This window comes from Centruroides sculpturatus, unplaced genomic scaffold, assembly GCF_000671375.1.
Source record: "Centruroides sculpturatus isolate CEXI.00-Female unplaced genomic scaffold, Cexi_2.0 scaffold131, whole genome shotgun sequence".
In the NCBI taxonomy this organism is placed as follows: domain Eukaryota; kingdom Metazoa; phylum Arthropoda; class Arachnida; order Scorpiones; family Buthidae; genus Centruroides; species Centruroides sculpturatus.
Genome location: NW_019384439.1, coordinates 321526 through 439314, shown reverse-complemented (window position 1 = coordinate 439314; position 117789 = coordinate 321526). Strand labels below are relative to the sequence as shown.

The 117789-nt window shown below is 26.7% G+C and overlaps 12 protein-coding genes across 16 annotated transcripts in view; all 12 read left to right on the top strand.

The window, feature by feature from the left end:
* Positions 1–729, top strand: part of LOC111620084 — a 9584-nt gene extending 8855 nt beyond the window's left edge. Inside the window, exons 2-3 of the mRNA XM_023361928.1 lie at positions 26–407; positions 487–729. Coding sequence (XP_023217696.1) covers positions 26–407; positions 487–680 — 576 coding nt within the window. The 3' untranslated portion in view covers positions 681–729. The remainder of the gene's footprint in view (positions 1–25; positions 408–486) is intronic.
* A 9199-nt stretch (positions 730–9928) lies between these two features.
* LOC111620077 lies at positions 9929–11022 on the top strand. The gene is made up of 3 exons (XM_023361923.1): positions 9929–10057; positions 10319–10700; positions 10780–11022. The coding sequence occupies exons 1-3, from the start codon at positions 9962–9964 to the stop codon at positions 10971–10973; spliced, it is 672 nt and encodes a 223-aa protein (XP_023217691.1). The 5' UTR covers positions 9929–9961; the 3' UTR covers positions 10974–11022.
* Positions 11023–12548: 1526 nt separating this feature from the next.
* On the top strand, positions 12549–13854 carry LOC111620076. The gene is made up of 3 exons (XM_023361922.1): positions 12549–12865; positions 12935–13319; positions 13403–13854. Exons 1-3 carry the CDS (start codon positions 12713–12715, stop codon positions 13495–13497), a joined length of 633 nt encoding a protein of 210 aa, XP_023217690.1. The 5' UTR covers positions 12549–12712; the 3' UTR covers positions 13498–13854.
* A 1815-nt stretch (positions 13855–15669) lies between these two features.
* LOC111620075 lies at positions 15670–16557 on the top strand. Its single transcript, XM_023361921.1, has 3 exons — positions 15670–15876; positions 15981–16365; positions 16433–16557. The coding sequence occupies exons 1-3, from the start codon at positions 15685–15687 to the stop codon at positions 16528–16530; spliced, it is 675 nt and encodes a 224-aa protein (XP_023217689.1). The 5' UTR covers positions 15670–15684; the 3' UTR covers positions 16531–16557.
* Positions 16558–20372: 3815 nt separating this feature from the next.
* On the top strand, positions 20373–23959 carry LOC111620073. The gene is made up of 3 exons (XM_023361918.1): positions 20373–20501; positions 23256–23637; positions 23717–23959. Exons 1-3 carry the CDS (start codon positions 20406–20408, stop codon positions 23908–23910), a joined length of 672 nt encoding a protein of 223 aa, XP_023217686.1. The 5' UTR covers positions 20373–20405; the 3' UTR covers positions 23911–23959.
* Positions 21882–23031, top strand: LOC111620074. Of its 2 annotated transcripts, XM_023361920.1 has the most exons (4): positions 21882–22043; positions 22140–22310; positions 22379–22757; positions 22863–23031. In XM_023361920.1, the coding sequence occupies exons 2-4, from the start codon at positions 22158–22160 to the stop codon at positions 22958–22960; spliced, it is 630 nt and encodes a 209-aa protein (XP_023217688.1). In that variant the 5' UTR covers positions 21882–22043; positions 22140–22157; the 3' UTR covers positions 22961–23031. The 2 variants fall into 2 exon arrangements, with proteins under 2 accessions (XP_023217688.1, XP_023217687.1); XM_023361919.1 differs by lacking the exon at positions 21882–22043 and having other exon boundaries at positions 22055–22310.
* Positions 23960–25477: 1518 nt separating the features above from the next.
* LOC111620072 lies at positions 25478–26507 on the top strand. The gene is made up of 3 exons (XM_023361917.1): positions 25478–25802; positions 25872–26256; positions 26340–26507. The coding sequence occupies exons 1-3, from the start codon at positions 25650–25652 to the stop codon at positions 26432–26434; spliced, it is 633 nt and encodes a 210-aa protein (XP_023217685.1). The 5' UTR covers positions 25478–25649; the 3' UTR covers positions 26435–26507.
* A 2099-nt stretch (positions 26508–28606) lies between these two features.
* On the top strand, positions 28607–29517 carry LOC111620071. Its single transcript, XM_023361916.1, has 3 exons — positions 28607–28813; positions 28918–29302; positions 29370–29517. Exons 1-3 carry the CDS (start codon positions 28622–28624, stop codon positions 29465–29467), a joined length of 675 nt encoding a protein of 224 aa, XP_023217684.1. The 5' UTR covers positions 28607–28621; the 3' UTR covers positions 29468–29517.
* A 1797-nt stretch (positions 29518–31314) lies between these two features.
* Positions 31315–32578, top strand: LOC111620070. Of its 2 annotated transcripts, XM_023361914.1 has the most exons (4): positions 31315–31377; positions 31474–31644; positions 31713–32091; positions 32197–32578. In XM_023361914.1, the coding sequence occupies exons 2-4, from the start codon at positions 31492–31494 to the stop codon at positions 32292–32294; spliced, it is 630 nt and encodes a 209-aa protein (XP_023217682.1). In that variant the 5' UTR covers positions 31315–31377; positions 31474–31491; the 3' UTR covers positions 32295–32578. The 2 variants fall into 2 exon arrangements, with proteins under 2 accessions (XP_023217682.1, XP_023217681.1); XM_023361913.1 differs by lacking the exon at positions 31315–31377 and having other exon boundaries at positions 31389–31644; positions 32197–32577.
* Positions 32579–39505: 6927 nt separating this feature from the next.
* LOC111620083 (homeobox protein LOX10-like) lies at positions 39506–44273 on the top strand. Its single transcript, XM_023361927.1, has 2 exons — positions 39506–39731; positions 43606–44273. The coding sequence occupies exons 1-2, from the start codon at positions 39506–39508 to the stop codon at positions 44157–44159; spliced, it is 780 nt and encodes a 259-aa protein (XP_023217695.1). The 3' UTR covers positions 44160–44273.
* Positions 44274–55678: 11405 nt separating this feature from the next.
* LOC111620098 (leishmanolysin-like peptidase) lies at positions 55679–107889 on the top strand. Of its 3 annotated transcripts, none has more exons than XM_023361941.1 (19): positions 55679–55740; positions 57058–57391; positions 73559–73620; positions 74938–75271; positions 81101–81185; positions 85885–85948; positions 89318–89467; positions 89563–89682; positions 89757–89835; positions 92254–92396; positions 98901–98975; positions 100227–100329; positions 100405–100474; positions 102828–102933; positions 103040–103111; positions 103204–103311; positions 103393–103486; positions 103564–103864; positions 106684–107889. In XM_023361941.1, the coding sequence occupies exons 4-19, from the start codon at positions 74956–74958 to the stop codon at positions 106832–106834; spliced, it is 2037 nt and encodes a 678-aa protein (XP_023217709.1). In that variant the 5' UTR covers positions 55679–55740; positions 57058–57391; positions 73559–73620; positions 74938–74955; the 3' UTR covers positions 106835–107889. The 3 variants fall into 3 exon arrangements, with proteins under 3 accessions (XP_023217709.1, XP_023217710.1, XP_023217711.1); XM_023361942.1 differs by having other exon boundaries at positions 55693–55735; XM_023361943.1 differs by lacking the exons at positions 55679–55740; positions 57058–57391 and having other exon boundaries at positions 73559–73615.
* Positions 107890–113013: 5124 nt separating this feature from the next.
* LOC111620096 (exocyst complex component 5-like) overlaps positions 113014–117789 on the top strand; it is a 49434-nt gene continuing 44658 nt past the window's right edge. The window contains exon 1 of the mRNA XM_023361940.1: positions 113014–113181. Within this exon, the coding sequence (XP_023217708.1) occupies positions 113152–113181 (30 nt within the window). The 5' untranslated portion in view covers positions 113014–113151. The remainder of the gene's footprint in view (positions 113182–117789) is intronic.

Below are 117789 nucleotides of genomic sequence, written 5' to 3'. Positions count from 1 at the left end.
TTTTTTTTTTTTTTTTTTTTTTTAGATTCAATACCTACGTAATAATGGAAGTTGCGGTGTTTGTGGTGACAGATACGATCATCCTCAACCCCGGCCGCACGAGACAGGTGGTATGTTTGCTACCGATATTATTGCCAGGACGTACCAACCGGGTCAAGTCATCGATGTCATCGTAGATATTGTGGCTAATCACGAAGGTTATTTCGAATTTAGTCTTTGTCCGAGAGGAGAAGATAGATTTCTAGAAACTGAAGAATGTTTCGAAGATAATATACTAGAGTTATCTGATTTCTCCGGTACAAGATATTATGTACCACATAACAATACAGGTTTATTTTTCATGCAAGTAAAACTTCCGAAAGATGTAACTTGTATGAATTGCGTGTTTAGATGGCATTGGCATTCCGGTACGATGACGATGATTTATTTTGCTTTCATTTCATCTTTTTATTCTTAACAGTTTTAATTAAATTTATTATGTTTTAGGTAATAACTGGGGTATTTGCGATGACGGAACGATGAGAAAAGGCTGCGGACCTCAAGAAAATTACAGAAATTGTGCAGATATTAGGATATTCGCAGGTGCTGGTATTGCTGGACCAATTTATTATAGTAATTTTAACGAAACTAAACCGGAATCTAACGTAACCGATACCGAATCTAAGAGGAAAACTGAATAAACTTATAAGTTTGTACAGACCAAAAAAATATTCGAGTTTTTTAAGTTCTATTATATTTGTTGTTTGCTTTCGATCAATGTTGATTTTGACGTCTTTACTCGCTGGAAAGTTTATTTTGTATCGAATAAAACCGAGGTTAAAAAATAATAAAATATTTTGTTACGTACCAAAACGATTTCCTTATCTTATAATAAATTGTAGATTAAATTGTTGAATTTTATAATGTTTATTAAAGGATTTAGTCGGATATTTTACGCTGAGTTTTGAAGATTTCTTTTTCACACACGTTTAATAAAAATTTTAAAACAAGTTAATCTATTAAGCAATAACTTTACAATTATGATGATTTATACTTAAAAAAAAAATGTAATGTAATAAATTATTACCCCTAATTTAGCCACGTAATTAAGTCGGTTTAATTGTGTAATAATAATAATAATAATATTTTCTCTCTATTTTTAAAGTTTTGTTGCTTATAAAATTAAAATTAGAAGAGAAGAGTAAGGTATTTATTTACGTGAATGACACTTGAATTGATTTTCCAGCAATCATCGATATAATTAAATTACACTTCTTGCTTTATTTTTGCTAATAACAATTGATCCTGATTCTCCGGCAACACAATAGAAAAGTAAGAAGAAGAAAAATTCTATATCCGAATTATCCGTAAAAAATATATGAAGATCCGGATGGAATTCGAATCCGGATTCTTAAAAGCAATATAAGAAGATAAGATAGATTGTTATAAAGCAGCGTAACACATGAGCGAACTGCCAAAGGTGGGTGCCTCTCGGAAAGACTTTCAATAGGAAACTGGCCCCCATTAAGGTGTTAGACACGTGAAAACTCGGAAAATAGCCAGGTGTGCCAGCCACCATCAAATACAGTAGGCCTACTAGTGTTCAGCGGTTTTGTCCACTGGATAACTGTTGGGAACGAATTACTTGACATATAATTATATATACTTTAAGTAAAAAATTAAGGAATATATTTTCATTTAAAGACTCATAAATTATAAAACAGCGTGTATTGACGTCATAATGCGTATTATTTGCTTAGAATTAACCTTGAATGAATTTTTATCTATCCGAATGCAGATGTACATTTTCTAGAAGAAGAAGAAGAAAAAAAAAAAAATACATATAAATTCACATATGTTAGATGATATTTTAAGGCAGATAAAAATATAAAAAAAAAATTATCAGAAAATTAGAAAGAATTTTTATTACCTATTCACATGGAATTGTTATTATCACGAATTCCGAAATCCTAGAAAATATAGGAATAATGTCGAAATATTTGCAGTTTAAATCGCGTGATATATATATATTACACGACTATAAATATTAAAAAATAATATTTAAAAAAAAACACGTAATATCAGATGATATTTTCGGCATTAAAAAATGTATTTTAAATGCAGATATTACAATATGATAAACTGTTTATTTATTCCGGTTTGAATAGAGTTTACATTACGTTACAATAACATAAAATATATCAAATATGGGAATTTGTATATAATATTTGAATTTTTTTTTTAAAGGTGCAACCGTTCGTTATTTTGATAATTTATTGTCTTGGATTTATCAATTAGTATCGTAAAAAACTGAACATCTGTTAACAATTGATATATTTCTAATGGTTTTATNTCTCTTCCACATAGCCCTTTAAACTGCACACATAATTAATGGACGGTTCTTTATGTGATTTAAATATCTACACAGACCTCAGTTTGTCTTATTTTAGATCAAACTTCAAAGGTTTTTTTATTCCTTTCTTGTATTAAATTCTCTTACTGATAAGGCCCTTCCACAGGCAAGGCCGTTTGATCGGGCTTCACAATTACGGGGCCTCTAGATATTTTTTTTTTTTTTCAATTGCTTAACATATACATAAAGCTCTTAACGAAAGAAGTCGCTGTTTCTTCCATATATAAGCATGGGAGTAGTCAGACAAATATTCGACTCCTACTGTCTCAGCACCCTAGATAAGGTCATGAATGTGCAAGTGCTTCCAGGCATTCTTTCCTCTCAAAAATATCTATTAAAATTCAAGCCAATCTTATTCTATGCTGCGTTAATTATCTTGTTTTGCATTGACGTTATTAATCAATGGTCTAGATTCCTCTTCTTCTTCTTCTTCTTCTTTTTTTTTAAAGTAGCACACTTTAAAAAGTTGCCTAATCGCTTTTTTTAACGACTACACACCCAAGGACCAACAAAACATTTCGGGAAACCTCAAACAATACAGTTATTGAGGAGTTTAACTCGATAACATGATACTTTAACTCTTAAAGGCAAGAAAGTTGTTGACGAGAAGCAGATACAGTACGCGTAGTTAGAGTTTTTAGAAATGTTTCTTTCACTAAATATTACTCTACTAAGATAAAAATTCAATTCGTTTGCTTAAATCCTTTCATTCTTTCTTATTCATTAATGTATTTATTTCTTTAAAAATTATAGAATAAGCTTTAAAATATTTATTTTGTTTCAGCGTTAATAAATGAAGTCGTAATATAAAAGCCAGACGGTGGAGACTGTCATTTAGAGTACTTTCTTAACGACCCCTTGTCCCAATGACCCCATCACCTGTGTTACTTATCAGGAGGGCATGCTACTGTGACTCAGGAACGGGATGGGAGCACAGTGGGATAAGTAGCGAGATTCTGAGTTATAAATGAACTTAGATCGTTCGTACATCGAAATACCACATTGATTTATCGTTTGTTATTTGAATTATTTACATTGGCAATTTAGTACGATTATTATAATTCTTTTTCTTTTTTTCCTATGCCACTGTAAAATAATGCTCTATATATATAGACGTGCCCATTCTCAAGGTTAAGCTATAAACTTCAACTGTGGATGTCTTACTTGCGTTCATCTACTCTCTTTTGTGTTGAATAGAGGAGAAGGGAAATGCTGTAAAAAAAAAAAAAAAAAAAATCCTCCACCGCTCCAGGGGTATAGGGGCGACAGACGGTCACCGGCACTTTTTATTCTTCCTTGTCTCCCTAGCCATCATTGGGAAGCCATTTTCACGAACAAGCTAATTAGAGTGCAAATCTAGCTGATCCTGATGGTATTAAAGGACGAACTATCTATTATTATAACTTTTTTTTTTTTTATGTTAGGATGGGGGACTTTTGATAATCTATTTGACAATGTCAACAGATTAGTTTCGTCTTTTTTTTTTAATACGTAATCTGTTGTAATTGGGAGTTTTTCTAGGTTAGTTCTGTAGTATCCAATTGTAAAAAAAAGAAGTGTTCAACGTAGAAAGTAAATGGTAATAGTTCTTTGTGAAGTGGAGTCAAGTGGGGGGTTTACGACTTTTTTAAGGGTTATCTACTACTTTCATCGTAAGTTAAGAATATCGAAAAGATGAAAAATGCAACCGCGACACTTTAGAATCCACTCGAGTCAATCATCTGGGATGTTTCCGAATTAGAATATAATCTTTTGAGAGTTTTTCACACTTATCCGGCTAAAATTAACTCTTTAATGCCTAGAATTTTATCGAATTTCGTTCGTATGATCGCAGCTCTTAGCAGGAGTATTTGAAAGAGTTTTTAACATAAAAATATGCTTAAACCGTGATATATATATTTTTTTTGCATACTTCGACGTAATACATACCGGCTTTTAAAAATTATAAAAATTCTTTTTAATATTCTGGATGGGGATTTACGAAAATCGAATTAATGATTCAACTAGGGAATCGGCAACAAATTCCACAGACAGCGTGAGGATTTTATAAAGAGGATTCCTTCCTGCTACTGCATAAGTAGGATAGGCTACTCTTTTGAAGTGGACGGACAAAGAACATGGTTTTAAGTGGACACATCTATTGTAACGAGGTTGGCTCTCTCCTACGCACTCAACATATTAATTACACCAGCATAGATCTATTGATGACCAATTTTGGCTGCGTCAGCGGATGGTTCCAACTTCCAAACATATCGGAGGGGTGACGACAATATATAATAGAGAAAAACGGAGGAGTGTAAAGTCATCGGAGTAATTCAAACTGTCAGAGTGGGAAGATTTCTTAATGAAGGGGTTAAGCGTCCAAAACCCCATCTGATTATTCAACAAAATCCCAGTGAGGTTTTATACATCATAAAATTCTTACCCACCGAAACGATTATTAAAAATTCTCTGAGTCACGGCAACACCAGTTTGGGATTTTGTAATAATTCGTTTATTTTTATGCTATAATAAATCAGATAATAAAATTGTTGGGTGGATGTTAACGAGTGGTGAGAAGAAAAAGAATCGCTTTGGACGTCAATTCTTATACGGTTTAATATAAGCTAAATGCTTGGATAGGCAATTAGACAAACTAAACATTTGCATTAGATCCCTTTCATAACGCGAATTTTAAGGCATTAAAACCACGCCGCATAATAATAACCGGGAGGCGAAGTAAAGACTAAAATGCTTCCCTAGCACAAAAGGATAATAATATGATGAAAATTGCCACTTTCGCCTTTTAATTCTCATTCAAAACAAAGCCACAAGCCGACTGACGTACTGTACAGTACATACCATTTTTTAAAAAATCGTTTCTCATCTCCGAATCCTTCCTTACAAGTGCTGCTAAGCAACCTTGATAAATGACACGGATGCGGTTTCCATAGTAACAAAAGAGATCATTCGATTTTTCTAATTTGTCAACAGTTAAACAATTCACACTAATTTGAATTCATTAAAAATGATTAACTTTTTTTCTTTGTCTGCTTTTCTCTCTCTCTCTCTCTCTCTCTCTCTCTCTCTCTCTCTCTTGACAGGATTGTAAATATAGTTGAGATTATTTTTGCCCAAGCAGATCGGAATCTAATTAGTATGTTCAATGATTCATTGCTATAGGAACGGGACGGGCGCCATATTGTTTGCACTGCCTCCTGTTTGAAAATGCATCGACAAGCTTACCACCTGTTGGTTCTGGGAAAAAAACTGCTACAAAATGTTAATGTTTGAATAGCTGTTTAAACGCATATTTCAATAGCGTAATCGACGAAATTTGCATGCAATTTATGGCGTATAAAGGCTCGGCGAAGGCCGAAAAAAAAAAAATAAAAAAGGCAGATAGATTTACTGCCAGAGCAGAGTTCATAAATCTTGTCTGGTGTACAGTTTCTACGCGTGATACAGACGCATAACGAGTGAAGAATTGATAGATAAGTTATCAATAACGTACTGTATACCTGGAAGGCATAAGGTTTTATCGCTAAAATTGGCCTTAATGCAGTGTTTTAGCGAATGCCACTGTGCAGTAGACAAACTGGCTTCAACAAATGTTTAATATAGAAGCTTGGCAGCCAAAAAAAAAGGTTCTAAATAGAATTAGCTGTTGTAGAACACCGGAAATTCGCGTTGATCTGCATCGGGGGGCCCAAACGGACCGGATGACAACGGAAATGACCTTTTTCCTTTATGGACTGCATAGTATCAGTATTCTCACGTTATTCTCTAAATCAAAAGTGGAAACGTGCCCGTAAAGAAAAGAAAGAAATCGAGAGTACATTGAAAGCGTGTCGGTAGCAAGGAGAGATAATCTATTAGCTATAAGAATGATTACGGCAGGCGGAGGATTTACTAAGATAAATTAATATCAAAAAAGAAATAGGTTAATCTCGTTATTTTCATCCCATTTAACTGCGAATTGATCGGTTATATCTAGACAGAGATTTATATTATCGATCTCTGTCCGATTTCGGGGTCATTAACTATAATTCTGTATTAATTTTATAGTGGGGGGTTTTATTATCTAGAAACGTCACTGTAAGTATGCAGATTAATTGCTGTAATTTGTAAGAGGTGTCACGTGTCGACATTTCTTCTTTTGAAGAGAAATCGAGCCTCAGGCTATAAAAATTATAAACCAGACTGTGTGACCTATATATTCGGGTCTGCACTCGATCATCGGCTTCTGTAAAGACATTTAAAACTGGTGATACATCACACTAAACCACCCCGAATGACCTTAATGCATCCGTTTGATAATATTCGGCAAAGGGGCATCGAAATTTTATAAAAGAAGAGAAAAATATGTCACTCGGGAATGTCCGGAACGAGGTAGGTATTGATAGAACGAGATTGTAAGCGATACGAGGTTCTCTCTACACTTTGAAGTGGGCGAATTGTAATATCTGGTGTATAGTTTCACTTCTGTGGTGGCCACGTCTCTCCGAGTTCAAGATCAGATTCGAATCCTGCTGACTTTGCAGTAAGCCAGATGTGAATGGAAGAGCAAACACTCATTAACCCAATTATTTATTACACAATTCTCTCTTCTAAAGTTATAAGGTGTTTAATCTCTGGGAAAAAAGTAATAAACTTGGTATGGGAAAGTTCCTTTAAAGTTTATTTTCTGCAGCCTTACTTACGTGAAAGTTTATAATATATATAGAAATAGGGTTTTTCCCTTATCATCGCTCATAACTTGGACGTCTCTGCTATCTTTTAGGAGATTTGTTTGTTGAGAGAAAGTGCCTCCGAGGTGTCTGAAATATCCACAAAACTCAAGTTTTGGCCCAGTAAAGTTCAATTCTATAGGAGGGGAAACTTTTAACGTCATTTTATGTGGTCGCGACTAGCGAGAAGGGGGTACTTGCCTATCTTTAGTTGTCTATAACTCGCTTCTTGTCTCTCCTTAGCTCAGTTTTCATTAACGTCTCGGTTAAATCATTGTGATTAATAGTACCAGTTAATTCTCTTGGGGAGGAATGGAAAAAGATCAGAGTAGAATAGAATTATAGGGGATTAAGTATTTTCTATACAATAAATAATTTAATGTATCTCGTTGACAGTGGATGATGTGGCTGACATTCAATTTTCTCTGACACATACAAGCAGCTGAATGCCTTTTGAAAAGTTAGTTTTCTAAGGATTGACATCAGCATGTGTTTGCTGTTTATTTGGTTTCAGCACAGGATCCATGCTTATGACAGCATCAATTATAGAAGCTCGAGCACACGTGGACCATTCGGATAAAAATAGATTATGTTGTGTAATCATTTACTTTTTACAACTCCAGGTTTTTCACAGTTGTATGACCAGTCCGGAATCACTACTAGAAAAAGTAATAGAGAAGCTTCAATCATCCGGTACTTACAAAATAACCCGACATTACAGCGGTGCCATTATTATCCAATAGAGGTTATTATCGAATAAGGTTGGATGACTCTCTAGCTCTTTATTATTATCATGAAGTAGTTTTCAAGTAAATTATGTTGATTTTTGTTTGAGGATAAGCCGGATGTATTCACTAGTTAGAAATCTATCCATCTATCTTATACAGAATAGAGCCGAGGAGAGTTATGAGAAACAGTGCTGATAAAAACCATATGGCTTAACTTCCTCGGTCGCAAACCACCATAACCAGGACTCGACGGCAGAAAACATAGAGATATAAATTATTTTTACGTTCAGGGGTTGGGGAAGTTTGTTAAAACTAGCAAATTTTCTACCTTGATTTGCCCCGACTTACTCATTTCCACCCCCGTGAGTCAGCCTTTATCGGTGATTATTTTTCGAATGTCGAGGATTAACTTAAGATAAAACGCCAACAATCAATCAGAATTTTTCTCCCCATGCTGATTCATTTACGTTTATCTTAACTATATAAAATTTATATAGCTTCTCTCTCTAAACACACCCCTCTCTAAACATAGATTTGTCCATCTGGTATGGCAGGAAATCCGAAACCGCTATAACAATGTGCACATTGCGATTTCGTATAAAGTCTCAGAGTGGTTATAAATCAAGGTGTACAGTACAAAAAACTTAATTTTGCTTTGTTTTTAGCAAAATGCCAGCCAAGTAGACAATGTCCTCAATAGTCCAAGATATTTTGAGTAACAGCTGACAGCTGCGAGACAAATTAAACAACAATTTCTAGTTTAACAAGACGTTTCGTCTCCAGTTACAAGGGGACAGTCAGTCCCCTGGCATGAGAATGGCTCCCTTTTGACGACTACAACAGAACTGTTTATAGGCAATGACTGCGGTTAAGCGAGGATTGCGGAAGAAACAGTGAATGACCACTTGTAAGTGACTTCCGTTAGGATATCTATCGACTTTTTTTCTACTCATTTCCAAATTTAGATTGTTTTTACTCCAATGGCTTGTATTTTTTTACACTTAAATCGCCCTTTTACATCATTGCCCCTATCTAAATCCTCCTCTCACCAGTCGATTATCTTTATGTCGATCGATTCGATGCGTAGTTTTTATTTTTTTATTTTAATTTTTTTCCCCTCGATTATTATTAATTTAGTGAATATTTTTTTTCGGTATTTTAAATAACAATAATAGTTCACGATATAAACCGCAGATGTCAGCACATGTAACGAAATTTTATAACTTTTGATTATTAAAAATATTTCTTCTTAACATAAAATAAACAAGAAATTATTAATTATATAAATTAAAAATATTTAAATACCGTTAAATTTTTAATTAATTAACATTATATACATGTCGAGTTTACTTAATTAAAGTGAAATGAAGTAGTGTTATATATTCTGTTAATTAAATTTAAAGCTAGAAAACCTTGACCTATAAAGGAACAGGAGACATAAAAAAACACGAGAAGTATTTTCTTTTTGTTTTTTTTTTTTTATATATATCAAACGATCTTTAAATAAAAATAAATAAATACCCTATTACTCTGCCATCTGTATGAGAGAATACGAACTAAACCGAACATATATATATTTTTATTTATTTATTTAAGGATTTTCCTACAAAATGTCGTAAATATCTAAATTATGTAATAAATAAAAATTAAAAGAAAATAAAAATATTTGTTTACCATAACCTGTTGTACAATTCTGGTAAATTGTATAGTCAATAACCTTTAAAAACGAAAGTCGCGAAACTTGTTTATAAAAAGAGTTTATGGAAAAACAAACAAAAAAATTGTACATTTTATTTATATTTTATCGTAATTTTAAAATAATTACATTCATAAAAACTTTAAGAGGCGTAATTATAAGAAATGCTATTGTTATTAACACCTTCGTAATTGAATATAAATAATGGGATATTAAAATACAATGGTAATAAAGTGAAAGTACTTATGACCCGATGATCCTTTGCTCGTGACATTGAACTTGAAGGGTGAATAACCTAACATTCCGGTACTACAAGTCAAAAATGCAGTATTTAAAGGAGCCCCCTTGCATATCTGTTTGTGTTTAAACCATGTTGATGCTAGCTTTACTTTACTTCTCTTATGGACTTATCTCCATCGTTAATGGACACGGAAGAATGTTGGAACCACCTGCTAGAAACATGATGTGGAGATTCGGTTATCCTACGCCACCTAATTACGAAGATAGCGAACTTTTCTGTGGAGGAATAGCCGTAAGTTTTTGAACTTTATATAGTTTTTATATATACGTACCCCCCTATAACACTGTTGATTATTCCGTTTTATATGAATTCCATGTTGTACGAGTCACTTATATTTTACAAATACGTGTGCCGGGCTGTGAACGGCTCACGTATTTGTAAAATCTAAGCGACTCGTACAACACGGAATTCAAATAAAATGGAATTATCAACCGTGTTATAGGGGGGTCGACTTGTATTTCGTACAATTTTTTTTTTTTTTTTTTTTTTTAGATTCAATACCTACGTAATAATGGAAGTTGCGGTGTTTGTGGTGACAGATACGATCATCCTCAACCCCGGCCGCACGAGACAGGTGGTATGTTTGCTACCGATATTATTGCCAGGACGTACCAACCGGGTCAAGTCATCGATGTCATCGTAGATATTGTGGCTAATCACGAAGGTTATTTCGAATTTAGTCTTTGTCCGAGAGGAGAAGATAGATTTCTAGAAACTGAAGAATGTTTCGAAGATAATATACTAGAGTTATCTGATTTCTCCGGTACAAGATATTATGTACCACATAACAATACAGGTTTATTTTTCATGCAAGTAAAACTTCCGAAAGATGTAACTTGTATGAATTGCGTGTTTAGATGGCATTGGCATTCCGGTACGATGACGATGATTTATTTTGCTTTCATTTCATCTTTTTATTCTTAACAGTTTTAATTAAATTTATTATGTTTTAGGTAATAACTGGGGTATTTGCGATGACGGAACGATGAGAAAAGGCTGCGGACCTCAAGAAAATTACAGAAATTGTGCAGATATTAGGATATTCGCAGGTGCTGGTATTGCTGGACCAATTTATTATAGTAATTTTAACGAAACTAAACCGGAATCTAACGTAACCGATACCGAATCTAAGAGGAAAACTGAATAAACTTATAAGTTTGTACAGACCAAAAAAATATTCGAGTTTTTTAAGTTCTATTATATTTGTTGTTTGCTTTCGATCAATGTTGATTTTGACGTCTTTACTCGCTGGAAAGTTTATTTTGTATCGAATAAAACCGAGGTTAAAAAATAATAAAATATTTTGTTACGTACCAAAACGATTTCCTTATCTTATAATAAATTGTAGATTAAATTGTTGAATTTTATAATGTTTATTAAAGGATTTAGTCGGATATTTTACGCTGAGTTTTGAAGATTTCTTTTTCACACGTTTAATAAAAATTTTAAAACAAGTTAATCTATTAAGCAATAACTTTACAATTATGATGATTTATACTTAAAAAAAAAAATGTAATGTAATAAATTATTACCCCTAATTTAGCCACGTAATTAAGTCGGTTTAATTGTGTAATAATAATAATAATTATATTTTCTCTCTATTTTTAAAGTTTTGTTGCTTATAAAATTAAAATTAGAAGAGAAGAGTAAGGTATTTATTTACGTGAATGACACTTGAATTGATTTTCCAGCAATCATCGATATAATTAAATTACACGTCTTGCTTTATTTTTGCTAATAACAATTGATCCTGATTCTCCGGCAACACAATAGAAAAGTAAGAAGAAGAAAAATTCTATATCCGAATTATCCGTAAAAAATATATGAAGATCCGGATGGAATTCGAATCCGGATTCTTAAAAGCAATATAAGAAGATAAGATAGATTGTTATAAAGCAGCGTAACACATGAGCGAACTGCCAAAGGTGGGTGCCTCTCGGAAAGACTTTCAATAGGAAACTGGCCCCCATTAAGGTGTTAGACACGTGAAAACTCGGAAAATAGCCAGGTGTGCCAGCCACCATCAAATACAGTAGGCCTACTAGTGTTCAGCGGTTTTGTCCACTGGATAACTGTTGGGAACGAATTACTTGACATATAATTATATATACTTTAAGTAAAAAATTAAGGAATATATTTTCATTTAAAGACTCATAAATTATAAAACAGCGTGTATTGACGTCATAATGCGTATTATTTGCTTAGAATTAACCTTGAATGAATTTTTATCTATCCGAATGCAGATGTACATTTTCTAGAAGAAGAAGAAGAAAAAAAAAAAATACATATAAATTCACATATGTTAGATGATATTTTAAGGCAGATAAAAATATAAAAAAAAAATTATCAGAAAATTAGAAAGAATTTTTATTACCTATTCACATGGAATTGTTATTATCACGAATTCCGAAATCCTAGAAAATATAGGAATAATGTCGAAATATTTGCAGTTTAAATCGCGTGATATATATATATTACACGACTATAAATATTAAAAAATAATATTTAAAAAAAAACACGTAATATCAGATGATATTTTCGGCATTAAAAAATGTATTTTAAATGCAGATATTACAATATGATAAACTGTTTATTTATTCCGGTTTGAATAGAGTTTACATTACGTTACAATAACATAAAATATATCAAATATGGGAATTTGTATATAATATTTGAATTTTTTTTTTAAAGGTGCAACCGGTCGTTATTTTGATAATTTATTGTCTTGGATTTATCAATTAGTATCGTAAAAAACTGAACATCTGTTAACAATTGATATATTTCTAATGGTTTTATCTGAATCCTTCTAACAGTGATAAAATGATAAGAAAATAAAATGAAAGAATTATCGAAAAAATATCACTTTACATCCGTTGTCTTGTAAAGATGCTGTTGTGGAGTATCTTTTTATCTTTCATCACCTTGGTATGGAGCCATGGAAGGCTTCTGGAACCACCGAGTAGATCTAGCATGTGGAGATTCGGTTTTAAAAATCCCGTTAATTACGACGATGATTCTCTTTATTGCGGTGGAATCTCGGTAATTATTATTAATAATTAATCGAAATCTTTACTTTCTTCACGATATTTCACTAATACATTTATTTAGGTTCATTGGAATAAAAATGGTGGAAAATGCGGGATATGCGGTGATCCGTGGAATCAACCAGAACCTAGAGACAACGAAGACGGAGGAATTTACGGTAATAAGATCATCGCTAGAACTTACAAATCTGGACAGGAGATAGATACCAATGTTTATTTAACTGCCACGCATCAGGGATATTTCGAATTTAGAATCTGTCCCCTGAAGACACCCGATCAAAAGGCGGATCAGGAGTGTTTAGATCAATATCTTTTAGAGAGAGCCGATGGTAAAGGAACGAAATTCCCTATTCCTCCAGGTGCAAAACCCGATAATTATCCTGTTAAGTTGAAGTTACCCCAAGGACTTACTTGCGATAGATGTGTCTTCCAGTGGCACTATCGTACAGGTAATTTTTGTTTCTGATACCACAATTCAGATTGATATGGATGATATTTTTTTTATATTATATATATTTATAAATCTAAACAGGTAACAGCTGGGGCATTTGTGAAAATGGTAAGGGAGCACTGGGTTGTGGTCCTCAGGAATATTTCCGTGGATGCGCCGATATCGCCATTAAATAAAAGAAAATTCTTGTAATTTCTACATGATATTCAGAACTTTTTTTTTCTTTCTTTAAATTATCAATAAATGCATTGTTACTGTTAAATATACATATATTTATTTAATAAAAACCAACATTTTCGTACACAAGAACTTTAGAAAATGCAATTTAGATTTACGTGAAATAACTTACCTATAAAATCTATAATTGAGATATATTAATGATGAAAGATCGGTTACATTCAACAAGTTTGCTTTTGATAAAACCAAAAGTGATTGATATCGTTTCTAAATCCGGTTATCATGATGTTGCTCTAAATTTCATATTTATACAATGATCCATATCAACGAAGGAGAAAGATTTAACATTTATATAAATTGACCTATAAAATACTACATTTCGTTAATTATAATTTACATTTATTGTATTAAATCATCGCTTTAGAGATTTATCAAAATTTATATCTAAATAATTCATAGTTTGATGGGATAAGGAATACAACACAAGGGTGATCTGCTATGGAGCAAGTGGGGAGCCTATCAGGGATTTTCTATGGAAAACTGGGTACCATTTCGGTGTTACAAACGTGAAGAAAACCCAGAAAACTCCGCTCTAACTCGCATAATGTTTTACTTTGTGGGATTTTATGGGATTAACATTAAACTCAGTCAATCGGGATGAATGAGGAATTAGAACTATCAAATATATGAACTTATTACTGGTATAAGTCGACTCCCCCTATAACACTGTTGATTATTCCGTTTTGTATGAATTCCATGTTATACGAGTTACTTAGATTTTACAAATATGTGAGCTGTTCACAGCCTAGCACACGTATTTGTAAAATGTAAGTAACTCGTACAACATGGAATTCATACAAAACGGAATAATCAACAGTGTTATAGGGGGATCGACTTGTATTTGCATAATACAAGCAGTTCTGATATAACAATATTTACAAGTGTAAACAATTTCTATTGCTAAACGTATTAATGTTTTTACGTTGACTTTTTTAAGTGACAGAAATTTATATTATTTATTTATTTATTTATCTAAATAACCGTCTAAACTTCATCTTCAGGAAAATTATATTCTATAACTCTGATAAAGTTTGTAGAGAATTCAAGAATTTTTCGTATATAATAATAAACTAATTGCCTAAAAGATTATTTGTATTTATTTTCACAGAGTTAATACTTAAGAAAATATTATTCCAACTATTTTCATGTCTCTATTATTAAGAAATATGAAAGTAGCAAAGTACTTTCTGATGTTCTTCGTCCGTAATGAATTATGTTCTGTTAGTTTTTCCTGTTTATAAAAAGTTCATGTTTATTTCTCGGAAAAGAAATATTTATAAATTTTTCTATATCGTATTACACGAATAAATGTTTTTAGAGAAATAAATATAAAATTATCCAAACATAATATTACACACAATTTGTTTCCATAAAAAATACTATAAATTAATCATTATATAAATATATTTTTAAATTGTATATATGTAAATTGGCACCGCAACAATTTATAAAATCTATTTTTAAACTTTAAAGGCGTCTGAATTGAATCGAGGAGCAACACCCCAGGAATTTTTCGTGGGTAGTAAATTCCGAATATGTTTGCCCCTGTCCCTCGTTAACCCCCATTGTGGGCCTGACAAACCAACAGCGGGTATTAAAATCCATATTTATTCTAATATTATTTGGCAAATAAACTTTTCAAGATCATTTTCATTAAATAGTAAATGTTTAACATATGTATTTTTATCTCTTAGCAATTATCAATTTTCATTATCTTGTTCCTAATATATTTATTAAAATATTAGCTCTTATGATAATACACTTGCAAGAGATTACTGTGCAATTTCTTACTACAACTTGCCATTTAAATAATAAAATTACCTTATTCCTGTAAAGAAATGTAATTGCAAATGCAAACAGATTTAGTTCTACCTGTTCAAAAATAATAATAATAATAATAATAATAAACGTGTTCGAATTCTCATATTAAATTCAATAAATTATGTATTTAATTTGCATAATTTGTTAACACGTATTAATTTTCAATTAAAAATATATCATAAGAATTATCTTGTCGAATGTATGTGCTGTACTCGTGAGAATAATAATCCATAACAGAAGATTAATGCGATAAAATAATATCAGGTAGATAAATTCAATAGATGAAGATGGGCCTATATAAGAATATGGTATTTGATTGTTTCTTGCTTTCGTATTCTAAAATGCTTCGTTTAATAACCTTGCTGTTCTCAGTTATCGTAAGTGTTCTTGGTCATGGAAGACTTAACGAACCTCCGGGTCGTTCTAGTATGTGGAGATTTGGATTCGATAATCCTGTAAATTACGACGATAATGAATTATATTGCGGAGGATATGCTGTAAGTATTAGCTCACTCTTGCAGCATTTAATCTTAGTCTTGCAAATAATTTCAATTATTGTAATAAATTCCTTCGAGAAAATAAATACCTATTGTTTTTCTAGAGACAATGGACTAAAAATAAAGGCAAGTGCGGAATATGCGGTGATCCTTGGGATGCACCAGAACCGAGAGATAACGAAGACGGTGGTTTATATGGAAATAGAATAATCACTCGCCAATATAAAATGGGTCAGGTGATCACTGCAATTCCGAACATAACCGCAACCCATATGGGTTATTTTGAATTTCGTCTTTGTCCTCTTAAAACTCCGAATCAAAAAGCCGATCAAGATTGCTTAGATCAATACGTTTTGCCTCAATCCAACGGCAAGGGTACTAAATATCATTTAGATCGTGGAGCAAGGCCTGGATTATATCCAGTGGAACTGAAGTTACCAGACGGAGTAACTTGTGACAGATGCGTGGTGCAATGGCACTATAGAACTGGTAAGATAATGACCGTAAAGTAGCTTCGTAAATATTTAGTTAGCTAATTGTTATTTTGATTTTTCAGGTAACAGATGGGGAAATTGCGAAAATGGCGGCGGTGCCATGGGTTGCGGACCTCAGGAAACATTTAGATCTTGCTCCGACGTATCTATCAAGGCATAAATTTTAACTTAATAAGCATTTATTTTATTAGGAATATGTTTANTCAAATACAGTAGGCCTACTAGTGTTCAGCGGTTTTGTCCACTGGATAACTGTTGGGAACGAATTACTTGACATATAATTATATATACTTTAAGTAAAAAATTAAGGAATATATTTTCATTTAAAGACTCATAAATTATAAAACAGCGTGTATTGACGTCGAAAATAAAAATATTTGTTTACCATAACCTGTTGTACAATTCTGGTAAATTGTATAGTCAATAACCTTTAAAAACGAAAGTCGCGAAACTTGTTTATAAAAAGAGTTTATGGAAAAACAAACAAAAAAATTGTACATTTTATTTATATTTTATCGTAATTTTAAAATAATTACATTCATAAAAACTTTAAGAGGCGTAATTATAAGAAATGCTATTGTTATTAACACCTTCGTAATTGAATATAAATAATGTGATATTAAAATACAATGGTAATAAAGTGAAAGTACTTATGACCCGATGATCCTTTGCTCGTGACATTGAACTTGAAGGGTGAATAACCTAACATTCCGGTACTACAAGTCAAAAATGCAGTATTTAAAGGAGCCCCCTTGCATATCTGTTTGTGTTTAAACCATGTTGATGCTAGCTTTACTTTACTTCTCTTGTGGACTTATCTCCATCGTTAATGGACACGGAAGAATGTTGGAACCACCTGCTAGAAACATGATGTGGAGATTCGGTTATCCTACGCCACCTAATTACGAAGATAGCGAACTTTTCTGTGGAGGAATAGCCGTAAGTTTTTGAACTTTATATAGTTTTTATATATACGTACCCCCCTATAACACTGTTGATTATTCCGTTTTATATGAATTCCATGTTGTACGAGTCACTTATATTTTACAAATACGTGTGCCGGGCTGTGAACGGCTCACGTATTTGTAAAATCTAAGCGACTCGTACAACACGGAATTCAAATAAAATGGAATTATCAACCGTGTTATAGGGGGGTCGACTTGTATTTGCATAATACAAGCAGTTCTGATATAACAATATTTACAAGTGTAAACAATTTCTATTGCTAAACGTATTAATTGGAGAGAAAGTGCCTCCGAGGTGTCTGAAATATCCACAAAACTCAAGTTTTGGCCCAGTAAAGTTCAATTCTATAGGAGGGGAAACTTTTAACGTCATTTTATGTGGTCGCGACTAGCGAGAAGGGGGTACTTGCCTATCTTTAGTTGTCTATAACTCGCTTCTTGTCTCTCCTTAGCTCAGTTTTCATTAACGTCTCGGTTAAATCATTGTGATTAATAGTACCAGTTAATTCTCTTGGGGAGGAATGGAAAAAGATCAGAGTAGAATAGAATTATAGGGGATTAAGTATTTTCTATACAATAAATAATTTAATGTATCTCGTTGACAGTGGATGATGTGGCTGACATTCAATTTTCTCTGACACATACAAGCAGCTGAATGCCTTTTGAAAAGTTAGTTTTCTAAGGATTGACATCAGCATGTGTTTGCTGTTTATTTGGTTTCAGCACAGGATCCATGCTTATGACAGCATCAATTATAGAAGCTCGAGCACACGTGGACCATTCGGATAAAAATAGATTATGTTGTGTAATCATTTACTTTTTACAACTCCAGGTTTTTCACAGTTGTATGACCAGTCCGGAATCACTACTAGAAAAAGTAATAGAGAAGCTTCAATCATCCGGTACTTACAAAATAACCCGACATTACAGCGGTGCCATTATTATCCAATAGAGATTATTATCGAATAAGGTTGGATGACTCTCTAGCTCTTTATTATTATCATGAAGTAGTTTTCAAGTAAATTATGTTGATTTTTGTTTGAGGATAAGCCGGATGTATTCACTAGTTAGAAATCTATCCATCTATCTTATACAGAATAGAGCCGAGGAGAGTTATGAGAAACAGTGCTGATAAAAACCATATGGCTTAACTTCCTCGGTCGCAAACCACCATAACCAGGACTCGACGGCAGAAAACATAGAGATATAAATTATTTTTACGTTCAGGGGTTGGGGAAGTTTGTTAAAACTAGCAAATTTTCTACCTTGATTTGCCCCGACTTACTCATTTCCACCCCCGTGAGTCAGCCTTTATCGGTGATTATTTTTCGAATGTCGAGGATTAACTTAAGATAAAACGCCAACAATCAATCAGAATTTTTCTCCCGATGCTGATTCATTTACGTTTATCTTAACTATATAAAATTTATATAGCTTCTCTCTCTAAACACACCCCTCTCTAAACATAGATTTGTCCATCTGGTATGGCAGGAAATCCGAAACCGCTATAACAATGTGCACATTGCGATTTCGTATAAAGTCTCAGAGTGGTTATAAATCAAGGTGTACAGTACAAAAAACTTAATTTTGCTTTGTTTTTAGCAAAATGCCAGCCAAGTAGACAATGTCCTCAATAGTCCAAGATATTTTGAGTAACAGCTGACAGCTGCGAGACAAATTAAACAACAATTTCTAGTTTAACAAGACGTTTCGTCTCCAGTTACAAGGGGACAGTCAGTCCCCTGGCATGAGAATGGCTCCCTTTTGACGACTACAACAGAACTGTTTATAGGCAATGACTGCGGTTAAGCGAGGATTGCGGAAGAAACAGTGAATGACCACTTGTAAGTGACTTCCGTTAGGATATCTATCGACTTTTTTTCTACTCATTTCCAAATTTAGATTGTTTTTACTCCAATGGCTTGTATTTTTTTACACTTAAATCGCCCTTTTACATCATTGCCCCTATCTAAATCCTCCTCTCACCAGTCGATTATCTTTATGTCGATCGATTCGATGCGTAGTTTTTATTTTTTTATTTTAATTTTTTTCCCCTCGATTATTATTAATTTAGTGAATATTTTTTTTCGGTATTTTAAATAACAATAATAGTTCACGATATAAACCGCAGATGTCAGCACATGTAACGAAATTTTATAACTTTTGATTATTAAAAATATTTCTTCTTAACATAAAATAAACAAGAAATTATTAATTATATAAATTAAAAATATTTAAATACCGTTAAATTTTTAATTAATTAACATTATATACATGTCGAGTTTACTTAATTAAAGTGAAATGAAGTAGTGTTATATATTCTGTTAATTAAATTTAAAGCTAGAAAACCTTGACCTATAAAGGAACAGGAGACATAAAAAAACACGAGAAGTATTTTCTTTTTGTTTTTTTTTTTTTTATATATATCAAACGATCTTTAAATAAAAATAAATAAATACCCTATTACTCTGCCATCTGTATGAGAGAATACGAACTAAACCGAACATATATATATTTTTATTTATTTATTTAAGGATTTTCCTACAAAATGTCGTAAATATCTAAATTATGTAATAAATAAAAATTAAAAGAAAATAAAAATATTTGTTTACCATAACCTGTTGTACAATTCTGGTAAATTGTATAGTCAATAACCTTTAAAAACGAAAGTCGCGAAACTTGTTTATAAAAAGAGTTTATGGAAAAACAAACAAAAAAATTGTACATTTTATTTATATTTTATCGTAATTTTAAAATAATTACATTCATAAAAACTTTAAGAGGCGTAATTATAAGAAATGCTATTGTTATTAACACCTTCGTAATTGAATATAAATAATGGGATATTAAAATACAATGGTAATAAAGTGAAAGTACTTATGACCCGATGATCCTTTGCTCGTGACATTGAACTTGAAGGGTGAATAACCTAACATTCCGGTACTACAAGTCAAAAATGCAGTATTTAAAGGAGCCCCCTTGCATATCTGTTTGTGTTTAAACCATGTTGATGCTAGCTTTACTTTACTTCTCTTATGGACTTATCTCCATCGTTAATGGACACGGAAGAATGTTGGAACCACCTGCTAGAAACATGATGTGGAGATTCGGTTATCCTACGCCACCTAATTACGAAGATAGCGAACTTTTCTGTGGAGGAATAGCCGTAAGTTTTTGAACTTTATATAGTTTTTATATATACGTACCCCCCTATAACACTGTTGATTATTCCGTTTTATATGAATTCCATGTTGNTTGATAATTCCGTGTTATATGAATTCCATGTTGTACGAATCACTTAGATTTTACAAATACATGAGCACAGCCCGGCACACGTATTTGTAAAATCTAACTGACTCGTACAACATGGAATTCATATAACACGGAATTATCAACAGTGTTATAGGGGGGTCTACTGTATTCGTCTATAATAACTCCAGCGTCGAATTGTAAAGCAAAACTTGTCCCAAAACGGAACCTGAATAAAACGAAAACATGCCAAAAGAGGGAAAAATTATTCAGAACAGAACGATTTTCTGTATTAGAAAAAACCTGTTCAAAACGGAAATTCCGGTTTACACAGGTTTTACTATATTACCGAAATTCGTTGCAGAATAATCTTAAGATAAGAATGTTTTTAAAGTTTATTTACGAAGAAATTAATACTGAATTATTACGAGTAAACCGTTAAAACTATGTTTTATTCATGTAAATGAATGAAGGATATCGATATTTTAGCTACAAGTTAATCGAGCGAGCAATTTTTGAACCACTGATTGCTAAATTTGATCAACTAGAAATGATTAAAATAGTTTACGTGATTGTTAAGATCAATATAAATAATTTAATCGCTTTTATGTATTGGTTTTCATTCAGGTTTTTCGTTTGGTATACCGATAAAAATTCTAAAATAGTAAATACTGTATTTTAGAAAATTACTTATTCATTTACCAATAACGTTTTGTAAAAATATGTAATGATTATCATGTTTATTTAAAATCAAATATGATGATTTGCTTACTTTATTACTGAATTACGATGTACAAAAATCGATATCGATCGATCTAAACAATAAACACGCACATTCTACCATTAATTGACTTGAACGATTGAGTCACGTAACTCATTACAATGACCGACGACATAATATTTTTCTTTGGAATCGTTTTCCCTCTTTAATTTACAATAAAAAAAAAAGATGAAAACACTTTCCGAAATCAATAAATCATTCAGAGTAATTAATGAATAACGACTGGTGGAGGTAAGTGACTTTCAACAGTTTAAATAAGTTGTATCGATCGGAATGTGGAATGAGTCAGATCGATCACAGCAGCAGTTAGAATCTCTGTAAAACTTACATTGAATGTGAACAAACCTTCGATTTAATAAAAAAAAATATCGCAAAATAAGCTTTGAATTATTGTGTTTTCAAGCGATATATCAAATATAAGTTGCAAGCATCCGCTATCCAGTTACTTGTAATGAAATTTTTAACACGAAACTCCGCGATTTAAATTTTCCACATCCTCTTTATAGGTATCAAAATAGAAATTTTAGTACGTCATGTTTTGAAAATATGTAGAATTCGGTGAATATTGTAGATAACATACAGTTAAATACCTTATACCATCACAACAGGCATCAGCAATACCGACAATCCTTTTGCAATATTTACTAGTAACGATATCTTATCTGTTATAAAATATTTGTAAGTACAATGTGAGGATGCTCGATCACTTATCTTAGGCAATTACGGTGACAAAACTATAAATTTAGTTCAGATTTACACGTCGTACATTTATAGATGTTTTACTACTGAAAAATGTTGTCGTTTCTCTTATTGCTTCAGTTGATTCATCATGTATGGAGCCATGGTCGCTTGATGGAACCTCCAGCAAGATCGTCTATGTGGAGAGCTGGATTTCAAGCTCCTGTCAATTATAACGATAATGAATTATTCTGCGGAGGAATAGAGGTAATTTTCAGTTTTTAATTAGCAAAAATAATATTAAATAATTTTATAAAAATCGATTCGTATTCTAGAAACTGTGGTCTCAAAACCATGGAAACTGTGGTATTTGCGGTGATCCATGGGACGTTCCGCCTCCACGACCGAACGAAGATGGTGGATTATACGGTCGAGGCATTATTGTCAGAAAATATAAAATGGGCCAAACTTTCACGGCGACTGTACAATTGACAGCTAATCATAATGGCTATTTCGAGTTTCGGATATGTCCCGTGCAATACGCAAATCAAGTAGTGGATCAAGCATGCCTCGATCAAAATTTACTCCAATTAGCCGATGGATCTGGTACTAGATATTATGTTGGACCCGGAACGGGAGATATTCATATTAATCTGGTACTTCCTGAAGGGTTGAGTTGTCAGAGATGCGTGTTTCAATGGCATTATCGTGCAGGTAAGTAAAATATTTAATTGTATGGGTATAATACAGTATTTGAATTATCGTGTTTCGGAAAATATGCGAGAGATGGAGCCACTTTCATTTCTGTTTTATTTTCAGGAAACAATTGGGGAAGGTGCAGCGATATGACTCAGGGCTTAGGTTGCGGGCCTCAGGAATATTTCCGTGGATGCGCAGACATACAGATCGAACCTTAAAAGCGCAATGTTACGTCATAAGAAACGTTGTAAAATGTATTGTTACGCGAACAATTATTTATTATAAGCCAGCGATTANCCCCTATAACACTGTTGATTATTCCGTTTTATATGAATTCCATGTTGTACGAATCACTTAGATTTTACAAATACGTGTGCCGGGCTGTGAACGGCTCACGTATTTGTAAAATCTAAGCGACTCGTACAACACGGAATTCAAATAAAATGGAAGTATCAACCGTGATATAGGGGGGTCGACTTGTATTTCGTACAATTTTTTTTTTTTTTTTTTTAGATTCAATACCTACGTAATAATGGAAGTTGCGGTGTTTGTGGTGACAGATACGATCATCCTCAACCCCGGCCGCACGAGACAGGTGGTATGTTTGCTACCGATATTATTGCCAGGACGTACCAACCGGGTCAAGTCATCGATGTCATCGTAGATATTGTGGCTAATCACGAAGGTTATTTCGAATTTAGTCTTTGTCCGAGAGGAGAAGATAGATTTCTAGAAACTGAAGAATGTTTCGAAGATAATATACTAGAGTTATCTGATTTCTCCGGTACAAGATATTATGTACCACATAACAATACAGGTTTATTTTTCATGCAAGTAAAACTTCCGAAAGATGTAACTTGTATGAATTGCGTGTTTAGATGGCATTGGCATTCCGGTACGATGACGATGATTTATTTTGCTTTCATTTCATCTTTTTATTCTTAACAGTTTTAATTAAATTTATTATGTTTTAGGTAATAACTGGGGTATTTGCGATGACGGAACGATGAGAAAAGGCTGCGGACCTCAAGAAAATTACAGAAATTGTGCAGATATTAGGATATTCGCAGGTGCTGGTATTGCTGGACCAATTTATTATAGTAATTTTAACGAAACTAAACCGGAATCTAACGTAACCGATACCGAATCTAAGAGGAAAACTGAATAAACTTATAAGTTTGTACAGACCAAAAAAATATTCGAGTTTTTTAAGTTCTATTATATTTGTTGTTTGCTTTCGATCAATGTTGATTTTGACGTCTTTACTCGCTGGAAAGTTTATTTTGTATCGAATAAAACCGAGGTTAAAAAATAATAAAATATTTTGTTACGTACCAAAACGATTTCCTTATCTTATAATAAATTGTAGATTAAATTGTTGAATTTTATAATGTTTATTAAAGGATTTAGTCGGATATTTTACGCTGAGTTTTGAAGATTTCTTTTTCACACGTTTAATAAAAATTTTAAAACAAGTTAATCTATTAAGCAATAACTTTACAATTATGATGATTTATACTTAAAAAAAAAAATGTAATGTAATAAATTATTACCCCTAATTTAGCCACGTAATTAAGTCGGTTTAATTGTGTAATAATAATAATAATTATATTTTCTCTCTATTTTTAAAGTTTTGTTGCTTATAAAATTAAAATTAGAAGAGAAGAGTAAGGTATTTATTTACGTGAATGACACTTGAATTGATTTTCCAGCAATCATCGATATAATTAAATTACACGTCTTGCTTTATTTTTGCTAATAACAATTGATCCTGATTCTCCGGCAACACAATAGAAAAGTAAGAAGAAGAAAAATTCTATATCCGAATTATCCGTAAAAAATATATGAAGATCCGGATGGAATTCGAATCCGGATTCTTAAAAGCAATATAAGAAGATAAGATAGATTGTTATAAAGCAGCGTAACACATGAGCGAACTGCCAAAGGTGGGTGCCTCTCGGAAAGACTTTCAATAGGAAACTGGCCCCCATTAAGGTGTTAGACACGTGAAAACTCGGAAAATAGCCAGGTGTGCCAGCCACCATCAAATACAGTAGGCCTACTAGTGTTCAGCGGTTTTGTCCACTGGATAACTGTTGGGAACGAATTACTTGACATATAATTATATATACTTTAAGTAAAAAATTAAGGAATATATTTTCATTTAAAGACTCATAAATTATAAAACAGCGTGTATTGACGTCATAATGCGTATTATTTGCTTAGAATTAACCTTGAATGAATTTTTATCTATCCGAATGCAGATGTACATTTTCTAGAAGAAGAAGAAGAAAAAAAAAAAATACATATAAATTCACATATGTTAGATGATATTTTAAGGCAGATAAAAATATAAAAAAAAAATTATCAGAAAATTAGAAAGAATTTTTATTACCTATTCACATGGAATTGTTATTATCACGAATTCCGAAATCCTAGAAAATATAGGAATAATGTCGAAATATTTGCAGTTTAAATCGCGTGATATATATATATTACACGACTATAAATATTAAAAAATAATATTTAAAAAAAAACACGTAATATCAGATGATATTTTCGGCATTAAAAAATGTATTTTAAATGCAGATATTACAATATGATAAACTGTTTATTTATTCCGGTTTGAATAGAGTTTACATTACGTTACAATAACATAAAATATATCAAATATGGGAATTTGTATATAATATTTGAATTTTTTTTTTAAAGGTGCAACCGTTCGTTATTTTGATAATTTATTGTCTTGGATTTATCAATTAGTATCGTAAAAAACTGAACATCTGTTAACAATTGATATATTTCTAATGGTTTTATCTGAATCCTTCTAACAGTGATAAAATGATAAGAAAATAAAATGAAAGAATTATCGAAAAAATATCACTTTACATCCGTTGTCTTGTAAAGATGCTGTTGTGGAGTATCTTTTTATCTTTCATCACCTTGGTATGGAGCCATGGAAGGCTTCTGGAACCACCGAGTAGATCTAGCATGTGGAGATTCGGTTTTAAAAATCCCGTTAATTACGACGATGATTCTCTTTATTGCGGTGGAATCTCGGTAATTATTATTAATAATTAATCGAAATCTTTACTTTCTTCACGATATTTCACTAATACATTTATTTAGGTTCATTGGAATAAAAATGGTGGAAAATGCGGGATATGCGGTGATCCGTGGAATCAACCAGAACCTAGAGACAACGAAGACGGAGGAATTTACGGTAATAAGATCATCGCTAGAACTTACAAATCTGGACAGGAGATAGATACCAATGTTTATTTAACTGCCACGCATCAGGGATATTTCGAATTTAGAATCTGTCCCCTGAAGACACCCGATCAAAAGGCGGATCAGGAGTGTTTAGATCAATATCTTTTAGAGAGAGCCGATGGTAAAGGAACGAAATTCCCTATTCCTCCAGGTGCAAAACCCGATAATTATCCTGTTAAGTTGAAGTTACCCCAAGGACTTACTTGCGATAGATGTGTCTTCCAGTGGCACTATCGTACAGGTAATTTTTGTTTCTGATACCACAATTCAGATTGATATGGATGATATTTTTTTTATATTATATATATTTATAAATCTAAACAGGTAACAGCTGGGGCATTTGTGAAAATGGTAAGGGAGCACTGGGTTGTGGTCCTCAGGAATATTTCCGTGGATGCGCCGATATCGCCATTAAATAAAAGAAAATTCTTGTAATTTCTACATGATATTCAGAACTTTTTTTTTCTTTCTTTAAATTATCAATAAATGCATTGTTACTGTTAAATATACATATATTTATTTAATAAAAACCAACATTTTCGTACACAAGAACTTTAAAAAATGCAATTTAGATTTACGTGAAATAACTTACCTATAAAATCTATAATTGAGATATATTAATGATGAAAGATCGGTTACATTCAACAAGTTTGCTTTTGATAAAACCAAAAGTGATTGATATCGTTTCTAAATCCGGTTATCATGATGTTGCTCTAAATTTCATATTTATACAATGATCCATATCAACGAAGGAGAAAGATTTAACATTTATATAAATTGACCTATAAAATACTACATTTCGTTAATTATAATTTACATTTATTGTATTAAATCATCGCTTTAGAGATTTATCAAAATTTATATCTAAATAATTCATAGTTTGATGGGATAAGGAATACAACACAAGGGTGATCTGCTATGGAGCAAGTGGGGAGCCTATCAGGGATTTTCTATGGAAAACTGGGTACCATTTCGGTGTTACAAACGTGAAGAAAACCCAGAAAACTCCGCTCTAACTCGCATAATGTTTTACTTTGTGGGATTTTATGGGATTAACATTAAACTCAGTCAATCGGGATGAATGAGGAATTAGAACTATCAAATATATGAACTTATTACTGGTATAAGTCGACTCCCCCTATAACACTGTTGATTATTCCGTTTTGTATGAATTCCATGTTATACGAGTTACTTAGATTTTACAAATATGTGAGCTGTTCACAGCCTAGCACACGTATTTGTAAAATGTAAGTAACTCGTACAACATGGAATTCATACAAAACGGAATAATCAACAGTGTTATAGGGGGATCGACTTGTATTTGCATAATACAAGCAGTTCTGATATAACAATATTTACAAGTGTAAACAATTTCTATTGCTAAACGTATTAATGTTTTTACGTTGACTTTTTTAAGTGACAGAAATTTATATTATTTATTTATTTATTTATCTAAATAACCGTCTAAACTTCATCTTCAGGAAAATTATATTCTATAACTCTGATAAAGTTTGTAGAGAATTCAAGAATTTTTCGTATATAATAATAAACTAATTGCCTAAAAGATTATTTGTATTTATTTTCACAGAGTTAATACTTAAGAAAATATTATTCCAACTATTTTCATGTCTCTATTATTAAGAAATATGAAAGTAGCAAAGTACTTTCTGATGTTCTTCGTCCGTAATGAATTATGTTCTGTTAGTTTTTCCTGTTTATAAAAAGTTCATGTTTATTTCTCGGAAAAGAAATATTTATAAATTTTTCTATATCGTATTACACGAATAAATGTTTTTAGAGAAATAAATATAAAATTATCCAAACATAATATTACACACAATTTGTTTCCATAAAAAATACTATAAATTAATCATTATATAAATATATTTTTAAATTGTATATATGTAAATTGGCACCGCAACAATTTATAAAATCTATTTTTAAACTTTAAAGGCGTCTGAATTGAATCGAGGAGCAACACCCAAGGAATTTTTCGTGGGTAGTAAATTCCGAATATGTTTGCCCCTGTCCCTCGTTAACCCCCATTGTGGGCCTGACAAACCAACAGCGGGTATTAAAATCCATATTTATTCTAATATTATTTGGCAAATAAACTTTTCAAGATCATTTTCATTAAATAGTAAATGTTTAACATATGTATTTTTATCTCTTAGCAATTATCAATTTTCATTATCTTGTTCCTAATATATTTATTAAAATATTAGCTCTTATGATAATACACTTGCAAGAGATTACTGTGCAATTTCTTACTACAACTTGCCATTTAAATAATAAAATTACCTTATTCCTGTAAAGAAATGTAATTGCAAATGCAAACAGATTTAGTTCTACCTGTTCAAAAATAATAATAATAATAATAATAATAAACGTGTTCGAATTCTCATATTAAATTCAATAAATTATGTATTTAATTTGCATAATTTGTTAACACGTATTAATTTTCAATTAAAAATATATCATAAGAATTATCTTGTCGAATGTATGTGCTGTACTCGTGAGAATAATAATCCATAACAGAAGATTAATGCGATAAAATAATATCAGGTAGATAAATTCAATAGATGAAGATGGGCCTATATAAGAATATGGTATTTGATTGTTTCTTGCTTTCGTATTCTAAAATGCTTCGTTTAATAACCTTGCTGTTCTCAGTTATCGTAAGTGTTCTTGGTCATGGAAGACTTAACGAACCTCCGGGTCGTTCTAGTATGTGGAGATTTGGATTCGATAATCCTGTAAATTACGACGATAATGAATTATATTGCGGAGGATATGCTGTAAGTATTAGCTCACTCTTGCAGCATTTAATCTTAGTCATGCAAATAATTTCAATTATTGTAATAAATTCCTTCGAGAAAATAAATACCTATTGTTTTTCTAGAGACAATGGACTAAAAATAAAGGCAAGTGCGGAATATGCGGTGATCCTTGGGATGCACCAGAACCGAGAGATAACGAAGACGGTGGTTTATATGGAAATAGAATAATCACTCGCCAATATAAAATGGGTCAGGTGATCACTGCAATTCCGAACATAACCGCAACCCATATGGGTTATTTTGAATTTCGTCTTTGTCCTCTTAAAACTCCGAATCAAAAAGCCGATCAAGATTGCTTAGATCAATACGTTTTGCCTCAATCCAACGGCAAGGGTACTAAATATCATTTAGATCGTGGAGCAAGGCCTGGATTATATCCAGTGGAACTGAAGTTACCAGACGGAGTAACTTGTGACAGATGCGTGGTGCAATGGCACTATAGAACTGGTAAGATAATGACCGTAAAGTAGCTTCGTAAATATTTAGTTAGCTAATTGTTATTTTGATTTTTCAGGTAACAGATGGGGAAATTGCGAAAATGGCGGCGGTGCCATGGGTTGCGGACCTCAGGAAACATTTAGATCTTGCTCCGACGTATCTATCAAGGCATAAATTTTAACTTAATAAGCATTTATTTTAAATAAAAATGTATTATATGTAATATTTTAAAAAATATATTTTTTGTTGTTCTTTGCGATTTTAACATTATAAATCACTATAAAATATGAAATTTGCGTTTAAATAAGTAAATAATTTAATAATTTTTGTAGACACAAGCGTAAATAAATTAATTAATAAACATGAGAAATTCGTTCGGGATCTCTGATAAATATATTTTTAAATTTTTTAGATCTCTGGTAAAATTGGAAATATGGCTCTTGTAGGCCCACAATACGCGGGCGCATCCAAACTATTAGTTCCACTTTTACACTAAATGATTCTATTTTATAATAAATTTTAATTATACAATAATTGTATTTCCGCAGTTGTTTAAATATCGGAAATAGCAAATTGTATTCTTATTGAAACCACCATATTCATGCAAAATATAGTCGACCCCTATAACACTGTTGATTATTCCGTGTTATATGAATTCCATGTTGTACGAATCACTTAGATTTTACAAATACATGAGCACAGCCCGGCACACGTATTTGTAAAATCTAACTGACTCGTACAACATGGAATTCATATAACACGGAATTATCAACAGTGTTATAGGGGGGTCTACTGTATTCGTCTATAATAACTCCAGCGTCGAATTGTAAAGCAAAACTTGTCCCAAAACGGAACCTGAATAAAACGAAAACATGCCAAAAGAGGGAAAAATTATTCAGAACAGAACGATTTTCTGTATTAGAAAAAACCTGTTCAAAACGGAAATTCCGGTTTACACAGGTTTTACTATATTACCGAAATTCGTTGCAGAATAATCTTAAGATAAGAATGTTTTTAAAGTTTATTTACGAAGAAATTAATACTGAATTATTACGAGTAAACCGTTAAAACTATGTTTTATTCATGTAAATGAATGAAGGATATCGATATTTTAGCTACAAGTTAATCGAGCGAGCAATTTTTGAACCACTGATTGCTAAATTTGATCAACTAGAAATGATTAAAATAGTTTACGTGATTGTTAAGATCAATATAAATAATTTAATCGCTTTTATGTATTGGTTTTTATTCAGGTTTTTCGTTTGGTATACCGATAAAAATTCTAAAATAGTAAATACTGTATTTTAGAAAATTACTTATTCATTTACCAATAACGTTTTGTAAAAATATGTAATGATTATCATGTTTATTTAAAATCAAATATGATGATTTGCTTACTTTATTACTGAATTACGATGTACAAAAATCGATATCGATCGATCTAAACAATAAACACGCACATTCTACCATTAATTGACTTGAACGATTGAGTCACGTAACTCATTACAATGACCGACGACATAATATTTTTCTTTGGAATCGTTTTCCCTCTTTAATTTACAATAAAAAAAAAGATGAAAACACTTTCCGAAATCAATAAATCATTCAGAGTAATTAATGAATAACGACTGGTGGAGGTAAGTGACTTTCAACAGTTTAAATAAGTTGTATCGATCGGAATGTGGAATGAGTCAGATCGATCACAGCAGCAGTTAGAATCTCTGTAAAACTTACATTGAATGTGAACAAACCTTCGATTTAATAAAAAAAAATATCGCAAAATAAGCTTTGAATTATTGTGTTTTCAAGCGATATATCAAATATAAGTTGCAAGCATCCGCTATCCAGTTACTTGTAATGAAATTTTTAACACGAAACTCCGCGATTTAAATTTTCCACATCCTCTTTATAGGTATCAAAATAGAAATTTTAGTACGTCATGTTTTGAAAATATGTAGAATTCGGTGAATATTGTAGATAACATACAGTTAAATACCTTATACCATCACAACAGGCATGAGCAATACCGACAATCCTTTTGCAATATTTACTAGTAACGATATCTTATCTGTTATAAAATATTTGTAAGTACAATGTGAGGATGCTCGATCACTTATCTTAGGCAATTACGGTGACAAAACTATAAATTTAGTTCAGATTTACACGTCGTACATTTATAGATGTTTTACTACTGAAAAATGTTGTCGTTTCTCTTATTGCTTCAGTTGATTCATCATGTATGGAGCCATGGTCGCTTGATGGAACCTCCAGCAAGATCGTCTATGTGGAGAGCTGGATTTCAAGCTCCTGTCAATTATAACGATAATGAATTATTCTGCGGAGGAATAGAGGTAATTTTCAGTTTTTAATTAGCAAAAATAATATTAAATAATTTTATAAAAATCGATTCGTATTCTAGAAACTGTGGTCTCAAAACCATGGAAACTGTGGTATTTGCGGTGATCCATGGGACGTTCCGCCTCCACGACCGAACGAAGATGGTGGATTATACGGTCGAGGCATTATTGTCAGAAAATATAAAATGGGCCAAACTTTCACGGCGACTGTACAATTGACAGCTAATCATAATGGCTATTTCGAGTTTCGGATATGTCCCGTGCAATACGCAAATCAAGTAGTGGATCAAGCATGCCTCGATCAAAATTTACTCCAATTAGCCGATGGATCTGGTACTAGATATTATGTTGGACCCGGAACGGGAGATATTCATATTAATCTGGTACTTCCTGAAGGGTTGAGTTGTCAGAGATGCGTGTTTCAATGGCATTATCGTGCAGGTAAGTAAAATATTTAATTGTATGGGTATAATACAGTATTTGAATTATCGTGTTTCGGAAAATATGCGAGAGATGGAGCCACTTTCATTTCTGTTTTATTTTCAGGAAACAATTGGGGAAGGTGCAGCGATATGACTCAGGGCTTAGGTTGCGGGCCTCAGGAATATTTCCGTGGATGCGCAGACATACAGATCGAACCTTAAAAGCGCAATGTTACGTCATAAGAAACGTTGTAAAATGTATTGTTACGCGAACAATTATTTATTATAAGCCAGCGATTATCAAAATACTTTAATGCATATAAATATTATATATATATTAAAAAAAACATTTATAATATTTTATTTAACAGATTTAAATTATAATTATTTAACAATTTTAAAAATTATATAGTTCCGAATTCATCCATCAGATGGCATTCGATCTAGTGGCATGGTTCCAAAACACGCCATGGAGCGGAAACATTTCGAATTAAAAAATATATATACTGTATTTTTTTTAATTAAATTAAATTAAAGTTTTCTATAATAATTATCTCGCTTAATTTTATAAAACTGCGATAAATTCTTTTAAACCAGGCTTACTTTTTTTTTGTATCGACGTGATAAATTAAGAAAAATATCCATAAAAATAATTGATTTAAAAAAGAAAATTCAGTTCATTAACGTGAAAATAAATAAGAATAAAATAAATTTCGATGCTATAAAAATGCATAAAAACAAAAATTATCTAAGCGATAAATTTCCTATTAAAAAAAAAAAAGACAATGTCTGGTCTTATTAACTTATAAATTTTTAAAGATTTCCTTTAATAAAATTACATAAGAGATTATTAATTCATAACACTTGTAATAAATTAAAAAAGAAAATAATATTCCGAAATCCTGAATAATAAATAAACGAATTTTGTGCCGATTTAATATATTAATTTTTAAGGCTTTAAAAAAAAAAAAGATGACAATTCTATAAATGAATCAAGGAAATATGTCGACTATAGTTATTAATTTCTTTAAGTAGAACTTCCTTTATGGTAATTTCCAGTTTGAAATTGTAGGCCTAAAGTATTAGGTAGAAACACTTATTGAAAACGTGAAACGAAAGTTAAATACAGAATTTATAACATTGACACTCCACACATACTTTTTATAGAATCGATTTTTATATGAGCAGCTGTAATGGTGTGCAGAAATCCACAAATGCATTTACATTATAACCACTTTAAAAATTCAAAATAATAATAATAATAATAATAAAAGTATATTTATTTATAATGCGGTAGATACAGAATTAAACAGATTTAATTTTATTTTCTGTATAAGAATTTTTTTTTTTTTTTTTAATTGATAAAATATCGATCGAGGTCGTCAATCCCGATTTCAATACGTTATAAATAAATTCGAGTAGATAGATAATTTGCATTTTATTTTATTAATATAAGACAAGTTTACCCTTATACGTAAGACATTTATTATAATATTTCTACATGTTTTTACTCGTGTTTTCTAGGTTAGTATTGAGTAAACCTTACGAGAGGTGTTTTATGACGTTGTTTTCTAATTATTTTTGTAAAATAATGAAATATCTTTGGTCTTCATTCTCTCATGGATCCGCATCCTCCACGAATGAGGGAATACCCACCCCGATCATACAGATACATTTGTTTATGTTTATCGGGTTTCGAAGTGAGACCCACCCCCTAAAACATCATCAAAATGTATTATCATAAGACTTAGATAAGTCTAATGTTTCAGTCTTCTAGTTTAATTATAAGCGGATGAAAGTTGAGTTGCAAGAAGACGTGATAAAAAGCGAATTAAATAAGAGTTTAATAATAAGAAAAAAGAAAAAAAATATGATAATTTACGGGAGAAATTTAAATACTTAAAACGTGCTTAAATTGTTCATATTTCTCTTTAAACTGTATTTAGTAATAAATTTTACTTTGTAGTTTAAAGTAGCGTGTGTAAAGTGTGCGTTTCTATTAGGTAAATTGGTCGCATGTAAATAAACTTAGAAAATTTTACAGTTTATCCTTTACCGAAAGAAAATTTTTAAATATCCTTGCCTTAACACAAACTCGAAATTTGAAAAAAGAAAAAAAAATAACCATTAAAACATCATTTAAATTTCGAAAAAAATTATCTAATAATAAATGAAAAATGTTAATAATGACATTAAAAAAATCAGAAAAAAAATTATTATAGATAATGATGTTTAAAATATTTTAAAAATTACTTACATAATAATAAAATTAATTAATTTTAAAAATTTATAGATGGACTTTATTACTTGTTCTACTGTATTTAACTATTACTGTTATAAAAATTCAAATAAATTTATTTATTCATATTAGATCTAATAATAAACATATTTATTCGATTTTATACATTTTTAATAATTAATTTCCATTAATAATGATGTTAATAGTAAATAGTATAAACGGAATTCAATTAATTGTTTAGTAATAACGTACAAGGCTTGTTTATTTAATCGTATGTACACTTTGCAAATTTAATGAATAGATTAATCATTTATACCAACAATAAATAGAACAAACGACATTAAATACTTTATAATAGAATTATAAATTATTATTATTTTTTACTATATTGTAATCAGTAAAATAAAAAAAAATTACATTAGTAATGAATTAAAGTAAACAGTAAACGATAATTTAGCTAATTAAAATGTATTTAATGTATTAAATTAGTACTTATATTCGAATACAATTACACGAATTTGTTTTCGACGAATTTTTAATTACAGTAGGCCCTCGATTTAAAGGTCTAATCGGGTTAAGGGGTTGTCTTCTATTGCCGAAAGTCCTTTTAAATCGAATGTATTTTTAAAAGCGTATATAGGGGGTGGCCATATATCGCCTTTAAGAAATACACCAGACTTTCAACCTCTATTGAAAAGCCGTATTATCTATGTGCTATATTATATACAAATAACTAAAACACTATAGTTTTATTGTTAATTTACTTTGTTGGCACTTTACGATCGATTAGGTAAACAAACATTCAAATGTATCCTTGGCTTTCAGTTGTCTATTCGAGGTTAAGTTGCGAGTTACATAGGCCTGTATATGTAAGTAGTGTGTAACGAAGGCTTACTGTATTTTATCGGACATTTCAGTTTCGATTTCGTTTATGGAATATGATAATATGATATATAAAAAATATATGCAAAGTAGACAAAGAAAAATGATAATTTACACTGGAAAAGTGATCTAAGTTAAGGCAAACGGGTTACAATTGACGAAACGAAAACACTGTAACACGGCAATGTCGAACGGTTCAATAAGAGGAGATCGATTATTCGAATTAATATTCGTTGGAAGCGCTATACTACGACATTTTCCTGTCGACAGAGCTACGACAAAGGCAATAATGCAATTTAGGATTGTGGCATGCGGAAAAGCGTGACCATATCCACCGTGTGATCTGGGACTCTTCGCGATATATATAGATTACAGCACCATCTGATAATCGTGTGTCGAAGAACAATCGGCAACCGAAAGCCAAGAAAAGGGGGAAGTTAATCATGATTTAACCCGTCCGGGTCAAGGAGCAACTCGTGTTGTGAGGTTTTCCACTAATATAAATTGACACGAAACGTACTATAACGGTATTCTTTTTCCGATTCCGAAGCCAGCAAAATTATAATCGAACCTCCCTCCCTCCCTCCCTCACCCTTAATTAATTTCCGAATATTTTATTCTTTCGGTTGTGATGAAATTCCGGTCGGCTGAGTGGACCCAATGGACACGTGACACCGACATGACTATATTAAGAAGAGTCGGACATATTCGTTGGATGATGAAAGCTGATGATCTCGCTTGATTAACCGATTGACCGAACCCGCGGCGAGTTCCCAGACTATGATAATGTGTCGTGTTTTCCACTTGATTCGTCTCCGATGGGAGACATCGCCTGGCAAAAAATAAAGTCGACTCTGCGTGAAAAGTCAGGGGTTAACAGGATATCCGTTTAATTTTTATGACATTCGAGCGTGATTAAATATATAGTATTTAAAGACGATGTACAAATTTAAGAAAAAATGCCATTCGTACACGATTTATATCCCATTAAACTAGTAAGATTTTCGGATATTAATTAGATGAAGAGAAATCCTAATTCATTTTTGAGAAATAACCAGTAAATAAGTGTAAATTTCATTCGGTTCTATGCAGATTAACAAGGCTGCTAAATATTTAAATATATACAAGTAAGAAAATATAAAATATTTCAAATACTTGGAAAGTGATGAAATTTTTTACTTAAAAATGCAATGTTTAAAGTCACTTTTCATTCGAATTATTTAAATTTTAGAGAAATTTATTAATTATAGATAAAAAAAATATTCCCTTGTTTCCGAGTGTTTTTTAAATAGAAATTTTTATTACAATTTTTATTTTTTCCCCCTTTATAATGATTATAGTAAATACATAACTTGAGTGACGAACAAGTATTGTGTTCAAGCTACAAAATACAATTGATAGAGGTCATATAATTTGTGAAACCTAAATTTTTTATCCGATTTCTAGTTCGGTAAATCAGGAATTACGAGACTATAAACTAAATCACCACTTAACTACTATCATAAAAAGGAAAATAGTTTAAGTCGTCACTACCCATTTCGTTCGAGTATAACCAGCATATATATAAACAAACTACTTATTTTATATAAAGGTTAAGTAAATAATCAAACATTAAATAAATTACGATCCTTTAATTAGGCAAAGATAAAAGCAGATTTCGGTAATGGGTAATGGTAAAAAAAAGGTATAGTATTTTATAAGCTCGTAACTATGAAAGATATTAAATTTTTTCTATTATAAACTAATAACGTACTTTCTGTTATAATATATATTCATACTTCTGAAACTATAGAGCCTTTTTTTAAATGTTATTTTAGTATTTTTACATACTTTGTTGGACTTTACAGTTACATTCTTTGAAAAACAAATGAGTGATAATGATGTATTTTATGTATATATATAGGCTATATTTTTAATGAAATTACTTGTGTGTGATTTAATAAATAAGTTTTAATAATAAAATATTTTAATACAAAGGAAATAATTATAATAATAACTGCTGAAGATATGATTTATTTGGCTTGTAAAATGTAAAAAAATGCTAAGATTTTCTTCATTTTATACAGCAGAAGTATTCAAAATTTTATCTTACAGTGTCTTAAGTTAATATTCTATGTAGAAATTGTTATAAAATTAATAATTATAAGATTTATTAGTATATAAAAATGGTCGAGGATATTGTTTTTCAACTATTTTACGTAGTTTTAATTGTGAAAATTGCGTACTTTAATATTTTAACAACTGTTTTAATAACATAAAAATCTACAGTACTTAATACAGTATCATTATAATAGATTAAAACGGATCGTACTCCTTGTACAGACTTACATACTAAAATAAAATTCTTTACATTCGCTAATTCCGTTGAATCTTAATTCGTTTAAAGAAGTAACGGATAACAGATGAAACGTTTGCTGAATTTTGAGTTTAACCATGCAAACATCTCGCGTGTGTCATTTTCTGCTTCTTTAAACAAGCACAGATTATATTCTACGTGAAGTGATTTCTCTGTATATTTACAAAGTAATACTTTTACACAGCAAATACAATTTATTTTAATCAAAGTTTTAACGATTTAACTTAGTAAATGTTAACGTAATTACCTTAGCTTATAGGAAAACTATGATTAAGGGTTGAGATTTTCCCGAAATTTTACACAAATAAAAATACAAGTAAAGATTTTTACTTTGTTAATCTTACACTGATGTTTTGTTCTTGCTTTTCTCGAATTTTTCCCACCTTTTTTCCCAAATTTGGGAGGACAGTTTCCCCTGTTTCCCCGCTCGTACACCCATGGATTTACCTCTCTCTCTCTCTCTACCTTTTGACTTAGTAGCATTGACTATCTTAGTAACTTTTACTGTATTAATTCACATAACTTGTTTTCTTAAACGATTCAACTCTACATTATCATATTTTTGTACAATCTGCTGTAAAAAAATTGCCTGCAAAAGACTAATATATTTGATTATTCTATTTAAGTAGTAGCATCTATTTAAGTAGTTAAAAAGCATTAATTAAGCTTCACGTCTTTAAAACCTATCGACAGATATAGTAAATTTTATCATAATTTAAAAATTTAATAATTCTTTTATGGAATTACAATCCATAATTACGATGATGGACCATTCATTTTACCGGAATGTGCGATGTAACAATTCCGACAAGGAGATAGAAATCGTTATGGAACGTCCATGCCTGACAACCAGTTTATAGGAGCCATCTTTATAGAAGTAATTCATATAGGTCTGTCGAATTAACTCTTTAAAACAAATAAAAAAAAAATAATGGCTTCCTTACAGGAAGAAACAATGGTCATTAATTACGCTTCATCGTTTTTCTGTAACAATAAGGAGGTATTCGAGTAAACCGTATTAACTATATAACTTTTAACTATCTAATTTTTAACTATTCTTCCGTCTTCACTCTTCGAATTTAATCTTTCGAGTGTGACGAAAGCAATGATTTGGAACGACTTTTCCCGATCTTATAGAGTGTTAAATATATATATGCCATTTTACTTTTAGTTTGTTGAGATTTTCAAGAATTTCTCTACAGTTTGGCTTTTCTAACCTTATCAGAAACTCCTTTAATTCCTTAAAAGGAGTTAGATTTCTGTAGAGGATGGATATATAGAATATAAAAGTGAAAATTTCTAAACCAAACAAACTGTATTTTAGTAGTTTTATTGTAGTATCCTCCAAAGGCACACAGATTATCATTGTAGTAAGGAACAAGGCAGCACTGAGCATTTTAACCCTGTCACGAGTACAATCCGCATCCTCCGAATTTTGACACTTCAATACGGTTCCAACAATGACATTACCCGCACGTGCTTTAAGGATCAAGCACACGTGCGTTTAAAATTGTACAAAAGAACATTTTACGAAACGTTCCTAACCGTATTATTAAAACTGCATAATTTTCTTTGATTATTATTTATTAATTTTTTTTTTAAATAAGCAATACAAACTTTACGTATCCTTATATCTAACAGGTGACTATGTCAAACGTATCTATACGGGTCTTCATCGTGACACAAGTCAGCCCTTGCAATCACAATAATAAGGACATTATCCTTCATTAGTACCAAGAATATCTTTACTTCCTGCCGTTCTATATTCTTCACTTCCTAGCTTAACCAGTAAGGAAAGAAGTAGGATCCGTTAGTGACTGAACAATTAAAAACTCTTATTCCCAAACTCTACTGCGCAAGCTCGGTTGATTGGCACCTCTTAACGGTATGTGTCCGCCGATGTGTATGTTGGGGCCAGGCTCCTCAATGGGACACAGACGTCCCTCATAGCGAAACATGGCTTATGCCAGTAAACATTGTAGTTCGTTCTCCGTAACCAGTATATTAAGTCCATTGGACTCTACGGGACAGTCAACTATGGCTCATCCTTATGGTCACGTACAATATAACAGTGGTTACTATTATAACGGAGGAGATTACGTGGGGAATTATACAGATAACATACGTCCTAGTGTATCTACGGCTTGGTATGCTAATCAGCCATCCGATCCTCGTCTTCCAGGTAAGATTTCTATATTATTCTATGAGAAATACTAACTTAATTCCTTTTTAAGATAATATTTCTCACACTTTTTCGTTCGCATTTATTCTACTTTCCTTTATCTACATTTAGACCCTATTGTATTATTGTTCTAACTTAGGTTCATTTCTAAAGGAACATTTAATTGTTTCGTTCGTGCCAATGGATATATCATATATCCTCCTATTATTCAATGGATCTATACAACGAAAGCAAATTTAGTTCGTGTCGTGCGACTGTTTAACACATGAGAAACATTCACTTTCGAGCTGAGAAGCATTCGAAGCCAGGAAAAAAAAAAAAGGAAAATTTTTTCTCTCTCGTGGATATTGTTTGCTATGGAAAGTAATTACACACATAAGAGTTTAAATACCCATTTTAACGAAAGCCTATGATACAGTCACTCAGAAAACTCGAAATGTGAAAGTTCTCACCAATTTCATGCATAATAGATCAATCAGAGAAAATTAAATCTGAATTTTATATATTATACATCATATCTTATATATAATTTCTTTATTTTTATGGTTAAAAATATATAAAAGTCGACAATAAAATCTATTCATTTTTAAAATGAGGATCAGAGCTTTATAACGCTTCCAAAAATTGTTTTTAAACATTTAAATAAAATAAATTTTAATAAATTCTAAATTTTTCTACATATTATATTGTATTTTCTAATATAATATAGACAAGATTTTTCTATATTTCTCTAGAATACTTTTAAACAAATTAATAACATAAATTTTTAAAATTCAAATTTAAATTTCCACTTTTGCAATTTGATTTATATTTTGCATTAAAGATAAACACCCATTTTGAATCTAATTTCGTATATAAAATTCCATTTAAATAAAATAATAATAAATTTCGTACNAATTTAACGTATTTTTTTTTCCCTTTGTGTTTCTTTTAATTGAATAATAACTTACCCTTAGGCATAATTGTCTGCAAAAAGTAAAGTAACTTTATAAGATGGTTACTTTTTCTTTAATGTTTTTTTTGTATGTGAAATTAAAAACAAAAACAATATCAATACAAAAGCTAGAAATTAAATGGAGAAATAATTAATTTAAAGCATAATTTTAAAAATTTAATTGGATTCTACGTGTAATTTCATTAAAATTGTTTTTGTTTTTTACTTTTCATTTTATGGAAAGTAAATTTACATAAAATGAAACTAACTTTAGTTAGTTTTCCTACATTAACATATATGAAAACTATATAATTGCAGCTATAATATCTCTGTAAATGTTGCATAAACTTGTATTAGATGATACAGATTTATTAGCTAAATAAATTTAAAACAAATCTTTTGTAATATTAAACAAAGTTTTTAAAATAATAATTTAAACAGAAATAGTTTTTAAATTTGAATATCTTTAATCAGCATGTTATGTAAAACCTAAAATATAACTGTAATCAGTTAAAATGTTGGGTAATATTATTACAAAAATTGAAATTATCATATTATTTATTAATCAAATTTTAAGTTTATTCAAATTATTTTTAAATGTATATTAATATTATTTATTTTGAGATCAAAGTATTATGTCGTTATGTAAACTGTAGAAAATTATATGCACAGTGTAGGGTTTTACTTATATTGATAGATATTAAAAAATATTATCAACAATTATTTAAAAATTAGAGAGAAAGTACTATAATTTCAAATAGTTTGCATAAATTATAGAATATAATATATCTGTGAATCTTCTGACTTTCTGTGAAATCATTGAACAGCATGAAAATCTTGTTTTTGAAATTACATATTGTGTATTTTATTTTCTTACAAAATTATTAATATTTTAATTTAGCCAAAGAACTTGAAAATCATCAGCATTAAAATGTTTTAATTTAGCATATATCATCACAAAATCATAAATTAATTCTAAAGAAATTTTTATTTTTATAATTATTATTACAATGTTCTTAATTTCCAAGAATTTTTTTTATTTGTGGTTATTAATATTTATGTAATTTATTTATTCACTGTTCATTTGTATATAATATTTTAATATCTCTAAGCTTTTTAACAATGGAAAAATGTTTTAAAGTAAAATATAAATTAATTAAAATAATAAGAGAAAGTTTTTCTATTCTTCCAGCTGTAACACAGTATAAAAATGCACTGTCATAAGGAATTGAATAAGAAATTGATTTACCAAGTTAATTAAATTACTTTTTTGCTGTTTGTCTTGAATTAATCTAGTTTCTCATAGTCTATATTTTTGTTTTTTAAATTTATTGAATTTTTAAAATTTGCTTTTCTTTGTCTATTTGTTGTGTAAATTGGAGCTTTGTACTTGAAGATAGAAACTCTGCAATAAGTGTTAAACTTTTTATTGGTTACTTACTTGAAATTGTTGTATGATAAAATTGATTTTCTGAGAAGTAACCAGAAAGAACTGGAAATTTTTTGTTTTGATGCATTTTTATATGACAAACATTTTGAAAAATATACTTTTATGAAGATTTTCAAATAAAAAATAAACATTTTTGTTCAGTATTTAAAATATGTCGTCGATAAGACACGATGCTAATAATTTTAAGGAGAACCGTTTATTGTTTGATTTAAAGATTTTCTTTCGAGACCGTTATACCGGTATTTGGTTGTTGGATCCAAATTTAAATAAGGAAATTGAAGCCAAACGTAAAAAATGTAGAACAACTCTTACGAGTTGTTTTATATTTAAAATATAATACTTGGGAGTCAAAGCAACATCTTNATTTGATTTATATTTTGCATTAAAGATAAACACCCATTTTGAATCTAATTTCGTATATAAAATTCCATTTAAATAAAATAATAATAAATTTCGTACGTCTTAATCGATAATTAAGTTAAACTGAGATATAAAAAAGTAAAGGTTTTAGCCTAAAATTCTAATTTTTAAACGGAAATTTACGGAGTTTTTGACAGAAGAAAATCGAAATTACAAAGTGAGAGTGAGTTATTATTAGCTGATATAGTGTTTAATAGGTTTAAATCTTTATAAAAAAAAGAAATATCTGAAGATCAGAAAGATGGGACGACGAGTGAGGATAAGAAAGAACATTTAGATTTGACCCTCGAATTTACACGTCACATTTCGTGACAAATTGGATGACATTTGTATCATCTTTGGCCAATAGTTTCCTGGAAAATTATGTATAAGGTCATTCGTACATGTACAGTACATTGGATACACAACGTTAAAGAAATTGTCGTGACTTCAATTGTACAATCTTTGTCTTAATTTTTTTTTTTTTTATATCAAACAAATGCTAAATTTCATGCTCTCTTGCATTTCGATGGAAGTTAAAACTGTATAATCAATTTTGAGCAGATTTCGATCTTTATAATCGAATTTTATTATTTTATTGTTTATTAATAAACATTTTACCGTAGAGGAAATTGCGAATAGGAAAAATAAAGCTGGACATAGGTCTTTTTTTTTTTTTTTTTCCTTTTGGAACTCTACGACAATTATCTAAATCTATGAATCTAAAAATAAATACTCAAATGGAATTATTTATAAGAAGAATTTTATGTATATTTAATAATTATATTTGATGCTCACGTGGATCTTCTTTTCGGGATCTTTTGCGATAGAATAATCCTCTATTTTAATAAATTTCCACGCCATAAATGCGGTTGTAGATGGATGTAGTATGCAAATTATTACGTGTTATTTTAATAATTAATATGCGTAAAAATTACATCATAAGTATTACTTTGTAATTACGAGGAAGATAACGTTTACTACGTCAAATTCTACTTTGATAATTGCGCTTTAAAATACTAAAAATTATGTTAGTCGGGAGACTAGAATTTAATTTTAAATCTAGCTTTATTTGCATTTACATTCCACAGTTCCCAACTTGATGTCTCAGCCGGTTCTACCGACAGTAAGTGACAAACCACCCGCAGTGCAATGTCCAGGACGTCGGAAGAGAAGAGTACTCTTCAGCCAAGTCCAAGTACACGAACTGGATAAAGTGTTTCGTAGACAGAAATATCTTTCTGCCACCGAACGTGAAAGTTTAGCTCGACGTCTCAATCTGTCACCCAATCAAGTGAAAATATGGTTTCAAAATCATCGCTACAAACTTAAACGATTATCCAAATTAATGAACGACCAAACTAATAAGGAAGAGGAATCTACATCGGGACAGAGGAGTAGTGATAATAACGAAGATTTATCTTCACATTATACCATCCCCGAGCTGAACGAAAGACATTTGACACCAACAAATAGAGAAACGTTGTCTTGTTCCTCATATCCATCGAATCAATATGGATTAACTATAAATGACAATGCTTCTCCATCCTTCTCATCCTCGCCCTTTGCTATCCTGAACAGTTACGAGCAACCCCCAAATATTAATGGAAATTCCTCTTTCCAATATCAGACACGAACTTGGTGACATCCTACCATTTATAACCCTGTACATTTATTCATTTTCAAAGGATTAAAGAAGGACAATTGTAGTCAAATATGGGGGACTGATAATATTCTAATATGGCCTAGCTAAGAAAAAAAAAAAAATAATAATAATAATAATTAAAGAGGACATTATAAAAGTGTATAACGCAATCATTATTATTGCACTGTTCGATTCGCGTTTTGTATAAAATTTACCATGAAAAAAAAAATAAAATAAAAATATATTTTAAATATTTGATTTAGTTAAATGACTATTCGTTTAGACGTTAATCGTTATAATATGCTAGAAATGGTATTTTATCGTTTCCATCATCTTGCACGCGTTTTGTCGAATTTACACAGTTTAACTATAATTAGGGTCAAACAGTTGCCAGATTATTTGCGTTTTGTCATGGCTGAGCTATTCATAAAAAGGTACATTTTCCGATTGCATCAGTGTCTTTTCAAAGCCGACTTTCTCGTCCTTATAGTCTCAGTATGCCACTTTCTCTATCTCTATCCAGTTATTTATTTATTTATTTATTTATTTCATTTTAAAATCGGAGATAAAAATGATTCGAACACGGTACACGTAAAAAAAGGGAGGAGGGATCAATGCACGCGTACGTTTTGATTTGCACGATTAACAAATGTTTGATCCCGACACGTATTTACCTCGCTCGACACTTGACACCAATTTGAATCGTGACATTCCAAAGGTTTTTCCTTTTGTATCACAATCATTTCCATTGTTAAGGAATGTATCGTTTTGCCACTGGAAACCATTCTTGATCATGCAATAAATTGACCCTCTCCATGAACAATTGGGTCTCGAGACAAATTAACAAATTTAAAAATGGATATAATTAGAGAAAGTCTCATTCACAATCGACAAAAAAGGAAACAGAAGTGTCAGCACGATCAGATATTTATAAATTTTCTAAAAACATCATATAGAATTTTCAGTAAGAAAATAAAATAAAATAAAGTCGAAATTTACAAAGTGTATAAACCAGGAAGACCACCAACACAGAAACATTAAGTAGTGTTGGTGTTGAAGTGCTGTGTCAATACTTGCACAAATAACAATGCCTGTCAACGTCTGTATTCTCAGTGTGAGGTTTTGCTCCAAAGAGGTCGAAGTGGAGCATCCCCAGTTAAATGTAGGTGGAAAAACTTAATTTCATCAACAAAAAAAAAAAAAAAAAAACTAAAGATTACAATCAATTCCTCAAGACCGTACACNTCACCGGTTGTCAGATTGGTTTTATAAAAATTAAAGAATTGCATCTAACTACTTTGATCCATTTTTTCCCTGCAAACAAAAACAACTTCCTGATTAATCCTTTTAAATTCTAAGGATTCGCCAGATTAAAGTTTGAAAATACTTTATTTTATATAACTGATTTATTTTGTTGTTATTTTTCATCGTGATAGCATTAGTAACTCTGGTGTTTTTCTTAAATTGAATTTTCATTCTAAACTATTTCTTTCTTAATAAATTTCATTTTTTAAAAATTTAATTTAAAAACTCTTTATGTGATAATTTTTTGTGCTCTATTATTTATTTATTGTTACTTAATTATAATTTTCTAATTTTATTACTTGCATCTGTAATTATATTCAACTATAATAGAATGATAATTGATGAAGTTGGCTTCTCTCTAAAACATAAACATAATATATTTATCATTAATTAATCTTTACCATAGTTTAACATTAATAAAAGTAAATATATACAGTAATACCTCAACTTACACTACCCTGACTTACGCGATTTTCAAATCTCATCGATTCGTCTTTTATTTGCGCACCACGCAACTCTTGATTAGTTTTGAACCCCACACTACTGTTCAACTTACATAATCGGATGTGTTGTGTGGAATTGACACATAGCTACAATTTATTTTGTGTTTGTTTGTTATATCTACGGAGACTTGAGAGACTCTATGTGGTGATTTCTTGTAACCGTGAACGAATCAAAAGACGAGATAAGATTGATGAGAACATTTATTAGCTTACATACATTCGACTTGGATTTTACCTATATCAAATATATATATTGTATACTGATATTTTGAATTAATAAATCGATATCGAAAACTAAACTATGTAGAGATATAGCATGATATTAATGAAATGGATAATAAAACAATAGTCTACATATTTAATATAAAATCTTCTTTTCTTCATTTATATATCGTATGAAATATTCATTTAAAAAGTTAAAATAGATAAAACAGAACTAATTANGTGTTATAGGGGGGTCGACTTGTAATTCGTATTTTAGATTCAAATTTTCCCGAATTTAAAGTCGAAAATATGAAAAAATTTAAAGTTTAATCCAAATTATCACCTTATTTTTCTCTAAAAATCTTTTATTTAAGAACAGGAACCTTCGAATTAACACTGTATTTGAGATGATTCAATCGTTGGAGAGATTGTAGATTATTTTTTTTAATACAATTGTTTAAGCTCTAAATTAAAATAATAATTAAAAACATATATATATATATCAATTATAGATTTAAACACTTCCTTTTATCGGGAATATTTTAATGTATTTTAATAAAAATCTCCATTATTTTAACAATTAAAAAAAACGTGCTCGATAAGAAAAAAAAGGGGGGAGTACTGTACTTAAGCCCTATAAATTATTAATAACACGGAAAAGTAAATTAAATATTTATAATTTAAATCGTTTGATAAAAATTAAAGTTTAAAAAAAAGGTTAAAAAATTAAATACTTATCGATTTTCTATTTTTAGTTTCTTTTCGAATTGAATAAGTTGATTGGGCGTTTACTTAAATGCTTAAAAGTCCAAAGATCTGGAGCAAATGTTCCCTTAAGGGATACTTTTAAAGAAAATTTATGTTCTTGATCCCTTAATAAGTAAAAAAAAAACTATAAATTTGACACATCAATATTGCTTTTCATCTCTTTCTTTTCTTATTAATTATACATTCGTATCGAGGAAAGTAATAAAAGCCAAACCTGGATAGGTTCCAATGATAAAAAAAAAAAAATATGCAAAATAACAATGAATATCCAAATAAAAATATTTTAATTATATAGAAATGAAATCTTCTTTAATTTCTTATTTTTCGTAAAATAGGAGGAAAGTATCGAGGTTACAGATGCTTCTGTTTTCCTTATAAGTAATAGGGATAATATAGATAAAGTTCAAATTCATGTTCAAAAGTCTACAAACCTAGGAGAAATACGGACAAAATGACATACGGTTTTATTTTAGGTTCATAACTCTTTATTGGTAAATCACAGCACTGTCATATTCTACACCAATCATCTTTGGTTTTTTACCTATGAAATATACTAAACATTTACAATATTAAAATAATAGGAAAAAAATATTGTTAGTTTAATCGAGATCATCCACTATGGATTCTTGGTTCTTTTAGAAACGCCAGCGCAAGAAGCATGAGCCCAACAGAAACAATTTAAGCACCGTAACCAGTCTCCTCCAGACTTAGATCGGGAAAAAAGATCATCGCAATATATGCGCTGACAGTCTTCTTCATCATCATGAGAGTTATCAGGAAAATTTTCTTCTTCAAGTAACTTTTTAGTAATATTTCGTTTCCTTTTCTCTGGCGGAGCTTTGGACACATTTTTTTTTTATTTAATTGCCTTCTTATTAGGAGTAGAAGTTAAAACTAAAGATGTTTGTCGAGTCACGTGATTCGTTGCAAGTTTTTCGTTATGTGAAAGATAATAAGTTTGTAAATAATATGTAAGAAAAGAAATAAAGTTTTATACTAAAATTTCTTTTAAAATACTTTCAATAATGAAAGTATTTGTTTGGAAGACATTTTTGATAATTAATAAAACGTTAAGAGATTAAGTAAGTTCCTTGACTAAGCTCTTATGGACTAAATGACAGGTATGTCATTATGTCCGTTGCCTATGTATGTCGTTTTGTCCATGTAACGTTATAAAAAAACAAAATTATAAAATAAATACAAAGATATTATTTTTAATGAAAAAAGTTATTTAAGTGGAACAACAAATTTTTGAGGGTTGAAATAAATGTTACATAAATAGATAAAATAGTGAAAAAATTACCATCTATACAAAAAACTTGTTGCGAAGAAAAAAAACTCATAACGTATTATTTCTTGTTGTCGGCCATGACACCCGGGCGAATGAGAGGAGTGCGTTCACATTTTGACAGGTTAGTAAGAGCCGCTCGGATAACGTTGTGTCATGGTCAGTTGCGAGTTTGAGACCGCCAAATTCGAATTATGATGCCTATGTCATTTTGTACGTATATGTCATTTTGTCCGTATTTCCCCTATTACTTATTTACATAAGGAAAACAACGATATTTCTGTGTTATTTGATAAATTTTCTTTTTGATAAAATGAGAAAAATCTCAGCATCTTCCATATAAATACAGTTGACCCCCCCTATAACACTGTAGATAATTCCGTGTTATATGAATTCCACATTGTAAGAGTCACTTAGATTTTACAAATACGTGTGCCGGGCTGTGAATGGCTCACGTATTTGTAAAATCTAAGTGACTCGTACAACATGGAATTCATATAAAACGGAAAAATCAACAGTGTTATGGGGGGGGGTTCGACTGTACTGTACTTCAAATTCTTCTGTTTTACTCTGTAGGGTCTAACATAATATTTATTATATAATGTGGACCTTATGTTATACATTTGGCCACATCATATAAACTTAATATAATTTATTGTATTAGGTTTATAGAGAAATTTACGTATAAGCTACTTAAATTCTGTCAGTGTTTCTTCGAATGATATCGTCCGAATGTCAATGTTTTTTATTTTAAAATTTAGATTTATTGTTATTAAATATTTTATATTATATTTTTAAATATTTAAATAGACGAATTAGAATTGACATTTCTAAAAATTCTGTTGCGTGTTAAATCTATAAAATGCTAATTAAAAACGAACGTTTTCTTTTAAATTTTAACACGTGGCCTGTTTTAAACTTAGGCCTAAACCTAATATATAATTCATGTATAATAACAGTTATAACTTAAAAAAATATGATATAAAAGTATAATTTAGTATTCATTACTCTATAGTTTATAACTAGAACCCCGTTGAGACGATTAAAGCAATTGAACTGTTCAAAACGAATACAAAAATTATACATCGGGACCCGGGTTCGAATTCCGAATCAGATCCTCGGAGATTTTCGTCAGTGATTTGATTTGCCCCGAGTTCTGTTCCTCATCATTCAGCCGTTCCATTGTAAATTTGGCCAAACCCATCATGGGCTTGCAAAAAAAAGGCCCTCTTAGTTTCTGCCCCACTAGGAGGGCCTTTTTTTTAGTCTTATGCTCGCAGTGCAAGCATTAACAATAAACTCACAATTGAATTATATAATCATTTAACTTCATTAGAATTATAGGATATTATTACAGTAGTCTATTATTAAATCTTCGTTAAAATTAAATGATATTTTGGAGTATAGATTTTGTATGAATATGTTTTTTATACAGATTTATGTATACATAAACCAGCGTAACACACTGTAATTACTGTATTAATAGAGATTTAGTTGTGTATGAAGATATCATGCACCATGGCACGTCACACTAAAATGCTTTTAATCCTAGTTTATCTCGAATGGCCCCGAAACTTTTTTTTTTTGAGCGGGATTTCTTTTTTTCTCTCATTGTAATCGAGTGTTGCTAATGATAAAGAATCTCATATCTATGGTAGGAATCGGATCATTATCCGGCAATACACAATTATCTACGTATCATACCGAATGCATTACTATTAATAAAGCGATCAGCCATACAAAGCGATCAATCAGGAGAAAACCTTGACAAACGTCCATTATGGATGTCAACGGGGGATGGCAAATTGGATTGTCAAATCGTGGTAGACTAGCCACCGTTTTGGCGGAAAGGTTAATCTGCTTTCAATAGCTCTTTTCAGATGTACTCGGACCTCCCGCTACCGTAAATTGTGGTATTGTCAACCTTCCCCCAGACTACTTAGTATTGTTCGTCCACAATGTCACCGTCATAGTTCCCGCCTTCTATTCATCCCTCGGCCTATTTAATAGCACGCCCACAACATGCAAAACACTAACATCTGTGACACTTCACGTTCCGAGTTCTATGTGAACCGGTTTCCTTAACTTATTATTTCTATAGATGTACCCGAACGAAAAAAAAAAGAGATTTTTAATAAAACACCATCCCGCTGCTCGGGGTCTTATCGTAATGTCTCTTTCCCACGACAGATGGCGTGACTCAATTCACAGTTTCGAAATTATAATTTCCTTCGCCACTCGAAAAATTCTGCATAAATTTCTTACCTTTACAAACATTCCTCTTGAAAAAAAAAATTGCTTTCTAACATTAAAAATCCATTAATGTTATAATTAAAAATGAATCATTTCAAAATAATTTAAAAATTAATATAAGTGTTGCCAACTGATGCATTTTTTTCCCTCTTAATTTAAATGTGGTAGATTCCATTGTATTCTGGTTTATAACGGAGAATATAATAAAAAAACAAAAATAAAAATAAAACCTGCAACGCCTACGACAACGTTACAACAAAATTAAGTTTTTAAGTTCATAAATAATTCAGCTCCACCCTAAAAATTACTGACATTATCCATAAGATCGCGTACATTAATGATATATTTCGGTCTAACACGCATTGGTATAAATCTCTGAAGAATATCTGGTTTAAAATTCCAAGTTCCCGTGACACAATAGAGATTCGGGAGTGTTATGAACATAATTATTAAGTTCTTTATTATAATTCTCTTTAGTTACGCTGATATTATTGGCGAAGAGCTTCTCGTTTATCCATTTATTAAGAAGAAAATCTGTGAAATAATATCGATTTGCCATCTGTATCGATATTCTTACGTCATTTGAGTGATGTGAAACTAAATTTGAACGATTTGTCATCCGTTACAATATCTATACAAGAATATACACTGTATATTGTATTGCGTATACTTTAAATTCATGTCGAAACGATTCTACAGAATTAAATTGAAACGAAGGTATGTATTTATACACGTACAAAATTCCTTTGTTTTATGTGTAAAATAATTTTTATACCACTTAATTAATTACTAGTTATGTGTTGTACTGTATACTGTATACAGCACGCTTGTATGGTATATGTACTGTACTTTACAGTACGTGGTAAAAGTAGTGTTTCTATATCTCTATAAATAATCGGTAAATAATTATTAAATATACAGATATATATTACCTATATAAGAGTATTAATGCAGGTATTCGATGCATATGCATCAAAACGTAACGATGATCCCCGCAGTTCCGCAGCACAGATGAGTCATGGCAAAGAAAACCCATAGAGATTAGAAGTAAAATTTGTAAAATTATTCGAAAAAACTTTGAGTTTTTCTCCCCCTCCGATATCGCTGATGTAATTTATGCACTTTTGAAAATTATTTCTCTGTAGGTTACTGATAGGTTTGAATTATTTGTGCATATAGCCTATATATATAACTATAAAAAGCAGTTACGTGATCAGGAAGGGATCTCTTAACTTTATAAATAAATTAAGAAGAAATCAAATAAGTATTCTACAGGGAAAAGATTTAAATGTAACAAACACACTTATACACACGTGTATACAATAAGAGTTTACTCTTCAAGCCACAGCGCTTTCGGTTACATTCATAGTGTTACAGGGGTGAATGTAGCTTTGGATTTTTTAATTCTAGTTCCCTCTAATAACTTATAGTTTTAGTTACTCTACTGATAAAAAGTAACTGTTATGTATGGATTAGTAATTACTAAATTTTACAATTTACTCAGATTTATGCATTTTATCCTATATAATAACAGATAAAATCGAATGAATTTGAATGCAGTTTTGTACAAATGTAAACGTTGGATCCGATGAATCTTTATTTAAATATTATAATACTTTGATTCTTCTTCCAATAAAACAGTTTAGAATTATAAGTTAAAATTTGCTTAGTCTGTAGACATTATTTTATTTTGTAAATAATTTTTCTATACATATCGGATGGATTACTTTTTAATATTATGTGATTTATAAGACTGAAAATTTTTAGAAGTGTTCAGATTTAATAAATTAAAACATATTGAATACAATTTCAAAACTAAAAATAAATTTTTTCTGATTGAATTAATCAATGAAAAAATTACTCATTTAAATTCAACATGAAGAAAATAATTGGTTAAATTTAGAATTTAACGTATTTTTTTTCCCTTTGTGTTTCTTTTAATTGAATAATAACTTACCCTTAGGCATAATTGTCTGCAAAAAGTAAAGTAACTTTATAAGATGGTTACTTTTTCTTTAATGTTTTTTTTGTATGTGAAATTAAAAACAAAAACAATATCAATACAAAAGCTAGAAATTAAATGGAGAAATAATTAATTTAAAGCATAATTTTAAAAATTTAATTGGATTCTACGTGTAATTTCATTAAAATTGTTTTTGTTTTTTACTTTTCATTTTATGGAAAGTAAATTTACATAAAATGAAACTAACTTTAGTTAGTTTTCCTACATTAACATATATGAAAACTATATAATTGCAGCTATAATATCTCTGTAAATGTTGCATAAACTTGTATTAGATGATACAGATTTATTAGCTAAATAAATTTAAAACAAATCTTTTGTAATATTAAACAAAGTTTTTAAAATAATAATTTAAACAGAAATAGTTTTTAAATTTGAATATCTTTAATCAGCATGTTATGTAAAACCTAAAATATAACTGTAATCAGTTAAAATGTTGGGTAATATTATTACAAAAATTGAAATTATCATATTATTTATTAATCAAATTTTAAGTTTATTCAAATTATTTTTAAATGTATATTAATATTATTTATTTTGAGATCAAAGTATTATGTCGTTATGTAAACTGTAGAAAATTATATGCACAGTGTAGGGTTTTACTTATATTGATAGATATTAAAAAATATTATCAACAATTATTTAAAAATTAGAGAGAAAGTACTATAATTTCAAATAGTTTGCATAAATTATAGAATATAATATATCTGTGAATCTTCTGACTTTCTGTGAAATCATTGAACAGCATGAAAATCTTGTTTTTGAAATTACATATTGTGTATTTTATTTTCTTACAAAATTATTAATATTTTAATTTAGCCAAAGAACTTGAAAATCATCAGCATTAAAATGTTTTAATTTAGCATATATCATCACAAAATCATAAATTAATTCTAAAGAAATTTTTATTTTTATAATTATTATTACAATGTTCTTAATTTCCAAGAATTTTTTTTATTTGTGGTTATTAATATTTATGTAATTTATTTATTCACTGTTCATTTGTATATAATATTTTAATATCTCTAAGCTTTTTAACAATGGAAAAATGTTTTAAAGTAAAATATAAATTAATTAAAATAATAAGAGAAAGTTTTTCTATTCTTCCAGCTGTAACACAGTATAAAAATGCACTGTCATAAGGAATTGAATAAGAAATTGATTTACCAAGTTAATTAAATTACTTTTTTGCTGTTTGTCTTGAATTAATCTAGTTTCTCATAGTTTATATTTTTGTTTTTTAAATTTATTGAATTTTTAAAATTTGCTTTTCTTTGTCTATTTGTTGTGTAAATTGGAGCTTTGTACTTGAAGATAGAAACTCTGCAATAAGTGTTAAACTTTTTATTGGTTACTTACTTGAAATTGTTGTATGATAAAATTGATTTTCTGAGAAGTAACCAGAAAGAACTGGAAATTTTTTGTTTTGATGCATTTTTATATGACAAACATTTTGAAAAATATACTTTTATGAAGATTTTCAAATAAAAAATAAACATTTAAATGAAAAATATAATTATATATTTATAACAAAGGAACATGATTTTTTACTATTATTTAATGGTTTAAATGTATTGTTTAGTTGATAATATATACACACTTACACTAAATATAAATGTATATAGATATATGATTAGTTGATTTAAATTTATATTAGATGATTAGCTGATCTTAATATTTTGGAAATGTATCAAATTTATGCTCTTGTAATGATCACTATATCATAATGGTGACTGAAATTATGATATATAATATACAATTATGTAACTATTATTTAAAATTTAATTGAAATGTAATATATCATTCTAATTCCAGCTGCAAAATGTGAATGCTTTTGAAAAACATAAATAATTTTATATAGAATTTATATCTAATGATTGCATGTTCATTCATATTATTACTACATAATTTATATGTTCAATGTTTATTTAACACACTTTAATATTTTTTAATAATATAACTATCAATATTTAAAATAAAATATTTACATATGTTTGAAAATAATTAGGAAGTTATTTTTATAAATACTTTCTATATTATTTCTATATCATTATAGAATTTAAATTGATTTTATGGTTTATAGTCTACTTTTGGTCTCTGAGTAAGTGAAAAATTTAGAATATTTTGCATGTTTTAAAAAGCTAGAAAGCATTTTAAATTTATTATTATACATTTTAATATTTTGCACATTCTCCTTCCATTTCTAGTGTATATTTACATTGTATTTTACTTAGTGTGTGCGTGTTCAGTTGTTACTAGTTTGTTATCAAACTTTTTTCTTTTTTGAATGGTGATTTAATAATTTTTGAGTCCAATGATATTTTTGTATATCAAGAAATTTCTTTTAAATTTAATTTCAAATCCAAGTAAAAAAAAAAACCATTTTTTTCACTTCTTTCCACCATTTCAATGTAGTTTTCTTCCTCTGTTCAGCTAATTTAGTTTTGTAAATTTTCTTTTCTTTCAGTTTTCATTACGGAATAGTTTTTCCAAAACATTACTGAAATCTTCAATTCATCAATTGATGTTTCGAAAAAATAACAACAAAAATCTGCTTTATTGGAGCTTGCTCTCATTAAATATAATTGAGCCCTACTAAAGTAGATTTTTGTTATGTTTAAAAATTGAAGTTGTTTTTTCATTATTTCATTGTTTTCATTATTAAAAAAATAAATTTTTAAACATTTATATTAATTTTTTTAAATGTAGCTTTTTAAGTAAAATTTGATATCTGCTAATTTGAAAAGTTATAAGAATTTACTTTATTTTATCAAATTAAATTTACACCCAGTGCATTTGATAATTGTAAGTAATAAAATTGGCAGATACTAGAACTTTAAGCTAATCACTATTTAATTTTCAAATAATTTTGTCATTTTTGAGGAAAAAAAGTTGTAACAGATTCAACAATTAAATAAATTTAGGATATTCAATATTTCAATGATTATATTTATATCTGATATTTTAAGAATAAATTGATTATCATATATGATAAAAACTGAATATTAATAATAATTTTCTTTTTAAAATTAAATAGTTTTCAATTTTTTAAGAAATATTTTAAGAACAAGTGTTCAATATAAGGACAATATTGCTATCTTATTTAATGGCTTCTTTATTCATTTTTCTCTCTTTTGCATTAATGAGATGATTAATTTTACATCACTGCTTACAGATTTTGTTTTCAGTTTTCTGTGACATTACATTGCTGAGCTGCTACATTTAATAATAAGTAAGGTAATATTAAAGATATATGTTGTTATAATGTTATTAAATTTGAAATATTACATAATTCTCAAATTATTAAAATATATTTATTAATTTTTGTAATTTAATTCATTAATGTTTATAATTATAAAAAAATAACTGAACAAAAAATCTAAAGCTTCTAATAAGTTCTTACAAATTTAGATATTTTTATTTTTAAATAATAGATTGATTTTTTTTTCTTTTAACAAAGTTGAAAAAAACCATAATGAAATACTTAATTAAAATTTTTAATTGAAAAGAAAAGCTGCTAAAAATTTTTTATTTTTAATCATATGAATTGTATTTATATGTTTTTAAAATTAAATAAAATTGTATTGGTTTTATAAAAATTAAAGAATTGCATCTAACTACTTTGATCCATTTTTTCCCTGCAAACAAAAACAACTTCCTGATTAATCCTTTTAAATTCTAAGGATTCGCCAGATTAAAGTTTGAAAATACTTTATTTTATATAACTGATTTATTTTGTTGTTATTTTTCATCGTGATAGCATTAGTAACTCTGGTGTTTTTCTTAAATTGAATTTTCATTCTAAACTATTTCTTTCTTAATAAATTTCATTTTTTAAAAATTTAATTTAAAAACTCTTTATGTGATAATTTTTTGTGCTCTATTATTTATTTATTGTTACTTAATTATAATTTTCTAATTTTATTACTTGCATCTGTAATTATATTCAACTATAATAGAATGATAATTGATGAAGTTGGCTTCTCTCTAAAACATAAACATAATATATTTATCATTAATTAATCTTTACCATAGTTTAACATTAATAAAAGTAAATATATACAGTAATACCTCAACTTACACTACCCTGACTTACGCGATTTTCAAATCTCATCGATTCGTCTTTTATTTGCGCACCACGCAACTCTTGATTAGTTTTGAACCCCACACTACTGTTCAACTTACATAATCGGATGTGTTGTGTGGAATTGACACATAGCTACAATTTATTTTGTGTTTGTTTGTTATATCTACGGAGACTTGAGAGACTCTATGTGGTGATTTCTTGTAACCGTGAACGAATCAAAAGACGAGATAAGATTGATGAGAACATTTATTAGCTTACATACATTCGACTTGGATTTTACACAAATTGCGAAATTATACCCCAACTTATGCGAATTTGACTTACGTGGTTATCACTCGGTCCCACCTATCGTGTAAGTTTGGGGTATTACTGTATGTATATATATATATATATATATATATATAATACTATAATATCATTTAAAATTAATAAAATAAGTATAATGTAACATAATTTAATATTTTCAGAAGCCACAAAGAAAAATAATGAGAAAAAGAAGATTGTGTTGTGATAGGCTACTTTTTATGATGGTCTTGTTCAGTGTGCTTGGATGTTATCCACAATTTGGATACTGTTGCGAATTTGACGATATCATATCAAATGACGTTGTAAAAACTTTTGTTAATTATAGTTCAAAACATAAGAGAGATATGAATAAAGCTGACATATCAAGTGATTTTAAGCCAATTCGAATTCATGTTTATTATGGTATAATGGACCATGGTATGGTTGCTGAACAAACAACAAGACTCTTTTCCATTGTAGAAAAAGCTAGGAATAAAATGTCACAATTACTTTCAGGTAAGATTATTTTCTTGTGTGTAAGAAAACTTTTTTTTTCCTTCAAATCTTAGACTGACATTTACTAAATTATTTTGATTTAGAAAGTAAACTCTGTTTAAAAACTCAAATTTAGAAATTTTATTATAAAAACAAATTAATATAATTTTCTTTGAAGAGAATTCGACACAGATATTTAACAGTTATATATTTAAATTAACTAAAGACATTAAAAAACCTAATATCCAGCACTTCCAAATTTCTCTGCTGGATATTAAGTTTTTTAGTGTCTTTAGTTCAAGTATATTCAGTTTTTGAATGGTAGTATTCTAAATTAACAATTATTTTCCAAAATACACAATTTTAGTATATAAAACTTTATTTTGATTCAAAATTAATGTAATTATTTCATTTATCTTACCAAAAACAGTTTGTTTTCTTATTTGCTTTGTTTTCTTCATTTGTATGATTCATGCATGTTGATAACTAATTGGAAAACAATTATTCCCTTTTATAAGAAATATTATGATTGAAAGTATAACAAATTTATTATCATGCATTTTGATTATAATTTTATTCAATTAAAATAATGTAAATTAATTTAAAAAAATTAAATAATTTTAAAAATACTATAGTTCTTATAAATAACATTTCTTTAAACAATGTTTGAAATCTTTCATTGAGTGAATAAAAAAAAAAGAGATTGTTTCATCCCAACCGATCTAGATTCCATTATTGATTTTCAAAAAATTTTAATATGCAATGAGGAATTCATATCTAAAACAAAATATGATATTCTCTGTTTCCATTTATTATAAATATTAAATAAAAGAATCTATATAATAAAAGCATTTTTTATTAATTATACTAACTTAAAAAAAAGACTGAATGGCTTATAATTAAAATATAAGTAATGATATTTAATTTATAAAGGATTTTTTTTGTTAATTATATATGATTAAATATCTTTCTAATAAATGAACTATGTTTAAGAAATCAAATTATATTTTTGTTCTTAAAATTTATGCAAGAAAGCCATATAAAAGTGGAGTGAATGATTTTGTTAATTCAAAAAAGCATGATGGTTCCCATCTTTGTAAATATTGAAATTCTATCACATACCATATTGGAGCATAGTTCTCTAAAATTCATTAAATAATTACAAGATTTGAAAATATATAGTTAAAAATAATTTATTATGTAATAAATTTTTCACTCAAAACATATTTTAATATTAAAAAATTAACAAGAAACTTTTTCATATTCATAAAGTATTTTAATGTTTTCTAGAAAAACAAATATAAGAACAAGTAATTTAGTGCTTACTTATGCAGTGGAGCAATTGTTAATTATTCAAAAATTGGGAGAAAAAAAAAAATTGCTGCAATGAAAAAAGTTTGTTTTTAATTATAAAATATCTATCAAAGTTAACACATCTGCAAACATATTTGCTTTTGCAATTTTTTAAAATTAAATCTTACATATAGTAAGCCTGAAAAAAAGGCTGCCTTAGTGTGCTCATGGGTCAAAGAGTAAAAATAAAAAAGATATAACAAATATATTTATATATAAAATTATATTATCATGTCAAACTAACTTAAATCATTTGCAAGTAAAGGTAATTTATTTAAAATAATTCATAAAACAGTTTATCCCAGAATCATCAGAATAAGAATGCTGTTTTTTTTTTAAATTTATATGAAATCTTTTTCTGTTAAATTTAGTTCATTTCATTAATTAAAATGGATAATTTATTATCTCTAAAAAAAGAAAAGCAAAAAAAGTTGTATTTTACAGGTTAATTATCTGTTAGTCTAGACTATGAATTTACATTTGTCTTATTTACTTAATTTAAATTAGTTTTTAATTATTATTAATTTATCCCCATTTAAATAATGTTAATTCTAAAGTTGGGTTTTTAATTTACGACATATTTTTTTCTAATGAAATGTCATTTATTTCTAAAATATCAAGAAATATGCTAATCATTTAGAATAAATTCATTGTTAATCTGAAACATAACCTGAAATTTAACTCAACTTAATATCAATTCTGCCTGAATTAATTAAACAGTTACGTAAAAAATGAAAGTAATAAATTAAAATGAATATACCAAATTAAATATATCATATTTTAAATTTTACTCAAATATATTTATGGTAATATATACAGTAAATATAATTTTGAAAAATGAATTATTGAATAAAAATATATAAAATAGAAAAACAAAAACAAACAATTTTTTTTTTATAAACTTTCATTATTTAATTTTAAAATATTTCTACAAGATTGAAAAATTTTACAAATGATACATAAAAATTAATTAGCATAATAAATCTTAATTTATATAATTCAGTTTTAAAATTATGAAACGTTCTTAATATATACATTAAATATACTTTATCAAAAAGTTTGTTTTAAAAAAATACAGTTAATTTTATTATTATATCATATAATAAATCTTAAAATAGCATAAGTTTCGTAGAAATTAAAAAAAATTTAAATTAAAATACTGTACTGTAAACCTTCAATTTAGCAGATCTTGATTTAACAACTTTGGATCTAATGGATAAAAAAATTTGTTTTACAGGAAAATTTAAAACTTTTTTCTTAGTAAATAGAGTATGCTAAAAGAACAAACAATGAATAATTTATATACATTGATACAATGTCCATTGTAACATTATTTTATTAAAACATTATGATGTATAAGTATTAACACATATTGCATATTTTAAGTTTTTTACTAATATGTATTTTTAAATCACATTTGATTTAATGGACTTTTGACAATAGCAGATACCTTTTCACCCAATTAGTCCATTAAATCGAGGGTTTACTGTATCTTTAAAATACACGCAATGCTTTGATTTTCATTCTGTTCAAAGAATAACTGAGCTATTTATAAGTGAAAGTATCTTTTTTAAATTAATCAATATATTTTACAATATATATAAATTTGTTTGTTTCACTTTATTATTATTATGTTGGGTTTAGTGGGTTATACTTGATTGACACCGGTTGCTGTGTACTATACTGGACCAGAGTCAAGACATAGCAACCAAAACAAAAAAAAAAAATTAAATAAGTGTATTAGTCTGTGTGTCTGTATTCAGGAATTTCCTAACAATATGACATGTATTCAATATAGTGGCCTTCTGTAGTGTCATGTATGTGTTTCTATTTAACTGTAATGTTCCCAGGCTTTTGTGTAGTGTGTGTGTGTGTGGTATGACATAATTATTGTTATTAAATTATGTATAACTTCTGTAAATAAATAAAATAAATAAATATATGTATATATTTATAAATCATAAATTTATATTAGAATTAATAAATCAGAATCAATTACAAATGATTTTGCAGAATTATTCTCTAATACAATTCATAGAAAAACTACAATGAAATTCAATTTTACATAATTTCTAAACTTTTTACATAACTTAAATTCACATTATAAAAAATTTTAATTTATATATTGATAAGGAAAGAAATTTAATATGATAAAACATGAAGAACAATGATATTGTGCCAGGTCAATGATATTTGACAATATATTAATTTAAATTTTTTACTTGAATGATCATATGTGTATAATTTTAATAAATAAAATATATTTAAAGCTGATCCAAAATTTTAATGAAATTGTCGAAATTTATATAAATTTTTAAAAATTTTATTACATTTTTTCCTTATTACTTAAAAATAACTTTTTTATTTTCTATTATAATAGATTGCCTTTTAATACAAGTAATTTATTTTAAAAGTTTTCAAAGTACATTTGAGATGTTTAAAACCTTATATGTATTTCTGTTTATGATATTATAATATAAAATTTATGTTATAGTTTTGTATATATTAATTTAATTTTAAATAAAATTTTTTTTATCTTTTGTTTGTAGATATCTTAATTATTAAAATGATGAAATTTTTAAAAGTACATAATTATACTTTTGTCCACTTTGGACATTCTTGTGTACTAGGATTTGTTATACTGAGGGAATGTAATCAAGATTATGTTACAGTAAATATAGTTTAATTGGAAATTATGTGTTTCTCTTCTTTCAGTATAACATTTTCTAATACACAAGAATGTCCAAAGTTGACAAAGTATAATATAAGTAATTAAGGAGAAGAAGCACATATCAACAAAGTACATAATGTATTTTGAAACTTCATATAATATAATTTGCTTATTGTAATCACTTTGGGACATGTCTATACCGATGATGATAAATTACTGATAACATTAAATGAGGTAAGTCAATGAAGTAATGGGAATTTTGGTTTTATTGACATTGATATTAAAAATATGTTAAAACAGTTATAAAATGTATTACTTGATGATTTATTACACACGGAATGAATTGCTATTTGTCTGTGTTTTTTGCAACACTCAATTTAAATTCTTGTACTGTGAAAAATAATTGAAAAAAAAAGAAACAAATATTTGATGTTTATCATCAGTTTTAACCAGTACATTAATTAATAACAATTATGTACTATCATCAGTTATCAGCCAAAAGACATAGCAAGATTACAATACAAAAAACTTTGTTTTTTGTATTGTAATCTTGCTATTAAATGTTAGTTTGCTATTAAATGTTTATTACTGGAGTTATAAGGTTTAGGAGTGTTAATTTAAACAAAGTTTTATAAATGTGTATCATAACTATGAAGATCTACAGATTTTTAACTTTTAGCCATTACATTTTAATTTATGATTATTTATTTACTATCATGCATGTGATGTAAATATACTGAAATATGGTATTTACTTTCCAATTTTTATAAAAATTAATAATTAAAAGATACCAATAAATAGAAGTGTATGATGATAAAAAGTAAGTTAACTTATTAGTACTAAAAATTCTAGTAATACTCAACTTCCTACCAAAGGATGAATGAACCAAAATACTAAAAATATAGAATATTTAATTCATTAGGTAAAAAGTTTTTGAAGCATATATACACAAAAAATGATTTAAACATAATTTTGAAATTTTTCCCTTCTCACCTATTCAGTACATAATTCACTGAATAGGTAATATCTATCAAATGTAGATATATTTTCTGATTTCTTAATGGTTTATAGATGAAATTGAAAAAAATAACAATCAAAGCTTATGTATTTTGTTTATACAAGAGTACTTTTCATAAATTAAAGATAATATTGAATATTGGAAAAAATAAACAATGAATAAAAAGAAAACAAAATTAAAATATTGAAAATCAGCTTAACGATTAAAACAAGAAATTGAAAAGAAATAATGATAAGAAGAGTAATGAAGTATAAAAGTAAACACAGTTAATAATAAACTGATTAAATAACAAAGCAAGCATATTATTGATGAATAAATTTATACATAAATTTTAAAATTTTCTCATTCAAAAATTTATAAACCCAAGGATAAAGTATGTTTAAAAATAGTATAATTAAAGACTAAATGGCAACAAAATCTAGTAGTATTTATTTGTAATGAGTTAACATTCTCTTTTGATGATCTTCCTTGCCTATGATTATGTAAATTTAAACCATCTGGAACCAGATTCTTGTAAAAATTCAAAGATAAGATATATTTTTAAAATAACACATATTGAAGACTAAATACAAACTCTCCACAGATCTCTTTTCCAAACAGACTTGGCTACTACTGATGCACACAACTACTGTTTACTCCAATGACTGGGGCTGAACTGAAGGAAAGTAGAGAATGCTTTGCCTGCTCTATCTTTAATTATTTATAATTATTAACTTGCACTTGCAGCCTTTATTGAAATTTTTGTGCAGATGTGGCCTTTATTTTCAGTTAGTACCAAATTTGTCTTAGGGGTTGTAAAAAGAATATATACACAAATCATAAAAGACTTGGCATAAAAACTTTAAGCAATGTAAATTCTTAGATTGAAGTATAACCACTACTAGATTTTGTTGCCTTTGTTGCCATTATTGCCTATTGAAAAACTGAATTTTGCATGCATTCCTTTTTATTTATTTCATTCTGTGGTCCCCAAAGGGCCATTGGATGAAATAAATGATTAAGTCAGCTATTCTCAACATGACCCCCTTAACTACTATTTCTAGTAGGATTCTTAACTTTATTTTGAAAAGATAGTAATTATGAAAAATATATTTTTTTATTCAATATCCTCAAAAGAAAAAAGTTAGAAATTGTTCATTCCTAAGTAGAAGCTATTTGTGATATGGATTTTATGTGAGTGGATGTGTACTTAAATCTTTTAAAATATAAAATTTAGTATATATGTGAGGACCCAAACGGGGTCCGAAAGCAGGCCATTAACGACTTTTTAAATGAGTCAAGTTTCGTAGNACTGTATTCAATAAAATTTTCTTTATACCATTTAAAAATAAAAAGATTATATTATATTTTATATATAAAACATTTAGGAAAATCGCGATAAATATTTATTAGTCCTTCTTCCCAAACTTTTCCAGCTAGGAGGGTTGGAGAAAGAATTAATATATAATACGTTGTGTATGCAAGATGTATTTATATATGCGAGATGGAGTGGCACCTCGAATATATTATAAACACCACCTCGAAGAGGATCATTTTGAATTAGAGGGAAGCCCACGAATATATAAATAGGTCTACGTTGCGCGTGCATGATAGTTTTCACCTTACCACGATCACGATTAGACTATCGCTCAATATCGTGTACTAATAATAAACTTTTAAATATCAAAATTGTTTTAATTATAAATGTATTACTTTTTCAGCACTTCGTATCCTAATTTTTAAGTTTTCAGCTGGTCTGTACCGGGTCAGCGGCCCTATATTTTGTGAAATACTATTTTATATTCGGCACAATTGTAATGAATTAAAAGCGAAACTTCTTTAAAATTTCTTATATAAAATTCGGCATCGAATAGTTTAAATTATATTTTATCTTACTTATTTTAAAATTTAATGCATTATACTAAAACAGGGCTCTATTGGCTCCCTTTACTCTGTAGAACTTTGACCATTTGAGAGAATCCTTATAATTTTTAACCATTAATAGAAATATTAATAACCGAAGTTGTCAGCTTAATATCATTAAGCTTATTAATTATATATATTCTTTGATAATTGAGAGTTTAAGTCTCTGTATCTAGAAAATGATTATAGGTGTAGGATCAAATATTAATGAGGAGGATTCCTCTTTGTCGTGTTTACTTTCTGTAGCCAAGCCAACGACCCTACTGGACTCAAGTGTACTATGACGGCCAGAAAGGTGAAGGACCTTTTCCAATATGATAATAAATTTCAAGAACAGTAGGGAGACTCGTTTGACACGGTTATGAAAAGATAAAAATATATATATTTTGTCAATAGCATTTCTTTTAAACGCTTAAACTCCTGACAAAATTCTTAAGTCAGAGTTATATATTTAGGAATTTCTATTAAATTTCATATTTTATTATTAGTATTATATATTTCGATAAAGGATTGATAATAAATATTTTACTTTAAGATATAAAAGACGAATGGCATCGTTCGCTGACATATCGATCTCGATAATCCATGCATATCGAATTTAATTCAAGTTCAGAATCATTATTAATTCACCATAACGTCAAAGTAAATGTCTAATGTAGTATATGCCATGCTACTAACATCGACATACAATATCGATAGCGTGACATCAGGCCAGTAACCTCGAAAGAAAACATAGAAAATGGGGTGAAAATCATTTATTTACTTTTTTGACAATGACCTTTTCTTAGAATAATTTCTAGATCGAATTTTATTCGGTATTAAAATAAAACTCAAAACAGAAATTAATTAAAAAGTCACGTTTATTTTTAATTAACACTTTGATTACTTAAGAAAATTATCGATTGCTAAAATAAAAAAAAAAGCGGGGGGAGAAAAATAAGATGGGAGGAAGAAATGGAGAAAGATAAATATTTTAAATATTTAAATTGTCAAATCTGATTTAATAACCAATCAAATTTTAAATAATTAAATAGGAAAGTACCTTATATATCGACCAATTAAATGCTGTAATGTATTTGATATTTTAGTTATCTTCTGTGACGTAATCTCCTATATAAGCGCATGCTCTATCGAGAATAATTTTTCGACATGTGCACATTCGAGTGAGAACTCGAACATTAAAGGACAGAAAATTCTGAAAGAGAAATAATTATCTTCATCTTTAAACGGATATATTGGCCTAAGATTTTAAAAGTAAGTATCTAATATAAATTAATATAATTTTCTTTGAAGAGAATTCGACACAGATATTTAACAGTTATATATTTAAATTAACTAAAGACATTAAAAAACCTAATATCCAGCACTTCCAAATTTCTCTGCTGGATATTAAGTTTTTTAGTGTCTTTAGTTCAAGTATATTCAGTTTTTGAATGGTAGTATTCTAAATTAACAATTATTTTCCAAAATACACAATTTTAGTATATAAAACTTTATTTTGATTCAAAATTAATGTAATTATTTCATTTATCTTACCAAAAACAGTTTGTTTTCTTATTTGCTTTGTTTTCTTCATTTGTATGATTCATGCATGTTGATAACTAATTGGAAAACAATTATTCCCTTTTATAAGAAATATTATGATTGAAAGTATAACAAATTTATTATCATGCATTTTGATTATAATTTTATTCAATTAAAATAATGTAAATTAATTTAAAAAAATTAAATAATTTTAAAAATACTATAGTTCTTATAAATAACATTTCTTTAAACAATGTTTGAAATCTTTCATTGAGTGAATAAAAAAAAAAGAGATTGTTTCATCCCAACCGATCTAGATTCCATTATTGATTTTCAAAAAATTTTAATATGCAATGAGGAATTCATATCTAAAACAAAATATGATATTCTCTGTTTCCATTTATTATAAATATTAAATAAAAGAATCTATATAATAAAAGCATTTTTTATTAATTATACTAACTTAAAAAAAAGACTGAATGGCTTATAATTAAAATATAAGTAATGATATTTAATTTATAAAGGATTTTTTTTGTTAATTATATATGATTAAATATCTTTCTAATAAATGAACTATGTTTAAGAAATCAAATTATATTTTTGTTCTTAAAATTTATGCAAGAAAGCCATATAAAAGTGGAGTGAATGATTTTGTTAATTCAAAAAAGCATGATGGTTCCCATCTTTGTAAATATTGAAATTCTATCACATACCATATTGGAGCATAGTTCTCTAAAATTCATTAAATAATTACAAGATTTGAAAATATATAGTTAAAAATAATTTATTATGTAATAAATTTTTCACTCAAAACATATTTTAATATTAAAAAATTAACAAGAAACTTTTTCATATTCATAAAGTATTTTAATGTTTTCTAGAAAAACAAATATAAGAACAAGTAATTTAGTGCTTACTTATGCAGTGGAGCAATTGTTAATTATTCAAAAATTGGGAGAAAAAAAAAAATTGCTGCAATGAAAAAAGTTTGTTTTTAATTATAAAATATCTATCAAAGTTAACACATCTGCAAACATATTTGCTTTTGCAATTTTTTAAAATTAAATCTTACATATAGTAAGCCTGAAAAAAAGGCTGCCTTAGTGTGCTCATGGGTCAAAGAGTAAAAATAAAAAAGATATAACAAATATATTTATATATAAAATTATATTATCATGTCAAACTAACTTAAATCATTTGCAAGTAAAGGTAATTTATTTAAAATAATTCATAAAACAGTTTATCCCAGAATCATCAGAATAAGAATGCTGTTTTTTTTTTAAATTTATATGAAATCTTTTTCTGTTAAATTTAGTTCATTTCATTAATTAAAATGGATAATTTATTATCTCTAAAAAAAGAAAAGCAAAAAAAGTTGTATTTTACAGGTTAATTATCTGTTAGTCTAGACTATGAATTTACATTTGTCTTATTTACTTAATTTAAATTAGTTTTTAATTATTATTAATTTATCCCCATTTAAATAATGTTAATTCTAAAGTTGGGTTTTTAATTTACGACATATTTTTTTCTAATGAAATGTCATTTATTTCTAAAATATCAAGAAATATGCTAATCATTTAGAATAAATTCATTGTTAATCTGAAACATAACCTGAAATTTAACTCAACTTAATATCAATTCTGCCTGAATTAATTAAACAGTTACGTAAAAAATGAAAGTAATAAATTAAAATGAATATACCAAATTAAATATATCATATTTTAAATTTTACTCAAATATATTTATGGTAATATATACAGTAAATATAATTTTGAAAAATGAATTATTGAATAAAAATATATAAAATAGAAAAACAAAAACAAACAATTTTTTTTTTATAAACTTTCATTATTTAATTTTAAAATATTTCTACAAGATTGAAAAATTTTACAAATGATACATAAAAATTAATTAGCATAATAAATCTTAATTTATATAATTCAGTTTTAAAATTATGAAACGTTCTTAATATATACATTAAATATACTTTATCAAAAAGTTTGTTTTAAAAAAATACAGTTAATTTTATTATTATATCATATAATAAATCTTAAAATAGCATAAGTTTCGTAGAAATTAAAAAAAATTTAAATTAAAATACTGTACTGTAAACCTTCAATTTAGCAGATCTTGATTTAACAACTTTGGATCTAATGGATAAAAAAATTTGTTTTACAGGAAAATTTAAAACTTTTTTCTTAGTAAATAGAGTATGCTAAAAGAACAAACAATGAATAATTTATATACATTGATACAATGTCCATTGTAACATTATTTTATTAAAACATTATGATGTATAAGTATTAACACATATTGCATATTTTAAGTTTTTTACTAATATGTATTTTTAAATCACATTTGATTTAATGGACTTTTGACAATAGCAGATACCTTTTCACCCAATTAGTCCATTAAATCGAGGGTTTACTGTATCTTTAAAATACACGCAATGCTTTGATTTTCATTCTGTTCAAAGAATAACTGAGCTATTTATAAGTGAAAGTATCTTTTTTAAATTAATCAATATATTTTACAATATATATAAATTTGTTTGTTTCACTTTATTATTATTATGTTGGGTTTAGTGGGTTATACTTGATTGACACCGGTTGCTGTGTACTATACTGGACCAGAGTCAAGACATAGCAACCAAAACAAAAAAAAAAAATTAAATAAGTGTATTAGTCTGTGTGTCTGTATTCAGGAATTTCCTAACAATATGACATGTATTCAATATAGTGGCCTTCTGTAGTGTCATGTATGTGTTTCTATTTAACTGTAATGTTCCCAGGCTTTTGTGTAGTGTGTGTGTGTGTGGTATGACATAATTATTGTTATTAAATTATGTATAACTTCTGTAAATAAATAAAATAAATAAATATATGTATATATTTATAAATCATAAATTTATATTAGAATTAATAAATCAGAATCAATTACAAATGATTTTGCAGAATTATTCTCTAATACAATTCATAGAAAAACTACAATGAAATTCAATTTTACATAATTTCTAAACTTTTTACATAACTTAAATTCACATTATAAAAAATTTTAATTTATATATTGATAAGGAAAGAAATTTAATATGATAAAACATGAAGAACAATGATATTGTGCCAGGTCAATGATATTTGACAATATATTAATTTAAATTTTTTACTTGAATGATCATATGTGTATAATTTTAATAAATAAAATATATTTAAAGCTGATCCAAAATTTTAATGAAATTGTCGAAATTTATATAAATTTTTAAAAATTTTATTACATTTTTTCCTTATTACTTAAAAATAACTTTTTTATTTTCTATTATAATAGATTGCCTTTTAATACAAGTAATTTATTTTAAAAGTTTTCAAAGTACATTTGAGATGTTTAAAACCTTATATGTATTTCTGTTTATGATATTATAATATAAAATTTATGTTATAGTTTTGTATATATTAATTTAATTTTAAATAAAATTTTTTTTATCTTTTGTTTGTAGATATCTTAATTATTAAAATGATGAAATTTTTAAAAGTACATAATTATACTTTTGTCCACTTTGGACATTCTTGTGTACTAGGATTTGTTATACTGAGGGAATGTAATCAAGATTATGTTACAGTAAATATAGTTTAATTGGAAATTATGTGTTTCTCTTCTTTCAGTATAACATTTTCTAATACACAAGAATGTCCAAAGTTGACAAAGTATAATATAAGTAATTAAGGAGAAGAAGCACATATCAACAAAGTACATAATGTATTTTGAAACTTCATATAATATAATTTGCTTATTGTAATCACTTTGGGACATGTCTATACCGATGATGATAAATTACTGATAACATTAAATGAGGTAAGTCAATGAAGTAATGGGAATTTTGGTTTTATTGACATTGATATTAAAAATATGTTAAAACAGTTATAAAATGTATTACTTGATGATTTATTACACACGGAATGAATTGCTATTTGTCTGTGTTTTTTGCAACACTCAATTTAAATTCTTGTACTGTGAAAAATAATTGAAAAAAAAAGAAACAAATATTTGATGTTTATCATCAGTTTTAACCAGTACATTAATTAATAACAATTATGTACTATCATCAGTTATCAGCCAAAAGACATAGCAAGATTACAATACAAAAAACTTTGTTTTTTGTATTGTAATCTTGCTATTAAATGTTAGTTTGCTATTAAATGTTTATTACTGGAGTTATAAGGTTTAGGAGTGTTAATTTAAACAAAGTTTTATAAATGTGTATCATAACTATGAAGATCTACAGATTTTTAACTTTTAGCCATTACATTTTAATTTATGATTATTTATTTACTATCATGCATGTGATGTAAATATACTGAAATATGGTATTTACTTTCCAATTTTTATAAAAATTAATAATTAAAAGATACCAATAAATAGAAGTGTANAATTTAACGTATTTTTTTTTCCCTTTGTGTTTCTTTTAATTGAATAATAACTTACCCTTAGGCATAATTGTCTGCAAAAAGTAAAGTAACTTTATAAGATGGTTACTTTTTCTTTAATGTTTTTTTTGTATGTGAAATTAAAAACAAAAACAATATCAATACAAAAGCTAGAAATTAAATGGAGAAATAATTAATTTAAAGCATAATTTTAAAAATTTAATTGGATTCTACGTGTAATTTCATTAAAATTGTTTTTGTTTTTTACTTTTCATTTTATGGAAAGTAAATTTACATAAAATGAAACTAACTTTAGTTAGTTTTCCTACATTAACATATATGAAAACTATATAATTGCAGCTATAATATCTCTGTAAATGTTGCATAAACTTGTATTAGATGATACAGATTTATTAGCTAAATAAATTTAAAACAAATCTTTTGTAATATTAAACAAAGTTTTTAAAATAATAATTTAAACAGAAATAGTTTTTAAATTTGAATATCTTTAATCAGCATGTTATGTAAAACCTAAAATATAACTGTAATCAGTTAAAATGTTGGGTAATATTATTACAAAAATTGAAATTATCATATTATTTATTAATCAAATTTTAAGTTTATTCAAATTATTTTTAAATGTATATTAATATTATTTATTTTGAGATCAAAGTATTATGTCGTTATGTAAACTGTAGAAAATTATATGCACAGTGTAGGGTTTTACTTATATTGATAGATATTAAAAAATATTATCAACAATTATTTAAAAATTAGAGAGAAAGTACTATAATTTCAAATAGTTTGCATAAATTATAGAATATAATATATCTGTGAATCTTCTGACTTTCTGTGAAATCATTGAACAGCATGAAAATCTTGTTTTTGAAATTACATATTGTGTATTTTATTTTCTTACAAAATTATTAATATTTTAATTTAGCCAAAGAACTTGAAAATCATCAGCATTAAAATGTTTTAATTTAGCATATATCATCACAAAATCATAAATTAATTCTAAAGAAATTTTTATTTTTATAATTATTATTACAATGTTCTTAATTTCCAAGAATTTTTTTTATTTGTGGTTATTAATATTTATGTAATTTATTTATTCACTGTTCATTTGTATATAATATTTTAATATCTCTAAGCTTTTTAACAATGGAAAAATGTTTTAAAGTAAAATATAAATTAATTAAAATAATAAGAGAAAGTTTTTCTATTCTTCCAGCTGTAACACAGTATAAAAATGCACTGTCATAAGGAATTGAATAAGAAATTGATTTACCAAGTTAATTAAATTACTTTTTTGCTGTTTGTCTTGAATTAATCTAGTTTCTCATAGTTTATATTTTTGTTTTTTAAATTTATTGAATTTTTAAAATTTGCTTTTCTTTGTCTATTTGTTGTGTAAATTGGAGCTTTGTACTTGAAGATAGAAACTCTGCAATAAGTGTTAAACTTTTTATTGGTTACTTACTTGAAATTGTTGTATGATAAAATTGATTTTCTGAGAAGTAACCAGAAAGAACTGGAAATTTTTTGTTTTGATGCATTTTTATATGACAAACATTTTGAAAAATATACTTTTATGAAGATTTTCAAATAAAAAATAAACATTTAAATGAAAAATATAATTATATATTTATAACAAAGGAACATGATTTTTTACTATTATTTAATGGTTTAAATGTATTGTTTAGTTGATAATATATACACACTTACACTAAATATAAATGTATATAGATATATGATTAGTTGATTTAAATTTATATTAGATGATTAGCTGATCTTAATATTTTGGAAATGTATCAAATTTATGCTCTTGTAATGATCACTATATCATAATGGTGACTGAAATTATGATATATAATATACAATTATGTAACTATTATTTAAAATTTAATTGAAATGTAATATATCATTCTAATTCCAGCTGCAAAATGTGAATGCTTTTGAAAAACATAAATAATTTTATATAGAATTTATATCTAATGATTGCATGTTCATTCATATTATTACTACATAATTTATATGTTCAATGTTTATTTAACACACTTTAATATTTTTTAATAATATAACTATCAATATTTAAAATAAAATATTTACATATGTTTGAAAATAATTAGGAAGTTATTTTTATAAATACTTTCTATATTATTTCTATATCATTATAGAATTTAAATTGATTTTATGGTTTATAGTCTACTTTTGGTCTCTGAGTAAGTGAAAAATTTAGAATATTTTGCATGTTTTAAAAAGCTAGAAAGCATTTTAAATTTATTATTATACATTTTAATATTTTGCACATTCTCCTTCCATTTCTAGTGTATATTTACATTGTATTTTACTTAGTGTGTGCGTGTTCAGTTGTTACTAGTTTGTTATCAAACTTTTTTCTTTTTTGAATGGTGATTTAATAATTTTTGAGTCCAATGATATTTTTGTATATCAAGAAATTTCTTTTAAATTTAATTTCAAATCCAAGTAAAAAAAAAAACCATTTTTTTCACTTCTTTCCACCATTTCAATGTAGTTTTCTTCCTCTGTTCAGCTAATTTAGTTTTGTAAATTTTCTTTTCTTTCAGTTTTCATTACGGAATAGTTTTTCCAAAACATTACTGAAATCTTCAATTCATCAATTGATGTTTCGAAAAAATAACAACAAAAATCTGCTTTATTGGAGCTTGCTCTCATTAAATATAATTGAGCCCTACTAAAGTAGATTTTTGTTATGTTTAAAAATTGAAGTTGTTTTTTCATTATTTCATTGTTTTCATTATTAAAAAAATAAATTTTTAAACATTTATATTAATTTTTTTAAATGTAGCTTTTTAAGTAAAATTTGATATCTGCTAATTTGAAAAGTTATAAGAATTTACTTTATTTTATCAAATTAAATTTACACCCAGTGCATTTGATAATTGTAAGTAATAAAATTGGCAGATACTAGAACTTTAAGCTAATCACTATTTAATTTTCAAATAATTTTGTCATTTTTGAGGAAAAAAAGTTGTAACAGATTCAACAATTAAATAAATTTAGGATATTCAATATTTCAATGATTATATTTATATCTGATATTTTAAGAATAAATTGATTATCATATATGATAAAAACTGAATATTAATAATAATTTTCTTTTTAAAATTAAATAGTTTTCAATTTTTTAAGAAATATTTTAAGAACAAGTGTTCAATATAAGGACAATATTGCTATCTTATTTAATGGCTTCTTTATTCATTTTTCTCTCTTTTGCATTAATGAGATGATTAATTTTACATCACTGCTTACAGATTTTGTTTTCAGTTTTCTGTGACATTACATTGCTGAGCTGCTACATTTAATAATAAGTAAGGTAATATTAAAGATATATGTTGTTATAATGTTATTAAATTTGAAATATTACATAATTCTCAAATTATTAAAATATATTTATTAATTTTTGTAATTTAATTCATTAATGTTTATAATTATAAAAAAATAACTGAACAAAAAATCTAAAGCTTCTAATAAGTTCTTACAAATTTAGATATTTTTATTTTTAAATAATAGATTGATTTTTTTTTCTTTTAACAAAGTTGAAAAAAACCATAATGAAATACTTAATTAAAATTTTTAATTGAAAAGAAAAGCTGCTAAAAATTTTTTATTTTTAATCATATGAATTGTATTTATATGTTTTTAAAATTAAATAAAATTGTATTGGTTTTATAAAAATTAAAGAATTGCATCTAACTACTTTGATCCATTTTTTCCCTGCAAACAAAAACAACTTCCTGATTAATCCTTTTAAATTCTAAGGATTCGCCAGATTAAAGTTTGAAAATACTTTATTTTATATAACTGATTTATTTTGTTGTTATTTTTCATCGTGATAGCATTAGTAACTCTGGTGTTTTTCTTAAATTGAATTTTCATTCTAAACTATTTCTTTCTTAATAAATTTCATTTTTTAAAAATTTAATTTAAAAACTCTTTATGTGATAATTTTTTGTGCTCTATTATTTATTTATTGTTACTTAATTATAATTTTCTAATTTTATTACTTGCATCTGTAATTATATTCAACTATAATAGAATGATAATTGATGAAGTTGGCTTCTCTCTAAAACATAAACATAATATATTTATCATTAATTAATCTTTACCATAGTTTAACATTAATAAAAGTAAATATATACAGTAATACCTCAACTTACACTACCCTGACTTACGCGATTTTCAAATCTCATCGATTCGTCTTTTATTTGCGCACCACGCAACTCTTGATTAGTTTTGAACCCCACACTACTGTTCAACTTACATAATCGGATGTGTTGTGTGGAATTGACACATAGCTACAATTTATTTTGTGTTTGTTTGTTATATCTACGGAGACTTGAGAGACTCTATGTGGTGATTTCTTGTAACCGTGAACGAATCAAAAGACGAGATAAGATTGATGAGAACATTTATTAGCTTACATACATTCGACTTGGATTTTACACAAATTGCGAAATTATACCCCAACTTATGCGAATTTGACTTACGTGGTTATCACTCGGTCCCACCTATCGTGTAAGTTTGGGGTATTACTGTATGTATATATATATATATATATATATATATAATACTATAATATCATTTAAAATTAATAAAATAAGTATAATGTAACATAATTTAATATTTTCAGAAGCCACAAAGAAAAATAATGAGAAAAAGAAGATTGTGTTGTGATAGGCTACTTTTTATGATGGTCTTGTTCAGTGTGCTTGGATGTTATCCACAATTTGGATACTGTTGCGAATTTGACGATATCATATCAAATGACGTTGTAAAAACTTTTGTTAATTATAGTTCAAAACATAAGAGAGATATGAATAAAGCTGACATATCAAGTGATTTTAAGCCAATTCGAATTCATGTTTATTATGGTATAATGGACCATGGTATGGTTGCTGAACAAACAACAAGACTCTTTTCCATTGTAGAAAAAGCTAGGAATAAAATGTCACAATTACTTTCAGGTAAGATTATTTTCTTGTGTGTAAGAAAACTTTTTTTTTCCTTCAAATCTTAGACTGACATTTACTAAATTATTTTGATTTAGAAAGTAAACTCTGTTTAAAAACTCAAATTTAGAAATTTTATTATAAAAACAAATTAATATAATTTTCTTTGAAGAGAATTCGACACAGATATTTAACAGTTATATATTTAAATTAACTAAAGACATTAAAAAACCTAATATCCAGCACTTCCAAATTTCTCTGCTGGATATTAAGTTTTTTAGTGTCTTTAGTTCAAGTATATTCAGTTTTTGAATGGTAGTATTCTAAATTAACAATTATTTTCCAAAATACACAATTTTAGTATATAAAACTTTATTTTGATTCAAAATTAATGTAATTATTTCATTTATCTTACCAAAAACAGTTTGTTTTCTTATTTGCTTTGTTTTCTTCATTTGTATGATTCATGCATGTTGATAACTAATTGGAAAACAATTATTCCCTTTTATAAGAAATATTATGATTGAAAGTATAACAAATTTATTATCATGCATTTTGATTATAATTTTATTCAATTAAAATAATGTAAATTAATTTAAAAAAATTAAATAATTTTAAAAATACTATAGTTCTTATAAATAACATTTCTTTAAACAATGTTTGAAATCTTTCATTGAGTGAATAAAAAAAAAAGAGATTGTTTCATCCCAACCGATCTAGATTCCATTATTGATTTTCAAAAAATTTTAATATGCAATGAGGAATTCATATCTAAAACAAAATATGATATTCTCTGTTTCCATTTATTATAAATATTAAATAAAAGAATCTATATAATAAAAGCATTTTTTATTAATTATACTAACTTAAAAAAAAGACTGAATGGCTTATAATTAAAATATAAGTAATGATATTTAATTTATAAAGGATTTTTTTTGTTAATTATATATGATTAAATATCTTTCTAATAAATGAACTATGTTTAAGAAATCAAATTATATTTTTGTTCTTAAAATTTATGCAAGAAAGCCATATAAAAGTGGAGTGAATGATTTTGTTAATTCAAAAAAGCATGATGGTTCCCATCTTTGTAAATATTGAAATTCTATCACATACCATATTGGAGCATAGTTCTCTAAAATTCATTAAATAATTACAAGATTTGAAAATATATAGTTAAAAATAATTTATTATGTAATAAATTTTTCACTCAAAACATATTTTAATATTAAAAAATTAACAAGAAACTTTTTCATATTCATAAAGTATTTTAATGTTTTCTAGAAAAACAAATATAAGAACAAGTAATTTAGTGCTTACTTATGCAGTGGAGCAATTGTTAATTATTCAAAAATTGGGAGAAAAAAAAAAATTGCTGCAATGAAAAAAGTTTGTTTTTAATTATAAAATATCTATCAAAGTTAACACATCTGCAAACATATTTGCTTTTGCAATTTTTTAAAATTAAATCTTACATATAGTAAGCCTGAAAAAAAGGCTGCCTTAGTGTGCTCATGGGTCAAAGAGTAAAAATAAAAAAGATATAACAAATATATTTATATATAAAATTATATTATCATGTCAAACTAACTTAAATCATTTGCAAGTAAAGGTAATTTATTTAAAATAATTCATAAAACAGTTTATCCCAGAATCATCAGAATAAGAATGCTGTTTTTTTTTTAAATTTATATGAAATCTTTTTCTGTTAAATTTAGTTCATTTCATTAATTAAAATGGATAATTTATTATCTCTAAAAAAAGAAAAGCAAAAAAAGTTGTATTTTACAGGTTAATTATCTGTTAGTCTAGACTATGAATTTACATTTGTCTTATTTACTTAATTTAAATTAGTTTTTAATTATTATTAATTTATCCCCATTTAAATAATGTTAATTCTAAAGTTGGGTTTTTAATTTACGACATATTTTTTTCTAATGAAATGTCATTTATTTCTAAAATATCAAGAAATATGCTAATCATTTAGAATAAATTCATTGTTAATCTGAAACATAACCTGAAATTTAACTCAACTTAATATCAATTCTGCCTGAATTAATTAAACAGTTACGTAAAAAATGAAAGTAATAAATTAAAATGAATATACCAAATTAAATATATCATATTTTAAATTTTACTCAAATATATTTATGGTAATATATACAGTAAATATAATTTTGAAAAATGAATTATTGAATAAAAATATATAAAATAGAAAAACAAAAACAAACAATTTTTTTTTTATAAACTTTCATTATTTAATTTTAAAATATTTCTACAAGATTGAAAAATTTTACAAATGATACATAAAAATTAATTAGCATAATAAATCTTAATTTATATAATTCAGTTTTAAAATTATGAAACGTTCTTAATATATACATTAAATATACTTTATCAAAAAGTTTGTTTTAAAAAAATACAGTTAATTTTATTATTATATCATATAATAAATCTTAAAATAGCATAAGTTTCGTAGAAATTAAAAAAAATTTAAATTAAAATACTGTACTGTAAACCTTCAATTTAGCAGATCTTGATTTAACAACTTTGGATCTAATGGATAAAAAAATTTGTTTTACAGGAAAATTTAAAACTTTTTTCTTAGTAAATAGAGTATGCTAAAAGAACAAACAATGAATAATTTATATACATTGATACAATGTCCATTGTAACATTATTTTATTAAAACATTATGATGTATAAGTATTAACACATATTGCATATTTTAAGTTTTTTACTAATATGTATTTTTAAATCACATTTGATTTAATGGACTTTTGACAATAGCAGATACCTTTTCACCCAATTAGTCCATTAAATCGAGGGTTTACTGTATCTTTAAAATACACGCAATGCTTTGATTTTCATTCTGTTCAAAGAATAACTGAGCTATTTATAAGTGAAAGTATCTTTTTTAAATTAATCAATATATTTTACAATATATATAAATTTGTTTGTTTCACTTTATTATTATTATGTTGGGTTTAGTGGGTTATACTTGATTGACACCGGTTGCTGTGTACTATACTGGACCAGAGTCAAGACATAGCAACCAAAACAAAAAAAAAAAATTAAATAAGTGTATTAGTCTGTGTGTCTGTATTCAGGAATTTCCTAACAATATGACATGTATTCAATATAGTGGCCTTCTGTAGTGTCATGTATGTGTTTCTATTTAACTGTAATGTTCCCAGGCTTTTGTGTAGTGTGTGTGTGTGTGGTATGACATAATTATTGTTATTAAATTATGTATAACTTCTGTAAATAAATAAAATAAATAAATATATGTATATATTTATAAATCATAAATTTATATTAGAATTAATAAATCAGAATCAATTACAAATGATTTTGCAGAATTATTCTCTAATACAATTCATAGAAAAACTACAATGAAATTCAATTTTACATAATTTCTAAACTTTTTACATAACTTAAATTCACATTATAAAAAATTTTAATTTATATATTGATAAGGAAAGAAATTTAATATGATAAAACATGAAGAACAATGATATTGTGCCAGGTCAATGATATTTGACAATATATTAATTTAAATTTTTTACTTGAATGATCATATGTGTATAATTTTAATAAATAAAATATATTTAAAGCTGATCCAAAATTTTAATGAAATTGTCGAAATTTATATAAATTTTTAAAAATTTTATTACATTTTTTCCTTATTACTTAAAAATAACTTTTTTATTTTCTATTATAATAGATTGCCTTTTAATACAAGTAATTTATTTTAAAAGTTTTCAAAGTACATTTGAGATGTTTAAAACCTTATATGTATTTCTGTTTATGATATTATAATATAAAATTTATGTTATAGTTTTGTATATATTAATTTAATTTTAAATAAAATTTTTTTTATCTTTTGTTTGTAGATATCTTAATTATTAAAATGATGAAATTTTTAAAAGTACATAATTATACTTTTGTCCACTTTGGACATTCTTGTGTACTAGGATTTGTTATACTGAGGGAATGTAATCAAGATTATGTTACAGTAAATATAGTTTAATTGGAAATTATGTGTTTCTCTTCTTTCAGTATAACATTTTCTAATACACAAGAATGTCCAAAGTTGACAAAGTATAATATAAGTAATTAAGGAGAAGAAGCACATATCAACAAAGTACATAATGTATTTTGAAACTTCATATAATATAATTTGCTTATTGTAATCACTTTGGGACATGTCTATACCGATGATGATAAATTACTGATAACATTAAATGAGGTAAGTCAATGAAGTAATGGGAATTTTGGTTTTATTGACATTGATATTAAAAATATGTTAAAACAGTTATAAAATGTATTACTTGATGATTTATTACACACGGAATGAATTGCTATTTGTCTGTGTTTTTTGCAACACTCAATTTAAATTCTTGTACTGTGAAAAATAATTGAAAAAAAAAGAAACAAATATTTGATGTTTATCATCAGTTTTAACCAGTACATTAATTAATAACAATTATGTACTATCATCAGTTATCAGCCAAAAGACATAGCAAGATTACAATACAAAAAACTTTGTTTTTTGTATTGTAATCTTGCTATTAAATGTTAGTTTGCTATTAAATGTTTATTACTGGAGTTATAAGGTTTAGGAGTGTTAATTTAAACAAAGTTTTATAAATGTGTATCATAACTATGAAGATCTACAGATTTTTAACTTTTAGCCATTACATTTTAATTTATGATTATTTATTTACTATCATGCATGTGATGTAAATATACTGAAATATGGTATTTACTTTCCAATTTTTATAAAAATTAATAATTAAAAGATACCAATAAATAGAAGTGTATGATGATAAAAAGTAAGTTAACTTATTAGTACTAAAAATTCTAGTAATACTCAACTTCCTACCAAAGGATGAATGAACCAAAATACTAAAAATATAGAATATTTAATTCATTAGGTAAAAAGTTTTTGAAGCATATATACACAAAAAATGATTTAAACATAATTTTGAAATTTTTCCCTTCTCACCTATTCAGTACATAATTCACTGAATAGGTAATATCTATCAAATGTAGATATATTTTCTGATTTCTTAATGGTTTATAGATGAAATTGAAAAAAATAACAATCAAAGCTTATGTATTTTGTTTATACAAGAGTACTTTTCATAAATTAAAGATAATATTGAATATTGGAAAAAATAAACAATGAATAAAAAGAAAACAAAATTAAAATATTGAAAATCAGCTTAACGATTAAAACAAGAAATTGAAAAGAAATAATGATAAGAAGAGTAATGAAGTATAAAAGTAAACACAGTTAATAATAAACTGATTAAATAACAAAGCAAGCATATTATTGATGAATAAATTTATACATAAATTTTAAAATTTTCTCATTCAAAAATTTATAAACCCAAGGATAAAGTATGTTTAAAAATAGTATAATTAAAGACTAAATNATCGTGGGATAGGCGTTCGCCTGACTTCTTGAATTGTTGTAAGAACAATTTATGTATATTATTAAACGGTTTTATATGGTAAACCTGTCTCGGTGAGTCATTCCGCGTCCACACGACAGAATTAACCGCTCGGCTGTCGAAAACACCTCACCCCTAATCGGCTGGCCTCACATATATGTAGTTATAAACAAACTTAATTGACTAACCGGCTAAAATAATAAGTTTATTAGTTTAGCCGGTACCTAACTCTAGTACCAAATTATCTTATAAATTATTATTAGTTTAGCTGGTTCTAGCCCAAATTCAGCTTTGGTTGGTATATAGCTTTATATATCTATTTAGCTATTGCATGGATATATTGGTTGTCTTATTCTAATTTCTTTGTTTTTTGTCGTTACAGTTAAACAAGTGACTGGACCATTGTTATTGCCTCGTGAAAAAGCTTGTGATAAATTATGGGGACCTCACAGTAGAAATCAAAACAAGTATATATATCAGTTTATTACTTGTTAAATGTTTATATGTTCAGTTTTTATTTATTTCAAGTGATTGTGATGATTTATTATAATCATTAATAATTAGCTTCTTCTAGAAAAAGCTTTTAGAATTTAGAATTTTTCTTTTTAGTAAAAAGTGGATAGAAATAGAATAGATTTCAATAAAATAATTTTTAAATATAGATAGTTATATTGAAATCTAGTTATTCAAATATTTTGAATTATAAGAATAGTCAAAGATTTGTTTTCCATTAATTTCTTAGTATTTTACTCTGTGCAATTTCTGCATTAAAAAACAAATTCTGAATGCTAAATTGTCCAAATCGTTTGTTTTTAAGAGATAGCATTAAAAAAGTTCAATTGAATTTTAAGTATCTAATTTTAATTATACTGAAGTTATTAATTTTTATAAGTGTGTAAATAAAAACAATTTTAAACCTTGTTTAAAATTGTTTTTATTTATACACTTATATACATTTTATTGTTTGTATTGAAAAGTTGAATACCAGTTTAAGAAGCATATTATAAGTAGGGTCTTGTTTTAAGTAGGATTGATATATTTGGATCCAGGAACATAGACAGAAGGGTTTGTAGGGCTAAAGCCCCTTCTGAAGTCTGGTAGTATCCTACTGTTGGTAGCAAAATGATGGATGGAAAGCAGAGGCAGTTAAGGCATCAGCCATGACCATCACCGAATAAAATTTGAAGAATGAACCACAAAAGAAAATTCTACAGGCATGTTTGGATTCATATTTTATGCAAATGGTTAGGTTTATCCATTTCTGGTGCCACTGAATCTGACTTAAGTCAGCATATTGGTCTCTTCAGTTTGACATTCTGGACATGGATAACTGCTGAATGTTACTGTGATGAATATCTGGTTTTCAAGTATTTTTCTTAAGTACAGTAATCTTTCTATTTATGCAAATTCACTTTAACAGGTTTAAATTTTAAATAATCAACATCAACTTTATGGAAATAAATGATAGTTACATCAAAAAGCATTTTTTTCTTATAGTTTTTATTTTTTTTAAAATAATCTATATAATTAAAGCTTTTTTCTAACCAACAAGAATAACACTGTATTTAAGAATATGAAACAGATCCTTATTTTAAACAGCTTTCCATGGCTCCATTTTTTATTTATATACTTTGTGGAACCAATTATTTGCGTAAATGGAAGGATTACTATGGTGTATTCTCTACAGTGTAATAAATTTTTATTGTATATATTCAGAAACATAGAACTAAAATGTTGTTCATTATAGAAAAAGTAAATTGCTTAAGCATGTTTTTAAAATTTTTTTGTTCATTTTAAATGGTTGCATAAATATTTTAAGAAATCATCTGGGACTGCTTGGAGTGAAGTACAAATTTACATGGAATTTTGTTTTATGTGGTGTCAGCTGATCTATAGACAATACTATACACACAATTTAGACATGAATGAATTGAAAGATTGAAAAATAACATGAAAAAATTGAAACAAAGTCTTTTAAACTGTCTCTAAAATGTTTTNATGTAAATTAATATTAAATTTATTATAAAAAATATGCATAAATAACATTACTGAAAGAATAGAATGTTAAAATAAATAATAGAATTTTAATTTTCTTCAACGGTTTTTGCGTGGATTAATTAAAATTACCGTTTAACTCTGCGTAATTTTGCATTTAAATATGTTATTAGATACGATAAAAATTAAATTATTTACGCGAATTTTTATAAAACTAATTAATTTATTTATTTATAAATAGGAAATATTTTTTTAAAAAATAAAAATTTATACAATTTTTCATTATAAAAATGGTAGATTTTATGACTTGCTACGGGTAATGTAATTATTTAACTGATGGAATGTACGGCATTTCTAGTTCGATTACAGTAAAACGAACGGCATATTAATTGATTTCATGACAAATCTGTAGAAGTAGAAATAAAATCGTGCAGTTTTATAGCACCGAATATTTAGTGTTTAGGTTGGCGGAAAAGGTACACACCCGAAAAAATTAGAGCCGGCTAAAAATCGATAAAAATGAATGGGTGGAGGCTTCACTGCCAGACAACGACCTCGATCGATATTTTCAGTAGTTACTTTTGCATTTTAAGTGTATTTTTTTTTTTAAATATTATTAAATTTTAGTTATTGAAAACCTTTTTTCTTCCCCCGGCATTTTAACAGAAAATATGAATAGTCAAGAATCGATAGAAGCGTCATCTCAAGATGGTAGCACGGAAGAAAATGGAGAAATCAAATGTTTAAATGGTAACGGTAAAGATTGCCCAATCCAAAATGGCGACGATATGGAATATTTCAAAACTGGAAGAAGGCATTTTCCTCAATGCAACGAAAGTCACGTATTTGAATACATTTTTGCCGAAACTCAAACGCAAAGGGGGGCTTGGTTATTGACGGTTCCGAAACGTCTCAAACAGAAAAAACATTTCAAGCAGCACAGTTGAGTTGTTTTAAAATCATCGTATTTATACATCGAAATGATTTTTTTTAATCTGTATTTCCTTTATATTTCTCTTATCTTTTTCAGATATGTCTCAACTTCCCATCTGATTCGTCTGTGATAAAACCAAGAACCGAAATTCCGTCCATGCGAATCTGGAATGTTTATAAAAATTTTAGTTATTATACACATATCGTCATTATGGATATTTATTTTCTAAATTTACTGTGTTTATCTTTATTTTTTCGTGAAAAAAATATTTCTTTTTAAATGCAATTTTTAAAGAGAAAAATATTTTTAAAAAATTTTTTAATGCTTTTTTTTTCTTGTTTTTGTTTTTATTTAAATAATACATTAAAGCACACTTGATATCTATTATTTAATATATCAAAAATTAATTTAAAAAAAATATTCGATACCTCATAAATCTATTGATTTTACAATAGATGAATATGAGAAACGTGTAAAATTGATCAAGTGAACCTCTCAACTGGTATTGAAGATACCGAATGAGACGAAAAACCTTACAAATTTCATAAAAAAAGAAAACATCGAGACATATCTTACATTTTAATTAAAGTTCCTCATACATAACATTCACAGTTTTGATTAGAATAATATTTTGGATACCACACACATCATGAAGCAATATCACATTTACAACACTTAAATTTTTTTCGAATTGTTCCCTACTTCCCAATAAAAGAATCTTCCATTTGTTTTGCTGTCCATTCTCCAATAAATCTTTATAAATAATTTTGGCAATTAAGTTAGTGTCTCATTTAAGAGAAACAGAGAGCTTTAATTCTACAATACTAAATAACATTAGAATTAATTATTATATATGTATCTAATAAGGTTATAATTAATTTACAATTCCTATCAATAATGTCAGACTGATTATTGTTCTCTTATAGAATTAATGTTAACAGGAAAATTACATAAGAGATTCGTTTCTTTCGTGTAATTCATGTTCATAAATGTAAATTTAATTATTAAAAAAAAAGAGAAAAAAAAATTACTGTGTAAGTATTAATATATGTGTAAAACAGACCTTGCTCTGTTAATGTATTTTATTTTGCATTAAAATATATCAAGAATATTTATTTTGCATTAAAATATATCAAGAATATTCTCTCTATTTATAAACATTAAAAAGTTTCTGAAGGAAATTTGAATAGAACATTATTCAGAATATTTAATTAACCTTACCGAAATAGGAAAGAAAATTATCTTAAAATAACAATTATGAATAATAAGATTTTTACCTGTGTATTTTCTGAGTCAACGTGCACAACTAATCGTTATAAAAAGTAGGTTAAGGAGCCACAAACATCAATCAATGTTTAAATATTCTTATCACTTCCTAGAATCGTAACTAGAATTCTAGATAAGAATCCATTACATTTGAATATTTTATATAATTTTAATAAGAATTTTATAATTAGGTTACTGTCAGAAAAGCAGAAAAAAAAAAAAAAAATTTTAACGTCTTTTCTATAGTAACTTCATCCTCCCGACTTATCACATGGAAAGATTGAATGATGATGATATTGGAAATCGTTCCCTCGCCGACTTTTCATTAGATTACAATGATTGATTTTATTGTAAATGAGGATTTGAAGAGTTTAAATGCTCATTTTTATTCATTTATATGATAAAAAAAAGAGAAGTTTAATAGCTTATTTGATTAAAATATCGATTTTTCTATCTAATGTTACGTATAGCTTTTATTTCTTATAGGAGGAGTCCGAAAAAAGCCATAAATCAAACTAAATCGTAAATTAAAGAGGAGAAAAAAAACCTTCTAACATAATAGAAACCTGTCAGAGGCGGTCATGCACTTTTGTATTAATATAATTTTCTTTTTTTTTTTTTTTTTTTTTTTAAGGCTTCCTTAATTGAATTGTNATTATATACTTTATGTTAATGCTCAAAATACACATTTATGCCAAACTCAGGTATTCTAAAACATTAAAATAAAATATAGAATTTTGGATTATTTTTTATTATAAAAGCTATATTATAAAATTATTTCAATATATTTTATATTTAGGATATTATTGCATATTCTATTTAGAAAATTTGTCAAATGTCATTTTATTTTTAGACTGTTTGTTTTTATACATAATATAAATTATTTGATACTTTGAATTAAATTATATATTTTATCTAATAGTTTATAGGTTACTAATATTTTAAACTTATACAGTATGTAAACTTTTTAGATGCTCAAGCCTTCGTCAAGGGTATGTTGGAGAATTTTGTGAAAATAAGATAGATTATTTCCAAGTAAGAATTATAATTTTGTTTCGGTTACACAGTAAAAAGTTTTTAATGCATACTAAAATTTAAAGAAAACACATTTTAATAATAGAGAACCCAATTTGAAGTATTTTTAATATTTTGATTTTCTAATGATAATCAAAAATACCTTGATTTTAAATTTAAAATTATTTTGTTTGATCAAATCATTTAAAAAAGGAAATTAAAAAAAATTTAAATTAAAATACTGTACTGTAAACCTTCAATTTAGCAGATCTTGATTTAACAACTTTGGATCTAATGGATAAAAAAATTTGTTTTACAGGAAAATTTAAAACTTTTTTCTTAGTAAATAGAGTATGCTAAAAGAACAAACAATGAATAATTTATATACATTGATACAATGTCCATTGTAACATTATTTTATTAAAACATTATGATGTATAAGTATTAACACATATTGCATATTTTAAGTTTTTTACTAATATGTATTTTTAAATCACATTTGATTTAATGGACTTTTGACAATAGCAGATACCTTTTCACCCAATTAGTCCATTAAATCGAGGGTTTACTGTATCTTTAAAATACACGCAATGCTTTGATTTTCATTCTGTTCAAAGAATAACTGAGCTATTTATAAGTGAAAGTATCTTTTTTAAATTAATCAATATATTTTACAATATATATAAATTTGTTTGTTTCACTTTATTATTATTATGTTGGGTTTAGTGGGTTATACTTGATTGACACCGGTTGCTGTGTACTATACTGGACCAGAGTCAAGACATAGCAACCAAAACAAAAAAAAAAAATTAAATAAGTGTATTAGTCTGTGTGTCTGTATTCAGGAATTTCCTAACAATATGACATGTATTCAATATAGTGGCCTTCTGTAGTGTCATGTATGTGTTTCTATTTAACTGTAATGTTCCCAGGCTTTTGTGTAGTGTGTGTGTGTGTNGAATTATAATTTTGTTTCGGTTACACAGTAAAAAGTTTTTAATGCATACTAAAATTTAAAGAAAACACATTTTAATAATAGAGAACCCAATTTGAAGTATTTTTAATATTTTGATTTTCTAATGATAATCAAAAATACCTTGATTTTAAATTTAAATCACATCTAAGTATTTGAATATATTTGTAGCAGATATTTAAAACACTAAAAAAATTACAATATATATTGTATTTTTTCTTGTATTAAAATAGCATACAATTGTATTAATTTAAATATGAATAAAGTAATAAGACAATTTAAAAAGTGAAAAATTTCTGAAGATTAATTGTCAAACACTATGCAATTCAGTTATTTTATTTCATACTTTTATTCTGATTTTTTTTAAAATGTGTTTCTATGTAGAATCAAGTTTCCTGATTGATTATACAGAACTTGAAAGCACTTCAATTTTTTATTCTTGTATTCTTTCTGCATATTTTTATTACAATTTCAAACTTAATTATTAATCTTATTCACTATTACTACATATGATTAAATTTAAATATTCTAAATGTAATGTTAAAGTGCTTTGAAAATACATTTATCATTTTATTATAGATATATACATAGTTTGTGATATCAAATTTTTTAGAGCATAGTCAGATCTGAATGAATATAATAGTTTTTTTTTTTATTAATAACAACAAAATTTTTAATTTAAACATTTTTAGTGTTTTAACACTGGAGGGTGAAAGCAACAGCATTATTGGACAGATACAGCCTCCCCAATTAACATTTTTTCTCTATACAACAAAAGTCTCTAAAACATTTTAAAGTAACAAATAAGCATAAACATTTTCAAATAGACAACAATAATTGACAGTAGTAAAAAAACTATTAAGATAATTCATTAATAAGATTATGACATAAGTGAGGCACTAGCAACAAATACAAATTTATATCAATTAACCTTATTTGCAAATTTTAAGGAATTGTAATACAAATTAATGTAAAAGATGAAAGTTTATTATAAACAAAATCTAAAACCAGATACAATACTACACATACTACTATATTAAGATCATAAATTTATAAAACTATACATGATGTTTCTGCTTTTCTTATTATGGATATAATATTCCAGATATATCAAGTTCTCAGATTCAAAAGAAATAGGATAATGCTTTGATTAACTGAAGGGAATTCTATTAATTATAACATGAACTGTAATCCAAAAAAATTGGCACCATATTCATGAAATAATTCAGTTACTTGCTAAACTGTGGACACAAACTTGCTTTTTTGTCTTCTGAAACATTTTCAACTCATTACAAGTCATCAGCAGACTACTAATAATAAAAATTTTTATGTATTTAAACATTGCATAAAAATTTTTTTTTACATAATATTTAAAATCAAATTAACATTTTTAGACTTCTTATTGACTTATCTATTTAAAGAAAAAATCTATTAATTGATATGTTTATAGTATCATGTAAGGAGTGCTGACAAAATTTCATAGATTTTCTTACAGTTATTTGTGTTTTATTTCAATTTAGTTATTAATATTTTGAAATGTTTAATTTGGATATTGAAATATTTTAAATATATCAATTAATCCATATGATGGTGATGATGAAACTTAGATAAAAAGAGCCACTAAGATTTAGTGATCTTACATATATAGTCTACAAATAATTTTACAAACAGTTGAACCAGTCTATCCCAAACATGTTTATCTCAAAAATCTCCTTATCTCAAAATTTATTTTTTCCCATTCATTTTCAGTCTAAATTCAGTATATTTTCATTTTCTATCAAATAAATTTCTCCCAAAACCTCTATCTCAAATTATAGATTGAAGTATCAATTAAAAATTCAAAGCTCAGTGACTACATTTTGATAGCATAAATTGTAAATGAGAAACATTTCTTGCAATACAGCACATAGCTGCAGTTAATCCTGCTTTTCTCTGATTGGCTGAGTTTATCCAGTCAAAGAAAGTCAGGCATCAAACTATTGACAAACTATTTCTGTTATGTCAAAAATGTTTTATTTATACCTAAATACAGGTATATACAGTACTTGCTATTATATTAATAAAATACCATACTTCCAATTAAACCTATTACTGTTTACTGTGTAGGAACCTCTATATTTTGAAACTTGTCTATTTTGAGTTTTTTCTCATTTCTGTGAGATTAGAGATAAACAGGTTAAACTGTATATATAAATATATAAAGTTTCTGAAAATATTTCACAAAATGTACTTTTTTAATTTATTTTTTCTAAAGTTTAAAAAAAGCTTTATCAATTTACTTATTAGATTAACACAATAGTTTAATATGATTTATAATAGTTCTATTAAATTACAATGAATTTATGCAAATATAAATAAATGTAAAACATGATATCAATGTTCAAAAAGTAATGCCTAATAATTACATAAATTAACAGATACCTGATGATCATTTAGATGGACTCAATGTATATAATTTCACAAGTCCACATCCTCTTCCATTATCGTTACCTGCTGGAAATGGTGTCCAAAATGCTGATTATATACTTTATGTTAATGCTCAAAATACACATTTATGCCAAACTCAGGTATTCTAAAACATTAAAATAAAATATAGAATTTTGGATTATTTTTTATTATAAAAGCTATATTATAAAATTATTTCAATATATTTTATATTTAGGATATTATTGCATATGCTTCTTATTGTGTGTTAGACCAGAATGACAGACCTATAGCTGGTTTCATTAATTTTTGTCCTTTTCATTTGAAAGAGAAACATGAAGAAGAAAGAATAGTGATGGCAAGTGTAATTTTTGTGTATTTAAATTTATATCAAACATAATTTAAAATGTATGAATTAATTTATTTTTATAGGTAGCCATTCATGAATTATTTCATGCTCTTGGATTTTCTCAAGATATGTTTAAAAAATTTAAAGACTGTTCATCAATTGGTAAACTTTTTTCAAAAATGTTTTTTGAATTTTGTTATTTGAATATTAATTACTGAAATGCCAAATATTATAATTAGAAAAATATAATAACTTTTCATATTACTTATTATTTTTTGAGGAAATTAAGACAATGTTCAAGAAAAAATAATAAGTAATATGAAAGGTTATTATCATCCTCCAAAATTTCATGAGGTTTAGTGATAAATTTGTAAATAAAAAGTAAAAGATTTGAATACCATATGATATCACTGCTGCATAATGTAGTTTTTCTGAAAGGAGAGATTTAAACAAGCAAATTCAAACTGTAGAAGAATACATATGAATAATTTAAATGTTATTTACATGAATGAGAATATAGCTAAATCTGTTTTTCATTGAATGAATCTATAAATAAAGTTATGCTTTCATTTCATATTTTATTAAACAAATATTTGATGCCGTTTATTGTATTTAAAAGTGGAAAAATATTTTTTAAAGTAAAACTTAATATATAAATGCTTTAAGTTTTACTTTTCTGGCTGTTATATATAACAGAAAGTATAGCAATTGGTCAAAAATGATCCCTCAAGATTTTTACATTTTTGGACTCTTGATCTTGAAACTTCAAGAAATGCAAAAAAATTTGGGGTGTTTTCCTGAATTTATGGATCTTAGTGTGTATGTGTGGGGGAGCATGATTTTCTTCACCCACTTATTTCCTATCCTTTTAATTGGATGTGGCCTCATGCAAACATGCTAGTTTGTGTATCAAGAAGTACCTATAATAATGCCAGGTTCAGCTACCTTGTGCCAAATTTGGCTCCTTTTTTTACTCTTTTGGTGTTAAAAAATATTTTATACTTTTTCAAACAATCTTCAACAGAAAAAAAGAAAATTATTGATTTATTTTAGCTTTGTTTTGTTTGACTGCTTTGATATACTGCTCCACATTTCAATGGAAAATAGTCTCCTTTTCATTTTGTTTGATTTGAAAATCATTTAGAACATTTTGTTTTTTCAAAAAAATTTTATTTAACTTTAATATTCAATCAAAATTTCTAAATAAACTTTAACTCCCTAAATTATGCGACCTTGACCCTGAACATTGTTAATATGAATTTTTGATAAAGTGAACCAACTACTGTTCTTCTAGCAATTCATATTAACACAAGTTGACTGTATATAAATTTTAATCATTTTATGTATATATTAATCATAATCATTATATATTGTATCATATAATATATATACTATAATATGTTAATTATTTAAGATTTAATTATAAATTTAACTTGTATGTGTGTATGTAAGTAACTTAAGTCTCATTTCTAATATTATTAATATCATAAGCATTTAATCTTTGAACATAGGTTTATAAATTTAAAAAAAATTTTTTCTATGGTATAAAATAAAATATATTTTATATCATTCATTTACTTAATGATTTTTGAATAGAATATTAATCATTATATATAAAATCATATATATCTACATATAGGGTGATTTTTTTTAATTCACACCAAACTTTAAACTTTAATAACTTTTTAACTATATGAGATAAAAAGAAAATTCAAAATACATATTATACAGAATTTATTGCCATTTAATGAATTAAGTTTTCAAAATGACTACCTTCACTCACAATAATAGTTTTTAACTGATTTTTGAAACATTCAATAACTGTAATAAAGGTCTTTCTTGGAATCTTTACTATTTCTGTTTTTTTTATTGTGTCTATTGACACTTCAAATAGTTGTATGAGCATTCTATCTTTAAGATAGCCCCATAAAAAGAAATCACATGGGTTTAACTCGGGGCTACAAGGTGACCACTCCACGCCACCATCAACATATTTTTCATAATCTAATCGGATTACATGCTTCTCAAACATGCTGTAAAGGGTTTTAAACACTTGCTTTGTGTGATGGGACCTTGTACCATTTTGCATAAACCAAACAAGATAATATTTATGCCCAACAAGCATTTTGGGATAAAACATTTTTCAATCATTCAACATATGCAGCAGAAGTAATATTCTTTTTGAAGAAGAATAGTCTAATAATTCTGCTAGCACTGATAGCACACTGATTAATATATTGATAAATCACCAATTGGAGAATTAGAATTTTGATAATTTTTTTATGATAAACACATGTTGTTCTAAAGTGAATGCCACAATTTTGAAAATGACTGTTAACATTAATCAATCATTATACTATATATTACTTTTTGAATTTTATTTCTATCTCATTCAGGTAAAAAGTTATTAAAGTTTAAAATTTTGCATGAATTAAAAATTGCCTTGTATATAATATATGTATGTTCAAAGATTAGTTGCTTATGTTATATTATTATTGGAAGTGAGATTTGATTTGTTATTTACAGATACACATGAAAGTTAAATAAATTTATAATTTCATGCACTATATTCTCTTTTAGGAATCCCTTGTTCAGAATGGAAAAGGCCTGTCATAACTGATAAACATAATGTTAACAGACTTTCATTACCAACTGTTATAAAAAAAATGCAAGAACATTTTGGTTGTGATGATATTAATTTTGGTGCTCCTTTAGGAACAAAGGTATTTTTGTTTTTCTTCTAGAATTAGTAAATTCTTAGATGTTGAATCATTGTGAAATAAATAAATAAATAAATAAAAATATAGTATAATTTTCAAATGATNGATTGTGAAATTTTTTTTTTTTTTAAGGCTTCCTTAATTGAATTGTCCTCCATACCGTATCAAATATATAAATTACCTTTATTCATTCATAAGGAAGCTTAAGATTATTACGACATTTATACAGAAAATGCGTTATATTATCTCTAGCGCTAATACAGTAGGTTCTTCTTAAGAAGTTCCGTGAAGAATCTCTGCGCGCTCCGACTATTAAAATTGGTTCAAAGGAAAACTTTGAATTCATGTAAAGTAGAAAGATCATTTTGTCTTATATAAAATACAACGTAGAATCGGGCCAGATGAACTATCTGTCAGGATTGACATATGGTTTAACAAAATTACATATTCAAATGTATAAATTTGCCACGAGGTATACAATTTATTATTTAAATGCCTTGGGTTAAATATATACAGGTTTACCGGTTTTTCAACTCTACTGAATGAATTAAATTAAAGAGGAAAGAAGAAAAAAAAAAAAAAATGTCTTAACTAAGCTTCTGAATGTAGAACACACACCAATTTTTAAAGATATTGAACGGTGCTTGAGGTACGTTTGCATGTTTTAAGGTAATTTCTTAAGTAACTACTAATTTAAAACTTTAGCTAATTTATTTTTAGTACTGTATAAAGTATGAGATAAGCCAATTTTTAATTAAAACTAGACAATTTTTAAAGTTTAAATTCATAAATAAAAAATTGAAAAATATTCTTTATATACTGAAAATCTAATTAGTAGCGTGTCCAGACAGAAAAATAAAAAAAAAATAATAATAATAACGAGTTTAAAATTGAAATTCGTTTACAGCGTAAAAATCTTTTCTAATCACTGATTTATATAATGTTTTATGATAAATTTGATAATATTGATGTCTGAAAAAATAAAATTTACATGAAGAATGTGAAAAAAATATGATACGAATTCAGCCATGGTTTCCTGCCAATGTTTTGTCTTTAGTTATTATTGTTGGCTTTAGTGATCGATTTTAAATTTGTAATGGATAAACATCCTACAGTATTCAGGAGGGGGGATGCTAATTCTACGAAAGAAAAATGAATCTATCAAATGTAGATAAGGCAACGGATATTGTAAGTTTTTAACGAAGAACAAACTTTCAATTATTGATCGAGAAAAATGAACGATTAATGTTTCGTATGAATAATACTAAATTCAATTTCCATGATAAAGAAAAATAGATACAACATATCTATTTTACGCATTCATATTCACATATTGTCACGGGCCTATTGATGTATTAAGTTATTGAAATGATTCACGGATCGACCAAATAAACAAATAAATAATTTATGATTACATATTGATATTAAATTATAAATTTCTAAGTTCCTTGATTAAATATTGTTCGTGCAACAACGGTACGAATATAATTTACCGTATTATTTGCAAGTATTAAACTATGAAATGGTTTTGAATAGTCTATAATCAATGTATCAGTAATCTATCTTTTAACAAAATACTAAAAATAATATTAATATAATAAAATATTCATCTTATATTTAACACATGAGATGTTTCTTTCGATAATAAACTAGTAGTTTCATCTCGTATCTGATGATAAATGATGCTAATGATAATTGGGCTTTGTTCGATAGCCTATATCAAATATATATATTGTATACTGATATTTTGAATTAATAAATCGATATCGAAAACTAAACTATGTAGAGATATAGCATGATATTAATGAAATGGATAATAAAACAATAGTCTACATATTTAATATGAAATCTTCTTTTCTTCATTTATATATCGTATGAAATATTCATTTAAAAAGTTAAAATAGATAAAACAGAACTAATTAACATTTTTCGATATCATTCAACATTAAAAAAAGTGCTCAACTGATTCATACTTTTTAATCTAGTTTCGATCGAAATCAATAACGCCGCCATCAAACGCGAAATGTGTTAAAATGCCATTATAAATCCAAATGTGGAAAAATTATCTTAATTCTACTCTTCGACTTTATCATTTTTCTAATATGTTTCTCAATGCAATATATTTGAGTAATGTTGGTTTTACAAGTCTGAAACAGGATATGAGTATCCAATACAATATACGAGATAACGTACAGTAAATTCCTCCAAAGCAACATAAAAAAGAAAAAAATAATCCACGAAAGAAACTAGCGTACACGTAAAAAATAGAGTTCATCATATTCTATAATCATCTTCTTATTTACAATTCAAAAATGTATAATTTTAATCTTGCGTAAGATCATGTACGAAGTTAATCATGCGTAAGCTTTTGATCCTCCAATTAACAATGAAGCAAAGAAAGAAGAAAAGTGCTATTTTGTACCACAATGAATGCTAATTATCTTTGCCGTGTCATTCTAAACGTTTTTTAATCTGTTTTTATATAACATATAGCGATTGTTGCAAGCTCTGGCTTAGTCGAAGATATTTGATCTAGGCTCCACGGTGCCGAAGGAGACGACCATATATAGATTAACGCGGCAACAGTAAACAGAGAATGTTAGTCGATACGAGCTTGTTTATTACACCAGTTCACGATTTATCCGTTTCATTGCATTTTATACAGCTTCATGCATAATGTTCTTCTTTCTGTTTCGTGCCGCTATATGAAATTCGGTTTTCAATTGCGTTATTTCAATATTTGTTTGTTGAAAGTATATAATTCAATTATAATACATAATTAATATTCTTAATAATTTTTTAAAAGTAATTAAATTATTTATAAATAAATATTTTGCAATTTAATATTTAATCATCTTTATAAAATATTAATATAGTTATGATATAATTTTTAATATTGAAACGATTTAAACGAATATTATCAANATTTTTAATTTTTTTTTTTTTTGCAATATATTATTTCTTGATGATAATTCTGAAAGTTTCGTTGATAATTTAATATTTTTTTCCACGAAATTATTTTGTAGAATTGGATTTTTTTTTTTTAAGTTTCAAATATTATTTATTTATATCAAATTTCAATAGATTATATCATTTTATATTAATTAATCTCACCAATAAATAATAAAACCATTGGTTTTATGAATAATCAATCATCAATATAAATCATTTTCATATATTAAATACATTTCAATATATGAAAATGATAGATTATATGAATAATATGAAAAGTTTAGTTTTGTTTTTATGTATTAATGTATAATTATATATACAGTAGACCCCCCCCTATAATACGGTAGATATGTTCTATTATATATGAATTCATGTTTTACGATCACTTTAATACATGAGCCAATCACAGCCCGGCACGTATGCAGTTTAGGGACTACGGCTGTTTGAAAGGTTTTCTTCCATAAAATTAATCGAGTCTAGACTAATTTGACTCAACATTTCTAAAACACGTATATAATTTTTTGGGAATAATCCATATAAACTATGTTATAAACAAAAAATTGTAAGATTACTTACCAAGTGTGCACCATTCGACAACACCATTGCTTAAGATTGTTTTCGTCGTGGAGCGGGGCATCGAGTGGTGGGCACATGTTTCCTGATAAATTATTTTTCCGTGAAAAATTCGCTGAACTTTGGAGACGTCATTAATATAAATATAATTTTCATGGCTGTTAAATAATAAATGGTTTTTAGTAGGGCCACTGCTCGTTTAAACTCAATGGTTTGTGCAATATCTGCTATTGGTCTAGATTTGACCAATCCTGTCGCGACACAAGTCGGCGATGACATTTTACTGTATTATATGAATTTCTTTTAGTGTGTTTATACGAATGCGATTGCAATTTTTTTGTCGTGATATATGAATTCTTATTATATGAACTTGTTTTATAGGGGGGTCTACTGTATTTATATATTAGTTAATGAAATGTAGAAAAAATTAAATTAATTCTTTTTGTTTTTGCCACTACACATTGGATATCAGACCATTTGTTTTACATACCATTTACTTCATTTAATAATGTTGTTTTGTTTTCAGATTTGAGTAATTCTACTAAAAACTGTTTCTAATATCATAGTTTACTTTTTCCTTTATGTTATTACATATAAACTCAAAATATTTTTATATATTATTTAAGATTAGTTCTCTCAATATATTTTATATTTACACTTTTTGAAAGAACATATTGATTATCACTTTTGTAGAAGATTTTAAATTAATGATAATTTTTATGACTTTGTGAATTGAAAGAAGCAACAAAACTAGGATCTTTATTTTCATTCATAATATTAAATTGATATTCTCAGATTAGCATTATTATGTANTAAAAAGTATAAAAAATTATATCAAGAAATACATAAATGTATAGTTCTTGAATAGATAATGTAATTGATTTTTGTTTATAGTGAGTGAATTATGAGTAGGACATGAAAATATTTTTGGAAATGAAAAGAATTCTGATTAATACTTGGGATTCCTGTTCACTTCTTGAAAGAGTGGCTCTATTCCAAGTTGTTTGATTAATTTATATATTTAATGCCAAGACAGATCTAACTTATGTTTACAAGTTTTAAAGTAAAAATATTTGCATATGACTAGCATTCTTTTATATTTTTTAATTTTATCCCTTTTTAAAATTCTTTTTATTTTTTTTATTACAAATATATAATAATACATTTACGAATGTTTTTGATTGATCAAATCACTATATATTTCCTATAAAAATGATTTATTAAATTAATTTTTAGTAAACATATTTCAAAATTAAAATTTTATGATGCTCTTTTAATAAATTTGTGTTAAGTTAAATTTCAAAATTTGGTCAATTTTTTTTTTTTCTGGTAGCATAATGATTATCATCAAATCTCTGACAAATTCATTATTTAAGTGCAGATGCTAATAACAGTAGTTATGCTAAGTACTTTACTAATTGATTGTTTAAAAGAGCTAAATTGATTAATTGCTTACACTGGAAATTATAAAAAATTTAAAATATTCATATAATTAAAATGTTAGTGTAAGTAATTAATTAGATCAGTGTTATTTTAATTAATTAAAGCATGTGCATTGAAGTATAAAAGAATTTAACAAAAAAATATATAACTGTGTATGAAGTTGACAAGCGCGTCTTAAATTAATATTGAATATCGATTAATTTATCAAAATTTGTTATTCTTATCTTAAAAAATCCGAAAATAAAAAATCTTAAAAAAAAAATGTATATATATATATAAACATCGGCTCGTTCTTCTATCTTCGCCATCTAGCGACTAATATTTAAATTAAATTTTCATTACGGATTAATGAACATGAGTTTGCTATCAAATTTATGATTGGGTATCAGTTAAACGTCACTGTCGAAATAACCAATAATACCTTGGATAAGAATAGTATATTTATACGTAAGGATGAAACTGACCGATTTAAGATATGCACGTGTTGAATGGACGACATGAATATTCGTTTGAAATGATTATTTTGCAAAGTTGTCGAATGATTAATCATCTTGTTAAAAAATTAAGTAGCGCACGTTATCAGACAACAGATCTGATGTTTTTCTGATAAGAGAAGATATTTTTCATCAAATGTTTTTCATTTTTGTGCCGTAAGTTGTTCTAATATTTTTTTAAATTAATATCTTTACACGTTATTTCCTGTCTTTATGGTAAGTGCTGCAGTAATCCTTAATGATTGCTACACTGTTATTAGCCTCCTGAGAAAATATTTAGCGGATTTACTTCTTGAAAGTGTTGGCTTGGATCTAGAATTTTTTTTCTAATATTTTCTCATTTCTTTCAAAATCTTATATTATATTATGCTCTNTTATTATATTAAATATTTGAATTTATATATAAACATCTTGTAATTTCTTTTTTAATTGTCAGATTAGTTTAATCTAATTTAAGTTATAAGCAGTAAATTTTTGATTTAATTATATAGACATAAGTTTTCATAAAAGCATTTCTCTTGAATTTTTTTTCACTGTTACAGAAAATCCTTGTTAATTCGAATTCAGATAGTTTGAAAACTTGTTAATTTGTAACTACTTTGTAACCAGCTGGGGATATAGAAGTTCACATGTTAAGAAATTCAATTAGTTCGAAATATGGCTACTTTAAAATTTGAAGTGAAAATTCTGTCTGAACTGTGATATGCATATGTTGACTCATTCATTTAGATTGAAGTACTTCCATACTATCAATATAAGAGAACATCAGATCAAGAATAACCCTAATCTGGTCAACATGGCTTTGCTTTTACAATAACACATTTTGGTGTTACCTTACCCATCAACTATTCTTTTTCTCTTATCTCATAAAATATGGCTGGGCAAGATTGGCAAGTAGCAGATTGAGATAATTGTAGGGCTATAGGTTACTAGATTTGGGTAACTTACTACTTTTTGGGCTACTTTAAAAATAATTTGGGCTACGTTTCAGGGAATTCTACTTTACTTTTTATGAAACCTGCCTGGCAATCTCATCAATTTTTAGAAAAATGGTGAAGTTGATTCTCATTGGAATTCTGTGATGCTTCATGGTAGCATTATGTCTCCTGATCTTACATTTGTAAGTAGCATTTATAATAATCAAACAGCAATATTTTAAATTGTTAGCATGTGTATGTGAGATTATGTAAAGTTGATTAGTTTTTTTAAGTGTCAGTTGAATTATAATACCTTGAAAAAATATAAAGTATTAATCTATATACACACACATTATATATAATGTGTGTATGTGGATTAATATTCACTACAGGTTCACTACATTAGTGGGTGCTTCCCAGTAGCTGAGTGGATAAAACTCCAGAACATTGGTACTTGGTCATGAGTTTGAGCTTTACCAGTGGCCTGACTGAATGGAATTTTTCAGGTTTTCTTCACATGTCATATTTAAATAGAGCCCAGTTTCCCCATAGAAAGCCTTCCTGGGAGACTCTCTCTTTCCTTTGGTAGATTATCCACGCATTGCACTACCTTCTCCCAACAATCATATCAGATCAAGTTACATTAGGGATTGTTTTAAATATAAATTCATTATTTATAAGTTCATGTGTTTAGAAGTTCAATGCCTTATAGTATTTTTTCACATCAATGCACCTTGCACATTGAAAAAATAAAATAATATAGTTGCATGCCTAAACATTTAAAGCAGGAAGAAGTCTGATTGAATTGCTTGTGGAGCAAAAATGAATTTTTAGTTGGAAAGCTTAAATTCCTTTCTTGGAAGATTGTGTGATATTTAAGTTTAAATGCTAAGGTTGGCTTTTCCTTGTTCTATATTCTATTTTTTGGTACAGCTGTGCATCATCTTTGTTATATCTGATATACTGCTTTGTAATATCTGAACATTTTAGTGTATATTTAATATTGAAGATCAAAGGGATAGAGAAAAGTTCATATGAATTGATATTTCATAACAACTGAAGCCTATATATAACAAAGCTGTATCTGGGTTTGACTTTGTATTAAGTGATCAGTTCAGAAAGACTCAAAAAGATTGAAATTTAGGCCAGGTGCATCGCAAGATGGAAAAACTAAGTTTTTATGACAACCTTGTTTCTAATGAATATTTCAATGGTTATTTTTCATTTTATATTTTATTATAAAAAAGTAATCAAATAAATATAAACTTATAAATATTAAAAGTAATTTAGTAAGGCTCTTTAAATATTTGTCAATAATGAATGGTTAATCTATATATTAACAGATATTTAAAATTCTATAAATAAGTTAAGGAAATTTATGGTTAATTTACAGAATTTTATTTATTCTTGATTTTATTGTTAGTATACTTCATTAAATCTGTTTTAACTTTCAGGCAGATTATATTTCTGTAGATCCTATCAGTGCTGCTGTATTTGCTGACAGTGGATGGTATCAAGTTAATTTTTCCAATACAGATGGTTATTTTTGGGGAAAAGGTATTATAAAGAAATGCACTTTTTTATATGAATTTATATTTAGATATAAAATAATAAAACTTAACTAAATTTTAGGTGAAGGTTGTAATTTTGCAGTTAAAGAAACTTGCAGTGCTCTTGATGATAATTACTTCTGTAGTATGACGTAAGTATTCTAAATTTAATTTAAATATATAAATTTAGTTTTATTTTAATTGATTATATTTTTGATTTAGTTTGTCTTAATTGAAATATCAAATACATTATTATATTTGAGAGTTCAATATTACTTCAACATACTAACCTTAATCAGNACGTTTAATTATTATATTTTAATATTATTTATTTATTTAATAGAGTTATTGTAAAACAGCTCTATATACAAATGAAACAATATCAGCATGCATTTTATTAATAAATGAGAATAAAGTAAGGAGTAAATAAATGTTAAATTTTAAATATAATATTTAATAATAATTTTATTATAAATGAAATTATACCTTTTTTTTTTTAAATTTTAGTCAAACAGCTTCTGTGGAATGTATAAATGTTTAGAAAATGGTAGTTTGAAGATGTTTATAGATGACTTTTGGATGGACTGTCCACAAAAAACTAAACTTACTATTGAGGTTATTTAATATTTTATTTACAATATTTATTTTTATAAATTAGGTTACATAGTAATGCTGAATTAATTAATTTTTTTGCAGTATTATGGAGAAAAATATAATTTGATATGTCCAAATTGGAGTATTATTTGTTCAACAAAATTTAGAAAGAATTTTATTGAAAATGAAGTATCAGGTTTGTAAATGACATGATTAACTTTAAATAAATGTTAATAATAATTTTAAAAAAAAAATCATTTTTATAATTTCTAGGAAAGTTGGATGAAATAGAAATAGAAATATATTTTAGTTTAACAATAATGGATGAAGTATTAAAAATGGGAACAATAGAAGAATTGCATATATTCTAAATTAATATTTACTAAAAACAGATATAAATAAATTATTATATTAAATATTTGAATTTATATATAAACATCTTGTAATTTCTTTTTTAATTGTCAGATTAGTTTAATCTAATTTAAGTTATAAGCAGTAAATTTTTGATTTAATTATATAGACATAAGTTTTCATAAAAGCATTTCTCTTGAATTTTTTTTCACTGTTACAGAAAATCCTTGTTAATTCGAATTCAGATAGTTTGAAAACTTGTTAATTTGTAACTACTTTGTAACCAGCTGGGGATATAGAAGTTCACATGTTAAGAAATTCAATTAGTTCGAAATATGGCTACTTTAAAATTTGAAGTGAAAATTCTGTCTGAACTGTGATATGCATATGTTGACTCATTCATTTAGATTGAAGTACTTCCATACTATCAATATAAGAGAACATCAGATCAAGAATAACCCTAATCTGGTCAACATGGCTTTGCTTTTACAATAACACATTTTGGTGTTACCTTACCCATCAACTATTCTTTTTCTCTTATCTCATAAAATATGGCTGGGCAAGATTGGCAAGTAGCAGATTGAGATAATTGTAGGGCTATAGGTTACTAGATTTGGGTAACTTACTACTTTTTGGGCTACTTTAAAAATAATTTGGGCTACGTTTCAGGGAATTCTACTTTACTTTTTATGAAACCTGCCTGGCAACCTGTGTGGTTCTCATCAGACACATGATGTTTATCTGCAGTTTATTTCCTTAACAAATTACATCAATTACATGGAATTTGCATATTGAAATATGTTAATTTTGGAAACTTTGAAATTCAAGGTCACAATTATTTCATCTCTTGAATTTCAAACAAATGCAAATTTCTTGTACAGTACATACATGTTTCAAAATTTCTTTTAAAGTAAAAAGCAGTTCCAATTAAAATAATAATTAAATTTAAAAGAATATTTAAAAAATTTTTTTACAAGAAGTTTAACAGAAGGTGATACATGGCTTCTTCATCTTTATTTTATGTCCTTTTCATACGTCAGGAACAAATGGTCTTACGGCAAATTCAACTTTTTATTGTTGACACTTATCTGCCTCAATATGTAAAACATGTAAAAAGTTCGCTGTCCTGGCTTTTTACTAGTTTTATTAATGTTTAAATTAATATTTTTGAATATAGAAGTTTTAAAAATAATTTGTGTAGCAGATGAAATAACTAAACTTTACATTCATTATTTAACACTTTTGCAACTATATTTATTTCATTAATAATTTAAATAAAATATATTTTTGTGTGATTTAATAAAATCTTAATTTCCTTACAATAAGTATTATAATTTTATGTTATTCCTTTCTTTTCAGAATGAATTTCTATAAAATAATTGTAAATTCTTATCTTATGATATATGGCAACTTTGAATCAATAATTATTAAAATAATCTGTAATGAACTTAAATTTTTAAATGTCCTAAACAAAATACTTTCTGTAGTCAAATTTAATTTTAGAACTATTTTCTTATGCTAAGATTTTTAATGATTAAAATTTTATACTAATATTTTTAGTGATTATAGAAGGATGAAGGGATGTGATTATTTACATTTAACAGAAAGTTATTGCCATAAAATTAGTCAATGGAAGAAATGTGGCATTTACAAGCCTAATTCTACTGTTAGTTGTTAAGTAATATTTTTTTTATATAATATATTGATTTTCAATAAATTTTCTACAGAAACGTTTAATTATTATATTTTAATATTATTTATTTATTTAATAGAGTTATTGTAAAACAGCTCTATATACAAATGAAACAATATCAGCATGCATTTTATTAATAAATGAGAATAAAGTAAGGAGTAAATAAATGTTAAATTTTAAATATAATATTTAATAATAATTTTATTATAAATGAAATTATACCTTTTTTTTTTTAAATTTTAGTCAAACAGCTTCTGTGGAATGTATAAATGTTTAGAAAATGGTAGTTTGAAGATGTTTATAGATGACTTTTGGATGGACTGTCCACAAAAAACTAAACTTACTATTGAGGTTATTTAATATTTTATTTACAATATTTATTTTTATAAATTAGGTTACATAGTAATGCTGAATTAATTAATTTTTTTGCAGTATTATGGAGAAAAATATAATTTGATATGTCCAAATTGGAGTATTATTTGTTCAACAAAATTTAGAAAGAATTTTATTGAAAATGAAGTATCAGGTTTGTAAATGACATGATTAACTTTAAATAAATGTTAATAATAATTTAAAAAAAAAAATCATTTTTATAATTTCTAGGAAAGTTGGATGAAATAGAAATAGAAATATATTTTAGTTTAACAATAATGGATGAAGTATTAAAAATGGGAACAATAGAAGAATTGCATATAGCTTCTTTAAAACATTTACAATTAGGAAGTAAAGTTGATATTATTCCTCAATATTCAAAAATTGTAAGAATAGAAGATTATTATATAATGAAAGTAAATGTAATATCAACTAATGATACACTAATAAAGTCACTTAAAGAATTTGTTATGAATGGGAAATTTTCTTTTATATTTAAATCCAAACTAGAAGTTTCAGCTCTTGGCATGAGGTAAGTTATTTTCATCTATAATTATTAAATATTGATTTCATTCTAAAAATTCATATTTTATCATTCTTTCTCTGTATTTTTGTTTTATGTAAATTTAAGAGAAAACAAAATTTAACTTGTTTATTTGAATTGAATTATTTTCAAAACTGCATTTTAATAAAATAAAATCTCATTCACATTCAGAGTACTTTTTAACCTTTTTAAAGTATGACTTTGTTCTAATCTACAAATGAAAATTGGACAATGCTGTTTTTCACTTGCTTGCCAAATTGGTTTTTATTTCTATATACTATTAGAAAAAAATACAGTTGTCCCTTGATAATCTGACAGGTATGGGACTAAAGGGGTGTCCAGATTACCGAAAGTGATTACATATTTGGCATTGTTTTGCTAGCAGTAGCATACAATATTCCCTACTCCAACTGTTTGAACAGAACTGCTCACAGAAAACACACGAAATGTGTGTCATCGTGTAAGAATTGGGTGGGGAGATTCACGTCGCGACATGCTTCTGTGCAAGCAGACACATAACGGGGATGGGTACCTTGATGGGAGGTGTGTCGGACTACTGAGCATGTCGGATTACAAAGCGTCAGACTATCAAGGGACAACTGTATTAAGAAGATAGGACCAATAATTACAAACTTACATTATATATTTAAACCTATACTTAACTATTTGTATGTAAATTTTAATTTGGGGGAAAAATTCCAAAAATAACTTATTATCACTAAAATTTGATGTTTTTAATTGGAGTAAATATGATTGACTCATGAGATCAAGATGAATCTCTCATTTACAATAAAAGTGGATGCAGATGTAGCAATAAAGATACAGTTCTACATTAAATTTCTCTCTTTCTCTTGTAAAGACATAATATGATTATTTTGTAAAACATAACTTAACAAAACAACTTCTTACATGCATATCCAATTCTTTCATAATTTTACTTTACCGAACTTTACCTTTTCAGTATAAAAACATACTAGAATGCCACAACTATCTAATAGACATATCTTAATTGTACTAATACATTGATAATTCTTTGTTTGGAATTTTCTAAACTGAAAATATTTTCTTATAGAATTCTTTAAAGTGACTACTACATTTATTAATAGTCATTTTAAGAATATTGCTATAATTTCAACTCATCATTCATCTGTGAAAATGACAATAAAGTTGAAGCAATGGAAATATTTTCACTGCTTTTGATATCTGATGTACTAATATTGATTATAATTAGAATTTTTGAGTTAAAAGCTATCATCTAGTTTTATAGTACAACTGAACTCAGTTTATACTCAAAGAATATGTATTAATAATTACAAGTTTTTATCAAAAGCTATGGTACACATTCAATTCATTTAAATATATTTTATGAATGGCAACTAAAAACAGACATTCAAAATATTTACAAACTTTACAGTATTATATCTATATAACAGTAGGACCTTATTGCTTGTGGAGTTGTCATATTTCATAACTTTGATTTGATATTTGTGTATTGTTCATAATCACTTTTAGATAATCTGATTACAATAGCCTACCATGTTTATTTAAACATGTAACTCATTATAATTCTTTGTTAATTGTTTTCATAATTTTTCTAGTAAACACTATATGAATATGAAACATTATTACTGTACAAATGCTATTAATATGTTATATTGTTAATCTAAATGTAACTTTAGTATCTTTTTGAAAAATTAATGATGTTTATACTAGCCTCAATTTTTTTTTTCATTTAACCCTGTCATTTCATTTTTTATAAATTTATTAACTATCTAAAAAGTAGGAAAATTTAATTCTAACAATTAACTGTTATTTTTTGTTATTAAATTCTAAATTTATAGAGCTTAATATTTTCCAAAAACTTTGTCTCTAAAATTGTGCAAAAATGCATATCAAATTATTTGCTGAATTTTGTATTCAAATGACAGAAAATTGTTTTTATTTAACCTATTTCTTGGCTCTAAACATTTGATAATGATTTATCTGTTTTATCTGACATTGTATTATGTGTGATATACTGATAAAATACATAAAATATTTTTTAATTAAAATACTTTGACAACATTTCATAACTTAAAATCAACATTATGAAAACATTTTATTTTATTTTAAATATTTTATATATTGTTTCTGCTCAATACTCATTAATAATTTATCAATATATTATTTGCTTTAATTAATAAAGTTATTTAATATTATACAGATAAAAATAACTTTGATAAGTCCTAAAATAAATAACTGTTTAGATTAGTAGAAACATTTAATGAAATTAAGGGCAAAAAGCAATAAAAAATATAGATAAATGTTTATATTTTAAAATATTTTAATTATGGAATGTTAAAACTGACAATTTTTTTTCCCTCTCGCTTTTATTTAAATTTTATTTAAAATAACTTTGTGTTAACATTCTAATTAATACATTTTAATTTTTATGACAGATAATATTTTAGATTATACTCTTCTAAAATTAAGTTACTTAAATATTTTTCTAAGTGATTTGTATTTGTTTTATATTTGTTGACAATTACATTAATGTAATACATATTAAATGTATACAGTATTTTTTATTTTTGTTAATTTAATAATTTTATCATTTTAAAATTGCATAAATTATTAATATAAAAAAATTTAAGATTTTAAATTCAAGTAAACTTTCAAAATACAATTAGCTTAGAAATGCATATAATTGGCTTAGACTTTTAAAATTCAATTAATTTATTTTATATTGTAATAAGTAGCTAAATTTTATTATCTTAAAATGCTTTTAAGATATTGGTAATAAGTAAGAGTCAACCTTTCTTTTTCAGAATCAACGAATCAGTAAAAGAAGGCAATGAAGCTATTGAGGATTATTTATTATTTATTATATTAGCTTTAATTGTTATAACAATAATGATTATTGTAGCAATAGTATTAGGTTATTATCGTTACAAAAAGTGGAAACCACCTAATAACTAAAGAAAATAATTTCAAATTATATATATAATGTACATACATAAATATATATATATATTTGCTCATTTTAAAAATGCATAACTGTGAGATTTTATGAATGTTAAAGAATCTCTCGGTTGAACAACTGTACAATATAATAATTTTATAAACTATTAGATTTAGAAAATTAATATTTCCAACTGTACAAATATTTTCTAATTTTGGATGTTTAACTTCTAAAATTTTTTACCAAACAGTGACATAGCTACCATCTCAGAATTTTTTTTTGTCTAAATTGCAAGAATGATTTGTTATAATACTCATTATTCACATCTAAAAATATTTAATAATAAATGATTAATTATTATTATTATTATTATTCATATTAACTTTTAACTAATTGCATAGATAGTTGCTATGTCCTGTTCTTGGGATTATAAAAGTAAACATATCAAAATATGGTTGTTGCATAATTATATTTTATAGATTTTTTGTGTAAATGATCTGTTTTTGAATTTTTAAATAATTAAGTACAAAAAGTATTATTGTAGATCAGTTAGAGTAGTAGCCAAATTTTTTCGAAACTTTTTCAAATGTTTATTTTTATTATATTATTGATTGTTTTATTGCAGATATTTGTTAAAAATGTGCATCTGAAATTTTGAAATAATTTTAAATATTTTATTTTTGTAATTTATAATTATTCCTAAGTCAGATAACTTGGCAATAAAAGTGGAATGTATATTATAAGAACAAAAAATTTACTAAGTAAAATATTTTGATCCTAATTAAACTTTATAAAAGTTAACAAAAAATTCAAAATTTGATAAATATATTATTTCATGAGCTTGTAATTTTATTGAGTATTTAAGGATGCCTTAATTATATTTAAATATTGTAATTTAAATCTTTTCTTAAATGAAACAGAATCTTTTTATCGTTAACATATATCTATAACAAAACAACATTCTTTGAATTTGCTTAGCACAGCATCCAGAATAAATCTAGACAAGGCAGAAGCATTAGTCATTCCCTCATCATACACTAGTATCTTTTGATGGCACTGCAGGTATATGTCATATATAACAAAAATTCACTATACCTTTAAAATGCAGTCTAGTTTACATCTGTCGAATGTTTTCGGTCTGATTCACAAACCTTCATCAGGGTCGAATTATCAATCGAAATATATTTCAAATTTGCATAACGGAGATTCCAAACTGCACGTTCTTCTCGATTGCGCATTCGTTCGACAGATGTAAACTAGACTGCATTTTAAAGGTATAGTGAATTTTTGTTAAATAGTAATGCAGTTAGAGATAGAATGAATAGAATATGTCATATATATTTCCGGAGATATATAAAGAGTGGGACAATTGTAAATGGCTTTAACAAATAGCTCAACAACAGTCGAGCTGTTCAGCCATTACCATTTTGAAATGGATGAATGCACAGAAAGTTTCCAAAGAAGCAGCTTGCATATTTAATAGCACAGAGAAAGTCTTAAGTTTGGGTTTGAAAAACCCTCCTACATTCATCAAGCAATTTTTCAAGATGAGTCTCAATGTGTTCATGACTCAAGTACCAAAAGTTCATTTGTGCTGGCTTAGCATAGTTCTTCCTGAAATCTCCAGTATCATCTAATACACCATTTCCCACCTGATAGTAGATATTCTTGATAAAGTTTACATCAGAGCTGTCCAAGGAAAATTTTTGGAAAGAGAGAATGTCAGGAAACAACACTTTACTTGCAGCATAAATATTATGCAGTTTCTTCACTAGCCAGTACAATTTCGAATCAAAGAGCCAATAATACCACATTCACAAATAAGAAGTGTTGAGCAACCTTTCCATATCATCAAATGTCAATTTTACATTGCTTTTATTAGTGACACACTCTAACAAATATTTGATATGATGATACTCTGAATAACCTTTCTAAAATTCAGGATCTCTTGATACTTCTTTTGTCACAGTTTTCTTCAAGTCAAAGATTTTCTTGCATGTTATATTAACCCCTGTTATGGAATCCACCAAGGTGCTTCGAGAATTTCAAATTGATCATTGAACATGTTTTGCAAAAGATACTTCATTTCAAATGGCTTAATGAACAGATGATAATACGCTTTACTCAAAAAGGATAATAATTATCATCATACATATTTAGAACATTAAAAAAAATAAATTTACAGAAATGATAATATTAGAGATGTTTATATATTTCTGACATAACTTGGCAGAAATCAAGGATTTCCCTCCCCGCATCCATGAACTAGTTGAATTCTAATAACAGAGAATGACTCAACTGGAATCATTTAAATACTCTGTCTAAAGTGACTTTTTCATTTTCTGTCTTTTCTTGATTGGTTTATAAAATAATTTTCAATATTCATTTTATTATCTTAATTTTAAATAATGATTTCTTCATATATTAAATTCTTGTCATAATCATAATTATATTATATATATATTTGCATAAAATAAACACTTTTTAAAATAGTAATAACACATTTTACAAATGCTTTTAGTTTAATATTTTCCATTTTTAAAAGATTAAACTTTTAAATTCAAGTCTAGAGATGCTGATACTTATTTTCAGGAATGTGGTTTTAGACCATTAATTTTTAATTTATGATTATATTCTATTTTGAGTGACTTTTAGATATAGAATTAAAAAATATATATATAGAAATATAGAATTCTCCCTATTTTGGCATTGCTTTTGCATATATTGGGTTGTTCGGAAAGTAATTTAACTTTTTTCCGTGGAAAAAAACACAATATTTTTATAATAAATAAATATTTTATTGAATTATATATTGTCCATTTTGGTCAAATACCTGTTGTCATCGTTTCTGGTAGTAGCATGATTTCACATTCATAAAAGTTTTGATCGTTGCTTACAAAAAACCGATCCAAGTGATTTTTGACATTGTCATTTCAAGTAAATGTATTACAGTTAAAAAAATTTGTATAGACCGGAACAAGTAATAATCTGAGGGTGCTCAATCTGGCGAATATGGTTGGTGTTATAGCACCTCTCATCTAAGTTATAACAGTTTTTGACCAGTTACCAAACTTGTGTGAAATTTGACATTATTGTGGTAAAATGCTACACCTGTTTTGTTGATCAATTCTGGCCACCTTTTCTGTTTGATGATATTACTCAATTTGTTTACTCAATGGCAGTACACTTTCGAATCAATTGTTAAATTGTCTGGTAAAAGCTCCAAAAAAAAATTCCCTTAAAATCCCACCAAAAAGAGCATGTCTCTTTAAGAACATGTGGAACCCATATATCAAGCTTTGAGACGAAACCAATTTGTTTCAAGTAATCATAAACAGTTCAATTTGATAAATTTAATCTCTTAGTGATTTCACGTGTTGTTATTCGGCAGTTTGCTTCAATCAGTACCTTTATTTTGTTTTCATTGGCTTTGACTGTTCATCCAGAACATGGTGCATCTTCAATATTGAAATTGCCAGAACAAAATTTTGTAAACCACTTTTGGCACTGTCGTTCTGTCAATACATCTTCTCCATACACGTCACACAATTTTTTTCTCGCTTGAACAGCATTCTTACCTTTCCGGTAATAATAGAGCAAAAATATGCCAAAAATGCTGCTTTCAATCTTCCATATTTGATAGGACACAAAAAATAAACAATTACACAAAATCAAACAAAATTTTTTAAAAATAAGCCCTTAAAATGCTAGCTGTCAAAATATATAATGATAATACAGTTTAGAATGAAAATGGCGGGAAAAATACGACTAATCCGTCTAGTGGTAAAAAAATGAAATTACTTTCCGAACAACCCAATATTTTATGCAATTTTTAGTCATTTATTTTTGTAATATATTTGTTAATCATTTTACATTACACAAAAATATACAAATTTACAATGTTATGTTTTTGTGTATAAACATTTATTGTATAAAGAAAAATTCTTTCTTATCCAAATTTGGATTAATTTATCATATCAATTTCTATTACACTTACAGCAAATGTTAATTTTCTTTTCAAATGATTTACTAACAGGCATCTGAATATTATGACTATAATAAAGTAAAAATTTACTCACATATAACATCAAAATAAACCAGAATAAAGATTAAGATACTTCAATTCTTTATAATGGAACTTTTAACCTTTTGTTCAGTTTAATGTTGTGTTTGAGTAAATTTGTACTTAATTCTTTAAGTAAAAGTGTATTCTTTAAGTTAAAGTCTTTTCAGATATAGTTCAAACACATTTATTATTTCAAAATAAAATATTTAAGAAAAGTTAAATATTTTTCTACTTTTATTTCAATAATTTCTTCAGTATCAAATTAATTTTCATTATAGGCATATCTTGTTAACATTGTACGCTTATAATCAAAGGTACAACGGGTTAGGTTACAGACAACAGCAGTAAGGTGAATGTCATTTTAAAGCAAACATTTTCTTCATTTACCAGTGTAAGTAAAAGCCTAAAATTGTGTCTATCCTACCATTTTATTAAATGTGCAATAGCACTAGACCTGAAGAAATGCAAAAAAATAATAAATAAGGGTTTCTTTTTTTTTTTTTTTTAAGAGAAAAGCAAGTGCTGTATTAGTGAAGTGTTTTAAAATGAGATATGCCTGTATTATGTCAAAAAAAAAAAAGAAGAAAGTGAACTTAAATATCACATATATATTAGACAAAATTTGTTTTTAATGTGTGACAATTATTTTGATATTAAGAAATACTGTGTTAGGTCTTTCTTTTTGACTATTATATTATCTTTGATGATGATTCTTTATTAATAAACTCAGTATGCAGTTATGTTATTTATTATTATTAAATGCATATCACTCTTACATAATGTTTTTGAAATTAAAAAAATAATAATAATGAAGAAAAATATCACAGTGTAAATGTATTGGTGAATTGATACTTGAAAGAATAATATGGTTGAAAATAAAAATGTAACAAGAAAATATTAATAATTAATTAAGAATGATGTTTAAAATATAAATTTTATTTTCTTTAATATCATATTAAAATTTACTTGATAATCTGCAAAAAAAATTTTTTTTTAGAACGGATATTTATGTATATTTATGATAGGAAAATTTCTCAATTTTTAAAAAAATATATATTTTATGCTGTTAAGATATTCTGTATGGTCACAAAATATAATTGATCACATAATCCAGGATAAAAAAAAGGGGTATAAAAGTATGTTTTAATGATATACATTCCACTTTCTACATTCTACATTAAAATAACATAGGTCATTGTTATCTAACCTAGGAAATGTGTTAACCAAATATCCTAACTTGTAGGTATATGGTGCAGTTGTACATTGAAACTTTTTACATTAACTATGATTTTATTTTATAATATTTTAATAAATTTTACAATGAACATTCTGGCATTGCTACTAGTTGTTTTTGTTTTATTTATTCACAACTGAGGTGCATTGAAATTGCTATGATACAATTCAAGAGTTTATACAGAACAAAAAAAAAAAATAATGAAAGCATTATGCATTTTAATTTTATTTTTTAATTATCAAATTTTCTTAAGAATTTTTAATGTTATAATTAAGTGAATATATTTTTTTTTAAATTTTAGTGAAGATGAATAATTTGTGTATTGTAAAGACTTTGTTTTGTCAAAGTACAAAAAGCATTATAATATTTTAAGGTGATAATTTGACACTTCAACCATTTGTTTATTGTATAATTGTATCAGCATTTTAATAAAATTTTACGATTTTTGTCAATAAAGTTTAAAACTATTTCATTGTCATTTATCTTGTAAAATAAAATATATAATAAAATGAGTATTTTTCACAAATAAGGTTTTTTTTTGTTAGCATAAATTGCAAATTGACAATATGCATAATATAGTATAAATCGAAACTTTAATTATTAAAAAAAAAAGATAAGACGATTTAAAAAACAATTTTCAATTAAAAAAATAATAATACAAATATTTCAGAAATTAATTTTAAATAATTAGACTAAAATTTCATTGGTTAAATTTGAATTTTTGTACGTTTGTAAAAATACAAACACTTTTTTTTAATTTAAAATTTTAGACTCATTTTAATTCTAATATTTTATAACCGAAAAAAATTATTAAGACAAATATTTATTACTTGATAATTTATAATTAATTAATTACTTTAAAAAAAACGATATCGTATTAAAAATGATTTTGGCCAACAGAGGGCGCTTAGCGAAGCGTAACATGCAAGATGGAAGTCGATTAGAAAGTAAGGCGGTGGTACCAGTCTCGTGCTATTTATATTTACTGTATTTTTGAATGAATAAAAATCGACGGACGTCATGAAAGCGTGAACATGTCTCATCTTTTGCCAGAGCTCGAACAAGTATGCGATATTTCCAATATCTTATATGAATAAAATAGGAAATTACTATAAATACAATCTTAAGTTTTTATCTATGCATCATGTCTGTTTAATAGTGAGAATAAGTAAACCTAGATTACATTATCTTGTGTTAAAGATTACACTGGGATTCATTTCTTTGAAGTTTTAAGAGGGAAGCATTGAATTTTCTTGGTAAATTAAGGTGCTATAAGGTTGTAAATCCCAAAAATTATTAATGAATTTTAATATAATTTCTACATAACTTGTTGATACAACTGACTAAACCTGTAAAGGAGTGTCCAATTAAGAACCTGATTGTTAACCTGAAAATATGAGAGACTGTGTGTTGTAATTATATTGTTCGGGTAAAAGTATGAAACATTTTTCACTTAGATAAATATTACAATNTAGATTTAGAGAAATGAACTATTAATGATTAAATTTCAGAATAAAATTTTTTGAAATTAAAATTTTAAAATTATTCAGTATTCTAGATTTGGACTTAGTTGTAAGGGATGATCATGGAAATATTCTGAATCCTGATGTTTCAAGTACCATTGATTTATATAGAGCACATGAAGCTGCAACACAAAGAATTAAGCAGATGTCAACGGTAAAAATAATTTATATTATTATTTTAATAATAAATAATTCTACATATACTTATTTCAATAAATATAACTTTTTAAACATTAAAAGCTTCACAGAAAACAAAAATTTATTTATTTTTTATTTTAAATTGAAATGAAGATGATATTTAAGCATATGATTATTAAATAAGAACTTTATTTGAACAAATATTTTTTGAAGTTTGATTTGATAAAATACAAACTTTACATTCTCTTATTAAGATTATATTCATTATTTTTTTTTATTATTAATGTATATTTGCTTGTTTCTTTTGCTTCAGTTTTTCTCACTTATTTCAAAAAGAAACATGTTATATAGCTTATCTTTTGTATAAAAATACAGTGGAACCTTGCTTAACAAATAATTTGTTTCAGAATTTTATTCATTATGCAAAATGTTGCTAGTTAAGCGAGTCATTTTTTTTACAATTTGTTTTGCTCATTATGTGAATTATTTATTATGAGATGTGCTCGTTCCACTGTAACATGGTGCATCTACAAGGCAGATGAATAAAGCAATTGAAAAGTTAACATTTACTTTCTTTATAGATTTATCTGTTTTGATTTTCATGTATTTATATAATATGATTTTCTATGTACCAAAAAAAAATTATCCTTATTTAAAAGAAATAACATTTTTGTTTTTTAATTCATATTTTATTATACAAGAATTTATTTCAAAAGTGTTGTCTTTACATATATAAATTTAGAATTTTTTTCTGAAATTAGTATTATTTGAGTTAAGATATCTTATCCAAAATAATTGGGTATTATTTATTTAGCAAATTTTGATAGGCTAGATCTATCAACTCATCAATACATGTCATCTCTGAAATGAAGGTTGTCAATAAAAAGCTCCATTCACCTTGATATTGAGCTTTCATTTTCAGTGTCATATAGTTGTGACCACTTCAGCTCTTGAGGTTGTCTGTCCATATTCTTCTGGGTCAAACACTTTTCTTGTCTCTCATGTATCCTATATTTAGACAATGATAAGATATATCTGGAAATAAATTAACCTGAGATGTGCTTAAATAAATTACTTGGAGTCCCTAGAAATTATTAAAGCCACCATGAACTACATCAATTACAGAGAAGCCTGTTTCCAGGGTATGGTAAGCCTGGTATGATGCATTGCTCTGAAACCAACATGCATCCAATGGACATTTGTAATTCAGAAGATGTAATTGCATTAAAATGTTAAATTCCATACAATCAAATTTTTGCATGCATGTTCTAAGCATTCCATTTTGGAACTCTTGTTTCCTGAAGAAAACATTTGAAGAGCTTTGCTGCTGTTCTGCTAAGTTGATTGTGAGGTTTCTTGAAACATTATATGGTCATTGATCCATTATGTAGATTGTGAAATTATGATTATAAATTAATTTGGATATAATTAGATCATTAATAATTAAAAGAATTTAATGATCTAATTATATCCAAATTATAAATGAATACTAAATTAGGCGTGTCAAATTCTTTTACGTATTAATACATTTATTAGCTTAATTATATCAATATTTGATAAATTTACTAAATTGAAAATTGTCTGTATTGATATATTTGGTCTTTCTATACAAATCAGATGCTTGACTTCAAAGATATTGAGTACCATTGAATATTTTATTGTTTAATTTTAAACTTATTCAAATGTCTTTAAAAAATTTTAATATATAAATTTAGGTCAATGTGATTAATCATAATATCATAATATATATATATATAATGATATTAATAAATTTATAATTTATTTAATCATTGCTATTGTTCTGATGAGAAAGTTATTCCATATTATTTGTGTAAAAATAGAAAATTTTTTCAATTGCAACATGGATATATTTTCCTTTTTAAAGATTAACATGAAAGCCATAACTGTCTCTCTTAAAAATTGGTTTAGATCTAATAAACAACTTGCCATTAATTGCTATTCACTTATAGATATAAATAGTAATGCTATTAATATGTGAGAATTATTGCATGATTACATGACAAGCATTTTTGGACATGATATAGAAATAAGTAACTTAAATACAAATTAAACTGTGAGACAAGTTTTAAAATATAATGCTTCTTATTTTTAGCAAAATTATTTCTATTGTTATACTAGATAGTTGTTGATAAATAATAACTGCAGGAAAAGTTGTTTGAATAATAGACTTTAAACAACTTCCTTTTGTCATTATATTCTAAATCTATAACACTAAAAATAAATATCATTTTAATATTATTAGTCTAAAATGTTACAAGATATCTGGTTAAATTAATCAGTGATACTCAGTACATATCAATATATAATTAAGAAATAAAATTAGCTTTTTTTGTTAGGATATTAATGTTGTTAAATATATACTTTTGAGTTTGTACATGATGGACCTTTCAGGCTGAGGTGCACTTGGCTTGTTGGGCCTAGCACATACAATACATTTGTTATAAAATCAAAAATATTTTATAACAAATATAAAATCAAAAAGATTTTATAACAAATGTAAATATTTTGTTTCTTTTAGTTGATAAAGCATATTTATTGTTACATGAGAATGTTCTTCATATTAATTACTAACATAAAATGCAAATAATGAAGTAATAAAATTAAGCTTGCCAACTCTTAATCTTATCTGACCTTTAAATGTAACAAAAAAAAAAAAATTGTCATTACAAAATTACTTGAAAAATCATAAAAGAACAATTTTAATTAGTACAGCACTATTATACATATAGCATACATAATAAAAATTTTAGCAGTAAACAAAATTATAATATAGCCTATATATAAATTTATGTAATTGCAAATCTAGATACAAATATTAATATAAGAAGAAAACTCCACAGGACAAATTAAATCCAATAGCAAGTTCTGATTTTAGTAATTTGAGGCAGTCTGTTTATCACCTCTCCATACTGACTGTAACAGGAAAATTATTGGGCTGCAATTTGAAAAAATTGTAGACGTTTAAATTCTCACTGTTGTCCGTCTGTCTTTCCTTAATCTAGAGAATGGAGGTAGATAGATGAAACACAAGACCAGATATGGAAACCTCAGTGGCAGGAGGCCCCTGATTAACTATATATGAACTTTTGATGCAAACTAGAAGTCACATTATTTCAATTCAAATCTTTTCCCCTGAAAGCAGTTAATAGATGACCTGCACAACTCTACTGTTAAAGGAAAAGTATGATGTATAGGGGCAAGCCACTACTAATTTGAGGTGGAGAGCATATATTTTAAATTAAAAAAATTAAAAATATGATTAAAAATTTCAGCCTGGCATTGTGATGATGTTACAATAAATAATTGCTCGTTTGTACAACAAATTCAATACTGACATGCACACTTACAATTGTTTTTACATAGTAAAGATCAGGACGTGCCATAAAATGTTTGCCTATTAACAAACATCCAATAACAAATTGTTTATCCTCCAAATACTAGAATAGAGAGTATAAAATACAGTACTTTCTATTTTAGTATTTGAAGGATGAACAATTTGTGGATCAGGTGCAAGTCAACAATTTTAGCACAAGATTGGGATCGTGTGCTAAATGATTCAACTTTCCTGTCTTATATCAGCAAAATCAAAAACTTTGGTTTTGCACATGTGATGAGTAGTTATTTTAATTGATTAAAGATAAAATATTTGACATGAACGGTTAGACATATTTTAAAACCAACAATAACTTGGAGAAAAAAATGTAGACTTGGAGCCTGAAGAAATTGTTCTAAATCTGAAATCTTGGGGTCAAAATGATACAGTTGGCAACCCTAAATAAAATAAATTAGCATATTTAAATGCACATGAACTTGTTTCAATGTAAATGTAATTTTAAGTAGTTTATATAATAATGCAATAGAATTTTTAAAAGTATTTACATACTTTAAAAAATTCTATCTAAAATTGCTTTTGATTTCAAAGAATAAGATTGCAAGTAACTAATTTCAGTTATATTTTTAAATATATATATATATATATATATACAGTGG

Coding starts and splice junctions, on each gene's coding strand:
- LOC111620077 (XM_023361923.1), top strand. CDS start 9,962: ATGTTGGAACCACCTGCTAGAAACATGATGTGGAGATTCGGTTATCCT. Junction 10,058..10,318: donor TTTTCTGTGGAGGAATAGCC/GTAAGTTTTTGA, acceptor TTTTTTTTTTAG/ATTCAATACCTACGTAATAA. Junction 10,701..10,779: donor TAGATGGCATTGGCATTCCG/GTACGATGACGA, acceptor ATTATGTTTTAG/GTAATAACTGGGGTATTTGC.
- LOC111620076 (XM_023361922.1), top strand. CDS start 12,713: ATGCTGTTGTGGAGTATCTTTTTATCTTTCATCACCTTGGTATGGAGC. Junction 12,866..12,934: donor TTTATTGCGGTGGAATCTCG/GTAATTATTATT, acceptor ACATTTATTTAG/GTTCATTGGAATAAAAATGG. Junction 13,320..13,402: donor CCAGTGGCACTATCGTACAG/GTAATTTTTGTT, acceptor AAATCTAAACAG/GTAACAGCTGGGGCATTTGT.
- LOC111620075 (XM_023361921.1), top strand. CDS start 15,685: ATGGTATTTGATTGTTTCTTGCTTTCGTATTCTAAAATGCTTCGTTTA. Junction 15,877..15,980: donor TATATTGCGGAGGATATGCT/GTAAGTATTAGC, acceptor TTGTTTTTCTAG/AGACAATGGACTAAAAATAA. Junction 16,366..16,432: donor GCAATGGCACTATAGAACTG/GTAAGATAATGA, acceptor TTGATTTTTCAG/GTAACAGATGGGGAAATTGC.
- LOC111620073 (XM_023361918.1), top strand. CDS start 20,406: ATGTTGGAACCACCTGCTAGAAACATGATGTGGAGATTCGGTTATCCT. Junction 20,502..23,255: donor TTTTCTGTGGAGGAATAGCC/GTAAGTTTTTGA, acceptor TTTTTTTTTTAG/ATTCAATACCTACGTAATAA. Junction 23,638..23,716: donor TAGATGGCATTGGCATTCCG/GTACGATGACGA, acceptor ATTATGTTTTAG/GTAATAACTGGGGTATTTGC.
- LOC111620074 (XM_023361920.1), top strand. CDS start 22,158: ATGTTGTCGTTTCTCTTATTGCTTCAGTTGATTCATCATGTATGGAGC. Junction 22,311..22,378: donor TATTCTGCGGAGGAATAGAG/GTAATTTTCAGT, acceptor TTCGTATTCTAG/AAACTGTGGTCTCAAAACCA. Junction 22,758..22,862: donor TCAATGGCATTATCGTGCAG/GTAAGTAAAATA, acceptor TTTTATTTTCAG/GAAACAATTGGGGAAGGTGC.
- LOC111620072 (XM_023361917.1), top strand. CDS start 25,650: ATGCTGTTGTGGAGTATCTTTTTATCTTTCATCACCTTGGTATGGAGC. Junction 25,803..25,871: donor TTTATTGCGGTGGAATCTCG/GTAATTATTATT, acceptor ACATTTATTTAG/GTTCATTGGAATAAAAATGG. Junction 26,257..26,339: donor CCAGTGGCACTATCGTACAG/GTAATTTTTGTT, acceptor AAATCTAAACAG/GTAACAGCTGGGGCATTTGT.
- LOC111620071 (XM_023361916.1), top strand. CDS start 28,622: ATGGTATTTGATTGTTTCTTGCTTTCGTATTCTAAAATGCTTCGTTTA. Junction 28,814..28,917: donor TATATTGCGGAGGATATGCT/GTAAGTATTAGC, acceptor TTGTTTTTCTAG/AGACAATGGACTAAAAATAA. Junction 29,303..29,369: donor GCAATGGCACTATAGAACTG/GTAAGATAATGA, acceptor TTGATTTTTCAG/GTAACAGATGGGGAAATTGC.
- LOC111620070 (XM_023361914.1), top strand. CDS start 31,492: ATGTTGTCGTTTCTCTTATTGCTTCAGTTGATTCATCATGTATGGAGC. Junction 31,645..31,712: donor TATTCTGCGGAGGAATAGAG/GTAATTTTCAGT, acceptor TTCGTATTCTAG/AAACTGTGGTCTCAAAACCA. Junction 32,092..32,196: donor TCAATGGCATTATCGTGCAG/GTAAGTAAAATA, acceptor TTTTATTTTCAG/GAAACAATTGGGGAAGGTGC.
- LOC111620083 (XM_023361927.1), top strand. CDS start 39,506: ATGGCTTATGCCAGTAAACATTGTAGTTCGTTCTCCGTAACCAGTATA. Junction 39,732..43,605: donor ATCCGATCCTCGTCTTCCAG/GTAAGATTTCTA, acceptor TACATTCCACAG/TTCCCAACTTGATGTCTCAG.
- LOC111620098 (XM_023361941.1), top strand. CDS start 74,956: ATGAGAAAAAGAAGATTGTGTTGTGATAGGCTACTTTTTATGATGGTC. Junction 75,272..81,100: donor AATGTCACAATTACTTTCAG/GTAAGATTATTT, acceptor TTGTCGTTACAG/TTAAACAAGTGACTGGACCA. Junction 103,487..103,563: donor TATTGAAAATGAAGTATCAG/GTTTGTAAATGA, acceptor TATAATTTCTAG/GAAAGTTGGATGAAATAGAA.